The sequence below is a fragment of the Hyperoodon ampullatus genome (genome assembly GCF_949752795.1).
Source record: "Hyperoodon ampullatus genome assembly, chromosome: 18".
NCBI lineage: Eukaryota > Metazoa > Chordata > Mammalia > Artiodactyla > Ziphiidae > Hyperoodon > Hyperoodon ampullatus.
In genome coordinates, this window is record NC_136931.1 from 59,920,690 (window position 1) to 60,064,868 (window position 144,179).

General features: G+C 42.9%; 3 protein-coding genes across 3 annotated transcripts in view; 2 read left to right on the top strand and 1 right to left on the bottom strand.

The window, feature by feature from the left end:
• Positions 1-1,716: 1,716 nt before the first annotated feature.
• On the bottom strand, positions 1,717-17,908 carry LOC307066943 (NACHT, LRR and PYD domains-containing protein 8-like; the record flags this gene model as incomplete). Its single annotated transcript, XM_079724157.1, has 5 exons — positions 1,717-1,980; positions 9,591-9,687; positions 12,217-12,387; positions 13,449-15,045; positions 17,662-17,908. The coding sequence occupies 5 exons, from the start codon at positions 17,906-17,908 to the stop codon at positions 1,717-1,719; spliced, it is 2,376 nt and encodes a 791-aa protein (XP_079580283.1).
• An 8,491-nt stretch (positions 17,909-26,399) lies between these two features.
• On the top strand, positions 26,400-109,641 carry NLRP13 (NLR family pyrin domain containing 13; the record flags this gene model as incomplete). Its single annotated transcript, XM_079724158.1, has 15 exons — positions 26,400-26,700; positions 30,334-30,402; positions 33,347-34,943; positions 36,851-37,018; positions 39,219-39,386; positions 40,901-41,071; positions 45,047-45,217; positions 48,076-48,246; positions 51,201-51,371; positions 51,471-51,496; positions 96,451-96,840; positions 98,680-98,967; positions 102,843-103,211; positions 105,049-105,336; positions 109,211-109,641. The coding sequence occupies 15 exons, from the start codon at positions 26,400-26,402 to the stop codon at positions 109,639-109,641; spliced, it is 4,779 nt and encodes a 1,592-aa protein (XP_079580284.1).
• A 33,660-nt stretch (positions 109,642-143,301) lies between these two features.
• Positions 143,302-144,179, top strand: part of NLRP8 (NLR family pyrin domain containing 8) — a gene marked incomplete at both ends in the record, with an annotated part of 22,318 nt that continues 21,440 nt past the window's right edge. Inside the window, one exon of the mRNA XM_079724159.1 lies at positions 143,302-143,548. Within this exon, the coding sequence (XP_079580285.1) occupies positions 143,302-143,548 (247 nt within the window). The remainder of the gene's footprint in view (positions 143,549-144,179) is intronic.

Consider the following 144,179-nt stretch of genomic DNA (forward strand, 5'->3'; position numbering starts at 1 on the left):
GGGGAGTGTTCTAATTTCATTCTCGATCATCTAGGGACCTTCCACACTGGGGCCCATGGTGGCTGTTACAGGTTTCTATCCCCACCGATAGTGTAGGAGGGTATCGTTTTCTCCACACCCTCTTCAGCATCTATTGTTTGTAGACTTTTTGACGGTGGCCATTCTGACTGGTGTGAGGTGATGCCTCGCTTTAGTTTTGATTAGCATTTCTCTACTACTTATTGACGTGGACCTCTTTTCATGTGGTATTTTGTAAGCAGGGTGAGTAAAACTAACCTCTTGAAACTGGCTTCTGGAATGTGTGCCCGGTTTTGAATTCTTTCTCGCTGACCTACGCAAGGACGTTTCTCGAGGGCAGATGTTTCTTCTTTACAGCCCCGCAGGCCTTGTGAAGAGCAAGTGCCCATCAGCCCAGGTGTTCAAGGTGTAATTATGGAAAACAGCCACAAGGCAGCAGCATTTCTACATGCCCCCCTTTCTGTTTTTCTCCTTGTTCGTTTTTTAATTAATTTTTATTTCATATTAGTGTACTGTTGATTTCCAATGTTGTGTTTGTGGTAGGTGTACACGAACTGGATTCAGTTATCCATAGACATATATGGATTCTTTTAAGGGTTCTTATCCCATGTAGGTTATTAGAGTATGTTCAGGAGACTTCCCTGTGCTTTTCAGTAGGTCCTTGTGGATTACTTACTTCACATATATTGGCGTGGATATGTTCATCTCAACCTCCTAATGTATCGCTCCAGCCTTCCCACCCATTTTAATAATCATAAGTTTGTTTTCCAAGTCTATGAGTCTTTTTCTGTTTTGTAAATTAGTTAATTTCTATGAATGTAAGGATTCGCCTGTAAGGGATATCTTAGGATATTTGTCTTTCTCTCTGTGCCTTACTTGACTTAGTGTGACAGTCTCTCGGTCCATCCATCCATGGCGTTAGTTTGTTCTTTTTTATGGCTGAGCAGTTTTCCATCGTACATATGTACCACATCATGTTCACTTTTCTTTGGACGGATCTCTTGGTGGATTCCACGTCCTGGCTACTGTAAATAGCTCTGCCCTGAAAATAGGGCGGCACGTGTCGTTTCAAATTACGATTGTTCTCCGGATCCAAGCCCAGGAGTGGATCGCCACATCATAGGGTAACTCTGTGTTTACATTTTTAAGGAACCTCCTTAGAGCTCTCCATAGTGACTGCACACATTTACATCCCCACCAATGGTGGAGGAGGATTCCCTTTTGCCCACGGCCTCCCCAGCATGTACTCTTGTAGATTTTTGTGAGGATGGCCATTCTGACCCGTGTGAGGTCACTTCTTATCGTTTTGATATGCATTCCTTTCGTAATTAGTGCTGTTGCCTATCTTTTCGTGTGCTTTTTTCGCTTTTTAATACATTGTAAAATTTATGTCCTGAAAGTGGCTTCTTCATCGTCGGCCCTGTTTTGCCTCCTTTTCCGATGATTTACCCCAGGATATTTCTCGAGGGCTGGTGTCAACTGCACCCCGCAGGCCTTGTGAATATGAAGTGGCCGTCAGTACAGGTTTTACAGTTGTTGTTGCGGAGAACTGCCACAAGGCGGCAGCATTTCCTCATGCCCGACTCTGGTTACTGTGTCAACAAGAGCCTTAGGGAGAGTTCTGCTCCTGGCTTGTCAGTTGCAGTGGAATCCGCCAGAAGAAGCACCCAAGGCTTGTGTCTCCTGACTTCTTCCCCCTTAGCCTTGACCCCGCCCCCGGATGGCTCCCAAGTGCTGCAACACCTCTCTGCTGAGGATGCCGTCGTCTGTAGGTGGGGCGACGCAAAGGAAGGAGGCTGGAGGAGGGGAGCCCTCCACCGGGAGACGTGGAGCCCAAGGGACTCTTGAATGCTCTTCCAGCCCAGATGCTCCGCCATCCTCCAGGTGCACGAGGCTTGGTTTCGCGGTAGGAGGGCATGCGGGGATCCGGAGAGTGTGGTCCCATGCAGAGAGGACCAGGCACTGCGAGTGCAAAGGGGGCCCGTTTGCCTGCACATCCTCCCAGCTCCCTCAGCCGCTCGACAGTCCAGCCTTGGGACCCAAGACTTGTCCGGCTCCAGGGCTGTGACACCAGCCAATGTCACCAAGGCCTTGGTTAAATAGAGTCGGTGTTTCTTTTCTTTCTTTCCTTCCTTTTATTTTTTATTTTGTCTTGGGGCGTAAGTGAGTTATAATGCTGTGGAGGGTTTTTTTGGGGGGGAGGGCGATTTCCAGCTCCTTGTTTGTTATACCTAGACGTTTATGTGTCCTTTTTTGGCTTCCCTTCCCATAGAGCTTATTCCAGAGTGTGGCGTAGGGTCCCCTGTGCTCTGCAGTGGGTCCTTGTTGATTATTCTATAAAGACTAGTGTGTACGTGTTCTTCTCAACCGGCTAATTTCTCCCTGCCCACCACCTTTCCCTTTTGGTAACCATAAGTTACTTTTCTAGGTCTGTGAGGCTGTTTCTCTTTTGTAAAGACGTTCATTTGTATCCATTTCTCAGCTCCACCTATAGGTGATATTATATGAGACCTGTGTTTCCCAGTTTCCCTTAGTTGACTTAGTAGGATTATCTCTACTTCCTTCCCCGTGGCTGGAAATGGCACTCTTTCATCCTGTATTATGGCTGAGGAATATGCCATGGAGTATATGGACCACGTCTTCCTTATCCATTCATCTCTCCTTCTATGCTTAGGTGGCTTGCTTCTCTTAGCTATTGTACATAGTACTGCCAGGATGGCTGGGGTGCACGTGACTTTTCAAAGTTTATTTTTCTCCGGATCCATGCCCAGAAGTGGGGCGGCTGGGTCACATGGTACTTGTATGTTTAGTGTTTTAATGAACCTCCACAGTGTTGTCCGTAGTGGATGCGCGGATATATGTCCCCACCTACCGTGTAGGGGCTTCTCTCTCTCCACACCCTCTCCAGCATTTATTGTTGCACATTTTTGGGTGATGGCCATTCTGACCCGTGTGAGGTGATACCTCATTTTCCCCACTGATTTGCATTTCTCTCCTAATCAGGAATGCTGAGCACCTTTTTATGTGCTTTTTGGCCATCTGTATGTCTTCTTTGGAGAAATGTCCATTTAGATTTTCCGCCCATTTTTTATTGGGGTGTTTGTGTTTTTGATATTGAGCTGCATGACCTGCCTTTATGTTTTGGAGATGAATTCCTTGTGGGTATCTTGGTTATCCACTATTGTTTTCCCATTGTGAGGGTTGTCCTTTTCTTTCGTTTCTGGTTTCCTTGGCTGTGCAAATGCTTTTACGTTAAATTAGGTCCCATTTGTTTATTTTGCATTTATTTTTCATTATTCTAAGATATGGATTCAAAGAGAACTTGCTGCAATTTATGTCCAAGCATGCTCTGCCTAGGTTTTCCTCAAGAGTTTTATAGTATGCAGCCTAAAATTTAGAACTTTAACGTATTCGGAGTTTATTTTTGTGTATGGTGTTGGGGAGTGTTCTAATTTCATTCTCTTCTTGATCATCTAGGGACCTTCCACACTGGGGCCCATAGTGGCTGTTACAAATTTATATCCCCACCGATAGTGTAGGAGGGTATCATTTTCTCCACACCCTCTTCAGCATCTATTGTTTTTAGACTTGTTGATGGTGGCCATTCTGACTGGTGTGAGGTGATACCTCGCTTTAGTTTTAATTAACATTTCTCTACTATTTATCGACGTGGACCTCTTTTCTTGTGGTTTTTTGTATGCGGGGTGAGTAAAACTTACCTCTTGAAACTGGCTTCTGGTACGTTTGCCTTGTTTTGAATTCTTTCCTGCTGACCTACCCCAGGATGTTTTTTGAGGGCAGGTGTTTCTTCTTTACAGCCCCTTAGGCCTTGTGAAGAGCAAGTGCCCGTCAGCACAGGTGTTCAAGGTGTAATTATGGGAAGCAGCTAGAAGTCGGCAGCATTTCTACATGCCCCACCCATTTTTGTTTTTCCCCGTGTTCGTTTTTTATTTAATTTTTATTTCATATTAATGTACCATTGATTTCCAATGTTGTGTTTGTGGTAGGTGTACACAAACTGGATTCAGTTATCCAAAGACTTATATCGGCTCTATTTCGGGTTCTTATTCCATATAGGTTATTAGAATATGTTCAGGAGATTTCCCTGTGCTATTCAGTAGGTCCTTGTGGATTATTTATTTGACATATATTGGTGCATATATGTTAATCTCAACTTCCTAATGTATCCCTCCCTCCTTACTTCTCTTTTTGATAATCATGTTTGTTTTCTAAGTCTTTACACCTGTCTCTGTTATGGAGTCCACCTGCAAGGGATATCTTTTGATTTTTTCTTTCTCTGTCTTCCTTACTTCGCTTATTATGAAAATCTCTCGGTCCATCCATCCATGTTGCTGCAAATGGCGTGATGTTGATGTTGGCCATTCTGATCTGTGTCTGGTGATACCTCATTTCACCGTACTGATTTGCATTTGTCTCCTAATTAGTGATTTTGAGTACCCTTTTATGTGCTTTATGGCATCTGTATGTCTTCTTCGCTGAAATGTCTTTTCAGGTCATCTGCCCATCCCTTTTGAGATAGAGCTGTGTGGGTGTTTGTGTATTTTGGTAGTTAATTTTTTTTCAGTTACTTCATTTCCTAATATTTTCTCCCCCTTTCTGTAGTTTGTCTTTTCATCTTGTTTATGGTTTCCTTTGCTGTGCCAAAGCTTTTTAGTACATGCCAGAGATGGCAGTGGAAAGGGAATCCTCCTCCCCCATTGGTGGGGATGTAAATGGGTACAGCCTCTTTAGAGAGCAGTATGGAAATTCCTCAAAAAACTGATTATAGAGTTACTCTAATATTTGGCAATCCCACTCCTGGTCTTAGATCTGGAGAAAAATTATATTTCGAAATGACAAGTACACCCCTATTTTCAGGGCAGCACTCTTAACAATAGCCAAGACATAGAATCAACCAACATGTCCACTGATAGAAAAATGAAAATGATGTGGTACTTTTCTACAAGGGAATACTACTCAGCCATAACAAAGAAAGAAAATAATGACATTTGCGGCAACATGGATGGATGGGCTGAAAGATTATCATACTAAGTGGAGTAAGTCAGAGAGAGGAAGACAAATATCGTAAGACATCCGTTATAGGTGAATCCATAAATTCATACACATGAACTAATTTACAAAACAGAGACAGGGTCACAGGCTTAGAAAACAAACTTATGATTATCAAAAGGGAATTTAGGGGGAAGGACAAATCAGGAGGTTGTGATTAACATATACACAGTAATATATGTCAAATAGATAATCCGAAAGTATCTACTGAGTAGCACAGAGAACTCTCCTGAACATAGTTTAAAAACATATGTGGGAAAAGAACCCGAAAAAGAATAGATATACCTCTATGGATAACTGAATCAAGTTACTGTACACCTAAAACAAGCAGAACATTGGAAATCAACTCTAATTCAATATAAAACAAAAATTAAATTAAAAAAAAGTAAAACAAAAAAGGGTGAGGGCATGAAGAAGTGCTGCCGCCTTGTGGCTGTTTCTCATAACAACACCTTGGTAACTTGTGTTGACGGGCATTTAATATTCAGATGGCCTGTGGGGTTGCAAAGAAAAAACAGCTGCCTTCAATAAACGTCCTGGGGCAGCTTATTGAGAAAGACTTCTCCCTGCAAAGGGAAATTCTGATGTAAGGTGCCACTTTGGGGTGATGGTCTAGGTCGAGTGGGACTCGGAAGTTACGTTTGGGTGCGTCTCCACCATATGTTTCTCTTTTTTCTTTTTGAGCATCCCTTTGCTGTTTCCTTTTCCAGTTTATGTTTTATGTGTGACTTCCAGCTGACGAGGTGAATGTTTACGTTTTGATTTGAGCGCGCTAACATCTAACATTTATTACCAACTGCTCGAGGTAAAATGGGAAGCGCTTCCTCTAAGGCTCTACCCCAACCTGGGAACCCTTGGGGAAAATTTTAAATGACTGGTCGACCTATAACTATGATCCAATGACAAAGAAAAATGGCCTGAAAATGGGTCTCCTACAATTAGATCTTTATTGCCACACGATGGGAAAAATGGACTGAGGTTCCCTTATGTTCAGGACTTCATGCCCCTTTATTATAATCCTGCTCTAGGTGGCTCCATAATCAAAAGCCTGAGGAATCAGAAAAAACTCTCCTGACATTCTAAACGATCCCCTTCTAACTTCTCCCACCTCTCAGGGGGCGGGAACCAAGCTTCCCCCAGTCCTGCAAGTTCCCTTTCTCCTCAGATTCTTCTGCTCAAACTAAGACCCCATGTCCCCAGAGGGACAATGCCTGCTGGGACAACATTTTATCAGCTAGTCTGCCCCTGTTAAGAGCCAATTTGAGCACTATCTGGTTTAAATTTTAGCTATGAAACCATGACCACAGAAAGAGGATGATTTCTGACAGTGTGGCCTCAATATTCTTTAGACTCTGGAGAAAATTGATTAAGATAAACCAATTAAGAAAAACCGGTTCTTTTTGCATATGCAATTAGAGAAAGCTAGCTTGTTGAAATATTTTTTTCAGAATTCTGACCCTGAGGGAACAAAAGAATGCCTAGGAAAACACTTGAAGTTAACTCATATCCTTGAGCTTCAAACACAGCCCACTTTGCCTGAGACTTCAGCCTTGGGTTAATTAGTAGAACTTCAAGCCAAGGGAAAAAAGGGGGCCAAGAGACATTTTAAATCTCAAGCAGAAACTATGAGATCTCTGTCTGTCTGGATATACATATATCTCAGTATGTGTCTCTGTCTTTGGATAACATTGCTGAGGTTAATTTGTAAATGAGTTCTATTTAGTTGGCTTAAAAGAAAAGTAAGTGCTTACAAATCAAACAATTCTAAATACGAGAAAAAGTAAGCTAAATAAATTTCAGGTTCATGTGAACTGGGAAATATTCAATATTAAATTAATACCTGGTATTAATGTTTTTGTTGATCTAATTAATACAGACATGTCTTTGGAGCCATCAACATTAAGTATAGTACTTTTATTGTGCCTAGGTTTATTCTTTTTTTTTTTTTTTAAGATGTTGGGGGTAGGAGTTTATTTATTTATTTATTTTTGCTGTGTTGGATCTTCGTTTCTGTGCGAGGGCCCTCTCCAGTTGTGGCAAGTGGGGGCCACTCTTCGTCGCGGTGCGCGGGCCTCTCACTATCGCGGCCCCTCCCGTTGTGGAGCACAGGCTCCAGACACGCAGGCCCAGCAGTTGTGGCTCACGGGCCCAGCTGCCCCGTGGCATGTGGGATCCTCCCAGACCGGGGTTCGAACCCGTGTCCCCTGCATTAGCAGGCAGACTCTCAACCACTGCGCCACCAGGGAAGCCCTGTGCCTAGGTTTAATATAAACTAAGATCTTATTATATCTGTTGCAAATTTGTCAGCAATGAAAATAACTTGATGTGAAGAAAATGTAAATGAGATAAGAGCTTTGGGTGAACTTTTAGGAATAATTATGTTTTAGGAATGTCTACTTAAGAATAATCTCTCCAGATATTCGACAACTTGAAAATTTAGAGTTGTGCTAAATTAAGTTAAAGGATGGACGTTTATTTAATAACTCGGCCATTTCCAAATAAAATAAGATACTGAAACATTAATTACTGAACACTGGCTTCCTTTTCCAGAGAAACAAAAGGTATTGGGACTATTAATAAATGTGTTTGGTGCCACACTGAGATATCTTCTATAAGAAAGCACATTCTTCAAGAAATTATTATTTGGATTTATGTTTACCAATCTACAGAGTGCTGATATAAAGGACAGTTCATCATTGGTTGCTTAAGGAAAGCAGGATGTGTGTTTTTATTAAAGAAGTTTTGAGGAATGGAATTGGATTTTATTAAGGGAAAAGGAAGTAGGACTGACTTCCAGGTGGCTGTTTCTGAATGGGAAAATAAAGTGATGGATACAGAAAGTGATGAAAAAGCTTTGTGGAAAGTGGACCCCAAGAAAAGAGTTTTATACATGGTACACTTTTTCTTAAGATGTTGAACTGCCTTTGCAAAAATACTACCTCTTCAAGATTTATAGAAAGGACTATCTAAGATTGAATTAAAATTAATTAGGTAAATAGATTTTGTTATTAACAGTAAGCTGGTACCAGACTGGAATTTGGTTTTCTCTCTCTGTTAAGAGAACAAAGTTTTCTTGGAATGCTGCTTTTGATAACAGACTGTGTGAACTACCTTGCCTTTAAGTGATTTATATTTGCTTTTAAGATCTTTTGTTACTTTGGCTGAGTGAATAAGTAGTATTTCACAATGATCTATGAGGACTCCCGCACATGTAGATCAAGTTCATTCTGCTTCTACAAAAATTAACCCCTCATTGCCAGACTTTTGCCATCCTGATGTCCTTAAGACATGGCAACAGTCTACTCCTAAATCAGGGAATTTAAAATGGGTAAACAATAGCTGTAAATCAATCAGTCAGGGCTATGGAAAATCCAAAATGGCCAGTTGGCTTTTTCTGGTGCCCTGACAAACCTCATTTTTTTTTTTTTTTTGATGGGTTAAAGCCTTTCCTGGCTGCAGGGCTGATGCCCTCTAAATGAAAAGAAAATGGTTAAAAATGTGTTTTCCACTTGGGGTATGCCTTCTACAATCTCCAGTGATCAAGGTACCCACTTCACTGGACAAATCATACAAGCCTTAACAAAAACCTCACACACTTTCACTGTCACTGTCATCCTTAATCATCAGGCAAGGTCAACAAAAGTAATGACAAAAAAACTGGACTCAAACAGAACAAAAGTTAATTACATGGGATTAAACAAACTGCTAAATATGATTATAATTTTTATGACTTTTTTCTGACATATTGTTGGCTTTTTTTTTTTTTTTTGCGGTACGCAGGCCTCTCACTGTTGTGGCCTCTCCCATTGCGGAGCACAGACTCCGGACGCGCAGGCTCAGCGGCCATGGCTCATGGGCCCAGCCGCTCCGTGGCATGTGGGATCTTCCCAGACCAGGGCTCAAACCCGTGTCCCCTGAATTGGCAGGTGGATTCTTAACCGCTGCACCACCAGGGAAGCCCAAGAGAAATATTTTGATAACACTTATATGTGTAATCTAAAACATAATATAAATTTATTTACAAAAGAGAAACAAACTCACAGACATAGAATATAAACTTATGGTTACCAAAGGGGAAAGGGGTGGGGAGAGGGATAAATTAGCAGTGTGGGATTAACAGATATACACTATTATATATAAAATATATAAACAACAAGGGTTTACTGTATAGCACAGGGAACTATATTCAATATCTCACAATAACCTATAATGGAAAAGCATCTGCAAAAATATATGTATAACTGAATCACTTTGCTGTACACCTGAAACTAACACAATATTGTAAATCAACTATACTTTGATAAAAGAAAAAAGCTGAGTGAAACTGACAACTGATTCCAGTAAGATGTCAGGCAGGCTGAGCATGTAACCCCCACCTCTGAACGGACCGCCTGGGTGCCAGGGTTCTCTCTCCATCCGTCCCAGTCTCACCTCAGACACTGTAGAAAACACTGGGGGTGTTTCAAGGCGTTGCACAGAAACTCCATGACCTGTCATCTCACTTCCGTGTCTTGTATTTCCAAGTATCTCAGGTACTGGTTTTCCACCAGAACTCTGATTAAGGTTTCATTCAACACGAGGGGACTCACGTGCCTAAAGCTGCAGAGGTAAGCAGTGCCCGGTTATCATAGGCTCGCATCAGCCCGTCAGCTCTTTTTTCTTGAACAGCTTTATTGAGGTATAATCGACACACCAAAAAAAGTGCATCTATCATATATCTAATGCACCCAATTTCATGAGTTTGGACATGTTCCTACACCCATGAAACCATCACCACAATCAAGGTGGCTAATTAGTTCTTTTTTTCCCTCCAGCTTTGTTGAGATGATACAGGTAACAAAGTATCAGTTTAAAGTGTACAGCACTTGTTGATTTGATGTGCTTACATGTTGCAAAACGATTACAACCTGAGCGTCAGCTAACCGCCTCCATCCGGTCACATACTTACCATTTTTTTGGGGGGTGAGAACATTGAAGATCTATTCTCTTAGCAACTTTCAAGTATACCATAAGGTATTGTTAACTATGGTCACCATGCTGTGCATTAGATCCCCAGAAAGTATTCATCCTTTAACTGGAAGTTTGTAGTACATTTTGACCAACATCTCCCCATTTGCTAATTAGTTCTTCGTTCAATCAGTCCATAAATACGTGAGGGCCCTTTCTGTGCAGCCCAGGGCTCCATACTGGCTTCTCTTCTCAGCTCAGCCTCCTAATTGGACGATGTTATGTAAGTCACTTAATCTCCCCAAACTTCATTTCATGTCCTCGAGAGAACTCATGACATTATCCGCTTAGGATGGTCACAAGAATGAACACACGTGATGCCTCTAAGAGGCTCTTCATAGGGCTTGATGTAGAAAGGAAGGTACTCAAAAAATGGGAGCTAATGGTAACCATTATAATAACAGGAGAGAAAATAGTTCAGATACTGGCCAGGTGGGCTATTTCAAGGAATTTTGATGAAGTATTAAGTTTCTGAGTTTTAAAAACGTTAGGGAGGGGCTTCCCTGGTGGTGCAGTGGTTGAGAGTCTGCCTGCCAATGCAGGGGACATGGGTTCGTGCCCCGGTCCGGGAAGATCCCACATGCTGCTGAGCAGCTGGGCCCGTGAGCCATGGCCGCTGAGCCTGCGCATCCGGAGCCTGTGCTCCGCAACGGGAGAGGCCACAACAGTGAGAGGCCCGCGTACCGCAAAAAAACAAACAAACAAAAAAAAACGTTAGGGAGATAGAGTATAGGGTAGTAGCTAAGAGAACTGATTCTGGAGCCACTGATTCTGGAGTTTAAATCTGTATTCCAATTACGTACCAGCTGTGTAACCTCGTGCCCTAGCTTCCTCATGAAATACCTACTTCTTTAGGATGGCTGTGGGTTTTAAGAGCACTGAAATGTAACGCTGGACCTAAGACAGCCCAGCAGAGGGTGAGTGCTACATAAATGTCTGTACATTTTTTGCTATCGAAGATAATGTTGCAGTGATGTTCTCAACCATTCCTCTGAGTATGTGCATATGTATTTACCTTGGGTGGATTTTAAAAAGTGGACCTTGGGGTCAAGGTGTACATGCATTTTTCATTTCGTAGAGCCTGCCAAACTGCAATTGGATCCGCCTCACCTTCTTCCCACTTTCATGGAAATCTTGACCTGTGACACGCAGGGGCCTGCTAAGCGTGATGCATCACAGAAGTGTGGTGTGGTGATGGAGGAGGCGAGCCTCAGACCACCTGAGATGGAGAGCGTTCCCCAAAGCTTACCAGCTGTGTGACCTCAGACAAGTCACTTAACCTCTCTGGTTCTCCCTTTAAAAAAATCAGGATAACAGTACTTACCTCAAAGGAATGCAGTGGTACCCCATACTAAGTACCTGCTTAGCACATCACCATTCAGGCAGTAAAAACAACCAGGAGTTTTAGTTTTTTGAGGAACCTCCATGCTGTTTTCCACAGTGGCCGCCAATTCACACTTTCACCAACAGTGCACTGGGGTTCTCTTTTCTCTGCATCCTCACCAACACTTATTATCTCTTGTGTTTTTGATGACAGGTGTGGGGTGATATGTCATTGTGGTTTTCATCTGCATTCCTCTAATGTTTAGTGATGTTGAGCCTCTTTTCATGAGCCTGTTGGCCATCTGTATGTCTTCTTTAGAAGAACAACCTCACTTACATGTGGAATCTAAAAAATAACAAAACTCATAGAAAAAGAGATCAGATTTATGGTTGTCAGAGGCGGGGGTGGGGGAATTGAGTGAACGTGGTCAGAAGGTACAAAGTTCCAAGTATAAGACAAATTAAGTGCCGGGGTGACTGTAGTTAACACTGCTGTGTGGTAGATGGGAAAGATGCTAAGAGAGTAGACCATTCAGTCACTAGGAAAGAGCATGTTGGTAACTGTGTGAGGTGATGGATGTTAACTAAACTTACTGTGGTCATCATTTTGCAATATATGTACGTCAAGTCATTATGCTGTAAAACTTAAACCTACAGTGTTATATGTCAATTCTATCTCAGTAAGACTAGGAAAAAAACCTACGGACGTGGATGCCTTCAGCACGTCTAGCGTGAGCAGAGAGGGAAACAGACTGTTTCCATGGAATTCCTTCCAACTAGGATTTGTTTTATACTCACATCAATTTTTGGAGTTTACAGTGTGGATGTTTCAGTGCTGTAGAAAGGACCTTCACTGAATCAGGATCCATAGTACTGTTTGTCACAGCCAGGACTTCCAGACTCTCATGTGTCCTAAACACAGAGCAGAAGTCTTGCCACCAGAGATAACACCTCTCACTGCCCTCTGGTCTGTGTGGGAGAAAAAGAGAAAAGGGCTCACCGTTAGAGATTAAGCTTGAGAAAACCTACTAGCAAACCCAGGGCTTCCTTATGATCACAGACCCCTTTATGACTTTCATAAGATGCCCTCATTTAAGAAGATGCCCAGCAGAACTGTTACAGGATTTTTCATTTCATTCCAGGAAGACTTGTGGCCTCACTTATATTTTCCTATGACTTAGGGAGAAAGGGAGTTGCCTTTTAATCACTTAGGATTTATTTGGGGGCAGAGATTAGGATGCAAAACATAATCCATATTCTTACTCAGTGCTTATGAAGTTGTTTCTAAAAAGAAAAAACTCTATATAGGAACAGAATAAGGGAAAATTATTCTTTCTTTTTGGGGGTGGGGGAGGGGCACAATGAGCGCAGAATCCAGAGCAAGATCAGCACGTAGTGTCTTTGGCTCTGAGAGTCCCTCTAATTTTCTCCTTCATTTTTCCCCATCATGGAAAGTCTCGTTGAACAGCACTTCCTTAGAGACTAAAAGGCTTCTGATATACAGAGTTGGGGTGATAGATGAAACAGAGTCCCCACATACATGGGAAGGAGGGTGTGCAGCATAGAGGCAAGGTAGGTGAACCACTCATCTTGGTTTTTTCCAGGATTCTCCCAGTTTTAGCATGGAAATCGGCACCCCAGGAACACCACCTGTTTTTTTTTTAACATCTTTATTGGAGTATAATTGCTTTACAATGGTGTGTTAGTTGCTGTTGTATAACAAACTGAATCAGCTATACATATATATATATATATATCCCCATATCTCCTCCCTCTTGTGTCTCCCTCCCACCCACCCTCCCTATCCCACCCTTCTAGGTGGTCACAAAGCACCGAGCTGATCTCTCTGTGCTATGCGGCTGCGTCCCACTTGCTATCTATTTTACGTTGTGTTCTGTTTTTAAGACTGAAAGTCCCATGTGCAAGGGATCCCCTCAAGACGGAGGTGGTCGCCCTAGATGCCCAGGAGATGGTAGGCAAGGTCCCCGATAGGACCGTGAATCTACCAAGGGAGAGGTGGGCGCACTTACCCAGAGGCTGGAAGGGGATGCGGGGAGCGCCTGCTCGCCTTGGCGATGATCAGGGTGATAGTCAGCTCTAACTCCTGCAAACGTCGGCAGAACTTCAGGCAAAAGGCAGACACTTGCACGTCTTTACTTCTACTGTTGACCAAAGCAGCTTTCCGACAGTTGTTTAGGATCTGACTCACAAATACCTCCTCCCAGATTTCATGCAGACAGTTGAATAGCTGTGGGACCCCGTGGTGCGGGGTTGGTGGATCACATTCATGTGGCTGGGCTGCGACTTCCAGCCATTTCTTCTTGTTGCCCAAGGACACCTTGCATCTGAACACCTGCTCCACGGCTAGAGCGCACGTGTCATTTAAAAGGCCAGATAAAAAAAGCGCCATCTGGGCGAGATGGTTTCTCTTTCTTCCGGGATGTGCTATCAGGCGTAGGACACGGAACCGGTCCAACACATGGAAATTTCTGAGTCTTCGTGGGAAGCAGAGAACATACAAGACGGCAGAAAATTCCTGGAAGCTCAAGTGGGCAAAGGTGTAAAGGTCTTTGTCGCCCACCACCCTTCGAAAAATATTCACGCTGAGAAAAGTCTCGACGTCTGTTTTATCCAGTCTGGCCAGGTTGAGATCTCTCTTATTAAACACCCATCTCCTTTCCCACATACCCTCTGTGGCCAAGGAGCACAGACCTTTCAACTGTTCTTGGTGAGTCTTATTGAAAATGTCTCTAACCCTGGTTGGAAACAAGCTGGAAAGAAAGTAGACGAATACAGCTGTGGCGTTTGGAAATGTGTGCAGGAGATTTGCTCCTCTCTCCATCTGCTGCTTCAGACAAGAACATACCATCCAGCAGATGACAGGGACCTGGCACATGGAGAAGAGAATCGTGTTTCCCATGACAAAACCCAAGGCTTCATCGGCTTCGCTCTTGTTTCTGAAGTACGTCCTGAAATACCTGGATCTCTCAGGCACACTAAACCCTGTAAGGGTTATCAGAGATGGGCATTTCAGAAAGGGATTCAAGTTCTTCCAAGAGGTGAACCTCAGGAAGATGATTAACGTGGCCCCGGGAAGCATTCTTTTGCTCAGCAAACTGGTCAGGAGGACAGACCAGGGCACCTTCTGGCTCCAGTCCGCACTCAGGTCCTCGGGTCTATCTATGAGGGTTGAGGTTAGTTCCTCGAAGCCATCAAAGAGGAGTAGAAGCTGGTCTGCTTTGGATATGATCTTGGACGCCAGAGCCCGAGACCCGGACAACTTGTGTGCAATGAGCTCAGCGAAGCTCTGCTCGTCCAACTGGTCCATCTCCTGGCAACAGAAGTAGAAAGCGTTCCAGAGCTTGTGGGCATAGAACTTGTTTTCTGCCCATTCTAACACCACTTTTTTGGCCAGGCTTGTTTTTCCAACCCCGGCGACCCCCTGAAGAACCACAGCCTTGGGCTGTCTTCCTTGAGGTTTTCTGGGAAGAAGTAGACAGGGTAGGAATGTCTCTTCTCTGTGTAGGTCTTGGTAAAAGAAGTCCATGTGGTTCCCAGGCCAAGCGGTCCTGTTCCACAGGGTCGAATATTCATTCATCAGGTGTAGTCTGTACTTCCGTAATTTATCTGGATGAATGAGATGGGAGAGATACAGGGTACAACATCAGTTGTTTGTGAGAACTAACTGGACAACCAGAAAATGAGGCTTGATGTCTACATCCAGCTCCAGGACACAGTGCATCAATCACTCACGTTTCGGAGAGCAGTGCATCAATTAAGAAGCTGCAAGGAACAGAACAGTCACCTTGAAGTGGCTTAGACAAAGCAAGAACTGCTCTTTACATAAGAAGTGGGGGGCGGTTATAAAGCTCTTGAGGGCTTCCCTGGTGGCGCAGTGGTTGGGAGTCCGCCTGCCAATGCAGGGGACACGGGTTCGTGCCCCGGTCTGGGAGGATCCCACATGCCGCGGAGTGGCTGGGCCCGTGAGCCATGGCTGCTGAGCCTGCGCATCCAGAGCCTGTGCTCTGCAACGGGAGAGGCCACAACAGTGAGAGGCCCGCATACCGCAAAAAAAAAAAAAAAAAAAAAAAAAAAGCTCTTGAAATTGGTTCAGTGACCCCATAGCTTCTATTGGCACTGCAGTTCTTTGGTCCTTTCTTCCTATTTCTTAACTCTCAGAAGATGGCTGGGGTAGCTTTATCTATGTTATTTGTATTTTTTAAATTAAAAAAACATTTCCTTTTAATTTTATTTGGCTGTACCACGTGGCTTGTGGGATCTTAGCTTCCACAACCAGGGATGGAACCTGGGCCCTCGGCAGTGAAAGCGCTGAGTCCTAATCACTGGACCCCCAGGGAATTCCCTAGACTCCTACTCTGATGGTCCAGGATAATGGAGTAGGGGAAGGAGGGATGGACTCAGATAGCTGCTGTATTTGCCTCCCTACTGACCATTCCTAGCCTGGCAACAGCACCCTAAAGTTTTTGGAGAACCGCCCCCTTCCCACTCTCCGACCGTTACTTTGGACTGTGGCTGGACCTACCATCAAGCTGTCTCATAAGCACATGAGCCAGTGTCCACCCACCAGAGCATTTCACCACATCATTCATCAAGGAGCTCATGGTCTCAGTTCATTCAAGGCAGTAAGCTCCAGGACTTGTGTTGGAAGAATGAGGAATAAGCACTCTTCTTTCCTGCTGGTGTTGCTAAGGGCAGCTGGTGGCAGAAACGGCCAGTGTGCAGACGAGGGACCACTCAAGACTGAATCCAGTGGAAGGAGGGAGGGAAGTGATGTCTCGAGGATGTAGCCTGAGCCCCTGCATCCAGCTGGGTCGGTGGCTGGACGTCCCGCTTAGGTGAGTGCACAGCTGCTCTTTTTTCTGAAGTTCTGATTCACAGAAGGGACACTAGACATACTCATTTACAACCTGCCTTGCCTTGGGGACTGGGCTTCTCATCCCCACCTATAGCCTGTTTTCCACCAGAATCTGCACAGGGCCAGCACATACCAGACTCATCTCCCTCCAAGTTAATTTGTGTTTCTCTTGGGTTCAAGGCCTCTGGTTCCAAGTTAGGTAAAATGTCTGGAACAGACAAACAATGAGCCCCTCGTGGGCATGATAAGGTGGACAGAACAGGGAGAGCCACACGGAGGGAATGGGGCCGCGTAGGAGAGCGGCAGCCCCATCAGTCACGGGTCTCATTCGCTCAGCACCTTAGTTCAGGGAGAAGAAGATTACCCAGACCTCCCATCGCGATGCTGGGAAGTGAGAAAATGGGGGTGTGTCAGGAGGTCCTGAGGAGCGTGTTTAATAACATATAAATGTACAGCCCAGCTGAACACTGCACTCACACACACGCATATATGTAAAACACATAAACACTTTAATATACATGTATGTGCATTTAGGAAGCAACCTAAATGTCCATCGAGAGATGAATGGGAAAAAAAGATGTAGTACATACACACAATGGAATAGTACTCAGCCATGAGAAAGAATGAAATAATGCCATTTGCAGCAACATGGATGGAATTAGAGACATGTGGAATCTATAAATTGGGAGATTGGGATCGACATATACACACTACTATATATGAAATAGATAAGTAATAAGGACCTACTGTATAGCACAGGGAACTCTACTCAGTACTCTGTAATGGCCTGTATGGGAAAAGAATCTAAAAAAGAGTGGATATATGTATATGTATAACTGATTCACTTTGCTGTACTAACACCTGAAACTGAAACTAACACAACACTGTAAATCAACTATACTCCAATAAAAATTAAAAGAATAACAAAATAAACAACAATATCCTACTGTATAGCACAGGGAACTCTACTCAGTATTTTGTAATAACCTATAATGGAAAGAATCTGAAAAAGAATATATATATATTCATATATATATATATATATATTCATATATATATATATATATATGAATCACTGTGCAGTACACCTGAAACTAGCACAACACTGTAAATCAACTATATGTCAATGAAAAAGGGAGCTGATTTCCAAATTAGAAAATGAAACCATAGTTGAAAAATTAAAAAATAAACGCTTTAATATACATGTATGTATGTGCTATATGTGTATATATCTATGTATGTGTATATTTAGATGTATAAGAAAATAAAGTGTAAATATAGTGTATCTACATAGGAGTGGCTAGTGAAGCGTTTAGCTCTGTAGCACCCAAGCCCAACCCCGTCTTGTATACCAGATTCTTACTCACCATTCAGCTCCATCTGTACCCGAAGACACAGTTCTGCCTGGTTCATCTTGGCGAAGATGTCGTGAGTCACCTCCCAAGCGAGGCGTCCAGGGAAGGACTCGATTAGGAGGTGAACCACCTCCCCCCACCGGGCTGTCTTCAGCTGGTCCCAGCTGATCTGGAGAGAGCCAGGTCTGGGGCTCTCTTCCACTAAAAGCTGCTTGAACCTTTGTAGATTCTCCTTGTTTAAATAGACCCTGTACAGCATGACTCCATCTTTGAAAGGGAAGGTGGAGGAGGGAGAGGATGAGAAGAAAGAAGGCGAGTGAGAGGAGAAAGAAAGGGGGGAAGGAGAGGAGGAAGAGCAGGAGGAAGAGTCAGAATTCCAGTTCACAGTCACTCATCTTTACTCGAGGCCGAGAGCCTCAGCGCCAGCGATAAAGGGGACCAGTTGGAAGAGAGAAGAGACGCGACCTGGGGAGACATGAAGTTACACGAACGTGAGAACACCACCCCAGGGGACAGATTTATGTAATCCATATTTGATGGAGCATACCACGTGCTGGATATCCTCTTCCCCCCTTCCTCAAAGAGTCTCTGGCCTGCGGAAAACCCTGGGAGCCCCTCCACTACTGGGGCTCAGTGTTTAGACTCAAAACCACTTTGTAGTGTTTAATTCTCTCTGCCACTTATTAGCAAGGTGACTTTGGGAAAATTGCAGAGCCTCTTTGCACCTCTTTTCTCATCTCTGATACTGGGATCTTATCATATGTGCTCTTGGGGTTGTGAGGATTCTCAAAGACATACACCCACAAGTACATTTAAGACAGTGCCTGGTTCATCATAGCTAACAATGACTCAGGGCTTCCTTCTATACCATGATTATTTTAAAGGCTCAATGGGAATTTATAAAAAGCACCTGGAATCAAAGGTTTATTCCCTTCTATGCATCTTCTTGCATCTTCGCCACCATATGTCTTTCTTTTGTCTTCCTCCATCGTGTTTATTGTGTGTAAAAAGTGGAATGTGGAGGAGAACAGAATGAAGTCACGGGGAGCAGGGCCTTCACCTTGGTCTACCTACTACTCGTATCCTATCGCTTCTCTGAGTTATCTTTTTACATATTATCATCTGTTAACTCTCATCTCCATCACCTGAGAACTTCCTGGGTACTTAAGTCATCATGCATTAGGCACTGACTCAAAGTTTTATCTCCTTCAATTCACTGCAGTGGTTTTGGAGAATTGCAAGCTCCCTGTGGATGACGACCACCTCTTAAGTAGCCACGCTACTTAAGCTTCACCTCCACTCTTGATTCTGTTATTCTGATATTTGAGCACAAAGAAAAAGTCTACCTTAAGAAAAAAGAAAGGTCTCAAGTAAACAACCTGACTTTACACCTCAAGGAACTGGAAAGAGAAGAATAAACTGAGCCCAGCTGGACCTGGTGAACTCAAGTGTCTGGTATAGTAACTGTAAGAAAGTGATGTGGAAAGATAGGAGACAGAAGAGAGGAAGACAACACCACCACTCACCGCTGAAGGGAATTAGGCTTCCTGTCTCCTCCTGTCACAAACATCTCCCAAGGCAGGAAGAAAAAGCACTTGGTCTGCCCCACTTTCCACCCTAATAGGCTCTGGGGTTCTGGGCAACGTGCATCCTCCCTTCCCATTGGCTGGGGCTGGTGCGTTATCACTCTTCTCCATGGCACAGATTTGAAAGCATTTAGCATCCTCGGTCAGAGGAATTGGGCTACAAGGCTTATTCTCACAGGTGCTTCCCATTTGTGAAGGATCTGCTCCCCTACCTCTTAGATTCAGAAGAACAAGCAACTTTAGAAAATTACAGGATTGGAGTGTTCCCCAGACTCACAGAGGGCTGACACTGCTGTCAGCCCAAAGGTGCTGCATCCAACGGAAAACATCTACAGCAATTAATTGGATGATCTTGTTCACATGAGCAGCTCCCCTATTTGGAATGTAATCTTACTAAGCAAAAGGAGGGTTTCAGTATCACCAGGACCTAATGTGGGTCCCAAAGCAATAGACCCTGTCGAAGGGGACTCAGAGACAGAGCATGTAGGAAAATGACACACACACACACACACACACACACACACACAGACATATATATAAACACATATATTGGTAGTAGATTTCCTCGCAGTCTTTTGGGTTTTCTGAAATGTAATCAAGTCATCTGCACTTATAGTTTTACCTGTTCCTTTCCAATTCTTATGCCTTTCTCTACTTGCTTCCTAATTGCTGATTTAAATTTAAAATTAGTTACAATTGTCAACTGCCTGTATCCCCAGAGCCTATTAAGTTGGAAGGTGGAGCAAACCAAGTGCATTTTCTTTCTGCTTTGGGATGATGTTTGTGACAGGGGTGAGTTAAATTCGTTAAAATTGCTAATTTAATTGGCTAATACCTCCAACATGATGTTAATTAGTAGTGGCCATGAGATCATCTGTCTTGTTCCTGACTTCAGTGGAAAAGCCTCCGTGTTTATGATGGAACGGCTTCATAGGTGGTTTTCCTGGCATTGGGAGAAGAAGTCGTCCCTAGATGCAGTTGCCTCTGTGATTTTCAGGGCTCATAGACTCTTTTTTAAAATTGTACTGAAGTATAGTTGATTTACAATGTTATGTTAGTTTCTGCTGTACAGTATACATATATATGTACATATATATGTACAGTTATACATATATATGCTTTCTTTTTAATATTCTTTTCCATGATGGTTTATCCCAGGAAATTGAGTATAGTTCCCTGTGCTATACGGTAGGACCTTGTTGTTTATCCATTCAATATATAATAGTCTGCATCTGCTGACCCCAAACACCCAATCCTTCCCTCCCTCCCCACCTCCCCCTGGGCAACCACTAGTCTGTTCTCCGTATCTGAGGCCTCAGGCACTCGTGATTCCTCTCGTCCTTCATTGTTCGACAAGTTCCCTCGGATGGTAGGAGAGGTGTTCACATCAGTGACCTTTGGCTAAAGTGGGCGATTCCATTTACATCAGGTGGGTTTTAATTAGAAACCCATCTCCGCCTCTCCTCTCCCAGGTGGGGATGATTTACACCTAAAAGAGGAGGACTCAGCAATTACCTGTAGCAGCTGAGTTTTGGTGGCTTCTTGACCTATGCAGGGATAGGCTGAAATGGAGGGGGCGGGACGCCCAGAGACAGATCTGATAGGAGCTGAAGGGACCTGAGGGCCAATCACAGGCTGGGGAGGGCGTGGAGTTGACTTTATTTGAGGTTCCCTGCAAAGGGCGTCTAGAAACTTGTATGAGATTGGAAGTCTGATGGGTAAGTGATGTCTCCTTTCTCTGGGGCTTCAAACTTTCGTGTCCTTTGGTTTTTCTTTTCTTTTTTAAAATAACAGCTTTATTGTGATTGATTTAAAGTAGTGGGGTGGGTAGAAACAACCAGCTTTTTTGAGGTATAATTAATATACGAAAAAACACTGCACATATTTTAACATATGTAACTTGATGAGTTTGGACACAGGCATACACCACAATCAAGGGAATAGACATAGCCAGCACCTCCAAAAGTTTCTTTGTGTCCTGTGTGTGTGTGTGGGTGTGTAGTAGGAACATTTAACATGACACCTATCCTCTGAAAATTTTCAGGCTACAATTCAGTATTGATGACTATGGGTACTTTGATGTAGGGCAGGTCCCCAGAACAAATTCATCTTGCATAACTGAAACTTACACCATGGGTGATACATACAATAGAATCTTTTTTTTTTTTTTTTTTTTGCGGTACGCAGGCCTCTCACTGTTGTGGCCTCTCCCGCTGCGGAGCACAGGCTCCGGACGCGCAGGCTCAGCGGCCATGGCTCACGGGCCCAGCTGCTCCGCGGCATGTGGGATCCTCCCAGACCGGGGCACGAACCCGTGTCCCCTGCATCGGCAGGTGGACTCTCAACCACTGTGCCACCAGGGAAGCCCTTTTTTTTTTTTTTTAACTTTAATGAGAACAGGGTTAAGCTTGCTTATTTATTTATTTTATTTTATTTATTTTATTTATTTATTTAGGCAGGCTGCTCCGGGTCTCAGTTGCAACATGCAGGATCTTCGTTGCAGCATGTGGGATCTTTTTTTTTTTTTTTAAGTTGTGGCATGTAGGATCTAGTTCCCTGACCAGGGATGGAACCTGGGCCTCCTGCATTGGGAGCGCAGAGTCTTACCCACTGGATCACCAGGGAAGTCCGTATAGAATCTTATTCAGCCTTAAAAAAGAAGGAAATCCTGCCGTATGTGACAGCATGCATGAAGCTGGAGAACATTATCCTAAGTGAAGTAAGCCAGTCCCAGTAGGAAAATACTGCAGGATTCCAGTCTGTGAGGTACAGAAAAGACTCCAACTTTTATAAGCAGAGACTAGAAATGTGGTTACAAGGAGCTTGGGGTGGGGAGTGGATGATGCGGAGTCATTGTTGCTGGTGTTTTCTTAATCAGCAGGAATCTGTTGCACCTTTGTCCTCTTGTAAGTGAAAGTGGGGTCAGGCTGCTCGCAGCTCAAAAGCCAATAAAGAGGCAAGGTTGGTGGAAAGGAAAGTCTGCTTTATTTTGGATGCCGGCAGCTGCAGGGTGGGAATGAGGACTCCTGTCCAAAGGCCGGCTCCCCCCTCCTTGACAATCAAGGGGCAAGAGCTTTTATAGACGGAGAGAGGGGGCTCCATGCAGAAACAGCACAGTCACCTCTGACAGTCATCTTGAAATTGGTCCTCAGTGGTCTGATCAGCTTCATTGATTGTTTTTAAGTACAGTTAGTCTTCAGGTCCAGGGTCATTTTTTTCCCATTTCCTTGAGGCCAGTTCTCAGAATTGTGGCAGCTTATGTCACAGCTACAGTCTGGTCATCATGTAGTTTAACTTCCTCCTCCTGGTGGGCGTTTCAGTATCTACAAGACAGCTCACAGGATATGGCTCAGAATATTACCTTATAGCCCTTAAGGAGGAACTAAAGTCCTTGACTATGCTTAAAGACTAAATGATTATTATGCAGTCTTGTTGGAGTGTTTTCCTTCACTTCTGCACTTTTTCACTTCTCTGATTAGACTTATTCTTTGACTAAAGTTTTCCCACAGACAGAAGGCAGGCTGAGGACATGGGGGGATGGCAAGGACCATAGGGTGCTGCTCCGTTTCACTCTCCTTTGAAGCTTCACACTTTCTAGACCCAGGAGATTTGATAGGTCTTTGAGAAAGTGCAGCTGAAGTTCTCCCTTCCTGTGTTTTCTCCCTCCAGGGTTTCTGCACCTGTTTTCACTGATCACTGCCCTATAACCCTCTTTCCACCTTCCTTGCCTCAATCTGATGCATCCTTCAAGTCTCTTACAATTCCCTTTCCTAGGCTTGCTTGTTCTACGCGGTATAATCTCATGGACCCTGTGGGATCCCGTCTTACACTCAACACACATGATACTAATTACAGTTGATCTTCCTTATTCATGGATTCCATGCTTTTGAATTCACCTGATCACTAAAGTTTATCTGTAACTCCCCAAATCAGTGTTTGTGGTGCTTTCCAAAGTCATTCTTAGGCATGTACAGAAAGGTTGAAGAAATATTTTTTTTCCATTTTTAAAAAATTGAAGTATTGTTGATTTACAATGTTGTGTTAATTTCTGCTCTACAGCAAAGTGATTCCGTTATACATATATATGCTTTCTTTTTCATATTCTTTTCCATTATGGTTTATCACAGGATATTGAATATAGTTCCCTGTGCTACACAGTAGGACCTTGTTGTTTATCCATTCTATATATAATAATAATTTCCATCAGCTAATCCCGAACTCCCAATCCAACCCTCCCCCTGCTTGTTCACTTCGTTATTGACATGTGTGTTTAAATCTCCAATTAATCATTCTTTTAGTTCTATTTTTCGCTTTATATATTTTGAAGCTATACTATTTGGTACATAAAATTTTAGACTTGCTGTATCTTCCTGCTGGACTGATTCTGTTATGAAGTGTGCTGTATTTAGTAACAACTTTGCCTCAAAATCTATTTTGGTAATGATATAGCTGTACCCATTTTTTTCATGTTAGGGTGTGAGCACTGCATTTTTCCCCATTAATTTATGTTAAACGTTTTATGCTCTTGTACTTGAAGTGTACCTTTTTTTTTTTTTTTTTTTTTTTTTTTGCTGTACGCGGGCCTCTCACTGCTGTGGCCTCTCCCGTTGCGGAGCACAGGCTCCGGACACACAGGCTCCGCGGCCATGGCTCGCGGGCCCAGCCGCTTCGCGGCATGTGGGATCTTCCGGGATCGGGGCACGAACCCGTGTCCCCTGCATCGGCAGGCGGACTCTCAACCACTGCGCCACCAGGGAAGCCCTTGAAGTGTACCTTTTATTTTTGGTCTAATTTGACATAGTCTTCTTTAGTGTTTAGCCCCCCCTTATGCTTATATAATTGTTGACACATTTGGAATTTAGTATATTTTCTTGTTTTCTATTGTTCCTTTTCTACCATTTTTTGAATAAACGAAATACTTTGTAATATCATTTTTCTTTAACTTACATTCTTTTATTCTTAGAGTGGTTGCCCCAGAGAGTTCAGTATTCATCTTTCACCATTGGTTGACCTGAGATTACATCCGGACTTTGCAATCAATGCGAGAACCTTGAAACTCTTGTTTCATTTACTTTCTTTCATCCTTGGTGTTATTGTTTTCATATTTTACTATGTATGTTATAAAGTCCAGAAGGTGTTGTTGTTGTCAAGGGTTAATATTCATTCACATTGATTCACACACCAGCTACTTCTGTGCTTTTTCTTTCCTTCTGTGCTGCTATACTTTCATCTGAAAAAGTTTTTAGACAGTTTTTAGTGGTATGTATGTCTGCTGGCAATACATTCTGTTTTTAAAAGTTTAAAAATTTACAGCTTTATCGAGCTGAGATGGACAAATAAAAATTGTTCATGGCTAAGTTGTACAAAATGATTTTGAAAGCTATTCAACATTATTTAACACACGTACACATTGTGAAATGACCACTACAATCAAGTTAATGAACACATCTGTCACCTCACGTAGTTGACTTTGTGTGTGATGAGAACACTTAAGACTTACTCTCTTTGTAAATTCCAAGAATACAATAGAGTATTATTAACCATAGCCACGAAGGGGTGCATTACATCCCTAGATATTATTCACTGTGTAATGGAAATGTGTACCCTTCGACCAACATCTCCCATTTCTCCCACCTCCCGGCGGCCCCTGGCTACTCAGCATTTGATTGGAAATCTCTTTATTTTCCCCTCATTTTTAAAGGATATTTTCACTTGACATAGAATCTAAGTGGCAGGGTATTTTATTCTTTACAGCATTGTGAAGGTGAAGATGTCATTTCATTTTCACTTTTTTTTAAAACATCTTTATTGGAGTATAATTGCTTTACAATGGTGTGTTAGTTTCTGCTTTATAACAAAGTTAATCAGTTATACATATACATGTCCCCATATCTCTTCCCTCTTGCATCTCCCTCCCACCCTCCCTATCCCACCCCTCTAGGTGGTCACAAAGCACCGAGCTGATCTCCCAGTGCTATGCGGCTGCTTCCCACTAGCTATCTGTTTTACGTTTGGTAGTGTATATATGTCCATGCCACTCTCTCACTTCGTCCCAGCTTACCCTTCCCCCACCCCATATCCTCAAGTCCATTCTCTAGTAGGTCTGCGTCTTTATTCCCGTATTTGCCCCTAGGTTCTTCATGACCATTTCTTTTTTTTTTCTTAGATTTTAAAAAATAGAATTAGTAAACAAAACTGTGCGTGACTGGTTGTTTAGAGAATGAAATGAGGGTAACAGTTCATGGTATATAGGAAGTGCTTAGTATTGTTGATGTAAATAATAAACAATCTATAATAAGATTAGAAGACTTTTTTTGGAGCCAAACTGAGGATTATAGCCTGGGAAACAGCCTCTCAGTAGCTGTGAGGGGACTCTCCAAAGAGGTAAAGGAGGGGCCAGGGTATATGATTTTTCTTTTTTGGTCAGGAAATACATGCAATCATACATCTTTGTAAAAGATGACTGTTAATCACAAAGAACAGGTCTCTCAGGTTGATTTTAGTGTTTATCTATATATGGGAAGATGCAAGAGTCTGGAGTCATTGAGATTCTTCCTTAGATACGCATTTCACTATGTAGGAGCCTGAAGATGAAAGCACAGAAAGCTTCATCCTGTTTTTCCCATCCTGAATTCCCTTCAGTGCACTGATGGTGGGAGACTGCAGGGGGTTGAGACTTAACCCTTCCTATAACTGGATGATGAGCCACACTTCATGGTTAAAGCAGATGTACAATGTATGTGTGACAGGCTGTTCTAGCTAGCATCAAGTTCAAGCCAAATCATGTATCATCCAGAAGGACCTCCCCGTACCTCACGATGTGAACATTTCTTCCACCAATATCGTTTTTCCTTCTCCTTAGAGCTGAGGTCCTCATGTCTGTCCAGTGTGTTTCTAGGCACTGGTGGTACAGCCTAGGGCAGGCAAGGTCTGTGTTCAAAGCGACTTGACATTTATGTGGAAGAGAGAGAGAGAAATAAGCCACACAAACACAGAGCAGGAGGTGCTGTGAGGAGAAAACAGGACACGTGGCTAGATTAGACAGTCTTAAAGGAGGTGAAAGTCATGGTTCATGGTCTTAGCTGTCTGTCTTCTACAGGTGCTATTCATTTTGTGGCTGTAAGCGTTCTTGAGTGAAGCTGGAAACCTTGCGTGTTGGGCCAGATGGCTTCTTCTCCTAGCCTCTTTGTAGCTGATGGCTCCAGTGATAAGCTACTGTCTCACCTGACAGGCTTGGATCGGTATCAGCTGGAGGATTTCAAACTTTGCCTCCAGTCCCCACAGCTGCTGCCTGAGAACGTCCAGAAGGTCTCCTGGGCAGACTTGAAGGCCATCAGTCCCACCAACCTGCTCTGTCTGTTGAAGGGACACTTATCAGTAAGGCAGATATGGGACGTGGCCGTCCACATCTTTGAGTGCATGAAGCTGACTTCGCTATGCGAGCAGATGAGAGCAGAGATGAATGGTGAGTGGGTCTGTGCGGGGGACGGCTTCCTGGTGCTCGTGGGAGCAGGAAGGTTGCTGCTGGATTTTTACGGGTTCCTTCCAAATTGCTGGTCTCCCCCTAAGAAAGACTCTCCCTGCCGGGAATGAAAGTTTAAAAGTATAAAGGCTGTGAGAGTTTGGAGCTCTAGCCTCGGAGGGGATGGTGATCAAAAGCAAGAAGAGGGAATTGAAACATGCATATTTAGTTCTGTTCCAAGGCTGCTTTTGAAAATGCAAATTTGTGCCAACGCAATGGTTGCATTAGGGGATGATTTGCTCACCACGGGAATTTCATGTTTGCGTATGCATGATTTTTTCCAAAGAGGTAAATGCAAAAAAAAAAAAAAAAACCCACAATGAGGGCTTCCCTGGTGGCGCAGTGGTTGAGAGTCCGCCTGCCGATGCAGGGGGCACGGGTTCGTGCCCCGGTCTGGGAAGATCCCACATGCCGCAGAGCGGCTGGGCTCGTGAGCCATGGCCGCTGAGCCTGCGTGTCCGGGTCCTGTGCTCCGCAACGGGAGAGGCCACAGCAGTGAGAGGCCCGCGTACCGCCAAAAGACAAACAAACAAAAAACCCACAACGAAACTGTACCCGGCTGTAGTATTTATTTATTTATTGTAGTATTTATTGTAGCATTGCAGTATTTATTGTACCAGTCATGTGTTTCATACTTAGTTAGCAAGTATAAAACTGCACTACCATTTTAATTGTTTGTCTTTTTAAAATGTATTACGGATCCCATTTTCCATCTGGTTTTTGCCTGCAACTTTACCTACTGCAGAGAGTTTTAGGAATTCATATGTCACTTTCTGGCAGACCTGGCTGCCTCTGAGACCTGAGGAAATTAATAACTTTTGCTGGTGCCTGTTACAAGCCAGGCACTAATCTTAATGCTTTCTGTGCATTGGTACTGACTTTTCACACTCTCATAAGAAGGGGGTTCTGTTATTCGCGTTTTACAGACAAGGACACTGAGGCACAAAGCTCAAGTAAATTGCCCAAGGTCACGGAGGTGGGATGTGAACCCAGGCAGTGGGTCTCCAAATCCTCTGTGCTTGACCATGTACTGCTTCTCTTGCCCTAGAATGAGGGCATGAGTTCAAGGAATGGGATGGGAGTCGGCAACATGAAGTCTTCCCCATCAGAGCTTTGGGCATTGGAGGTTCTGAGTCACAGAAATTCAGGCTTCGAGCATCTTCTGGGCAGGACAAGGGGATGGGGACTCCATTTCCCTGCATCTTCAGTTCCGTCTTCCTCTCCTTGCCTCTCCCCATCATAAGTCCCTTACATATGGTGGTCTGGAATAGGCAGATGTTGAGCAGAGAGCTTGGAATGGGATCTAGAATCCTTAAATCCCATTTGGCAATCCCGGAGAGAGACATTGGCACAGAGGAGCATGGCATTAAAGGAAGAACTTCCCTCCTGGCCACTGGTCCTAATTGGCAATGTCAGTGCCCTGCTTGAAGCTGCATCACAGGAGCCCCTTTTCCCCAGTCCTTACCTGGTTCCCACCTGGCCTTCTAAAGGGGTGGGGCTTGCAGAAGATACCTCCTAAGCAGGAGGAAGCCCTAGACCACACCCATCCCACAGCCATGAGGGAGATGATATAAAGGGACCAGTGGACAGGTCAGGGTAACTGATGCCCCCATCAGCTCCATCTTCTAGGAAACATGGCATAGTGAGAGTTTCTGTGCTTGAATGGTGCTGTGGCAGAGGGATTTGTGAGTGAGTCTGTGAATGCACATGTTTGTTGGCACAAGTGTGCTGTCTTTTAGGGACTATGGGTTTAAGAGTTCAGGTTTTAACAACAGCTGGATTCAAAGGCTGGTTCCACGTCACCAACTGTAACCCAGGACAAATTATGTACCACTGGGCCCCATTCTCTCTTATTGAAAACAGAGCTAGCTGCACCTAACTGAGTTTCTAGGGTGAAAACTTATAAGGCATTGGGTGCAGTGTAGATTCTCAATCATTTGTTCATCTTTGGGACAGTTTTTCTCTTCACAGTATCACCTTCCCTGGTGGTTTCCAGATCCTACCTCATCACGGAAGGTGATGCCAGACAGGCCATATCAGAAGTGGGAGGGTCTTTACCGTCTCACTGTACACACCCTCCACCCCACCAAGACTAGTTCATCAGATTTGGGAGAAGGGGTGAATCTTTAGTTCAACAGGCTCCCATAGATGGCCAAAGGGAAGTGAGAACTGGGATTGTTTTTTAAGAAATTAGATTTAAATTCCAGGCTGTTCATTTGGAACAGCCCAGCTCTTTTTTTAAATTTTAATTTTATTGGAGTATAGTTGGTCTACAGTGTTTCATGTGTACAGCAAAGCAATTCAGTTATACGTATACATATATTCATTCTTTTTTAGATAATTTTCCCACATAGGTTATCATAGAATAGTGAGTAGATTTTCCTATGCTATACAGTAGGTCCTTGTTGGTTATCTATCTTGTGTGTATGTCAATCCAAAACTCCTCAATTTATCCCTCCTCCCCAGTGTTCCCTCTTTTGGTAACCATAAGTTTGTTTTTGATAACTGTAAGTCTGTTTCTGTTGTGTGGATAAGTTCATTTGTACCATTTTTAAAAACATTAGATTCCACATATGAGTGATACATGGTATTTGTCTTTCTCCATCTGACTTCCTTTACTTAGTGTGGTAATCTCTAGTTGCATCCATGTTGTTGCAGATGGTATTAGTTCATTCTTTTTTATGGCTGAGTAATATTCCATTGTTCACATGTACCACATCTTCTTTATTCCTCTCTTGATGGACACTTAGGTTGCTTCCATGTCCTGGCTATTGTAAATAGTGCTGCAATGAACATTGGGGTGCATGTATCTTTTTGGATTATGGTTTTCTCCAGATATATGCCCAGGAGTGGGATTGCTGGATCATATGGTGCATGGGGAGACATGGAAGGGGTCCTTTCGTTTTTGAGAATAGGACTTTCTGAGTGGTTACGTGAAACACATCAGGGAGCTGGGGTTAGACCATTTCTCAGTGCTTTTCTTCCATGGCACTTTATTTCCAAGATATTAGAGTGGCTTCTGTGTGCTGGCATTGCTGTGCACACTTGGGGTACATCAGTGAACAAACACAGGTTGGCTACCGGTCTCCTCCTCCAGTGTGGGGCGACGGGTAACGGATGTGATGAATAAGTACGTTATAGGGTGTGCTAGAAGGTGACAAATGCAGTGGAGAGTGGAGGGGAGGGCGGGTGGGGTCTGCCTAAGGTGTGTGCTGCAGGAATCAGGTGCAGAGTTAATCGGGATCATCAGGCACTGCTGAGGCACTAAGATTTGAGCAGAGACTCAGAGGGGAGGGAATGAGCCAAGTGGATATTGGGGTTGGGGGGAGAGCCTTCCAGACAGGAGGCTGGCTGGATCCAAGGCAGGGATGTGCTTTTAATGTGTGCTGTGGTCTTTGCAAAGTAGCATGTTTCCAAAGTAGTTGGGTTGATGAGGCTTGAAGATAACGATTTTCAGTCTCTTCAATTCCAAGTCTGTCAGAGAAATGGTTGGTTCTACTAAGACCATCCATCATTATTAACTTTTTTTTCAGCCAGGGGAAATCTCACTACCCCATCATCATTGTTTTATTTCAGAGATGGCACAGGTATGGGGACCCCAAGATCCAAACCAAGAAGAACCAGAGATGCTGGAAGAAGAAACAGGTTTGGCTACTACTTTGTGATGATTACAGACAAATTGCTTGATGGAACATTCATTTTATGGGCTCCACATTGGCCACCTCCTTTGAAACTGTCTTCAATGTATAGTCTGCCAGAAACTTGCCCATCTGTTCTTCCAGTGCTGCCTACTGAGGAATAGGTTACCATAAACTGGACATTTCCTCTGGGTCCCCTCCAAGGCCTGAGATACCAGTGTCTGTTTCTGGTCTTTGTGTTGCATTAATAGGTCTATGTATTTTTTTTATTTTTTACACAATTTTTAAAGGTTGCACTCTATTTACAGTTATTACAAACTATGGGCTCTATTTCCCATGTTGTACACCACATCCTTGTAGCCTATCTCGCACACAATAGTTTGTACACCCCAGTCCCCCACCCTCTCTACTGCCTCTCCCTGCTTCCCTTTCACCACCGGCAACCACTAGTTTGTTCTCTATATCTGTGAGTCTGCTGCTTTTTTGTTACTATCTCTAGTTTTTTGCATTTTTTAGATGCCACATATAAGTGATATTGTGTAGTATTTGTCTTTCTCTGTCTGACTTACTTCACTGAGCATAATACCCTCCAAGTCCATCCATGTTGCTACAGTGGCAAAATTTCTTTCTTTTTATGGCTGAGTAATAATCCATTGTGTATATGTACCACATCTTCCTTATCCATTCATCTGTTGATGGACACTTAAGTTGCTTCCATATTTTGGCTATTGTGAGTAATGCTGCGTAGCTGTATTTTTTTGTATTGGTGGCCCTATGGAGATTTTTCACATGGACAAACTAATACCTACTGTGATGGAACGAGTTAAGTTGCATCAAAGAAATACATGCTGTACTTGTGTATAATCCAAAAAGAATCACAAAATGCAAAACTTGCAATGAAAAGCATTGATCCTTTGCCCAGCCCTGGACTTCTGTTCTGTGGAATCAACCACAGCCTCTCTTGGCTGCCACTTTGGCTATTTATTTCTATGTTCATAAGTGATTAACATATACTGCCATTTCTTAGGTTTTCAATCAATTATCTGCTGACTCATCATGGCAGGTAAGTACCTCTTCTCATTTATCCTCCAATAAAAGTATGATTTGGAGGAACAGGCATTGAGTGTCATGTGGATATAAGTCAATGCTGAGCCATGTAATTAATCAGGATTACATGCTGTATTCATTTTCTAGGGCCGCTGTAATACACTAACACAGACGGGGTGCTTAAACAATAGAAGTTTATTTTTATTTTCTAAGTGCTGGAGAGAAAATGTCCAAAACCAAGGGGTCAGCAGGGCTGTGCTTCCTCCAGGAGCTTGGGGAGAGAATCGATTCTTCGTCTTTCGAGCTTCCTGTGGCTGCTGGCATTCCTGGGCTTGTGGGAGCATCACTTCAATTCCCACCTCTGTGGTCACATGGCCTCCTCTTTTGTCTCAGAATTCTCTCTGCCTATCTTTTATGGAAATACATCTGATCGCATTGGGCGCAGTCCAGGGTAAGCTTCTCCTCTCAGGACCTTAATCACATCTTTTGTCACATAAGGTTCTGGGGATTCAGATGTGGATATATCTTTTGGGGGGTCACTGTTGAGCCCACTACACATGACTTTTGGGGGGAACCATTTTCTATTTTTTTAAAAAAATTATTTAGTTTACTTATTTATTTTTGGCTGCGTTGGGTCTTCATTGCTGTTCGTGGGCTCTGTCTAGTTGCGGTGAGCGGGGGCTACTCTTTATTGCGGCGTGCGGGCTTCTCATTGCAGTGGCTTCTCTTGTCGAAGAGCACAGGCTCTAGGCACGCGGGCTTCTGTAGTTGTGGTGTGTGGACTCAGTAGTTGTGGCACTTGGGTGCTAGATCACAGGCTAAATAGTTGTGGCTCATGGGCTTAGTTGCTCTGTGGCATGTGGGATCTTCCTGGACCAGGGCTTGAACCCGTGTCCCCTGCATTGGCAGGCGGATTCTTAACCACTGCACCACCAGAGAAGCCCCCATTTTCTATTTTTGTTTGAGGTAATCATTGCTTTGTTTTGGTTTAACTTTCTATGCAGCTACCATTACATCATCCCAAAATTCTGTGGGAAGCATAACACCATCAAACATATCAAGGAATCAGTCGGCTCCCTTGTCATTTCTAGACAGTTTCCAGAAGCCCCATATCCTTCTCCATTCCATATCGGTTGCCACGTAGCTGCCATCCTGGGACTCCATTTAATCTGGAATTCCACTTTCTTTTTTCTTTTTAAATTGAGGTATAGTTGATGTACAATGTTGTGTTAGTTTCAGGTATCCAGCACAGTGATTCACATATATATATATCCATTCCTCTGTTGATGGGCATTTAGGTTGCTTCCATGTCTTGGCTATCGTAAATAATGCTGCAGTGAACATTGGGGTGCATGTATCTCTTCAGATTATGGTTTTCTTCAGATATATGCCCAGGAATGGGCATATGGTGGCTCTATTTTGAGTTTTTTAAGGAACCTCCATACTGTTCTCCATAGTGGCTGCACCAATTGACACTCCCACCAACAGTGTAGGAGGGTTCCCTTTTCTCCACACCCTCTCCAGCATTTATTATTTATAGATTTTATAGATTTATAGCTTTTTTTTTTTTTTGTGGTACGCGGGCCTCTCACTGCCGTGGCCTCTCCCGTTGAGGAGCACAGGCTCCGGACGCGCAGGCTCAGCGGCCATGGCTCACGGGCCCAGCCGCTCCGCGGCATGTGGGATCCTCCCTGACCGGGGCACGAACCTGTGTCCCCTGCATCGGCAGGCGGACTCTCAACCACTGCGCCACCAGGGAAGCCCTATAGATGTTTTGATGATGGCCATTCTGGCGTGAGGTGATACCTCATTGTAGTTTTGATTTGCCCTTCTCTGATAATTAACAATGTGGAGTAGCCTTTCATGTGCCTTTGGCCGTCTCTTTTGCCTCCCTTCTGTTTTAGCTCACAGAAGAAGATACAGAGAGAAGATGAGGATGAAAATACTGGTCCTGTGGGACAGCACTCCTTGGCCTGATGACCATATGTACCTCCGCAACACGGTGCAGCAGGAGCACAGAGAGCTGAGGAGGCTTCTGCACCTGAGCAGGCCTGGAGCCCAGCCACCAACAATAGTACTGGAGGGCCTGGCGGGTGTTGGGAAGACCACCCTGGCAATGAAGGTCATGCTACACTGGGCAGAGGGCATACTCTTTCAGCACCAGTTCTCCTATGTTTTCTACATCAGCTGCCATCAAGTGGGAGAGATGGTGAACACCACCTTTGCTGACCTGCTTTCCTGGGACTGGCCTGACTCTCAGGTCCCCATCGAAGAGTTCAGGAGTCATCCCGAGAGGCTCCTGTTTGTCATCGATGGCTTTGAAGAAATGACTCTGTCTTCCAACTTGTATGAAAGCCCGCCCTGTACAGACTGGTACCAGCAGCTCCCAGTGGCCAGAATCCTACTCCACTTGTTGAAGAAGGAGTTGGTTCCCGAAGCTACCTTACTGATAACGACCAGAGACTATGGTAATCAAGATCTTAAAAATTTGTTAGTGAATCCATGCTTTGTTGTCGTCTCAGGGTTCACAGAGGGAGACCGGGAGGAGTATTTCACCAAGTTCTTTGGTGACCTAGACAAAGCTAATAAAGTCTTGAATTGGTTAAGAAAAAGGGAAACTCTTTTTGATTCCTGCTCTGCTCCCCTGGTGTGCTGGACTGTGTGTTCCAGCCTGAAGTGGCAGATGTGGCAGACGACAAGTAATGCTTCTTTCCGGCTGGCCACACAGACCACCAGCAGCATCTATGCCTATTTCTTCTGCAGCTTGTTTGCCATGGCAGAGGTGAGCTTGTCAGATCAGAGCTTGCCAGAACAGTGGAGAGCCTTGTGCTCTCTGGCTGCAGAGGGGATGTGGTTCTCCAACTTCACGTTTGCAAAAGAGGTCATGGAATATGGGCATCTGGAAGCCTCTTTTATTGATTCTCTCTTGAGGTTGAATATTCTTCGAAAGGTCAGTGACTGTGAAGAGTGCATTTCTTTTGCTCACCAAGGTTTCCAGGCGTTTTTTGGGGCCATGTTTTATGTGCTCTGGGGAACAAGAGGATCCCTTGGTGGTCCCCCAAAGCATCAAGAGATGAGGGTGTTCCTGAATGACGCCTTTGCTAACACAAACTTCTATTGGCATCAGATGGCTCTTTTTTTCTTCGGTCTTTTAAATACAGACCTAGCAAGAGAGCTAGAAGGTACCTTACACTGTGAAATGTCTCCCAGGGTAATGGACGAATTATTGGATTGGGCAGAAGGGTTGGAGAAGTATGATGCTCTCTCAGTGCACTTTGGATTCCTGCATTTCTTCCAGTGCTTATGTGAGACTCAGGATGAAAACTTTATAAGGCAGATTTTGAATCACCTCCTTGAAGCTGATCTCGACATCCATGGGTATCAGCACCTCCAGGTTTCTTCCTTTTGCCTAAAGCACTGTCAAAAGTTACGTAAGCTGAGGCTCTCTGTCAGCGGTCCCATCCTTGAGCTGAAATTGACTTCTGCCTTGGAAACTCTGGAGTGAGTAACGCAAAACCGTCCCTTCCCCAAGTTTCTCTCATCTTCACAGGCTCTTCCCACGTTCTTCCATGAAAAACTGGGGGTCTGTGGTTGTGTTATCAGTGGTTATGATTGACCAGACATTCTAGATCAGCTCCAGCCTGTGAGAACATTTTCCTTTAGGTGTCATGGAGGATTCCCTGGGTACTCAACTCATCTACTTAGAGGTAGATTTTCTATCTCAGGCACTGCCTGTTGAAGGTGTGTGTGCCAGGCATTGTACTGTAACACCTACTTGTGTCAAAATGATGCCCATAACACAATGGAGGGGGATCTCTTATTGTTATTCAGAGATGAGAAAACTGCAGAATAAAAGCACAGTTTTCTTAGTCAATGTGACTATTAAGCAGCCCAGCTCCCTTTCAGAGCTCCAGACCTTAAATAAAATGCTGTATGCCTCTCCTTTGAGCATACACTGGAGCCAGGGTGGGACCGGTGGTGTCAACAAAATCTTAAAGCTTGTTCTGATGAGTTTGTCCCCTTGTCCTCCTGGAAGAAGAATCTTAAAAATACTTGAGCTACTTTTGATTCTTCTCCTACGACCTTATCCCATCACTGACACTTCTGGCTTCTGAGCTGGAAGATAAGGAAACCTGACTGTTTTGCTACTTATTTCAGGTCCCGGGAATGTTTTCTAAATTCTTATCTTGAGACAGGAGCTGCTGTTCATGTTCTCAAATCCTTTCCTGTTTAACCCTCAAATCTATAAGAAGCACCAGTCCAATTTGGATTGAACAAGTTAAGGTTTTGAGTAGACTAATTTCTTTGTGTTCGCCCACATTGGAATATTAGTAAGATACTTGGTTTGGGGATCTGGGGTAATTAATGTCCAATACATATAGACTATCATTTGTCCTATATTGGAATCCCTAAAACTTAAATAGGGGACTTGATTTAGGTAGCATTCACTGTTGGGTCATGTGAGTAAGTGCCCTTACTATAAGTGATTTTCTAAGGGTCATCCCATTTATTATGAGAATTAATGCCCAGACAACATCAGTCCTCACTTTATGCATGATCACCCTAAGACTTAAGGAAGTTTAAGACCTTCCCTAAAGTTCATAACAGGTCTTCTGATGTTGGGTTATGTCCTACTTTTCTACAGCACAGCTTCTTACTGCTTTTTCTCCTCAGTGGTTTTAAACTCTGTATATCAGTATTAACTGGGGGTGTTAAACACATGAAAGCACAGGCTTTCACAACACACACACACACACACACACACACACAAGTACACTTAAGGTTGGAAACAACTACTTTAACCAGTTACAGTTCTGGACTTATGGAGTAGAACTTTATATCCTCCAGGTGCTTTCAGAATATATTCTTTGTTTTACTTCCCTCATCTCATCTGAGATAAAAAAAAATTGATTTCTGACTGTATTGCTCTTTTATCCTTAACATTGAGAGCGTACTGCATCAGGGAAATTCTAAATAATTAGAATTCTAATAACTCTAAGATCTAAATATTTGCATGAATCTTCTTTAATCATCACAAAATCCTAGGAGAGTCAATTTTACTAGGCACATTTTGGAGATAGAAAATTGGAGCACAGAGATTAAATCCTAGGAGGCAGAACTCTGAATCTGTCTTAAGTCTATTGAACTTTAAGTCTGAACTCTTAAGGATTATACCTGTGGTCTGCCTCACTTATGTGGTTGCTTTCCGCCAAAAAGAATTGTTAAGGATTGTGGGAATGAAACATCTGGTGTTGTACAAACTATGCTTTTTTGGTTACACATTTTCATATTCAGAACTCCAGTGAGTCTCTTTTGTTAAGGTCTTTTCTTGCCCCCTGTAGATCATATTCTGCATGTTGGTTGAGTTTCATTTACTCTCATCAGCCTTCTCTCTCTCCCTCACAAAGGACAGGGGTTGTCGATTTCAGGAACCATCAGTGGGAGGATATTTGCTCTGTGTTTTGCAACGGGAACATGAGAGAGCTGGACCTGAGTAACAGCAAGCTTAATACTTCATCTATGAAGGAACTCTGTTATAAGCTGAGAAATCCAAGGTGCAAACTCCAAAAACTGACGTAAGTGTGAGACTCTCACGGTTTGAAGAATACAATAGGAGAATAACCCACTTTTTTTTTTTTTTTTTTTTTTTGATGACAGCCGTGAGTTATCTATTGGCCAGAAAGTAAGCTAGGTGCACAGGAGAATAAAATAAAGGGACTTACATTCATGAAGCTGCTACTTAGGCAAAGTAGATTGAAATTTTTAAAAATGGCCATCTGCTGCGGCAGTAGGTGGCAAGTTGATCAGAAGGGATTCGACCATTCTAGAGCACATTGTTTTAGAGCCATTAACAACTCAATTATTGTCATGAATATGGTGTTAGAATTCAGTTAGTATATGACATTCCCTTGTAAATGGCATCCTTTATTTCTGCTTGGTTTATTTGAAGCTGAACCTTTAATAGTTTAGGTATCACAACGGCAACTCAGATGGGGGGTTCTGGCATCACCTCTACAGAAAGTTGTATAGTGTGATTTTCTGAGAGGAAATACCCACAAAACATAGAAGATGGAATATTTAGGATACCATTGTGAAACTAAAAGTGATGATTCAAAAAAAATAATTCATCTCATAATTTTAACTAAAAAAGGGCAATCTATCTTGCACTAGAGATACATGTAGACAAATTACTTTTTCCTTAAGACGTTTAAGGTGGACTGCTTTTTGAGCCAAATATGAAGGAATAGAAAATTTCTAGGGCATGGTAGGGGCAAAGTGTTTGAGAAGAGCTAAAGGTATGTGGAGTCCATGAGACGTGCTCTGTGTCTTAAGGAAAGGTGAGTCATTTGTGGTACAGCATTTATTCATTCAGTAGGTATTTATTGAGCATCTGTTATCTGTCCTGAGGTTATAGCAGTGAACAGAACAGGTAATTCTTGCCTTCATGGAGCCTACACTGAGTTGGAGAAACAAACTTAAATAATCAGGATGGTATATGAGATGGTGACATCTCCCAAAGCAGAAGGAAATCAGTTCAGCAACTCAGAAAGGGTGTGAAAGAAGGAAGCTTTGCACTTTTAGGTAGGGGAGGCCCCCTCTGCCTTCCCTATCTACCTGAAAGATATTTGAGTAAAGGTCTATACATTGGATATGAAGCATAATTTGGGATTGAAACTTAGTGGTCCTATAGCATGCTGCAAGTAGAAATGACAGATTCTCAAATCTGGCTCAAAAATAGGGAAGAATTAGCAGGTGGAGGTCGACTTTGAGGGAGAAGCCAGGGAAGAAATTAACTGATAAAGGACACAGCAAGTAGTACTTAGAGTGGAATTTGAGATGGAATTTGGTCAGATGGTCTGGAGTCCAGGACAACTAACTCTATCCTACTCTCCCTCCACCTTTCTCAAGGTCATGCCTCAAGGTCTAAAAATCAGATGCAGGCACTGATTCAATGATTTAAGAGCAGAAGAGTTGACAATGATGTTTGTCCTCACACTTCTGTGTGTTGAGTGAACTGGATCAAATACACGGGTGGCAGGCTTAAACAGCCTTTGATGTCCTTTTCTTTCTTTTTTTTCCTTCTATTTTCATTCTATAACTTAGTTCTCAAGATAAGGAGAAACAAGTTCAAGAACAAAACGAGAGAGTTGTTCTCACCAGTCCTCTCTGGGTTGGTGTGGGATGGGTGGTCACCTCCCTAGAAGAGGGTCGGCAGCCCCAGGACATCTTACATTAGATCTGAGGAGGAGTGGGGAGAGGATGGATTCCTGACTTCATACATCCAACTGAGCTTAGTGATCATATTTGAGATTACCTTTTCAACATTTTAGTACCACGACTCAAATCAATTTTTGGACTCCTCTTATGTTTTTTTTAAATAATTAATTAATTAAATTTATTTTTGGCCGCTTTGGGTCTTTGTTGCTGCACGTGGGCTTTCTCTAGTTGTGGCGAGCAGGGGCTATTCTTTGTTGCGGTGCGTAGGATTCTCATTGTGGTGACTTCTCTTGTTTCAGAGCACGGGCTCTAGAGCACAGGCTCAGTAGTTGTGGCACACAGGCTTAGTTGCTCCGCGGCATGTGGTATCTTCCTGGACCAGAGCTCAAACCCGTGTCCTCTGCATTGGCAGGTGGATTCTTAACCACTGCGCCACCAGGGAAGCCCCTCCTCTTATGTCTTGTACATCATCCTTGAGGTTGTGTACGTGTGTGTTAGAAAGGAAAGATGAGGAAGCAGGCTTCTCTCCAAAACTTTCTCACTGCCTCTCTTCCTCAGGTGCAAGTCGGTGTCTCCTGTGAAGATTCTGAAGGAGCTTGTCATCATGCTTCATGGTAACCACAAGCTGACCCACCTGGATCTGAGCTCTAACAACCTAGAAATTACTGTGTCCAAGATGATTTTTAGAACTTTGAGGCACTCAGCCTGCAACCTCAAGTATCTGTGGTAAGTCTTTGCTCTTCCAGATCTGTCCCCAAGATCACACATTGGTTTGATGATTCATTGGGAGGACAGGAGTCAACACTGCAGAAAAAGAATACAGAGAAAGACTAGCAAAGAGGGAAAAAAATGCATGGGTGTAGAGCAGTTGTTCTCAAATTTTAACGTATATCAGAATCACTCAAGGGGGCATGTTAAAACACAGATTCCTGGAGTCCACCCCCAGGATCCAGCAGGTCTATTGAGGGGACTGATAATTAGCATTTCTAATAGACTCTGAGGTGATGCCGGACTGTGGACCACACTTTGAGTAGCACTGACTTGAAAGGGCGTAGCCATCTTGTCTTTGAAGGGATGAGAAACAGGGAGAAATCAGCTCTTGTTCATGGATCAAGGGGGGGGATCTCTAAACAAAGACCACTCTTCCCAGGAGTAACTGCCTATCCTGGGGCCTCTTTGATAGGTTGGAATCGTGTGGCCTCACCCCTACGGTTTGTCATCAGCTGTTTATGGAACTCAGCAAGAACTCAAGTCTGAAATTCCTCAGCCTGGGGGACAATGATCTCTCTAATGTTGAGCTGAAAAGACTGCAGGGGCCCACTGGGATGTCCAAGTGCCCCCTGAAGGAGCTGTCGTAAGTCCTCCTGCTTTTTCAAAAATACTTCCTTTGTGGGGCTTCCCTGGTGGTGCAGTGGTTGAGAGTCCACCTGCCGATGCAGGGGACACGGGTTCGTGCCCCGGTCCGGGAAGATCCCACATGCCGTGGAGCGGCTGGGCCCGTGAGCCATGGCCGCTGGGCCTGCGCGTCCGGAGCCTGTGCTCCGCAACGGGAGAGGCCACAACAGTGAGAGGCCCGCGTACTGAAAAAAAAAAAAAAAACTTCCTTTGCAAGTTTGGGTGGCAGTGTGGGGTTGGCAGTGGGACTGTGTTTTGGGAGCCTTGGGGATCCCCCTGTTGATCCCCCATCCCACTGACACAGTCTTGTCATCTTCATCCTTCTCACCATTCTCCTTAGGGCTCCATCTCAGCCAGCTTTGCCTTCACCTTGATCTTGGGCATCTTGACCATCAGCTTCTTTTGTATAACTTCCTTAGGCTTCTGCCAGCCTCCTCTAAACACAGCAGTTTTCAGCGAGGGCCAGTTTTGTCCCCACTGGGAACATTAGGCAGTGTCTGGACACACGCTTGTTTTTCGGTGTTGGGAAGGGGAGGGTGCTCCTGCCATCTAGTGGGTAATCTAGTGCTCCTGGCATTGACCAGGTGTGATCAGTATCCTACAGTGTACTGGAGGGCCCCATACAATCAAGAATGATCTGCCCTAAAGGTCAGTAGGAATGAGAATGAGAAATCTTACCTTTACCCACATTATTCTCCTCCATGAAAATTATGTTCCTTATCTAATTTAACTTGTCCATGATTTTGGGTCCCAAAGGACCCAAAGGCCCAAGGGACTGAGAGTTTGAGAAGGAGATAGGAAACCAGGCATAGCTGTGGCTCACCTTGCATCTTCATCTCCCACAGCCTGGAGAAATGCAACCTGTTGGCGGCCCACTGTCAGGACTTGGCCTTGCTTCTCATCAGCACCCAGGGAATGACTCGACTCTGCCTGGGAATTAATCAGCTCCAGGATGATGATGTGAGGCTGCTGTGTGCTTCCCTGACTCACCCCGAGTGTGTCTTAGAGAGACTGGTGTAAGTTCCTCCTCGTTCGGTGTCTGGAAATGACCCTCCGTGGGGTTAGGCATTGAAGAAGACAGTGGCTCCTTCATTCGAGATCCAGTTATGTCATTGAAAACTAACATTCATGGAGCATTTACTCAATGTGCTAGTCATTGCTCTAAACATAGATTCTGAGTAGCATCCCCAAATTTGTTGAATCAGTCTCTGGAGATTGTGACAAGAAATTCAATTCTAACAGGGACCCCAGGAAATTTTTAAAAAATATTTATTTATTTGGCTGTGCCAGGTCTTAGTTGCGGCATGTGGGATCTTTAGTTGTGGCATGTGGGATCTTATTTTTCCTTTTAATTAATTTTTATTGGGGTATAGTTGCTTTACAACGTTGTGTTAGCTTCTACTGCACAGCAAAATGAATCGGCCATACATAGACATATATCCCCTCCACTTAGGACACTACAGTGCATTAAGTAGAGTTCCCTGTGCTATACAGTACGTTCCCATTGGTTGTCTATTTTATACATAGTATCAATAGTGTATAGGTGTCAATCCCAGTCTCCCAATTCCTCCCACCCCACCCCTTCCCCCTTCATATCCATACGTTTGTTTTTTACATCTGTCTCTCTATTTCTGCTTGGCAGTTAAGGTCATCTATACCATTTTTCTAGATCTACATATACGTGTTAATATATGATATTTGTTTTTCTCTTTCTGACTTACTTCACTCTGTATGACACTCTCAAGGTCCAAAAAAATTTTATTCTAAAATTTTAGAAAGAACTGTTATGCATTCATTTAATGCCCTCCATTATATAATCTTAATTTTCTGTCACTTAAGCTTAGCATTGCTTGCTTAAACCGTTTCTTGTTTATTTTGTCAATCCTTTTTCTACTCTTCTCCCTACCTTAAGCTATTTCAAGTGTTTATCTTACTAGACTCATTGAAGGGAACAACTCTTAGATATTGTAATTCTCTTGGTTTTGGCTTTATTTTTATTTCTGCTTTTTTATTGCTTTATTCATCCTACTTTCTTTACAGATTCCTTTAATTCTGATACTCTTTTTGCTTTGTGAGTTGAATGTTTCAATATTCTTCCTCCATATTCTTTCATGTTTTTTGTTTTCACAGCTTTGTATGAATAATATGCAAGATAAAGCATTCCAAACACCAACACCATAGCTCTGGAGGGGATTCAGGACATCATCTTCCCTGGGGCTTGGACGCCACCTCGGGGGCGGGTGGGTGCCAAGCGTGGTGGATCAGGCTGCCAACAGCAGGCCACGCTGGTGCCCTTGGGAGCTGGTCCCTGTGTCTCATGTGGGATCTTTTAATTGATCTTTAGTTGCGGCATGTGGGATCTTTTAGTTGCGGCATGTGGGATCTAGTTCCCTGACCAGGGATGGAACCCAGACTCCCTGCATTGGAAGCGTAGAGTCCCAGCCACTGGACCACCAGGGAAGTCCCAGGACCCCAGGAAATGATGATGCTTTAGTCAACTGATCTCTAAGCTCCTATCTCCAGATACAGAGCTGGCGCCAAGGTTGGGGGTGGTTAAGATAGACAAGCTTTTTGCGTGTGTGGAGGATGCAGTTTTAGGAGTGAGATACAAACAACAGCAATAGTTCAGATATGAAAAAACAAAAAGTGGAATGAGTAGACGAGATACAGTGGTGGGATTGGTTTCTCCTAAGTTCTTCTCCCACCAACCTACCTGAGGAGGTGGCATTTGAAGCAGAGACTTGAAGAAAGTCGGGGAGGAAGCCACAAGCAGAGAAAAGGGATGGGAGGGCAAAGGTTCTGAGATTCGAATGAGCTTGGAGGTGTTGTACAAGGAAACTAGTATGGCCGGAGTCCCGTGAGAGGGGATAACGGGAGAAGATGAAGCTGGAGAGGCAGCAAGATGGCTGAATACACCCAGGCAGCATAGGATTTTGTGCTTTTTCTTTGGAGGTTTGACAGTGAGATACTCTGAAAGATCATCCAGGCTGTTCTTGAAGGATGGACTATAATGAGGGGCAAAAGTTTGAGAAGAAGCAAGTGCCTATACCCCAGGCAAGAGGATAAGAGAGAGCTGGCTTGGGTGAGGTGTAGGACCTCAGGGTATATTTGACGATAGAGCCATGGGAACTTCCTGATGGGTTAGGGGTGGTTTAGGAGGGAGAGGAAGCAAGAACACCTCCAGGTGATGGGCTTAGGCTGCTGGGTGAAGGGTGGTGCCATTTTATGACATGGTGAAGACTGACTTGGGTGTGAGGAGTTTGGATTGGGACATAGAGTGGAATGCCTGTGAATTAACCATGCAGAGATGTTACCGGAGCAGGTGTATATAGGACTGTAGGACTCAAGGGGGTCGTTGGGTAGGGATGAGAGTCCACATACAGTGGTGGATGCCAAGCTGATTACAGAGATATTTTGTTCTTTAGCTACACTCTGCTTCTCGGGGGCAGGTGTGGAATAGATGGAAAGTTGAGTTTTCCTGGGGTTGGATATCATTCAGGTGAGTATAAAAGACTGGAAAAGCCCAAGGTCCTTAGGTGCATCCAAGGTGGTGATTACGGTGAAAGGCCATGGAGTCTGAGCAAAGAAACCAGTGATTAGTACTTGCCTATCCCTAAGCCTCAAAGAACCAGAATGTTAATAGGCCATTAATACATATATAATAAGAACTAATATTATACATGTTCAATTGTTATGCTAATAATATATAATAAAATAATAATTATACTTACACCATATACTTTAATATATTACATTTACTATGATGTATATTCATAATAATAATTTATGCCATATACTTTGTTATTTTATTGTTTTTGGCCATGCCCTGTGGCTTGCAGGATCTTAATTTCCTGACCAGGGATCAATCCCAGGCCACAGCAGTGAAAGCACCAAGTCCTAACCACTGGACCACCAGGGACTTCTTCCATATACTTTCATATAGTACATTTACTATGATATATATTAATATTAATAATATACAATAAGATGATACATAATATAGCCTATTATATATTATATTACTATTATATGTAATATTTATGTAATAAATATGTTATATAATAACATGTATTACCTATGTCTGCTATATAATACCTATAGATCTATTATATAATTACATAATCTAATACCTAATATATAAATAAATGTTAGATAACTATTATAATAAACCTGTAATCTGATATATAACGTCTCTATTACATATCTCCTGTAACCTGTACTGCACGCTTGCCAAGTACTGTCCCGTGCTCCTATAACAGACCATAGTCCCACTTCAGAACGGAGGAGGTGGAGGCTGAAGGGAATAACACAGCTCACCAAACAACACTTGGTAACGGCTGAGTGGCCTTTGAACCCACATCTGACTGGCTCCAGCACCTGGGGTTTATCCTCAGCTGCCTCAAAGCTATTTAAAATATTTTCCCTCTATTTAACATTTTTACTTAAAAATTAAAAGAAATTCTTACATTAAACTTTATTTTTTTGACACGTAGGAAGCTGCACATACTTAATGTATACAGTTTGGTGAGTTTGGGGATAAATACACACTGGTGAAACCATCACTACCATCAAGGCCATGAACATATCCATCACCTCCCAAAGTTTCTTCCCACCTCCTTTATTACTACATTTTTTGGTGTGTGGTAACTTTTAACATAGGCTCTTACACGATTTTAAGTATACAGTGTAGTTTTGTTAGCTGTAGGCATGGTCTAGGCGGTATAGTAGATCTTCAGAAATTAGTTATCTCCCGTAACTGAAACTTTGTATCCTTTGACAATCATTCCTTTATTTTTTTAACCCAATCATGACTGACTAGCACATTCTTGGTGTGCGCATTGCACAAAACTGTACCGAGAAAGGCTATGTATGCACAGCTACCCGGCACGTCCTGGACTCGGGTCTAGGGAGACCCGTGGGTGACTTGGAAGGAGGGGCCTCGCTTTGGGCTTTTCTCCTGAGCATCTGTCTCTGCGGTTCTGACCCCACAGGCTCTGGTCCTGCCAGCTTGGTGCAGCCAGTTGTAGATATTTGTCAGACGCTCTCCTCCAGAATAAGAGCTTGACACACCTGAATCTGCAGAAGAATAACCTGGGAGATGAGGGAGTGAAGTTTCTGTGTGAGGCCCTGAGTCGTCCAGATTGTAACCTGCAGAACCTGAAGTAAGTTTCATCCACTTCCCTCTGGGTTAGTGGCTGAGAGCAGAGTCATGTGGCTTGACCTGAGGTCCAGATGGGGTTTGCGTCCTGGGCGTGGTAGCCAGTCCATAGAGGGGCTGGTTTTGCTGGAGGTGGGGGCATGTGGGTAGGTATTGGTGCTGGAGGAGACAAGATGGCATGACTGTTAAAGACCAACCACAGAGGTCTTGGGGGTCACCAAGACCACCCCACGGGTTTGGTGATTCACTGCGAGGACTCAAAGAACTCAACATACAGTCGTATTCGTGGCTGTGATTTATTATTTATTCTGTGAAGGGAAACAGCAAAATCAGCAGAGGGGAAAAGTTGCCTGGGTTGAGGTCCAGAGGAAACCAGGTATAAGCTCCCAGGAATTCTCTCCCAGCGGAATCACCCAGGACACACTGCTTTCTCACAGCAAAGAGATGTGGCAATACACGTGCAATGCCGTCCACCAGGGATGCCCATGACAGACTCGACACTCAAGACTTTGGTTGGACACTGCTTATGTGGACACCTGCCTAGCACATATCAAGAGTCTAGACCTCCACGGGGAAAGCAGGTGTTCAGCATTAACCATGCTGCTTGCACAGCTTAGGCACAGTGAGTCACTCTGAGCGGAGAATCGGGGGAACCGTCCTGAAATCCACGTTCCCAGATAGCAGCCGGGGCCAGGCTAGCCTTGCCAGCAGGGCTTTCTATGGACAGGGGTCAGGGATGCGAGGCTAGCTCTTTTCTATACAATGTGCTATTCCGTTTCTGATACAGAAGTCAGAAGTCTCCGTAGTTTGCCAGTCATAATGGAAGTGATTTTGTATATTTGTCACTTTTTTAATCCTTCCATAGGCCTTTGTGCATATATAAATTTTTATAAACTCAGCATTTATTAACATGAAAATGTCCACCCCGAACAGCGTATCTGAGACTATTCCACATCCATACATAACAACGTTAACCTTTTTATGACTACGTAGTAATTTGTTGAATGAGTATTCTATTTATATAAGAAGTACCCTAGTTGTTTCCAACCTTTTGGAATAGTTATAAAAGTTATGCAGTGTATCTGTGTACCTGTATCATTTGGACATATGTAAATATACTTATAGAGTAAGTTCCTAGAAATAGAGTGGCTGGATCAAAGGGTATCTGCAATCAAAAAATTTTTAATTTATTTTTTTTGTTGGGCCATTCTTAAAAATTTTTATTGGAGTACAGTTAATTTACAATGTTGTGTTAGTTTCAGGTGTACAGCAAAGTGAATCAGCTATACATATATTCACTCATTTTTGATTCTTTTCCCATATAGATCATCACAGAGTATTGAGCAGAGTTCCCTGTGCTATACAGGAGGTTCTCATTAGTTATCTGTGTTATGTACAGTCGTGTGTGTGTGTCCGTCCCAATCTCCCAATTTATCCCTCCCCTCCTTTCCCCCCGGTAAACATAAGTTTGTTTTCCACATCTGTGATTCTATTTCAGTTTTGTAAATAAGTTCATTTATACCATTTTTTAGGATTCCACCTATAAGCGATATCATATATTTGTCTTTCTCCATCTGACTTACTTCCCTCAGCATGACAATCAAAATCCACACACACTGCCACATTGTCCTTCCCTATATAACACTGCCACCAGCCAAGAGCACCTGTTATCCACACCTTCACATACAGTGTTACCAAACCTCCTTGATCTTTGTCAATTTGAGAGGTAAAAAAATGACGGCTCAACCTATTTTTATTCTCCCATGGAAATACTGAAACTTAGGCAAAAGTAGACAGAGTAGTATTTAATCTACTCCATTACCCAACTTCAACAAGTATTGATTCACAGCCAATCTCCTTTCATCTAAACCCCCAAGCTTATTTTGGGTCCACGCCCAAGGGTCATATACTTTCCTTGGTAAACTCAAAGTCCTTGTATATTTGCATCCTGTGAATAAGAATGGACTTGAGCAGCTTTCAAATGTTGAAGACCATTTGTGTAAACTTCCAAATGAAAATCCTTTTGATAAAACTTGACTATTTTTTTTCTATTGGGTTTTTGGGTTTCTTTTCCTACTGACTTGCAGGCATTCTTCGGTAGGAAATGGAGCTCTTTGGGGTATAATTTACACAGGTTGTTTATCTTGCTGGCAGTCCCCTTGGGCCTGGCTCTTGAGAGTTTTAACCATGTGGACATTTTTCATGAAGCCAAACTTTTCCTTTTATGTCTTAAGGATTTTTGCCTTATGTACACCTCCTACTTAAGGTGGCACTCTTTAGTTATTTCATGTCTCTCTCCTCCCCTTCTGTGTATCTTAGTTTCTCTCTGTGTCTCTGTTCTCTTTCATCTCTGTGTCTCTCCCTTTCAACTTGCCCCTCCTTTAATTCTCTCTTTCTCTCTCCAAGTGTCTACCTGGATTACTCATCTTGAACTTATTTGGTATAATAATTCATTCTCAGGAATTTAGATCTGCCCTTAAGTGAGAGTCCTGCTGTCGTTTTCAGCTCAAATGTTGAGCTCAAAGGTGGGAAAACGTGTTCTCTGTTAGCAAAAGAGTCTGGGTGCTCTGGTGGTCAGTGTCCCAGAGAGAAGCCCTTCACATAGACAAGCCTGTTGATGGCCTGGGGAGGGAGGGAGAGGGCTCCATGGCTGTTCCTTCTACTTTCTTCTTTTCACAGGTAAATAGATCACCCAGGGGTTCAGACCTCCTAACCAGCACCCTCCTCTTTCTAGGGCTTGGGAGAAGAAGTCCGGTTTTGGCATCTTTCTTCCTTAGAAGAAAGTGAGGTGGGCTGAAATATATGGAGACTAAGGGTTCAAGGATTACTTTTCCCTCTTTCGTATGTTTTTTTATTTTGCAGCTTGTCAGATTGTTCTTTCACGGTGGAGGGCTGTCGGGAGCTTACTCACGCCCTCAAGTACAATCGTAATGTGAAAATTCTGGATGTTGGGAAAAATAATGTCCAGGATGATGGGGTGAGAGAGCTGTGCAGGATTCTGAAACGTCCAAGTTGTGCACTGGAGACGCTTGGGTGAGTCGCTACTTGTCTTTCTTTCTTTTCTTTTCTTTTTTTTGGTTACTTTTTATTCTGGTAATATATTGAATTTACAGAAAAGGTGCAAAAGTGGTACAAAGAATTACCCTTAACCTTTTAACTAGAGTCAGCGATAGTTTACATTCTGCCTGAAAGATTTATTCTATAATCTCTCATCTCTCTCATCTATCTGTATCTATCTCTGTCTCTTTATCATCTATGTATACATCTCTTATCTATGGATATATGTATCAATCCCTATCTACCTACCTACCTATCATTATTTATCTATTATCTATCTATAGCAAGAGTCAATGTTTTCCTTTTTGTGGGAAGTCCCCTGTCTCTACTCTTGGGCTGGGGAGGGAATAATAAATGGTTCCTTGTTGGCGGGGGGTGGGGGGTTGGTTAAGAAGGTGGGAAATGATGGATATGTTCTCCTTTTAAAAATATCTTCTGCTTGGCAATAAGCTCCAAGTTTAGAGAAAGTGTTTAACTCTTATTAGCCCCATCTTTGATCTATTGTAAATATTATTTCTTTTGATCAGTACATTTTGGAGAGTAGGTCCTGGGGAGGGGGGGACAGTGTTACATGTTTCCTACCCTGTGAATCTTTCCTATCTAAGGGGAAGACTGATTTTTAACCACAATGTGATGCATTTGCTCAGCAAACTAAGGTGGCTTAGCCTCAAGTAATAGGATGTTTGGTGAAACGTGGCTCACATGATAGCAATTTTTCACATAGGCAATGGCTGTTTGTTCTCACAAACTGCCTAGGTGCTTGGGGAAAACTGTGCTGAGGAGCTTAGGCCTTGAGGCTTGAAACTTGAGTTCTTGCCCCTGAAAAGAATGGGGCGAAGCTCTTGGCAAAGGGTGACAGCGTATACAAGGGCTCAGGTGGGTTTTGCAGGGAAATTTAATAACATGTGGTTGGAACCGAGTGATAGGTGTAGGGAAAAGGGATAAGACTATGTAGGAAAAAATTCTGTAGGGCCAGGTATCACTTGAATGCTTACTGTGTGCTTGGAAACGGGAAGCACGTTACAATCATCACTTCATACTCCAGCATGGAGGCATGAGGAGGTTGCTACTTTTATACCCATTTTACTGAGGAGGAAACTGAGTCAAGGAGCTCATTTAGCTAAATGAAGATGGGGACAGGGACCTAGTCCAAAAGCCAATTCCTTTTTCTTCCAGCTTTATTGAGATATAATGGATACATAACATTGTGTATGTTTAAGGTGTACAACCTTTGGATTTGATACATTTATCTATTGCAAAATGATGACCACCCTATGTTAGGTAACACCTCCATCCCATCACAGAGTTGCCCTTTCTTTTTGGTCATGAGAACATTTAAGATTTATGCTCTTAATAACTATCAAGTATATAAAACAGTATGTTAACTATAGTCACCATGCTGTACATTTGATCCCCAGAATCTATTCATCTTACAACTGGAAGTTTGTACCTTTGGACCAATATCTCCCCTTTCCCCCCCTTCCCTCATCCCTGGAAACCACCATTCTACTCTGTTTCTTTGAGTTTGGCTTTTTTAGATTCCACATATAAGTGATATCGTACAGTAATTGTCTTCCTCTGTGGAAAGCCTGCTATTTGTGACATGGATGTAATTTGAGGGCATTATGCTAATTGAACTAAGTCAGAGGCCATTTGTTTTTCACCACATTTCTATCCTTCAAGAAGCATCTTCAGGTGCAATATTCTTTAGCCACAAGATTTATACAAGTCAATCAGGGTCATAGTTATGCTTTTAAAATAATGAGGTCTGGTTTTAAGCCCTCTGTCTATCTAAGCTCTTCTCCCCAGAGGCAGAAAACAGTAAAACATCTGCCAAAAGTAACTGCATTGTCTTCAAGGATGAATTCTTTCCTGATACTCGGTTCACTTCCATCCAGCCTCATTCTCCAGTGTTGTAGCCTTAAAGTAGCTCCCTGCAGGTCCCATATTTGTGTACACTGGGTTCCATCTTTACCATCTAGACCAGGGTTTCTCAATCTCAGCACTACTGATATTTTGGGCTGGGTAATCCTTGGTGGTGGCAGGCTGTCCTGTGCACTGCAGGATGATGAGCTGCATCCCTGGCCTCTACCCACCAGATGCCATTAGCACCTCCCCAGTCTTAAGACATCACCAAATCTCTGTGGGGAAAAATCACTCCTGATTGAGAAACACTGGCCTAGAATGAAGGAACACTATTAAAGGAATACGATCAAGGTCAATGATATATAATATAGTGGTAAAAGCACTTCTGGGGGTGTTAGACCTGAGAGGTTGGTGCACACCTGTTTGACACTGGAGCCTGTGTTTTTCTCATCATGCTCTTCCTGTCCAACAAATGGTACCTTTATCCTGAAGCACCCCTGGAATCTACCCAACCTCTTCCAGCCTATGGAAACACATCCCTTCTCTCTACTCTTTGCACATCAAATTTTGCATGAATAGCCACAGACCACATTTCTTTATAGACTTAGATGGAAATTTCCACTGTGTTAAACTGATGTAATACATTTTGTCACTTTTGTTTTTGTATTCCTAGTAGCTAGCTAACTATATTTTTAGATTTTTGTATCGTTAAATTTAGAAATAAGATTGAAGAAGTGTAGTGTAGGGTAGTAATGCTATTTTAGTCCCTTCCAGGGCCTTTTAAATGAACACATCCACTTTAGACTAAAATTGTTTCTTTCATGTTTGGGCAGGCTAAGCTTCAGTTTCCTCATCTGTCAGATGGGGTTTAAGATGTCCTCTACCTTTTAGAGGATTGGTATATGGATTAAATGAGTTACGTGTCAGCACTTGGAAACGTGTCTGGTGTGTGTTAGCCAGTCAGTTTCAGTAGTCTATTCCCCTTAAATCTTGAATCACTTCTTATTTCTAATTTCTCCGTCTTGGGGGACCACCTTTCACGCTTCTGTCCCACTCACCCCTAGGTTGGAGAAATGCAGTCTGACACCTGATTGCTGCTGGCCTCTGTCCTCAGTTCTCGGAAGCAGTAAAAGCCTGGCTAATCTGAACCTTCTAGGGAATGACCTGGGGCCAGAGGGAGTCAACACGCTGTGGACGTCCTTGAAAAAATCGACGTGCAAACTACGGAAACTCGGGTAATCCCTGCTGACATGGGGAAGCAGCTGCCGAGATGGGGATGGATGGGATGATGTTCTAAAGTGAGCATGCAGGTTATCCTGTGTTCAATTTCCTAGGGCGATGATGGCCAACAGAACTCTCGGTAACGAAGGAGGTGGTCTGTATCTGCCTTGTCCAATAGAGTAGCCGCTAGCCACGTGCAGGTACTTGAAACGTGCTTCGTGTGATGGAGGAACTGACTTTTTAACTTTATTTAGGTTGAATTAACTTAAATAGCCACATGTGGCTACTGACTACCCTATTGGATGGCGTGGTCCTATAGACGTTTGTGTATTTTGGCAGTGAGTCCCCTCAATTTTCTCATTTTAGTACCTACTCTGTTTCACTCAACAGACATTCACTCAGCAAATTCCTTTTCAGGGCTGACTATGCGCCATGTAGTCAGTGGGAAACAAATGGTCATGAGCCTTGTCCTCAGGGGTGTGGATTCTTCTTAGGGAGATGGCAAATCTGAGACGTATAAAAGCAGTGTTAGTTGCCATTAATGCTGTGAAGGAAACTCCAGGTTGTGGTATAGAAAACAAGGGTGATCAGGGTAATAAGGGAAGTCTCGTCTCTGATGGTGTCATTGATCTTGAGTCCCAACGAGGCTGAGAGGGAGGAATCCATGTGTCAGGAGGGAAACGTGAACAGTGACTGGAGGTGAGAGATAGTGCATTCTAAGGAAGTTGCAGTAGCATGTGCAAAGGCTCTGAGGTTGGACCAAGCTTTGTGTTACCCTTGGAGGTGTTGAAAGAAGAGCATTACTCTCCACCTGATTGAGTATTCTGGAGATGAGATCAGAAAGGTAAGCAGTGGTTTTATTTATTTATTTATTTATTTATTTTGAGAAAGACATTAAACTAAGCACATTTTAGCAGAAATCCTCTTGGATACCAAGGAACCTTGCCTACTTTGGGAAGTTGGTCAAAATCTGTACATTGAGGATTTTATATTACTAAATTCACGCCTAGGTCATACATTTAAAAAAATTGAAGTACGGTTGATTTACAATGTTGTGTTAGTTTCAGGTGTAAAGCACAGTGATTCAGTTTTACATTACTGTATCTACATCTATTCTTTTTCAGATTCTTTTCCCTTAAAAGTTATTACAAAATATTTAGTATAGTTCTCTATGCTATACAATAGGTCCTTGTTGTTTATTTTACATATAGTAGTGTATATATGTTAATCCCAAGCTCCTAATTTATCCCTACCACTTTGGTAACTGTAAAGTTGATTTTCTACCTCTGTGGGTCTATTTCTGTTTTGTAGATACAAGTTCATTTGTGTGTGTGAGTGTGTATACACACATATATGTGTATATATATATTTTTTTTTCTTAAGATTCCACATATAAGTGATATATTTGTCTGACTTACTTCACTTAATATGATAATCTCTAAGTCTATCCATGTTGCTGCAAATGCATTATTTCATTCTTTTTTATGGCTGAGTAATATTCCATTGTAATATGTGCCACATCTTCTTTATCCATTCATCTGTTGATGGACATTTAGGTTGCTTCCATGTCTTGGTTATTGTAAATAGTGCTGCTATGAACATAGGGGTGCATGTGTCTTTTTGAATTAGATTTTTCTCTGGATATATGCCCAGGAGTAGGATTGCAGGATCAGTTGGTAACTTTAGTTTTTTAAAAGAACCTTCATACTGTTCTCCATAGTGGCTGCACCAATTTTTTTTTAAACATCTTTATTGGAGTATAATTGCTTTACAATGGTGTGTTAGTTTCTGCTTTATAACAAAGTGAATCAGTTATACATATACATATGTTCCCATATCTCTTCCCTCTTGTGTCTCCCTCCCTCCCACCCTCACTATCCCACTCCTCTAGGTGGGCACAATTTTAAGTCATGCATTTTTAAAAGTTCTGGGATGGTGACCACCATGGATGGACAAGCCACCCCTTGCTAATTGTGTGTGTGTGTGTGTGAGATTCAAGTTGTAGAGAGGACTTCTTACTGGGTAACCAGACTCTAACCTCTTCTCAAAGAAGAACATGTGAAGACTTCGTCAAAAGTCTGTTAAACATATATTAATAATACAGATGAGAGGAATCAGATTTATATACAGTGATGATGACCTGAGTTACCCTGTCCTATGTTTATTTCATCATCTTTCCTGGGGACTTCCCATCTTTTTTCTTTTGTGGTTTTGTCTTTCTCTGGGAAGGGTTTCTTGTGCCTTCAGATAGCCTTCCCAATCTCTCTGGGTGAAGTTGGAGGTAGAGATATACAATACGAGGGTAAACAAAAGGTAGCTTTTCTATGGGACGCCTATTTTATCATCCCATTCCATCATCATCTCTTCTCCTTCTATCTCTCTATTTTTTGCAGGCTCGAAAAAGACTTGTACTCTATAGTGAGAGCAGAGTTGGAGAAATTACAGGAGAAGGGGTCCTTTTTGAGAATCAAGTCTCAGTGGGATTTTAATGACCCTGAAGACAGATGGTGGTGGTGATCCAATGATGATATGCCACAGCTTTACCATGGAACATCCTTGGAGTACAACCACCAGGAGTTCCTGACCCATATGTTGCTTGGGAATTACTGTTCTTGGGGACAAATGAGCCATTGCTTCTAGAATGCTGGTTCAGTTTGTAATAGGCAGTATCTTAAGTACCCAGTCTCCAGAATCCTAACCTAATACTATATTTGGCCCAAGATCCTACATTGGCTCTACCTTAAATTTTTTTTTCCCTTGGTATAATGATTTTTCATTTTGGGGGCTGTTAAGAGGATTCAATAAAACAAAGCATATAAAAATGTCTTGAGTAAGCCAAGAGCTTTATTTCTCATGGATTGAGAGGTGGGATAGATGTAATTATAATTCCATAATTATATTGTGATGAAATAAGCCCGATGGACATCTAGACTGAGTCTTAATATGCAAATAGACCCAATTTTGGCCTTTGCATCTACCTTTGAATGATCCTTGGCTGTGTTATATCTAAAACGTAATTCAGTGACCTGAAAATATTGAGGCACATGGATCCCACACAGGATATGATGTGAAATCGATGATGTCATGCATGAAATGTGTATGAAAAATAGGAACTTATCAGATGGTCATTTTCTCTCCCTTGCCCTAACACCAAGATGCTTTCTTATCCTATTATTCGACAAGCAAAATCTACCAGAAGTAGTCTCAGGGCCCAGTTGGATACTTTATTTTGAATTTCATAGTTTATTAAAACACCTTCATAGTGTCTGAATCCTCAAAACCCTATAGGTAGAGACATCCATACTTTACTGATTTAAACACAAAGATACTGAGAATGATTTGTAACAGATTACAGAGAAAGTGAGTCAAATAATTGAGCTTTTTTAAAAAAATTAATTATTTTTGGCTGCATTGGATCTTCATTGCTGTGCATGGGCTTTCTGTAGCTGCGGCGAGACGGGCTACTCTTCGTTGTTGTGTGCAGGCTTCTCCTTGCGGTGGCTTCTCTTGTTGCAGAGCACGGGCTCTAGGCACGGGGGCTTTTGTAGTTGTGGCTAGTGGGCTCAGTAGTTGTGGCTCACACGCTCGGTAGTTGTGGTGCACGGGCTTGGTTGCCCCACGGCATGTGGGATCTTCCCGGACTAGGGCTCAAACACCTTGTCCCCTGCATTGGCAGGCGGATTCTTAACCTCTCCACCACCAGGGAAGTCCCATGATGGCCATTCTGACCAGTGCAAGGTGGTACCTCATTGTAGTTTTTTTTTTTTTAAGATGTTGGGGGTAGGAGTTTATTAATTAATTTATTTATTTTTGCTGTGTTGGGTCTTCGTTTCTGTGTGAGGGCTTTCTCTAGTTGTGGCAAGTGGGGGCCACTCTTCACCGCAGTGCGTGGGCCTCTCACTATCACGGCCTCTCTTGTTGCGGAGCACAGGCTCCAGACGCGCAGGCTCAGTAGATGTGGCTCACGGGCCTAGTTGCCCCGTGGCATGTGGGATCCTCCCAGCCCAGGGCTCGAACCCGTGTCCCCTGCATTAGCAGGCAGATTCTCAACCACTGCGCCACCAGGGAAGCCCCTCATTGTAGTTTTGATTTGCATTTCTCTAATAATTAGCGATGTTGAGCATCTCTTCATGTGCCTCTTGGCCATTTCTATGTCTTCTTTGGAGAAATGTCTATTGAGGTCTTCTGCCCATTTTTTGATTGGGTTGTTTGCTTTTTGTTATTGAGTTATATGAACTGTTTGTATATTTTGGAAATTAAGTCCTTGTTGGTCTCATCATCTGCAAAAAATTTGTCCCAGTCTGTAGCTTGTCTTTTTTATGGTTTCCTTTGCTGTACAAAAGCTTGTAAGTTTGATTAAGTCCTGTTTGTTTATTTTTGCTTTTATTTCTATCACTTTGGGAGGCTGACCTAAGAAAACATTGGTATGATTTATGTCAGAGAATGTTTTGCCTATGTTCTCTTCTAAAAGTTTATGGTGTCACATCTTATATTTAAGCCATTTTGAGTTTATTTTGTGCATGGTGTGAGGGTGTGTTCTAACTTCATCACTTTACATGAGGCTGTCCAGCTTTCCCAACACCACTTGCTGAAGAGACTGTCTTTTTCCCATTGTATATTCTTGCCTCCTTTGTCAAAGATTAATTGGCTATATGTGTGTGGCTTTATTTCTGGGCTCTCTATTCTATTGATCCATATTCTGTTTTTGTGCCAATGCTATGCTGTTTTGATTACAGTAACTTTGTAGTATAGTCTGAAGTGTGGGAGTGTTGAAACATTATTTCTGATAATCTGACAAACTATCCATTTGTTAATCCTAAATCTAAGACTATCCCCAAATTCATTGTTTCTTAAAAAACAAACAAACAAACCACAGCAGTATTTTTGTTAGTGCTGGATCCATAAATTCTTGATTACTATTTTCATAATATTTTAGGAGTTTTGTTATTCTAGAGTTCCTGAATTTGTCATGAAATTACTTGAATTATATCAAAGTAAAACAACATTTTTAGAATAGTCAAGGGTTTTCAAAGCCACATCACAGTAATGCCAAGGTGACTTTTGGGGGCTTGGAGAATCAATAGTAGTTCTACCCCACATGGAGGGGGAGTGGTGATTCAGGAAAAGAGGTGATGGGATTAAAGAAATTTGCATGAGCCTTTACTGCTGAATTGCTTCTCCAGGCTCACCTCAGGTTATGCATTCCATGACCCAAGAAGGAGCAAATAGCTTGTGACCAATTGTATACTAACTTCAAGTCCATGATTATGGGGAAGGTGATAGCAGAATTGTTCATCTCTTCAACTTTGCTCACTTACCCTTTCACCTCTCTTTTACCCACCCTCCCTATGTTTCACACTCCATTTCCTCCACTCACCCACTACTTTGCCATCTTGAAAGCTTGGGTAGATGTGGCCAGGACTAGGGTGCAGCTGGGAAAAAGGATTAGTATATAGTTCAGGGTCGGAGAAAGAGATGGAATCCCCTTTGTGCGAAAGAAACAAGAGTGATGGAGGAGCCATGGTTGAGAAAAGGTTCCCTTATAGTTGAATCTGGCAAGATAAAGAGCTTCTATGGAATGGAACCCCTCATAATGGATTTTGATCATGGCATCACTGCTCCTTAGCTAGGTAGCAGTGATTTACACCCTTTAAACCAATTTTCTCTTTACAAAATGGGTCTGATAGCACCAACCCAAGATGTTGCAAAAATTCTACAAAATGTGTGAATGGTAAACAGGTGGAAAATGTCACTCTTAAGTTAATAATTCTCTTCAAATCTGCCATCTCTCAAGATTCTAAGCTTGTAAGTTAGATGTTTTATAGTTCAATACTTTTTTTTTTTTTTTGGCGGTACACGGGCCTCTCACTGCTGTGGCCTCTCCCACCGCGGAGCACAGGCCCCAGACGCGCAGGCCCAGCGGCCATGGCCCACGAGCCCAGCCGCTCCGCAGCACATAGGATTCCCCCGGACCGGGGCACAAACCCGCGTCCCCTGCATCGGCAGGCGGACTCCCAACCACTGCGCCACCAGGGAAACCCTCGATACTTTTTTTATTGGAGTATAGTTGCTTTACAACATTGTTAGTTTCTACTGTACAGCAAAGTGCATCAGCTATACATATACATATATCCCCTCTTTTATGGATTTCCTTCTCATTTAGATCACCACAGAGCACTGAGTAGAGTTCCCTGTGCTCTACAGTCGGTTCTCATTAGTTATCTATTTTATACATAGTATCAATAGTGTATATGTGTCAATCCCAATCTCTCAATTCATCCCACCCCCCCACCCCTGCATAGCTCAATACTTTATCAGAACATCCTTCTCCTTTTTTACTGACCTCTACTTTTGAGGGAAAGAGACCCATTTAGGGGAAACAGTTATCGTGCTTCTTTGGGTGTGGAAATGGACACCTCATTAACATAATTAAGGTATAGCTATGGGAATAAGTTCTTTGGTTTTTCAAGCTGCTTTTTATCCTATAACAATCCATAAAAACTCTGGCAGTATATCTTCTGTCTTCTTAGTTTCACAGATGATAGAGTAAGAAATTTTCCCAACCTTTTTCTCTTGGGATTTTTTTTGGTAGTAAAATAGACATAATAAAAATTTACCATATAACCATTACAAACTATATAGTTCTGTAGGATTAAGTACATTCACACTGTTGTGCAACCATCACCACCATCCATCTCCAGAACTTTTATCTTCCCATTAAACAATAACTCCCCATTTTCCCCTCCCTCCCCAGCACCTGGTAACCACCATTCTGCTTTCTTTCTGAATTTGACTAATCCAGATAGCTCATAGAAGTGGAATCCCACAATATTTGTCCTTTTGTGATGGGGGTACTTTACTGAGCATAATGTCTTCAAGGTTCATCCATATTGAAGCATATTTTAGAATTTCCTTGCTTTTTTTAAAAACATCTTTATTGGAGTATAATTGCTTTACAATGGTGTGTTAGTTTCTGCTTTATAGCAAAGTTAATCAGTTATACATATACATATGTCCCCATATCTCTTCCCTCTTGCATCTCCCTCCCTCCCACCCTCCCTATCCCACCCCTCTAGGTGCTCACAAAGCACCGAGCTGATCTCCCTGTGCTATGCGGCTGCTTCCCGCTAGCTATCTATTTTACGTTTGGTAGTGTATATATGTCCATGCCACTCTCTCACTTTGTCCCAGCTTACCCTTCCCCCTCCCCGTATCCTCAAGTCCATTCTCTAGTAGGTCTGCATCTTTATTCCCGTCTTGCCCCTAGGTTCTTCATGACCATTTATTTTCTTTTTTTTTTTTTAGGTTCCATATACATGTGTTAGCTGATGGTATTTGTTTTTCTCTTTCTGACTTACTTCACTCTGTATGACAGACTCTAAGTCCATCCACCTCACTACAAATAACTCAATTTCATTTCTTTTTATGGCTGAGTAATATTCCATTGTATATATATGCCACATCTTCTTTATCCATTCATCTGTTGATGGACACTTAGGTTGCTTCCATGTCCTGGCTATTGTAAATAGAGCTGCAATGAACATTTTGGTACAAGACTCTTTTTGAATTATGGTTTTCTCAGGGTATATGCCCAGTAGTGGGATTGCTGGGTAAACAAGATGAAAAGACAACCCTCAGAATGGGAGAAAATATTTGCAAATGAAGCAACTGACAAATGATTTATCTCCAAAATTTACAAGCAGCTCATGCAGCTCAATATCACAAAAACAAACAACCTAATCCAAAAATGAGCAGGAGACCTAAATAGACATTTCTCCAAAGAAGATATACAGATTGCCAAGAAGCACATGAAAGGATGCTCAACATCATTAATCATTAGAGAAATGCAAATCAAAACTACAATGAGATATCATCTCACACTGGTCAGAATGGCCATCATCAAAAACTCTACAAACAGTAAATGCTGGAGAGGGTGTGGAGAAAAGGGAACCCTCCTGCACTGTTGGTGGGAATGTAAATTGATACAGCCACTGTGAAGAACAGTATGGAGGTTCCTTAAAAAACTAAAAATAGAACTACCATATGACCTAGAATTTCCTTGCTTTTTAAGGCTGACTAATATTTCATAGTATGGATAGACCATGTTTTGTTCATCCATTCCTCTGCCAGTGGACACTTGGGTTGCTGAATTTCCCAACCTTAACTCCTAAATTGATGGCATGGGAGTTCAGGAGTGAAATACTTCCATCCTTAAACTTTCCTTCTAGCTACCACCCCCAGGAAATCTTCATTTGGAGGAAGAGGAAGAAGAGTAGAGCCCTAGAAGTCATAAGGTCTGGTGCGAAGAGGAGAATCAAGGTGGAGTTTGTGGGGAAGAGTGGGAGATGCAATGAGTCATGCAGAGAGGTAATACTAGCAACTCCAGAGAAATGACCCAAAACTTGGACATCAAGGCAAAAGAGAATTACTAGATGTTCATCTGGGGACAGTGCCAGGATTGCAGCTTTTGTTGATGGAGTGATTTTACAACTCTGCAGGGGCTAACTTGGAGAGTCTTGTCTGCAATTTATACACTACTCTTTTAAATTTTAAGCTTATTTTTTTCCACTTGTTCCACCGAACAAGTACAACTCATGAGATAGAATCAGAAAACATCGTTTTAGCTGGCTGTTCAAATTTACTCTCGGATGCAAAATCTTTTCCCACACCCGGATAAATACTTACCCTGGGCCATTTTTTTTGTCACTTAGTTGACAGTCTCAGTACCAATAATGTCAAAATCTAGTCCTATGCCACAGTCAACTCAAAACTCAGTTTAAACTTTAGGCTCTCCCGAACTGTGAGATGGGAGCCTTGTATCCTGAGAGGGATGGCCTGGGAGGAAGGAAAGGTCCAGGAGCAGGAATCATCAATCACTACTTGATTGACGCAGTGATAGATTCAACATCAGCATTTCTAGACTTGGATGTTTAAAGCTGGATTTCTTGGGATCAGCAGAGCCTTCCCATGAATAGGGAAACTCCCATTTGAAGGTTTACTGATGAAGACAAACATATCTTTTGTTCAGCTGGTGGTTTATTCCTTTTTCAACCCCCTACATATTCATTGATACCAGGAGCTTAACTCACTGATATTTGTTATTTTGATTTTACACATTGTGTACTATTGTCTTATGTTAGTTTAGCTTGCATACATGTGCATTCCTCACTTAACCCACCTCTCTTGTTATACTTTTCTCCTTCTGTTGGTTGCCTTTGTAACTGCATATGCTACATTTACATTTCTAGGTAGCTACTATAAATACTCAGACTATTGTACAAAAAGATTTGCAAGTCTGTACATTGTAGTGATGTTTAATATTAGAAACCACCTAAATGCCTAACGACAGAGGAATAGATAGTTCAGGGAATTCCCTGGTGGTCCAGTGGTTAAGATTCTGTGCTCTCACTGTTGAGGGGCCTAGGTTCAATCCCTGGTCAGGGAACTAAAATCCCACAAGCCAAATGGTGCAGCAAAAAAAAAAAAGGAATAGATAATTCAAATGAAGTGTGTGTGTGTGCGTGCATGCGTGCGTGCGCATATATATATATATGCGCACACACAGACGCTCTATGAGATTAAAAAACAAGGTTTATATCTATATAATATATATATAAGTATAGATAGACATAGATGCATTTATATCTGGTTTATATACTTATATATTATATTACACCTGTTTTATGTATGTATATATACATAAACACATATATCTTTGTTTTTTAACTTGACACACAGAGTGGCATTGTATATATGTATTTCATTGTATATACGTACTTTCTCTGTTAGTCTATCCATGTAAATACATATACACACATATACGTCTATATACATACACGTGTATATATCACACCAAATGCATTGTTTTGCAAGTATTTTCCATGTTGGTTATATATATATTTTCAATCTCTATTATATATATATATTTATGTATATCAACATAGACTAACAGAATGAAAAAACTTGCAGAATAATGCATTTAGCATGGTATCTTATGTAATTTTAAATAAACCCACAATGCTATATTGTTGATGGATGCATTCAAGTATTTGGAAGTATAGGAATGGTATTGAATGAACAGTATTGAATGGTATGCATTAATCTCATGATAGGGTCATTTGTGGTCATCTCAGACCACAGGCATTTTCTACTATGTTAACTTCAAATAAATTGATGCTACTGTGTAGTTGGCTTCTCTGATTCCATCTTTATTTTCTAGATCCCACAATTCCTTGGTCCTGGAGATTCTAAGACTGACCCTGCTGGAAGTGCAAGATGGCACAATCAGATTCTACTGACTTTGACTTGCTGTGGCATCTAGAGAAGTTTAATTAAAAGGAATTTATGAGTTTGAAGAATCACCTTGGACAAGAGTGTCTGGAGATAGGACTGCCAGAGATCCCAAGTTTTGATCTAAGGACAGCCAAAGAAGATCTGGTTAACCTCTTGACAACCTCTTATGAGGCACAGCACATCTGGAATATGATGTTCAGCATCTTTCAGAAGATCCATCGTAAAGATCTCTGTGAGATCAACGCCAGATGAAACCGTGAGTTGTGGGTAGAGATGGGGACAGTTTCTAGGAAGCCTTATGGTTTTGACAAACTAAGAGCCAGACTTCAGATCTGGAAGCCATAAGAAGACCAGTGATAGACTAGATGTGAGTCTTGTCCTGTCTTGTGACTTTCTGATTCTACCCAATTTTCTTCCATCCTTCTCTTAAGAAAGCAGCCAGCCAAAGGATTAGACCCAGCCAAAGAAAGTGCTCAAGCTAATGTAGATTCCAAGCATGACACTTTGCCATAGAACTGTAAGATCTGGCCAAAGAAATCTGTGGACGTGTGTGCAAAGGTTATGGAGAATTAATATACTAAGTACTCTGCCAAGTATATCATGTTCATTGGCTCGTTAAGATGATCACCAAACATCTCTGAGATAGATGTAATTACTCCAACTGAAAGAAATGTAGTATCTGAGACGTTAAGAGAAATTACCAAGATCATGGGTCTAGTCCAAAGTTTCTTAGGTAGCAGAGCGAAGACGCTAAGCCAAATGTAGCCAAGTCTAAATGCTGGGATCTTTTCTCATATCTTTTCCATCCCTTGTATGTTCTCCATCCATCTAGAAAGACTCAAATATGTACAGGGACCATCAAGCCAGGAAATATAAATGTGCAAAGTAGTTGCCAGTTGTAGACAAAATGTGTATTGAGGTTCATTACTATTCCTCAGCTCATGTTACCTTCCAGACAGTTACAACTTGTCTTATGGGAAAAAGATGTCAGTTTGTCTCCAGTCCTAGCCAAAAATAGATTATTTGGTATCCCTATTAAACTGTTGCTGATTTTTTAATGTTAATGAGGTCCCAGTGTTTCCAGATCTTCTGATGGGAAAAGAGAAGTCCGGGATCTGGAATGTTTGTATCTTTCAACTCTTAACTGTTGAAAAATATTTCAAATGAAAAGAACATGGCTTATAATTCAAGGAAAACCATCTTATGGGACAGGTCTTGGTTTAGTGATGCTTGCTTTAAACCTCTGGCATGAAATGAGAGGGTACTGGGGCGGGCGTGTGTGTGTGTGTGTCTGTCTGTCTGTGGCTATGCAGTAGGACCTGGTAGGCGATAGAGAAACTTGGCTAGGACATCTCACACACCCACCTTTTTTGAAAGCTGAAAATTGCTTTTTTTTGGAGTTATAATTAACACACAATATTATGTTAGTTTCAGGTGTATGATGTAGTGATTCGATATTTTTATATATTATAAAACAATCACCGCAATAAGTCCAGTTACTATCCATCACCATTCAAAGTTACAATATTATTGACTATATTCCTTATGTGTACATTACATCCCTCTGACTTATTTATTGTATAGCTCGAAGTTTGTACCTCTTAATCTATTTAACCTGTTTTGTTCAACCATCCCAGCCCCCTCCCCTCTATGTACCAGTTTGTTTTCTGTATCTATCTGCTTTTCAGATCTGCTCCCTGAAGATGTGTTTATAGTCAGAAAATATAAATCTAATAAATAGCAAAGCATATAAAGAGAATACAAAAAATTAGAAAACATCACCTGAAATTATCCTACCCTGAGCTATATCCAGTAGCTTATAATAGCCGTATCCTTCAGGAATAGCCATATCCTTCAGCTGTATCCTTTCTTTTTTTTAGATTTATTTTTATTTATTTATTTTGGCTGCTTTGGGTCTTCGTTGCTGTGCACGGGCTTTCTCTAGTTGTGAGCGGGAGCAACTGTTCGTTGCAGTGCGCGGGCTTCTCATTGCGGTGCTTCTCTTGTTACGGAGCATGGACTCTAGGCACACTAGCTGTGGAACGTGGGCTCAGTAGTTGCGGTGCATGGGCTTAGTTGCTCCACAGCATGTGGGATCTTCCAGGACCAGGGCTCGAACCCTTGGTTTTGTCCTTAGATCAAAACTTGGGATCTCTGGCAGTCCTATCTCCAGACACTCTTGTCCAAGGTGATTCTTCAAACTCATAAATTCCTTTTAATTAAACTTCTCTAGATGCCACAGCAAGTCAAAGAATCTGCATTGGCAGGCAGATTCTTAACTACTGCGCCAACAGGGAAGCCCCCTTCAGGAACTTTCTAAGCAGGTAGGCAGATACAAATGTACCCAAACAGAGTCATACTATACATTTCATTTTTTAAATTTTTATTTATTTATTTTTGGCTGCATTGGGTCTTTGTTGCTGTGCACGGGCTTTCTCTAGTTGCAGCGAGCGGGGGCTACTCCTCATTGTGGTGCGTGGGCTTCTCATTGTGGTGGCTTCTCTTGTTGCGGAGCACGGGCTCTAGGCACACAGGCTTCAGTAGTTGTGGCTCACGGGTTCTAGAGCACAGGCTCAGTAGTTGTGGCACACGGGCTTAGTTGCTCCGCAGCATGTGGGATCTTCCCAGACCAGGGCTCGAACCCTTGTCCCCTGCATTGGCAGGTGGATTCTTAACCGCTGTGCCACCAGGGAAGCCCCTACATTTAATTTTTGAGCCACTTTTTACCACCAAACTTCATAAACCTTTTCAAATAAGGTTAAAAGCATATTAAATCTTCCCAGTTCTGGGTCTTCCTCCCAAGAGGTAACAATTTACCAGTTTTCATAGGTATCCTTCCAAAGTTTGTACAATGAACTCACATCAATATGTTTAGACAGGAGAGTAATTTTAACAGGAGTAGTGAAGCTCTCAGATGTAAAAAGCTTCAAGTAGTAAGTTCTGTTAGAGAACCTGCCTTTTTCCTTCAGTGAGTCAGGGAACTATATCTACCCCACTGTCTAACAGCTAACTTCTGCTGTTCTCATAGGAAGAGTCCATTGTTTACCTTTGTAATTTTTTCGGGTCAGTACACTCCATTCCCCTATGGGTGAGGTCACAAGACCACTGAGGTATGGATGGTGACAACCCACTGCCTCAAAAACTGACACTGTGTACCAGCTACTTCCCGTAGAGGGACAGTAGTGGGAAGATGAACAAAATGTGAGAATATCTCCCCTCACCTATTCTTAGGGACTCCCTTGGTTAAGGGCATAGACAGTTGAGTCCTCTAGACCAACCTTCAAACCCCAATCATGTTTAATAAAGAGGTAACTTTGGGAGGGCTCTTTTTTTAAAAAAAATCTTTATTGAGGTGTAATTGATACACAAAAATCTGCACGTATTTAAGGTACACAGTCTGAATCTGGACATAGAAACCTGTGAAACCATCACCACAATAAAGCTAATAAATATACTCATCACCTCCAAAAGCTTCCTTGTGCTTCTCTTTTTTTGTGGTAAGAACATTTAACATAAATCTGCCCACTTAAATTTTTAAATGCGTAATATGGTATTGTTGACTATGAACCGTATATTGTACAGCAGATCTCTAGAATGTACTTATCTTTTTAAAAATTAATTAATTAATTTATGGCTGCATTGGGTCTTCATTGCTGCACGCAGGCTTTCTCTAGTTGTGAGCTCACGGGCTCTAGAGCGCAGGTTCAGTAGTTGCAGTGCATGGGCTTAGTTGCTCCACGGCATGTGGGATCTTCCTGGACCAGGGCTCGAACCCGTGTCCCCTGCATGGGTAGGCGGATTCTTAACCACTGCACCACCAGTGAAGCCCCTAGAATGTACTCATCTTTCAGGAATGTAAACTTTTAAAAAAAGTTTTATTGGAGTATAGTTGATTTACAGTGTTGTGTTAGTTTCAGGTGTATAGCATAGTGATTCAGTTATACGTATACATATATTCATTCTTTTTCATATTCTTTTCTGATATAGGTTATCATAGAATGTTGGGTAGGGTTCTTTGTGCTATACAATAGGTCCTTGTTGGTTATCTATCTTATATACAGTAGTGTGTGTATGTTAATCCCAAGCTCCTAATTTATCCCTCTCCCCACATTTCCCCTTTGGTAACCATACGTTTGTTTTCAAAATCTGAGTATGTTTCTGTTTTGTAAGTAAGTTCATTTACATCATTTTTAAAATTAGATTGCACATATGAGTGATATCATATGATATTTGTCTTTCTCTGTCTGACTTACTTCACTTAGTATGAAAATCTCTAGGTCCATCCATGTTGCTACAAATGGTATTATTTCATTTTTCTTATGGCTGAGTAATATTCCATTGTATATATGTACCACATCTTCTTTATCCATTCCTCTGTCGATGGACATTTAGGTTGTTTCCATGTCTTGGCTATTGTAAGCAGTGAGGCAATGAACATTGGGGTGCATGGATCTTTTCAAATTATGGTTTTCTCTGGATATACACCCAGGAGTGGGATTGCTGGATCATATAGTAGCTCTATTTTTCGGTTTTTAAGGAACATCCATACTGTTCTCCATAGTGGTTGTACCAATTTACATTCCCACCAACAGTGTAGGAGGGTTCCCTTTTCTCCACACCCTCTCCAGCATTTATTGTTTGTAGATTTTTTGATGATGGCCATTCTGACTAGTGTGAGGTGGTACTTCATTGTGGTTTTGGTTTGCATTTCTCTGATAATTAGTGATGTTGAGAATCTTTTCATGTGCTTTTGAGGCATCTGTATGTCTTCTTGGAGAAATGTCTGTTTAGGTCTTCTGCCCACTTTTTGATTGGGTTGTTTGTTTTTTTGATGTAGAGCTGCATTAAACAGGCTCACTATTTATTGATTGATTGATTGATTGATTGCGATACACGGGCTTCTCACTGTTGTGGCCTCCCCCGTTGCGGAGCACAGGCTCCGGATGCGCAGGCTCAGCGGCCATGACTCACGGGCCCAGCCGCTCTGCGGCATGTGGGATCCTCCCGGACTGGGGCACGAACCCGCGTCCCCTGCATTGGCAGGCGGACTCCCAACCACTGCGCCACCAGGGAAGCCCACAGGCTCACTATTTAAAATGTCTGGAAATAAAGCTATGTCAAAAAAAACACAACCCTTCCAAATCACACCTTCAAAATGTAATTACAGTTAATATTTAATTGGTCTCTTAAACATCAATTAGGTGACTTCTAAGTAAAAATTGTTCCTAGAGTGTTCAAGTTTAGAAGTAAATTAAAGTGAAGAAATTATATGACAGATCTTTTTTAAAAAATGATGAACAGTTTGGTCCTTAAAATTCCCTTCTACTATTGAAGAGAAAATTTATTAAGTTCATTGAACTTTATGTTTTTTCTAGCTTTATTGAGGCATAACTGACAAATCAAAAATGTATATCTTTAAGGTGTACAACGTGATGATTTGATACATGTATACATTGTGGAATGATTACATATCAAACTATATATTTTCTTGATTAAACATTGTAGTATGGATTCTTCTGGCTATGAAAGGTGTGTCTTATGTTTTTCCTTTGCCTCCTTCACATTGCTTATGTAGAATTTATATTGTCAAGAAATAAAATATTGGCTCTTGATGGCAATTGTAAATATCTTCTCGGTTGAGCTCATTTCCATATCCCAGTCCCTGCAGTGTTGAATATTCCTATGACTTCATGGATGCTGGATTCCTTGATTTAACTTTGTTTGCCCAAATGATATTTCGACTAGACATAATACCCTTTAGTCATTCTTTTTAGTACTGTAGGAATTGCTTCCATGTCTTCTGGCATTAAATATTTCTGGAGGAATCTTAGGAAAGCATATTACAGGTTGTTTTTCCTTCTTTTTAAAATTATTTATTTATTTGTTTGTCTGTGCCAGGTCTTAGTTGCAGCATGCAGGATCTTTATTTGCAGCATGCGGGATCTTTAGTTGCATCATGTGGGATCTAGTTCCGGAACCAGGGATCCAACCCAGGCCCCCTGCATTGGGAGTGTGGAATCTTAACCACTGGGCCACCAGGGAAGTCCCTGCTGTTGTGGCCTCTCCCGTTGCGGAGCACAGGCTCCGGACGCACAGGCTCAGCGGCCGTGGCTCATGGGCCCAGCTGCTCCGCGGCATGTGGGATCCTCCTGGACTGGGTCACGAACCCCGTGTCCCCTGAATCGGCAGGCGGACTCTCAACCACTGCGCCACCAGGGAAGCCCTCTGTCTTCTTAATACATTTTGTTTCTGCTGAATCCAAGGGAAGAGATATCCTTCCAAAAGTTGGAGACCTTCATAGAAGTGTATCACAGTGTTGATCATTTTCTTTTCAAAAATTTAATTTGTATTTACACATTTAGTCATTAATGACAAGGATTTTCTTCCCTAACATTTTCTGTTTATGCTCTCTATTTTGAGGAAATAAGTTATCCTTGTCTTCCTGTACCTTTCTCTTCAATAGCTATTGTTTTCTCTAAATTCTTTGGACGTTTTCTTCTATAGTCAATGCATTTATCTCTGGACTTTTAAACTTGGTAGCCATTTAACTATCAACCACGTCCCTATTTCTAATATTAAATTAAAGCTGTATTAGTGTGCTCTTGGTCACTAATTTCCCTAGTTCTTCAATGTCCCTAGTTCTTCAATGTCCCATTTCAATTCAGGTCACTATGTTTATTTTATATTTTAGATCTCTTATAAATTATGGTGTATGTAGTTTGAAGAAATGGTGGAAACCTTTTCTTCCTTGAGTGCTTCTCTTCTGAATTAACTCTTAGTAATTTATCATTACGTTTGTGTTACAAAGTTGTCCTGTCATTTGTCTTTTTGTTTCTTTGGGTTTTTTTCCCTTAGACACATCTTTTATCTATTTATTTTTTATTGTGATAAGAACAGTTCACATAGATCTTCCCTCAACAAAATTTTATTTATCTATTTGGCTGCACTGGGTCTTATGTGGCATGCAGGATCTAGTTCCCTGACCAGGGGTTGAACCTCGCCCCCTGTGTTGGGAGGGCAGAGTCTTAACCTCTGGACCACCAGGAAAGTCCCTACCCTCAACACAATTTTAAATGTATAATGCAGTGTTGTTAACTATAGGCACTATGTTTTATAGCAGATCTCTAGAACTTACTCGGTTAAAAAAAATAAGTTTATTTATTTATTTATTTTTGGCTGCTATTCTTCATTGCAGTGCATGGGCTTCTCATTGTGGTGGCTTCTCTTGTTGCAGAGCATGGGCTTTAGGTGCACGGTCTTCAGTAGTTGTGGCACACAGGCTCAGTAGTTGTGGCTCGCGGGCTCTAGAGCACAGATTCTGTAGTTGTGGCACATGGGCTTAGCTGCTCCGTGGCATGTGCGATCTTCCCAGACCAGGGCTCGAACCCATGTCCCTGCATTGGTAGGTGGATTCTTAACCACTTTGCCACCAGGGAAGTCCCTGGAACTTACTCATTTTTAATTGAAATATAGTTTATGTGCAATATTATATGCTACAGGTGTACAATATAGTGATTCACAAGTTTTAAAGTCTATACTCCATTTATAGTTATTGTAAAACATTGGCTATATTCACAGTGGGGTGTATGCATATCCTGTGGCTTATTTTATATCAAATACTTTGCACCTCTTAGTTTTCCACCCCTATACTGTCCCTACTGCTTCCCTCTGCCCACTGGTGATCACTAATTTGTCCTCTGTATCTGCGAGTCTGCTGCTTTTTTGTTATATTCACTAGTTTTTTGTATTTTTATGTTCCACATATAAGCGATATCATACAGTATTTGTCTTTTTCTGTGACTTATTTCACTTAGCAAAATGCCCTCTGAGTCCATCCATGTTGCTTCAAATTTTATTCTTTTTTATGGCTGAGTAGTATTCGATTGTCTACATATCAACCACATCTTCTTTCTTTATCTGTTCATCAGTGGATGGGCACTTAGGCTGCTTCCATATCTTGGCAATTGTAAATAGTGGAACTATCAACATTGGGGTGCATGTATCTTTTTGAACTTAGTGTTTTTGTTTTTTTTGGGTTATATATCCAGGAATGGAATTGCTAGATCATATGGTAGTTCTATTTTCAGTTTTTTGAGAAACCTCCATTCTGTTTCCCACAGTGGCTGCACTAATTTACATTCCCACCAACAGCATAGAAAGGTTCCCTTTTCTCCACATCCTCACCAGCATTTGTTATTTGTGTGGGTTTTGTTTTTGTTTTGTTTTGTTTTTATGATAGCCATTCTGACAAGTGTGAGGTGATAACTCATTGTGGTTTTGATTTGCATTTCCCTGATGATTAGCGATATTGAACATCTTTTCATTTGCCTGTTGGCCATCTGCATTTCTTCTTTGGAAAATTATCTGTTCAGTTTTCCTGCCCATTTTTTTTTTCTTTTTTCTTTTTTTTAGCGGTACGCGGGCCTCTCACTGCTGTGGCCTCTCCCGTTGCGGAGCACAGGCTCCGGACGCACAGGCTCAGCAGCCACGGCTCACGGGCCCAGCCACTCCGCGGCATGTGGGATCCTCCCGGACCGTGGCACGAACCCGCGTCCCCTGCATTGGCAGGCGGACTCTCAACCACTGCACCACCAGGGAAGCCCGCCCATTTTTTAATTGGGTTTGATTTTTTTTGATGTTGAGTTGTATGAGTTGTTTATATATGTTGGATATTAACCCCTTTTGGGTCATATCATTTGCAAATATTTTCTCACATTCAGCAGGTTGTCTTTTCATTTTGTCAATAGTTTCCTTTGTTGTGCAAATGCTTTTAAATTTAATTAGTTACCATTTGTTTATTTTTGCTTTTATATCCTTTGCTATCGAAAATGAATCCAAAAAAATATTGCTATAATTTATGTCAAAGAGTGTTCTGCCTATGTTTTCTCTAGCATTTTTATGGTATCCAGTCTTATATTTAGGTCTTTAATTCATTTTGAATTTATTTTTGTGTATGGTATTAGAGACTGTTCTAATTACATTCTTTTCCATGCAGCTGTCCAGTTTTCCCAGCACCACTTGTTGAAGAGACTGTCTTTCCTCCATTGTGTATATTGCCTCTTTTGGCATAGATTAATTGACAATAAGTGTGTGGTTTTATTTCTGGGATCTCTATTCTGTTCTATTGATCTGTGTGTCTGTTTTTGTGCCAGTACCATGCTATTTTGATTTCTTTAGCTTTGTAGTATAGTTAGAAGTCAGGGAGTGTGATTCCTCCTGATCTGTTCTTCTTAATTAAGATCTTTTTGGTTACTTGGGGTTTTTTTGTGTTTCCATACAAATTTTTAAAATTTATTTATTTTATTTATTTATTTTTGACTGCATTGAGTCTTCGTTGCTGCTTGCGGGCTTTCTCTAGTTGTGGCGAGTGGGGGCTACTCTTTGTTGTGGTGCACGGGCTTCTCATTGCGGTGGCTTCTCTTGTGGAGCACGGGCTCTAGGCATGCAGGCTTCAGTAGTTGTGGCATGTGGGTTCAGTAGTTGTGGCTTGTGGGTTCTAGAGCACAGTCTCAGTAGTTGTGGTGCACTGGTTTAGTTGCGCCACAGCATGTGGGATCTTCCCGGACCAGGTATCAAACCCGTGTCCCCTGTATTGGCAGGCGGATTCTTAACTGCTGTGTTACCAGGGAAGCCCCACCATATCTTCTTTATCCATTCATCTGTTGATGGACATTTAGGTTGTTTCCATGTCTTGGCTATTGTGAATAGTGCTGCTATGAACATAGGGCTGCATGTATCTTTTTGAATTACAGTTTTGTCCAGATATATGCCCAGGAGTGGGATTGCAGGATCATATGGTAACTCTATTTTTAGTTTTTTGAGGAACCTCCATACTGTTTTCCATAGTGGCTGCACTAACTTACATTCCCACCAACAGTGTAGGAGGGTTCCCTTTTTTCCACACCCTCTCCAGCATTTGTTATTTGTAGACTTCTTAATGATGGCCATCCTGACCAGTGTGAGGTGATACCTCATTGTATTCAATTGTTTTGATTTGCATTTCTCTAATAGTTAGTGATGCTGAGCATCTTTTCATATGGCTGTTGGCCATCTGTATGTCATCTTTGGAGAAATGTCTATTTAGGTTTTCTGCCCATTTTTTGATTGGGTGTTTTTTTTGTTGCTGAGTTGGATGAGCTGTTTATACAATATAGTTTGGAAATTAAGCCCTTGTTGGTTGCATCATCTGCAAATATTTTCTCCCATTCCATAGGTTGTTTTCATTTTGTTTATGGTTTCCTTTGCTGTGCAAAAACTTGTAAGTTTGATTAGGTCTCATTTATTTACTTTTGTTTCTATTTCTATTGCCTTGGGAGACTGACCTGAGAAAATGTCAGTATGATTTATGCCAGAGAATGTTTTGTCTATGTTCTCTTCTAGGAGTTTTATGGTGTCATGTCTTATGTTTAAGTCTTTAAGCCATTTTGAGTTTATTTTTGTGTATGATGTGAGGGTGTGTTCTAATTTTATTTATTTACTTGTGGCTGTCCAGCTTTCCCAATACCTCTTGCTGAAGAGACTCTTTTCCCCATTGTATATTCTTGCCTCCTTTGTAGAAGATTAATTGTAGGTGTGGGTTTATTTCTGGGCTTTCTATCAGTTCTGTTGATCCGTATGTCTGTTTTTGTGCCAATACCACGCCATTTTGATTACCGTAGCTTTGTAGAATTGTCTGCAGTCTGGGAGGGTTATGACTCCAGCTTTGTTCCTTTTCCTCAGGATTGCTTTGGCAATTCTGGGTCTCTTTTATGGTTGCACATAAATTTTAGAATTATTTGTTCTAGTTCTGTGAAAAATGTCATGGGTAATTGATAGGGATCACATTAAATCTGTAGATTGCTTTGAGTAGTATGACCATTTAAATGACATTAATTCTTTCAATCCAAGAGCATGGGATGTCTTTCCATTTCTTTGAATCATCCTCAGTTTTCTTTATCAATGTTTTATAGTTCTCAATATATAAGTCTTTAACCTCCTTGGTCAGGTTTATTGCTAAGTTTTGCTTTATTTTGTTTTGGTGTGATTTTAAAAGGTACCATTTGTTTTGTTTGTTTGTTTACATTCCCTATCTAATACTTCATTGTTAGTGTAAAGAAATGCAACCAATTTCTGTATGTTAATCCTGTATCCTGCTAGCTTGCTGAATTTATAGTTATAGTAGGTTTTGTGTGGAGTTTTTAGGGTTTTCTATATGTAGTATCATGTCATCTACATGTAATGACAATTTAACCCCTTCCCTTCCTATTTAAATACTTTTCTTTTTTTTCTTTTGTCTTATTGTTGTGGCTAGGATTTCCAATACTATATTGAATAGAAGTGGTGAGAGAGGGCATCCTTTTCTTGTTCCAGATTTTAGCAGGAATGCTTTCATCTTTTTACCGTTGATTATTATATTGGCTGTGGGTTTGTCATAAATGGCTTTTATTATGTTGAGATATGTTCCCTCTGTACCCACTTCAGTAAGAGTTTTTATCATGAATGGATGTTGAATTTTATCAAATGCTTTTTCTGCATCTGTTGAGATGATCATGTGGTTTTTGTCTTTTGTTGAATGTGGTGTATCACATTCATTGATTTCTGTATGTTGAACTATCCTTGTGACCCTGGGATGAATCCAAGTTGACTGTGATATATGATCTTTTTTATGTGTTGTTGGATTTGGTTTGCTAATATTTTGTCAAGAATCTTTGCATCTGTATTCATCAAAGTTATTGATCTGTAATTTTCTTTTTTGGTGGCATCTTTGTCTGGTTTTGGTATCGGTGATGGTGGCTTCATAGAATGTCTTTGGGGGTGTTCCCTCCTCCTCAATCTTCTGGAAGAGTCTGAGAAGGATCAGTGTAAGTTCTTCTTTATATGTTTGGTAGAATTCACCTGTGAAGCCATCTGGTTCTGGACTTTTGTAGGGAGTTTTTAAAATTATTATTACAAGTTCTATTTCACTTCTAGTGATTGGTCTTTTCAAATTATCTATTACTTCTTGATTCAATTTTGGTGGGCTGTATGTTTCTAGAAACTTGTCCATTTCTTCTAGATTGGCGAATTTGTTGCTGTATAATTGTTCATAATATTTACTTACTTTTTTTGTATTTCTGTGGTATTGGTTATTTCTTTTTTCTTTTGGTTGCGTTGGGTCTTTGGTGCTGCGTGTGGGCTTTCTCTACTTGCAGCAAGCGGAGGCTACTCTTCATTGCAGTGTGTGGGCTTCTCATTTGCAGTGGCTTCTCTTGTTGTGGAGCATGGCCTCTAGATGCATAGGCTTCAGTAGTTGCAGCACGTGGGCCCTAGAGCACAGGGGCTTCAGTAGTTATGGTGTGTGGGCTTGGTAGTTGCGGCACACAGGTTCTAGGGCATGGGGGCTTCAGCAGTTGTGGCTCATGGGTTCAGTAGTTGTGGCTCACAGGCTCTAGAGCACAGGCTTAGTAGTTGTGGCACACAGGCTTAGTTGCTCTGTGGCATGTGGGATCTTCCTGGACCAGGGATCAAACCCATGTCCCCTGCATTGGCAGGTGGATTCATAACCAATGCACCATGAGGGAAGTCCCCTTTTATTTCTTATTTTGTTTATTTGGGCTCTCTCTTTTCTTCTTGGTGAGTCTGGTCAGAGGTTTGTCAATTCTTTTACCCTTTCAAGAAACCAGCTCTTGGTTTTACTGATATTTTCTATGGTTTTTTTAATCTGTATTTTATTTATTTCCTCTCTGATCTTTATTATTTCCTCCCATCTGCTAACTTTAGGTTTTGTTTTTTCTTCTTTTTCTTGTTCTTCAAGGTTGTAGTTTAGGTTGTTTGAGATTTTTCTTGTTTTTTTGAGGAAGGCCTGTATTGCTATGAACTTCCCTCTAAGCACTGCTTTGCTGCATCCCGTAGATTTTGTGTGGTTGTTTTCATTGTCATTTATCTGAAGGTATTTTTAAATTTCCTCATTGATTTCATCATTGACCCATTGATTTTTTTTAGAAGCTTGTTGTTTAGTCTCCTTGTAATCATTTATTTTTCTCATTTCTTTTTCTGTGGTTGATTTTTAGTTTCATTCCATTGTGGTCAGAAAACATGCTTGAAATAATTTCTGTATGCTTTAATTGGTTGAGGCTTGTTTTGTGCCCTCTTATGTGGTCAGTCCTAGAGATTGTTCCATGTGTACTTGAAAAGAATATGTATTCTGGTTGTGGGTTTTTTTATGATGTAATGTCCTGAAAATATCAATTAAGTCTAACTGTTGTATCATTTAGGATCTCTGTCTAGGAGACGTACTGACTTTCTGTCTAGGAGATCTGTCTGTTGATGTGAATGGGGTGTTAAGGTCTCCTACTATTATGGTGTTCCCTTCAGTTTCTCCCTTTATGTCTGTTAGTATTTTACGTAGTTGGGTGCTCCTATATTAGGTGCATATATGTTGATGAGTGTAATATCCCCTTCTTGTATTGATCGTTTTATCACTATATAGTGTCCTTCTTTATCTTTCTTTATGGCCTTTGTTTTATTTATTTATTTATTTTATATTATTATTTTTAATTGTTTATTTATTTTAACTTTTTATTAGAGTATAATTGTTTTACAATGGTGTGTTATTTTCTGCTTTATAACAAAGTGAATCAGTTATACATATACATATATCCCCATATCTCTTCCCTCTTGCATCTCACTCCCTCCCAACCTCCCTATCCCACCCTTATAGCTGGTCACAAAGCACCGAGCTGATCTCCCTGTGCTATGCAACTGCTTCCCACTAGCTATCTATTTTACATTTGGTAGTGTATATATGTCCATATATACACTACCACTCTAACTTTGTCCCAGCTTACCCTTCCCCCTCCCCATGTCCTCACGTCCATTCTCTAGTAGGTCTGCATCTTTATTCCCATCTTGCCCCTAGGTTCCTCATGACCTTTTTTTTTTTTTTTTTTAGATTCCATATATATGTGTTAGCATACGGTATTGTTTTTTCTCTTTCTGACTTACTTCACTCTGTATGACAGACTCTAGGTCCATCCACCTCACTACAAATAACTCAATTTCATTTCTTTTAATGGCTGAGTAATATTCCATTGTATATATGTGCCACACCTTCTTTATCCATTCATCTGTTGATGGACACTTAGGTTGCTTCCATGCCCTGGCTATTGTAAATAGAGCTGCAATGAACATTTTGGTACAAGACACTTTTTGAATTATGGTTTTCTCAGGGTATATGCCCATTAGTGGGATTGCTGGGTCGTATGGCAGTTCTATTTGTAGATTTTTAAGGAAGCTCCATACTGTTCTCCATAGTGGCTGTATCAATTTACATTCATACCAGCAGTGCAAGGGGGTTCCCTTTTCTACACACCCACTCCAGGATTTATTGTTTGTAGATTTTTTGATGATGGCCCTTCTGACCTGTATGAGATGATATCGCATTGTAATTTTGATTTGCATTTCTCTAATGATTAATGATATTGAGCATCCTTTCATGTGTTTGTTGGCAGTCTGTATATCTTCTTTGGAGAAATGTCTATTTAGGTCTTCTGCCCATTTTTGGATAGGGTTGTTTGCTTTTTTGATATTGAGCTGCATGAGCTGCTTGTAAATTTTGAAGATTAATCCCTTGCCAGTTGCTCCTTTTGCAAGTATTTCCTCCCATTCTGAGGGTTGTCTTTTCGTCTTGTTTATGCTTTCCTTTGCTGTGCAAAAGCTTTTAAATTTCATTAGGTCCCATTTGTTTATTTTTGTTTTTATATTCCATTTCTCTAGGAGGTGGGTCAAAAAGGATCTTGCTGTGATTTATGTCATAGAGTGTTCTTCCTATGTTTTCCTTAAGAGTTTGATAGTGTCTGGCCTTATATTTAGGTCTTTAATCCATTTTGAGTTTATTTTTGTGTATAGTGTTAGGGAGTGTTCTAATTTCATCCTTTTACATGTAGCTGTCCAGTTTTCCCAGCACCACTTATTGAAGAGATGTCTTTTCTTCATTATATATTCTTGCCTCCTTTATCAAAGATAAGGTCACCATATGTGCGTGGGTTTATCTCTGGGCTTTCTATCCTGTTCCATTGATCTATCTTTCTGTTTTTGTGCCAGTACCATACTGTCTTGATTACTGTAGCTTTGTAGTATAGTCTGAAGTCAGGGAGCCTGATTCCTCCAGCTCCGTTTTTCTTTCTCAAGATTGCTTTGGCTATTCAGGGTCTTTTGTGTTGCTGTACAAATTGTGAAATTTTTTGTTCTAGTTCTGTGAAAAATTCCTGTGGTAGTTTGATAGAGATTGCATTGAATATGTAGGTTGCTTTTGGTAGCATAGTCATTTTCACAATGTTGATTCTTCCAATCCAGGAACATGGTATATCTCTCCATCTATTTGTATCATCTTTAATTTCTTTCATCAGTGTCTTATAATTTTCTGCATACAGGTTTTTTGTCTCCTTAGGTAGGTTTACTCCTAGGTATTTTATTCCTTTGTTGCAATGGTAAATGGGAATGTTTTCTTAATTTCACTTTCAGATTCTTCATCATTAGTGTATAGGAATGCAAGAGATTTCTGTGCATTAATTTTGTATCCTGCTACTTTACTAAATTTATTGATTAGCTCTCATAGTTTTCTGGTAGCATCTTTAGGATTCTCTATGTATAGTATCATGTCATCTGCAAACAGTGACAGCTTTACTTCTTCTTTTCCGATTTGGATTCCTTTTATTTCTTTTTCTTCTCTGATTGCTGTGGCTAAAACTTCCAAAACTATGTTAAATAATAGTGGTGGGAGTGGACAACCTTGTCTTGTTCCTGATCTTAGTGGTAATGGTTTCCGTTTTTCACAATTGAGGACGATGTTGGCTGTGGGTTTGTCATACATGGCCTTTATTATGTTGAGGTAAGTTCCCTCTATGCCTGCTTTCTGGAGGGTTTTTTTTTTTTTATCATAAATGGGTGTTGAATTTTGTTGAAAGCTTTGTAGAAAACTTTGCATCTGTTGAGATGATCATATGGTTTTTCTCCTTCAATTTGTTAATATGGTGTATCACATTGATTGATTTGCATATATTGAAGAATCCTTGCATTCCTGGGATAAACCCCACTTGATCATGGTGTATGATCCTTTTACTGTGCTGTTGGATTCTGTTTGCTAGTATTTTGTTGAGGATTTTTGCATATATGTTCATCAGTGATATTGGTCTGTAGTTTTCTTTTTTTGTGACATCTTTGTCAGGTTTTGGTATCAGGGTGATGGTGGCCTCGTAGAATGAGTTTGGGAGTGTTCCTCCCTCTGCTATATTTTGGAAGAGTTTGAGAAGGATAGGTGTTAGCTCTTCTCTAAATGTTTGATAGAATTCGCCTGTGAAGCCATCTGGTCCTGGGCTTTTGTTTGTTGGAAGATTTTAAATCACAGTTTCAATTTCAGTGCTTGTGATTGGTCTGTTCATATTTTCTATTTCTTCCTGGTTCAGTCTTGGAAGGTTGTGCATTTCTAAGAATTTGTCCATTTCTTCCAGGTTGTCCATTTTATTGGCATATAGTTGCTTGTAGTAATCTCTCATGATCCTTTGTATTTCTGCAGTGTCAGTTGTTACTTCTTTTTCATTTCTAATTCTGTTGATTTGAGTCTTCTCCATTTTTTTCTTTTTGAGTCTGGCTAATGGTTTATCAATTTTGTTTATCTTCTCAAAGAACTAGCTTTTAGTTTTATTGATCTTTGCTATTGTTTCCTCATTTCTTTTTCATTTATTTCTGATCTGATCTTTATGATTTATTCTGCGAACTTTGGGGTTTTTTTTGTTGTTCTTTCTCTAATTGCTTTAGGTGTAAGGTTAGGTTGTTTATTTGAGATGTTTCTTGCTTCTTAAGGTAGGATTGTATTACTATAAACTTCCCTCTTAGAACTGCTTTTGCTGCATCCCATAGGTTTTGGGTCATCGTGTTTTCATTGTCATTTGTTTCTAGGTATTTTTTGATTTCCTCTTTGGTTTCTTCAGTGATCTCTTGGTTATTAGGTAGTGTATTGTTTAGCCTCCATGTGTTTGTATTTTTTACAGACTTTTTCCTGTAATTGATATCTAGTCTCATAGTGTTGTGGTCAGAAAAGATACTTGATACAATTTCAATTTTCTTAAATTTACTGAGGCTTGATTTGTGACTTAAGATATGATCTATCCTGGAGAATGTTCCATGAGCACTTGAGAAGAAAGTGTATTTTGTTGTTTTTGGATGGAATGTCCTATAAATATTAAGTCCATCTTGTTTAATGTGTCATTTATCTTCTTCTTGGATTGATCCCTTGATCATTATGTAGTGTGCTTCTTTGTCTCTTGTAATAGTCCTTGTTTTAAAGTCTATTTTATAGTCTGATATGAGAATTGCTACTCCAGCTTTCTTTTGATTTCCATTTGCATGGAATATCTTTTTCCAGCCCCTCACTTTCAGTCTGTATATGTCCCTCGGTCTGAAGTGGGTCTCTTGTAGACAGCATATATACAGGTCTTGTTTTTGTATCCATTCAGCCAGTCTATGTCTTTTGGTTGGAGCATTTAATCCATATACATTTAAGGTAATTATCAATATGTATGTTCCTATTACCATTTCCTTAATTGTTTTGGGTTTGTTATTGTAAGTCTTTTCCTTCTCTTGTGTTTCCTGCCTAGAGAAGTTCCTTTAGCCTTTGTTGTAGAGCTGGTTTGGTGGTGCTGAATTCTCTTAGCTTTTGCTTGTCTGTAAAGTTTTTAATTTCTCCATCAAATCTGAATGAGATCCTTGCTGGGTAGAGTAATCTTGGTTGTAGGTGTTTCCCTTTCATCACTTTAAATCTGTCCTGCCACTCCCTTCTGTCTTGCAGAGTTTCTGCTGAAAGATCAGCTGTTAACCTTATGGGAATCCCTTGTATGTTATTTGTTGCCTTTCCCTTGTTGCTTTCAATATTTTTTCTTTGTATTTAATTTTTGATAGTTTGATTAATATGTGTCTTGGTGTGTTTCTCTTTGGATTTATTCTGAATTGGACTCTGTGCTTCCTGGACTTGATTAACTATTTCCTTTCCCATCTTAGGGAAGTTTTCAACTATAATAATCTCTTCAAATATTATCTCAGTCCCTTTTTCTCTTCTTCTTCTGGGACCACTATAATTCGAATGTTGGTACATTTAATATTGTCCCAGAGGTCTCTGAGACGGTCCTCAGTTCTTTTCATTCTTTTTTCTTTATTCTGCTCTGTGGTAGTTATTTCCACTATTTTATCTTCCAGGTCACTTATCCGTTCTTCTGCCTCAGTTATTCTGCTATTGATCCCTTCTAGAGAATTTTAAATTTCATTTATTGTGTTGTTCACCATTGTTTGTTTGCTCTTTAGTTCTTCTAGGTCCTTGTTAAACGTTTCTTGTATTTTTTCCATTCTATTTCCAAGATTTTGGATCATCTTTACTATCATTACTCTGAATCCTTTTTCAGGTAGACTGCCTATTTCTTCTTCATTTGTTTGGTCTGGTGGGTTTTTACCTTGCTCCTTCATCTGCTGTGTATTTCCTTGTCTTCTCATTTTGCTTACCTTACTGTGTTTGGGGTCTCCTTTTCAGAGGCTGCACATTTGTAGTTCCCATTGTTTTTGGTGTCTGCCTCCAGTGGGTAACGTTGGTTCAGTGGGTTGTGTAGGCTTCCTGGTGAAGGGGACTGGTGTCTATGTTCTGGTGGTTGAAGCTGGATCTTGTCTTTCTGGTGGGTAGAACCACGTCCGGTGGTGTGTTTTGGGGTGTCTGTGAACTTAGTATGATTTTAGGCAGCCTCTCTGCTAATGGGTGGGGTTGTGTTCCTATCTTGCTAGTTGTTTGGCATGGGGCGTCCAGCGCTGGAGCTTGCCTGGTCATTAAGTTGAGCTAGATCTTAGCGTTGAGATGGAAATCTCTGGGAGAGCTTTCACCATTTGATATTACGTGGAGCTGGGAGGTCTCTGGTGGACCAATGTCCTGAACTTGGCTCTCCCACCTCAGAGGCTCAGGCCTGACACCCGGCAAGAGCACCAAGACCCTGTCAGCCACACAGCTCAGAAGAAGAGGAAGGAAAAAAAAGAAAGAAAGAAAAAATAAAATAAATATATTAAAATAAAAAATATATTATTAAAATAAAAACAGTAATAATAGGAAAAAGAGAGCAATGAAACCAATAAATAAATCCACCAATGATACAAGCACTAAAAACTAAACTAAAATAAACATAAAAATCAGAAAATGGTCAGTCATATACAGCAAACCCCAAGTCTACAGCTGCTCCCAAAGTCCACCGCCTCAATTTTGGGATGATTCGTTGTCTATTCAGATATTCTACAGATGCAGGGTACATCAAGTCGACTGTGGAGATTTAATCCACTGCCCCTGAGGCTCCTGGGAGAGATTTCCCTTTCTCTTCTTTGTTCGCACAGCTCCTAGGGTTCAGCTTTTGATTTGGCCCCGCCTCTGCGTGTAGGTCGCCTGAGGGCGTCTGTTCCCGGCCAGACAGGAGGGAGTTAAAGGAGTGGCTGATTAGGGGGCTCTGGCTCACTCAGGCCTGGGAGCGGGAGGGTACAGAATGCAGGGCGAGCCTGCGGTGGCAGAGGCCAGCGGGACGTTGCACCAGCCTGAGGCGCGCTGTGTGTTCTCCTGGGGAAGTTGTCCCTGGATCACCGGACCCTGGCAGTGGCAGGCCACACAGACTCCCAGGAGGGGAGGTGTGGATAGTGACCTGTGCTTGCACACAGGCTCCTTGGTGGCTGTAGCAGCAGCCTTAGCATCTCATGCCCGTCTCTGGGGTCTGTGCTGATAGCCGTGGCTCACGCCCGTCTCTGGAGCTCGTTTAGGTGGTGCTTTGAATCCCCTCTCCTTGCTCGCCCGAAACATGGTTTCTTGCCTCTTAGGCAGGTCTGGACTTTTTCCCGGACTCCCTCCCGGCTAGCTGTGGCACACTAGCCCCCTTTAGGCTGTGTTCATGCAGCCAACCCCAGTCCTCTCCTGGGGGTGTGATCTCCGAAGCCCAACCCTCAGCTCCCAGCCCCTACCTGCCCTGGCAGGTGAGCAGACAAGCCTCTCGGGCTCGGGTGAGTGCTGGTCGGCACCGATCCTCCTTGTGTGAATCTCTCTGCTTTACCCTCTGCACCCCTGTTGCTGCATTGTCCTCCGTGGCTCTGAAGCTTCCCCCCCCGCCACACCCCATCTCCGCCAGTGAAGGGGCTTCCTAGTGTGTGGAAACTTTTCCTCCTTCACAGCTCCCTCCCAGAGGGGCAGGTCCCATCCCTATTCTTTTGTCTATGTTTTTTTTTTTCTTTTGCCCTATCCAGGTATGTGGGGAGTTTCTTGCCTTTTGGGAAGTCTAAGGTCTTCTGCCAGCATTCAGTAGGTGTTCTGTAGGAGTTGTTCCACATGTAGATGTATTTTATTTTAATTAATTAATTTAATTTATTTATTTTTGCCTGCCTTGGGTCTTCATTGCTCTGTGCAGGCTTTCTCTAGATGTGGTGAGTGCGGGGTATTCTTCGCTGTGGTTCGCGGGCTTCTCATTGTGGTGGCTTCTCTTGTTGCAGAGCACAGGCTCTAGGCAGGCAGCCTTCAGTAGTTGTGGCATGTGGGCTCAGTAGTTGTGGCTCACAGGCTCTAGAGCGCAGGCTCAGTAGTTGTGGCACACAGGCTTAGTTGCTCCGTGGCATGTGGGATCTTCCCAGACCAGGGCTCAAACCCATGTCCCCTGCATTGGCAGGAGGATTCTTAATCACTGTGCCACCAGGGGAGCCCAAGGTGTGTTTCTGATGTATATGTGGGGAGAAAGGTGATCTCCACATCTTACTCCTCCACCATCTTGAAGGTCTCCCCCATTTGTCTCTTTGTAGATTTTTTGAAGATGGCCATTCTGTGTGAGGTGACACCTCACTGTAGTTTTGATTGGCATTCCTTTCATAATTTGTGATACTGCCTATATTTCCATGTGCTTTTTTTTAAATACAGGTTGAGTAAAATTTAGCTCTTAACATGGGCTTCTTGAACATTTGCCCAGTTTTGAATTTTTTTTCAATGACCTATCCCAGGACATTTCTTGAGGGCAGGTGTTTACAGCCCACAGGCCTTGTGACTACTAAATGACCATCAGCACCCGTTTTAAAGTTGTTGTTGTGGGGAAAGACCACAAGGCGGCAGCATTTCTTCATGCCCAAGTCTGGTTACTGTGGCAACAAGAGCCTTAGGGAAAGCCCTGTTCCTGGGTCCTCAATTAGAGTGGAATGTGCCAGAAGAAACACCCAAAGTCTTGTGTCTCATTGCTTCTTCTCACTTACCCTTCACTCCCAGGACAAATCCCAACCCCTGCCAAACCGCTCTGCTCAGGATCTCTGGTCCTCAGGTTGGTTGACTTCTAGGAAGGAGGCTGGAGGAGGGAACCTCACTGCCAGGAGATGTGGATCCTAGGGGCCTTTTCAAAGCTCTGCCAGCACAGAGGGCCCACCCTCCTTTGGGTTCATGGGGATTGGTTCAGCTGTAGGGGGGCGCTGCCTGGATCTGGAGATTATGGTCTCATGCAGAGGGGACCAGGCACTCCAGGACCAAGGGGGCGGGGCTAATTTGCTGGCACATCCTTATGAGCTCCCTCAGCCCCACAACAGTCCAGTCTTGAAACCCAAGCCTGCTTAGGCTCCAGGGATGTGACACCAGCCCTGGTTACTGAGCCCTGAAGGGGAATAGAGTTGGCATTTTTGATTTGTTTTAATTTTTATTTTATATTGGAGTATAGCTGATTTACAATGTTATGGGTTTTTTTTTCTTTTTTGGGGGTGGTGGTGGTGTGTAGCAACTTGATACTGTTATATATGGGAGTACAGATATTCCGTTTCGGGGTTTTCTTCCCATATAGGTTATGACAGAGTGTTGAGTAGATTTCCTTCTACATTACAGTGGGTCCTGGTTGATTATCTATTTTATAAATATTAGTGTGTTATATGTTAATCTCAATGTGCTAACGTCTCCCTCCACCTTTCCCCTTTGGTAACAATGTTTGTTTTCAAAGTCTGTGAGGTTGTTTCTGTTTTGTATAGACATTCATTTGTATCCATTTTTAGATTCCACCTTTAAGTGATATCATATGATACTTGTCTTCCTCTGTTTGACTTACTTCACTTAGTATGGTCATCTCTACTTCCTTCCCTGTGGCTGGAAATCCACTATTTCATCCTTTTTATGGCTGAGTAATATTCCATTGTATATATGTACCACATTTTCTTTATGCATTCATTTGTTAATAGATATTTAGGTTGCTTCCCTGTCTTGGCTATTGTAAACAACACTGTAATGAACACTGTGGTGCATGTATCTTTTTGACCATGGTTTTCTCCAGATATATGCCCAGAATTGTGATTGCTGTATCCTATGGTGGTGCTATTTCATCTTTAAGGTAGTTCCCTATTGTTTTCCATAGTGGCTGTACCAATTTACACTCCCACCAACCATGTAGGAGGGTTCTTTTTTTGGAAGAAAATTTGAAAGAAAGATTTCTGTAATAATGGAAAATTCAAGTCTTCTCCACATATATTAGAAATTTTTTTCCCATCTGAGCTGGGACCTTTACTTGTCCCATCGTTAAGAAACATATTTGGGATCAAGTATCTTTTTTATAAACTAATTAATTTTGAATTATAATACCTGACACAGGGTTAAAAATTTTAAAGCTGTAAGATCTAATTGCAGCTCTCTGTATGTTTTTGTATCTCTATGTACATTTGTATTTCTGGTATTTTTTACCTTCAGATCATATTGATATAAATTAGTCTGTATAATAGCTTTATTTAACTGGCTTAAATAAAGACTAGTCAAACAAATTTATGCTATAGCAATTAAATGTTTTAGATGATAATGTTATTAATTTAGCCTAAGAATAAAACATACTCTCAAGTGAACTGCTTAATATATGTTAAGCATAACTGTAAAAAAAATTTTTTTTCGAGCCATATGCTTAAATTTTTAGGTTCTTAACTTCTGTGAAATTTTATGCTTACTATATATATAACAAAATTGTCATCAAGAGAAATAACTTGAGATGAAAGATAGCTTTGTTTTTCTCATGAAATTTAAGAATACTTGTAAAAAACAAGTGAATTAAGTTGATTTAAGTGAGATAAATTTTGTAAATGAACTTTTCCACAATGTTTATATATTTTGTAAACCATGTCTGCTTGAAATATTTCCAAAATTTTTTTGATAACTTAGTATAACTTTAAGGTTTCAAGTTAAGGTGAACGAAAGGTATTTATTTAACATCCAGTTCATTTTTCCATAAAAATATTGAAACATTATTTGTTTAACATAAGTTTATCTACTTTGGTTTCTTAGTTTTTCAGAAACAAGAGATAATTGGGTCTAGTACGTATATATATATGTATGTGTGTATTCATTCATTCACTCATTGGTTTATTTATATGGCTGTGCTGCATGGCACACAGGATCTTAGTTACCCAACCAGGTATTGAACCCACACCCCTGGAAGTGGAAGTGTGGAGTCTTAACCACTGGACCACCAGGGAAGTCCCTGTGTCTGATAATTTAAATGAAGGATTCCAAAACAGTACCTCCCAGCACGATTGTCCACATGGTAGAAGGAGTGAGTCCCCAGAATTGCTGCTGCCAGTGTCTATGTCCCCACAGTGAGCCTCCTGTGTCCCCAAGAGACTCTCCAGGATCAGCAGTTAGGTCTGACCCAGGCTCCTATCTAGTTACTGCTTCTGCCCTGGGTCTAGAGCATGTGAGACTTTGTGTGCACCCTTAAGAGTGAAGTCTTTACTCCCCCAGACTTCTGGGACTCCCCAAAGTAAGCCCTGCTGCTCTTCAAAGCCAAAGACTCTGGGGGCTTGTCTTCTTGGTGAAGAACCCCTGGGCTGCGGGGCCCAGTGTGTGGCTCAGACCTCTCATCCCTGTGGGAGGACCTCGGCTGTTGTAATTATTCTCTTATTTGTAGGTCACCCGCCCTGGGGGTGTGAGACTTGACTTTCTTGTGACTCTACCCCTCCCACCTGTCTTCTTGTGGTTCTTTCTTAATATTGTTAGTTGTATAAGATTTTTTTGTTTTGGTCGTGTGGCCCGAAGGATCCTGGTTCCCTGACCCGGGATTGAACCTGGGTCCTCAGCAGTGAGAGCACGGAGTCCTAACCACTGGACCACCAGGGAGTCCCCAGCTGTAGAAGATCTTTACTGGTAAGATCCTGTCTTTTTCATCAGTGGTTGTTCTATAAATAGTTGTATTTAGTGTGTCTGTGATAGGAGTTGTGAACTGAGGCTTCTCCTCCTCCACCACCTTGGCACTAGTTCTTCCCAATTTCTTTTAAAGAGTAAATCTATGGCCCATAATTGTTTAAAACTGGCCCAATGTAATAAAACGAGTTTAGTGGGAAGGCAGAGAGAATATCATTCTCACTTAATTGATTTTTATTCTGGAAAGTATTCTATATAGGAAAGACTCAGGTATCTAAATGAGCATATATGTCTATATGTATATGTATGTATTTTAGTATATTTATTTATTTTTGGCTGCATTGGGTCTTCGTTGCTGCGCATGGGCTTTCTCTAGTTGCGGCGAGTGGTGGATACTCTTCATTGTGGTGTGCGGGCTTCTCATTGTGCTGGCTTCTCTTGTTGCAGAGCACGGGCTGTAGGTGCGCAGGCTTCAGTAGTTGTGGCACGCATGCTCAGTAGTTGTGGCTCGCGGGCTCTAGAGTGCAGGCTCAGTAGTTGTGGTGCATGGGCTTAGTTGCTTTGTGGTATGTGGGATCTTCCCGGACCAGGGCTCGAACCTGTGTCCCCTGCATTGGCAGGCGGATTCTTAGCCACTGCACCACCAGGGAAGTCCCAGAGCATATATTCTTTACTTCTGTATTTTTCAGTTCTTTCTGTGATCTCATCTTTTCCCTGATTTCTTTTATTCCTGAGTTGAGCTCTTACCTGACAGATGTAATTTCCTCATAAAATAGTTTTTTGTTGTTGCTCAGGATTTGCTAAATTTTGCCCTTCTCTTTGGCATCATGTGTGTATTGAAAGTTGAAAGAGGCTATTTATTATCCTATAGTGCTCTGGTTTTCTTTTTTCTTTTTGGATAATTGTGTAGTTCCTGTGCTGGTTTGACTTTGACCATTTTGGATGGGGAGGGGCTTTTTATCATCTAGCTAACATCAGGTTTATCCTTTAATGGGTAGTTCAAAATTCAGCTTGATTCTTCTCTTCCCCATGCTGCTACACCTACCCTGAACTTCCTGCTAACATGATTGACCTGTTTCTTTTTTCAGCTGTAACTCTTTTGCTTTTTGGAATCAATCTATTTTTTGGGCTCCAACCCCCATCAACCATGCTTCTATTGCCAGAAAAGGTGTTTTGGCTGTGGTCTTCAGTTTGTGGATTTCAACTTAAATAAATGTAATTTGCTAGTATTTTTAAATTTTTATACCTTTATCTTTTGGAATATTTTCAGACTTCAAATCTTTGCAACTCAACACCTAGATAGAGCAAATGTTAACATATTTCATAACCATCGCGATGATCATAATCAGGAAATTAACAGTTAAATATTGATACTATAATTTAAAGACTAAAATTTCACCAGTGTCCTACTTCTAGATGTGGATCCAATCCACAATCATACATTGCATTTAATCATCCTGTCTCCTTGGTCTACTTTAATATGAAACAGTTTGTTTTTTTAATCAGTTTGTGAGATTATGGAACTATCTCACCACTTTCAGAATCCATTGATTCTTCTCTGAAACAGCTATGACCATGGTGTTTGCCTAATGGTTCTATTTCCATGACCCCTACTAAATTAATTTTATTTCCTGTTAGTCTATATCAGTATGTATTTATGTATTTTTTTTTTTTTTTTTTTTTTTTTTTTTTTTGTGGTACGCGGGCCTCTCACTGTTGTGGCCTCTCCCGTTGCGGAGCACAGGCTCCGGATGCACAGGCTCAGCAGCCATGGCTCACGGGCCCAGCCGCTCCGCGGCATATGGGATCCTCCCAGACCGGGGCACGAACCCGTATCCCCTGCATCGGCAGGCGGACTCTCAACCACTGCGCCACCAGGGAGGCCCTGTATTTATGTATTTTCATTTTATGGATTAGAGTCCATTATTATCATTAATTTTGTTTATAAACTTGTCTGAGTTGGTATTCTCACCAGTGATAGGTGAGAGTGCTCAATTTTCCTATTATCTTGGTTAAATCCTGTTGATTTTTGTCAGTCTGCTAAGTCAATAATGGTATATCAGTGTAATTTTAATTTGCCTTTCTCTATGCTCTTTTCATGTCTTTAAGAGCAATTTTATACAGTTTGGTGTTTTGTCCCTTTTTCTTGTTTTTCTATTTAAACTTGATTCTTTTCCCATCAATCTTTAAGAATCCCCTATAGATTAGCCGTCGTAAATACGTGTGCTAGATATTCCAAATATTTCCTTTAGTGTGTCCATTGTCTTTTGAAATTTATTTTTGGTCATACATTGTTCTAAACTGTAAATCAGTGTTATGTAGGGGAGGAGAAGTTTTTCCTCTACCCTTCTTGGGTTCTTGACTAAGGCTCTGTAATAAAAGCTTACAAGTAAAAAAAGTTTATTAACATGTATATCTCACATACACATGGGAGAGACTCAGGGATGAGTAACTAAAAGAGGTGGCTTAGAATTCAGGTTATATATAATCTTCAACAAAGAACAATAAATTTCTAGAGAAACAGCAGGACAATGAAAAGCAACTTTAGGCTTCCAAGGGCAATAAACTGTGGGAAGGTAAATATATGTGAAACTAAAGGTAGACAAAGCCTACCTAATTTGTTATGAAAATTCCTTTAGTGCTGTCTCCAGGTTGATAAAGTCTCTGGTGATCAGTTTTTGTCTTTCCTGATAGGGGAAGAGGGACAGCTTTGAAAACTTATGTCCTATTTTTAGGCAAATAGAGAAGGGCAAAAAGCACTTTTTAACTTTTATGGGAGTATAGTTGATTTATAATGTTGTTTTTCTGCTGTACAGCAAAGTGAATCAGTTATACATTTACATATATCCACTCTTTTTTACATTCTTTTCCCATATAAGTCATTACAGAGTATTGAGTTCACTGTGCTATACAGCAGGTTCTTATTAGTTGTCTATTTTATGTATAGTCGTGTGTATATGTGAATCCCAATCTCCCAAATTATCCCTCACCCCCTGGTAACCATAAGTTTGTTTTCCAAATCCGTAACGCTATTTCTGTTCTGTAGGTAAGTTCATTTGTACCCTTTTTTAGATTCCACATATAAGTGACATCATATGCTATTTGTCTTTCTCTGTCTGACTTCACTCAGTATGACCATCTCTAGGTCCATCCATGTTGCTACAAATGGCATTATTTCATTCTTTTTATGGCTGAGTAATATTCCATTGTGTATACATGTACTACATCTTCTTTACCCATTCCTCTGTTGATGGATATTTAGGTTGCTTCCATGTCCTGGCTATTGTAAATAGTGTTGCAATGAGCACTGGGGTGCATGTATCTTTTTTTTTTAAACATCTTTATTGGAGTACAATTGCTTTACAATGGTGTGTTAGTTTCTGCTGTATAACAAAGTGAATGAGCTATACATATATCCCCATATCTCCTCCCTCTTGTGTCTCTCTCCCACCCTCCCTATCCCACCCCTCTAGGTGGTCACAAAGCACCGAGCTGATTTCCCTGTGCTATGTGGGTGCTTCCCACTAACTGTAAGATGCAAAAATTTCTGAAAGCCCAGTTTCAAACAGGGGACTGAAGGAAACCTGAATATGTCATCCCCAAATATGCCACTTTGAAATAAGGATTTGAGCTGTAAGCAATTGAGGAGAAGTAGATAGAGCTACCTACCATATGATCCAGCAATCCCACTCCTGGGCATGTATCCAGAGAAAGCCATAATTCAAAAAGAGTCATGTACCACAATGTTCATTGCAGCTCTATTTAAATAGCCAGGACATGGAAGCAACCTAAGTGTCCATTGACAGATGAATGGATAAAGAAGATGTGGCACATATATACAATGGAATATTATTCAGCCATAAAAAGAAACGAAATTGAGTTATTTGTAGTGAGGTGGATGAACCTAGAGTCTGTCCTACTGAGTGAAGTCAGTCAGAAAGAGAAAAACAAATACCGTATGCTAACACATATATATGGAATCTAAAAAACAAAAAAAAAGTTCTGAAAAACCTAGGGGCAGGACAGGAATAAAGATGCAGACATAGAGAATGGGCTTGAGGACATAGGGAGGGGGAAGGGTAAGCTGTGATGAAGTGAGAGAGTGGCGTGGACATATATACACTACCAAATGTAAAATAAGCTGATTTGGTAGCTGTGGAGAGATTCATTTTAGAAATGATGAGGTAAGAGATCTGTAAAAGACAAAAGAAAAACAGATTTGAACAAGCAGAAAATGTCAAAAGTCCACTGTCTCATATCTCACCAACTCAGTCTCTCAGTCCTGAGGATGGTTCAGTCCAGTGAAACCGTTGTGTCTTTATTTTGTTCTCTCTATGGTGCAAGCAATCAGGTATTTAACGAGACATTCCTACGGAAACAAAAGAAAAACAAAGGTTAATGATTATAACAAACCATAAATTAATTCTTTGAGTCCACAGCACAGTGTGTTGAGATTTCTAGATTTCAGCTTGAAGCATCTTTGGATGGTAGAATGAAGATGGCTCTTGCAACCTGATGAATCTCCTGGTTTGCAGTTTGAGTGTCTCTGGTTATGGCATTAAACTTTTTGAATAGCCCATACAGTGTTAGGCAAGACGGTTGTCCAGACGTGAGCTGTTGTAATGATTTCTCTGAAGTGTATATCAAGTTGTCCAGCTTTGTCTTGTAGGGCTTTGGGGAAAGTGTAGTATTAATCCTTAGTGATTACAAGTCAGAAGGGCTACAGAAAAATTGGAAATATTAATTTGGGGAGTTGTATCCAGATACTGGAGGAAACTAGAAGAATTCAGAACCAGTCCAATCCAGGTAAATAACAAATATCAAAGACAATGAAAGGGACTAGATAGAATCTAATATCCATAAGGATGCACTATAGTTTTCCACTGAAACATTTTTATAGCCACCTCCATTTCCATCAAATATAATTACAGTAGGACTAATTTGTTTGTAAAATAAACAGACCAACTTTAAAGACTACACTTATTTCCATAAATGCAACAAGAATACTGCTTGATTATATAGGCTCTTTTTGAGATTGCTTTGCTAGAACTTTTCATAAGGAATCACCAGTTAACCTTGGGAGGCTTTCAAAAGTCTAAGAAGCCAAGAACTTGCCACCAGGTTTGGCTGCAATACCTATAGATTTAGGTGAATTTCTTTCTTCTCCATGTCCCCCAAATATGCTGAGGTTCCTGGGTCTACTGGGTAGTGAACTTCCTTACTCACCTGTAAGGCAGGAATTTCTGTAACCCAGGTACAGCCTGGTTTTTTACAAGCAGGGCTTTATAAGCATTGGTTCCTTAAAGTCAACCTTCTTTAAAGTTGTCTGGTTATATCTGATTCAATGCACCTCATTCTCAAATAGGACATTCTGGTTCAAATAGGACATTCTAGTCAAAGCCTTGGTACTTAATTTTTTTTTTCATTTTTGTTGGAGTATTGTTGATTTACAATGTTGTATTAGTTTCCACTGTACAGCAAAGTGAATCAGTTATACATTTACATATATCTACTCTTTTTTAGATTCTTTTCCCAGAGTATTGAGGAGAGTTCCCTGTGCTCTACAGTAGGTCCTTATTTGTTACCTATTTTATATATAGTCGCGTGTTGCTTCCATGTCCTAAAACCTCACTACTTTAAACAATGTTTCCCACTGGGACCTGTTAAAGGGAAAACAGAGTCGTGCTGAACTTATGCAAATAGCTATATTGTCATGAAAACTGGAGCACTCAGTAAGAGTCTGCAAATTCCAGAGGGATCAGGTAGAGAGGAAAGATAAAGGCTTTAATTCTGTTTATAAAGGAATAACTTACCAAATTGCTCCACATTAAAGATAGCTTAAAGGGAAAGAGAAAAATGTGTCCTTAAATCTGGAAATCAAAACATTAAAGACCAAGCAATGTTTCAAACAAAAAGTCGTAGAAAAAATTATAATCATCCTCATTGATTCAGTCAGTCCCATGTAATTGATTTTCATCTGCTTGATCTTCTGTTAACAGTTCCCATCAGCTTCTTCATTAGTTCTGGAACTTCTTAGTCCAGTGACCTGGTCTCAAAGTAATTCAAGTGGAGCATCCTCACCTGTAGCTTATTGTAAGTGCTTTCAGAGAATGATCAGAGTAAAACAGTAACTGCCTGTGAGTGACAAAAGACTCAAAGCCACACCACAGTTAAAAACCTGATGAGAGTGCATTATTTGTTTGAAATGCAACATATAAAGGTAATAACTGGAATTATGTCTGATGACAATATGCCAGGGCAAATCAGGTTGCCAGGGCAAATCAGGTTGCTAAGAATTTCATACAATGTCTAATACATTTATATTAGTAATTTATATCCACTCTAATGCAACCTAAAGAAGTTTAAACATTATTTCTTTTCGACAGTGTTTCCTATGTAATTTAAGAAATCAAATGAGCCTAATTACTTTAACATCTTTCTTCTATTATGAGAGAGAAGAAGTTTTTCAAAATTTTCCAGAGGCCCTCTGGAAAGTCCCAAAGTTAGTTTGAGGTAAGAAAGACTTCATTTACGACCTGATTTTGGTAAGTTGTCAAAATGTGTAAAACTTGATTAAATAAGATAATGGGTCATTGTGAAATACTACTTAGTTATTCGTGACAATAAAAGATTTCAAAGGCCAAGACAGAAATTAACAGGGGAATTCTCTGGTGGTCCAGTTGTTAGGACACTGCACTTCCACTGCCAGGGGCCTGGGTTCGATCCCTAGTTGGGGAATTAAGATCCTGCAAGCTGTGCAGTGCAGCCAAAAAAAAAAAAAAAAAGACAGGGAGTAACATAGTTGAGAATAAAACGAACTTTAGCCCTTTTAATATTGAGAAAATGTGCTTTTGAAAAAATAAGCAAAGACCTGAAAAAGACACCATGAAGCACAGGAGAGTATTCTGACAGCACACAGAATCATTGTTTCCCAGGTGAATTACTCAAAAGGTAAAGAAAAATCTTTAATCCAAGAAAACTTTCTCCTTTGGATATAGAAAATTCTAGTTTTGCATAGTCACATTGTTAAAACCTTTATTATTATTAATCCATTCAATTTTACCCAGTTTGACCATACAAGATTTTTCTTTAATATTTTTTAATGAGTCTCATGTACCTATGTAAATAAGTTCATTTGTGCCATTTTTTTAGATGCCACATATAAGCAATACCATATGATATTTGTCTTTCTCTGATTGACTTAGTTCACTTAGTATGATCATCTCTAGGTCTATCCTAGTTGCTGCAAATGGAATTATTCCATTTTTTATGGTTGAGTAATATTCCATTGTGTACATATGTTACATCTTCTTTATCCATTCATCTGTCCATGGACATTTAGGTTGATTCCATGTCTTGGCTATTGTAAATAGTGATGCTATTGAACATTGGGGTGCAAGTATCTTTTAGAATGATAGTTTTTGTCTTTTCTGGATATATGCCCAGGAGTGGGATTGCTGGACCATATAGTAACTCTAGTTTTTTAAGGAACCTCCATACTGTTCTCCATATTTTACATCCATTTAGTTTTGTCCTTCCTTTTTATTCTGAAAGAACCTTAAAATAATGTCTAAATTAGGACAAAATTATATTCCTCTTTCATGAACAAAAACATGTCTTATGTCATATCTTCCATTTACCAAAATACCTGCTACTTGCCTTGCTTACTTTCCATTCAGAGTTCTGATTATTCCTAGTACTTCCACGTACATAGATTTATTATAATTCTTAACACTTAGAAAACAAAATTTTCAGTAAAATTTAAGAATTAAGCAATTATAAACTATCATATACACATTCTGTCATACTTAGCAAGTTTTATGACTACAATTTTTTATAATTTCTAGTCATATGCTCTTCCACAGGAAAATGTTTTTCAATGTTGCAAGAATAATATATTTTAACAGACCCGATTATCTCCTGTCTCTGTAAAATTAATAAAGCAAAGTAGATAAACATATGCTAAGCAATTAATGTTTCAATACCTTTTATGTAAAAATACTGGATATTAAGTAAATATCTTTCATTTAGCTTAAAATGAAATGTTAAAGTTACATTATGTTGTAAAAAAATTTTGAAAACATTTAAAGTAGATATTTTATAAAATAATCATTATTGAAAACTTCATTTATAAGGTTTTTACATTTCTAAGTTTTCATCTCACTTAAATTAATTCACTTGATTTTACAGTTCTCCTTAATTTTCATGAGACAAACAAAGCTGTCTATCATTGTAAGTTATTTCTCTTGATGACAATTTGGTTATATATATAGTAATCATCAAATTTCACAGAAATAAAAAACTTAAATATATGGCTTACAATGAAGTTTTATGGCTCTGCTTGACATATATTAAACAGTTCACCTTTGGAGGGTATGTTTTGTTCTTAGGTTGAATTAATACCTTTATAATTTTAAGTATTTAATTGCTGAAGCATGACCTTATTTGACTACTCTTTATATAAGCCAGGTAAATAGAGCTCTTTTACAGTTTAATTTATGTCAATATGATCTGAAGGCAGAAAATACAATGAATACATATGTACATACAGATTCATAAATATAGAGAGCTGCAAACAGGGCTTATAGCTTTGCCATGTATCAGGAACAAAAGTAAAAAACTCATTACTTTCTTTAAAAAAAAAAAAAGTTGATCCCAAATGTGTTTCTGAATGATGGGAAGTGAAAAGTTCACAAGTTTAGACAGAAAATGTTTTGCTAATATTCCTGGAGAATACTTGACTTACTCATTATTGCAGTCACATTTCTTTCAAATCTCCTTCCAAAAAAAAGAACCCTCCTACAACAAGGGTGGGAAAGGAAATTGGTACAACAACTATGGAAAACAGACAGAGGTTCAAAAAAAACTACACATAGAGCCAGCATATGATACTGCAGTCCCACTCCTGGGAAGGTATATACAGCTCGATAACAACAACAAAATAACAAATGCAGAAAATATATAAATAGAAATTACTCCAAAGAACAAACACAGATGGACAAATGACACAGGAAAATATGCGCAGTATCACTAATTCTCAGAGAAATGCAAACCAAAACTACAATGAGGTATTTCACACAAGTCAGAATGCCAACCATCAAACAGTCTACAAACAATAAATGCTACACAGGGCATGGAGAAAACAGAACACTACTACGCTATTGGTGAGAATGTAAAAGCCTCTGTTGAGAACAGTGTGGAGGATGCATACAAATTAAAAAGAGAATGAAATTAGAACACTGCCTAAAACCATACACAATGATAAATTCCAAATCAAATCAATTAACACCTAAAAGGAAGGACAAATACTATCAAAACGCTTGAGGAAAATGTACATAGAACACGCTTTAACATAAAACACAGCACCTAATTTTACATACACCTTTTACAAGAATGAAAAACAAAAAATAAACACATGGGACCTGATTAAACTCAAAGGTGTTTGCAAAGCAAAGGAAACACAAAACAACACAAAAAAAACTTGAAGAATAGAACGAAGTAGTTGAAATCAAAGCTACACACTCCTGCCCTTACATCCCAACAGGATCATAATTCAGAACACCATGTGCCACCTGTATTTTCAGGTCAGCACAATTAGGACAACTGCAGACATAGAATCCACCCATATGTCCTTCAACAGAAAAATGAACATTATGGGTTACATACATACAAAGAAATACTACTCAGCCAACAAGAAGAATGAAAACATACCATCTGCAGCAACAAGGATGGACTAACAGATTATCCTACGAGGTGAATGAGGTCAGAGAGAGAAGGACAAAGAGCATCAGATCTCCCTTATAGGTAAAACCTACCAATTCACGCAAATGATCTAATTGAAAAAACAGAAAGAGACTCTCACAGGTAGACAAGAAACTTACGGAGACCATACAGGAAAGGTGGGGTGAGGGATACATTTGGAGGTTGGGATTAGCATATAAACATTATTATCAATCGTACATCATCCCAAAGGACCTTGTGAATAGCTCAAGGAGCTCTACTCAACACACTGTAATCACCTTCTGGAAGACCAACCCGAAAAAGACTAGATAGCCCTCTATGTATAACGGAATCACGTTGCTGAACAGGTAAAGCCAAAACACGACGCTGCAAGTCAAATCTACTCCCATAGAAAATAAAAATTCACTTGAAAGGAAAAAAAAAAAAAAAAAAAAACCACACACAGACTCGGGCAAGGAGAAATGCTGCCGCCTTGTGGACGTTTCCTGTAACTACAATGTGGAAAACGCTGCTGACGGGCCCCTCGATCTCAGGGATCGAGGGGAGTTAATTTGCACAACAGAGACAGCCTCACAGAGAGGGAAAACGAAGTAATGCTTACAAAACGGGAAAGGTGGGGTGAGGGAGAAATTGACAGGTTCACATTAATGTATACAGGCTAATATTTAAAACACAGGTAATCCAGAAGGACCCACTGGATAGGACAAGGAACAGGACTCAACACTGTAATAACCTATACTGGAAGAGATCCCGAAAAGGAACATATATACATCTATGTATAACTAAATCACTTGCTGTACTCCAAAAAAAACCCAAAACAAACCACACTCCTGACTATATCAACTATACTCCAGTACAAAATACACATTGCAATTAAAAAAAATAAAGCCGACCCCATTCCCATACAGCCTCTGGGACCTGGGCTGGAGTCTCATCCTTGGACGCGGAGCAGGCTTGGGGCCCAAGGCTGGACTGTCGCGGTGCTGAGCGACCAGGCGACGTTGTGACAGCAAAGAAACCCCTTGGACCTGGAGTGCCTAGTCCCGTCTGCATGGGCCCACAATCTCCAGAGACAGAGGGGCTCCCCTACAGCTACACCAAGCCTCGGGCACCAGAAACGATGCTGCATTCTGGGCGGGAAGGAGAGCTTTCAAATGTCCCCGGGGCCCCACGTCTCCTGGGGGTGGGGTTCCCTCCTCCAGCCTCCTTGCATGGAGACGCCCCACCTATGGACCACAGCTCCGTCATCAGAACAGTTTCCCAGGCATTGGGACTGTTCTCGGGGGTGAAGGGCAAGGGTGAGGAAGCAGTGAGACACAGCCCCTTCGCTGTTCCTTCTGGCACATTCCACTCAAACTGAGGACCCAGGGACAGGACTTTCCCTCAGGCTCGGCTTCCCCGAGTAACCACAGTCGGGCCTGAAGAAATGCTGCCGCCTTGTGGACGTTTCCTGTAACTACAACGTGGAAAACGCAGCTGATGGGCCCCAAATAAACACAAGGCCTGTGGGGCTGTCAATAAATAACACCTGCCCTCCAGAAAAACCCGGGGCTAGTTCCTCGAAAAAGAATGCACAATAGGGCAGCCGTTCAAGAAGCCAATTTGAAGGTGTCAATTTTACTCACACTGTAGAAACAAAAAAAGCACATGGAAAGACGCTCAGCATCACTCATTATTAGAGAAATACAGAGTAAACCTACAATCAGGTATCACCTCACACCACTCTCACTGGCCATCTCCAAAAAACTCTACAAGGAATCAAGGCTGCAGAGGACGTGTGCAAAAGGGAATCGTCCTACACACTTGCTGGGAATATCAACGGGTGCAGCCACTATGGAGAAATGTATGGAGCTTCCTGTAACATATCTAAACACAGAACCATATGTGATCCGGCATTCCCCCTCCTGGCCTTGCATCCCGATATAATCATAATTCGGAACACCACGTGCCACCTGTATTTTCATAGCAGCACAATTAGGACAAGTGCAGACATACATTCCACCCAAATGTCCATCAACAGAAAAATGAACATTATGGGGTACATACATACAAAGAAATACTACTCAGCCAACAAGAAGAATGAAAACATACCAACTGCAGCAGCAAGGATGGACTAACAGATTATCCTACGAGGTGAATGAGGTCAGAGAGAGAAGGACAAAGAGCATGAGATCTCCCTTATAGGTGAAACCTATCAATTCATGCAAATGATCTAATTGAAAAAACAGAAAGAGACTCTCACAGGTAGACAAGAAACTTACGGTGACCATACAGGAAAGGTGGGGTGAGGGATTCATTTGGAGGTTGGGATTAGCATATAAACATTATTATCAATCGTACATCATCCCAAAGGACCTTGTGAATAGCTCAAGGAGCTCTACTCAACACACTGCAATCACGTTCTGGAAGACCAACCCGAAAAACACTACATAGCCCTCTATGTATAACGGAATCACGTTGCTGAACAGGTAAAGCCAAAACACGGCGCTGCAAGTCAAATCTACTCCCATAGAAAATAAAAATTCACTTGAAAGGAAAAAAAAAAAAAAAAAAAAAACCACACACAGACTCGGGCAAGGAGAAATGCTGCCGCCTTGTGGACGTTTCCTGTAACTACAATGTGGAAAACGCTGCTGACGGGCCCTTCGATCTGAGGGATCGAGAGGAGTTAATTTGCACAACAGAGACAGCCTCACAGAGAGGGAAAACGAAGTAATGCTTACAAAACGGGAAAGGTGGGGTGAGGGAGAAATTGACAGGTTCACATTAATGTATACAGGCTAATATTTAAAACACAGGTAATCCAGAAGCACCCACTGGATAGGACAAGGAACTCGACTCAACACTCTGTAATAACCTATACTGGAAGAGATCCCGAAAAGGAACATATATACATCTATGTATAACTGAATCACTTGCTGTACACACACAAAAAAAACAAAAAACAAACCACACTCCTGACTATATCAACTATACTCCAGTACAAAATACACATTGCAATTAAAAAAAATAAAGCCAACCCGATTCCGCTACGGCCTCTGGGACCTGGGCTGGAGTCTCATCCTTGGACGCGGAGCAGGCTTGGAGCCCAAGGCTGGACTGTCGCGGTGCTGAGCGACCTGGTGACGTTGTGACAGCAAAGAAACCCCTTGGACCTGGAGTGCCTAGTCCCGTCTGCATGGGCCCACAATCTCCAGAGACAGAGGGGCTCCCTTACAGCTACACCAAGCCTCGGGCACCAGAAACGATGCTGCATTCTGGGCGGGAAGGAGAGCTTTCAAATGTCCCCGGGGCCCCACGTCTCCTGGGGGTGGGGTTCCCTCCTCCAGCCTCCTTCCATGGAGACGCCCCACCTATGGACCACAGCTCCGTCATCGGAACAGTTTCCCAGGCATTGGGACTGTTCTCGGGGGTGAAGGGCAAGGGTGAGGAAGCAGTGAGACACAGCCCCTTCGCTGTTCCTTCTGGCACATTCCACTCAAACTGAGGACCCAGGGACAGGACTTTCCCTCAGGCTCGGCTTCCCCGAGTAACCACAGTCGGGCCTGAAGAAATGCTGCCGCCTTGTGGACGTTTCCTGTAACTACAACGTGGAAAACGCAACTGATGGGCCCCGAATAATCACAGGGCTTGTGGGGCTGTCAATAAATAACACCTGCCCTCCAGAAAGACCCGGGGCTAGTTCCGCGAAAAAGAATGCACAACAGGGCAGCCATTCAAGAAGCCAATTTAAAGGTGTCAATTTTACTCACACTGTGGAAACAAAAAAAGCACATGGAAAGACGCTCAGCATCACTCATTATTAGAGAAATACAGAGTAAAACTACAATCAGGTATCACCTCACACCACTCTTACTGGCCATCTTCAAAAAACTCTACAAGGAATCAAGGCTGCAGAGGACGTGTGCAAAAGGGAATCGTCCTACACACTTGCTGGGAATATCAAGGGGTGCAGCCACTATGGAGAAATGTATGGAGCTTCCTGTAACATAACTAAACACAGAACCATATGTGATCCGGCATTCCCCCTCCTGGCCTTGCATCCCGATATAATCATAATTCGGAACACCACGTGCCACCTGTATTTTCATAGCAGCACAATTAGGACAAGTGCAGACATACATTCCACCCAAATGTCCATCAACAGAAAAATGAACATTATGGGGTACATACATACAAAGAAATACTACACAGCCAACAAGAAGAATGAAAACATACCATCTGCAGCAACAAGGATGGACTAACAGATTATCCTACGAAGTGAATGAGGTCAGAGAGAGAAGGACAAAGAGCATGAGATCTCCCTTATAGGTGAAACCTATCAATTCATGCAAATGATCTAATTGAAAAAACAGAAAGAGACTCTCACAGGTAGACAAGAAACTTACGGTGACCATACAGGAAAGGTGGGGTGAGGGATACATTTGGAGGTTGGGATTAGCATACAAACATTATTATCAATCGTACATCATCCCAAAGGACCTTGTGAATAGCTCAAGGAGCTCTACTCAACACACTGTAATCACCTTCTGGAAGACCAACCCGAAAAAGACTACATAGCCCTCTATGTATAACGGAATCACGTTGCTGAACAGGTAAAGCCAAAACACGATGCTGCAAGTCAACTGTACTCCCATAGAAAATAAAAATTAACTTGAAACGAAGGAAAAAAAAAAAAAAAACTACACACAGACTCGGGCAAGGAGAAATGCTGCCGCCTTGTGGACGTTTCCTGTAACTACAATGTGGAAAACGCTGCTGACGGGCCCCTCAATCTGAGGGATCGAGAGGAGTTAATTTGCACAACAGAGACAGCCTCACAGAGAGGGAAAACGAAGTAATGCTTACAAAACGGGAAAGGTGGGGTGAGGGAGAAATTGACAGGTTCACATTAATGTATACAGGCTAATATTTAAAACACAGGTAATCCAGAAGCACCCACTGGATAGGACAAGGAACTCGACTCAACACTCTGTAATAACCTATACTGGAAGAGATCCCGAAAAGGAACATATATACATCTATGTATAACTGAATCACTTGCTATACACAAAAAAAAAAAACAAAAAACAAACCACACTCCTGACTATATCAACTATACTCCAGTACAAAATACACATTGCAATTAAAAAAAATAAAGCCGACCCCATTCCCCTACGGCCTTCTGGGACCTGGCCTGGAGTCTCATACTTGGACGCGGAGCAGGCTTCGGGCCCACGGCTGGACTGCCGCGGTGCTGAGCGACCTGGCGACGTTGTGACACCAAAGTAACCCCTTGGACCTGGAGTGCCTGGTCCCCTCTGCATGGGCCCACAATCTCCAGAGCCAGGGGCCTCCCCTACAGCTACACCAAGCCTCGGGCACCAGAAACGATGCTGCATTCTGGGCGGGAAGGAGAGCTTTCAAATATCCCTGGGGCCCCACGTCTCCTGGGGGTGGGGTTCCCTCCTCCAGCCTCCTTCCATGGAGACGCCCCACCTATGGACCACAGCTCCGTCATCAGAGCAGTTTCCCAGGCATTGGGACTGTTCTCAGGGGTGAAGGGTAAGGGTGAGGAAGCAGTGAGACACAGCCCCTTCGCTGTTCCTTCTGGCACATTCCACTCAAACTGAGGACCCAGGGACAGGACTTTCCCTCAGGCTCGGCTTCCCCGAGTAACCACAGTCGGGTCTGAAGAAATGCTGCCGCCTTGTGGACGTTTCCTGTAACTACAACGTGGAAAACGCAGCTGATGGGTCCCGAATAATCACAAGGCCTGTGGGGCTGTCAATAAATAACACCTGCCCTCCAGAAAAACCCGGGGCTAGTTCCTCGAAAAAGAATGCACAACAGGGCAGCCGTTCAAGAAGCCAATTTGAAGGTGTCAATTTTACTCACACTGTAGAAACAAAAAAAGCACATGGAAAGACGCTCAGCATCACTCATTATTAGAGAAATACAGAGTAAACCTACAATCAGGTATCACCTCACACCACTCTCACTGGCCATCTCCAAAAAACTCTACAAGGAATCAAGGCTGCAGAGGACGTGTGCAAAAGGGAATCGTCCTACACACTTGCTGGGAATATCAACGGGTGCAGCCACTATGGAGAAATGTATGGAGCTTCCTGTAACATAACTAAACACAGAACCATATGTGATCCGGCATTCCCCCTCCTGGCCTTGCATCCCGATATAATCATAATTCGGAACACCATGTGCCACCTGTATTTTCATAGCAGCACAATTAGGACAAGTGCAGACATACATTCCACCCAAATGTCCATCAACAGAAAAATGAACATTATGGGGTACATACATACAAAGAAATACTACTCAGCCAACAAGAAGAATGAAAACATACCAACTGCAGCAACAAGGATGGACTAACAGATTATCCTACGAGGTGAATGAGGTCAGAGAGAGAAGGACAAAGAGCATGAGATCTCCCTTATAGGTGAAACCTATCAATTCATGCAAATGATCTAATTGAAAAAACAGAAAGAGACTCTCACAGGTAGACAAGAAACTTACGGAGACCATACAGGAAAGGTGGGGTGAGGGATACATTTGGAGGTTGGGATTAGCATATAAACATTATTATCAATCGTACATCATCCCAAAGGACCTTGTGAATAGCTCAAGGAGCTCTACTCAACACACTGTAATCACCTTCTGGAAGACCAACCCGAAAAAGACTAGATAGCCCTCTATGTATAACGGAATCACGTTGCTGAACAGGTAAAGCCAAAACACGACGCTGCAAGTCAAATCTACTCCCATAGAAAATAAAAATTCACTTGAAAGGAAAAAAAAAAAAAAAAAAACCACACACAGACTCGAGCAAGGAGAAATGCTGCCGCCTCGTGGACGTTTCCTGTAACTACAATGTGGAAAACGCTGCTGACGGGCCCCTCGATCTGAGGGATCGAGAGGAGTTAATTTGCACAACAGAGACAGCCTCACAGATAGGGAAAACGAAGTAATGCTTACAAAACGGGAAAGGTGGGGTGAGGGAGAAATTGACAGGTTCACATTAATGTATACAGGCTAATATTTAAAACACAGGTAATCCAGAAGGACCCACTGGATAGGACAAGGAACTCGACTCAACACTCTGTAATAACCTATACTGGAAGAGATCCCGAAAAGGAACATATATACATCTATGTATAACTGAATCACTTGCTGTACACCAAAAAACCCGAAAACAAACCACACCCCTGACAATATCAACTATACTCCAGTACAAAATACACATTGCAATAAAAAAAATAAAGCCGACCCCATTCCCCTACGGCCTCTGGGACCTGGGCTGGAGTCTCATCCTTGGACGCGGAGCAGGCTTGGGGCCCAAGGCTGGACTGCCGCGGTGCTGAGCGACCTGGCGACGTTGTGACAGCAAAGAAACCCCTTGCACCTGGAGTGCCTGGTCCCGTCTGCATGGGCCCACTATCTCCAGAGCCAGGGGGGCTCCCCTACAGCTACACCAAGCTTCGGGCTCCAGAAACGATGCTGCATTCTGGGCGGGAAGGAGAGCTTTCAAATATCCCTGGGGCCCCACGTCTCCTGGGGGTGGGGTTCCCTCCTCCAGCCTCCTTCCATGGAGACGCCCCACCTATGGACCACAGCTCCGTCATCGGAACAGTTTCCCAGGCATTGGGACTGTTCTCGGGGGTGAAGGGCAAGGGTGAGGAAGCAGTGAAACACAGCCCTTTCGCTGTTCCTTCTGGCACATTCCACTCAAAATGAGGACCCAGGGACAGGACTTTCCCTCAGGCTCGGCTTCCCCGAGTAACCACAGTCGGGCCTGAAGAAATGCTGCCGCCTTCTGGACGATTCCTGTAACTACAACGTGGAAAACGCAGCTGATAGGCCCCGAATAATCACAAGGCCTGTGGGGCTGTCAATAAATAACACCTGCCCTCCAGAAAAACCCGGGGCTAGTTCCTCGAAAAAGAATGCACAACAGGGCAGCCGTTCAAGAAGCCAATTTGAAGGTGTCAATTTTACTCACACTGTAGAAACAAAAAAAGCACATGGAAAGACGCTCAGCATCACTCATTATTAGAGAAATACAGAGTAAACCTACAATCAGGTATCACCTCACACCACTCTCACTGGCCATCTCCAAAAAACTCTACAAGGAATCAAGGCTGCAGAGGACGTGTGCAAAAGGGAATCGTCCTACACACTTGCTGGGAATATCAACGGGTGCAGCCACTATGGAGAAATGTATGGAGCTTCCTGTAACATAACTAAACACAGAACCATATGTGATCCGGCATTCCCCCTCCTGGCCTTGCATCCCGATATAATCATAATTCGGAACACCACGTGCCACCTGTATTTTCATAGCAGCACAATTAGGACAAGTGCAGACATACATTCCACCCAAATGTCCATCAACAGAAAAATGAACATTATGGGGTACATACATACAAAGAAATACTACTCAGCCAACAAGAAGAATGAAAACATACCATCTGCAGCAGCAAGGATGGACTAACAGATTATCCTACGAGGTGAATGAGGTCAGAGAGAGAAGGACAAAGAGCATGAGATCTCCCTTATAGGTGAAACCTATCAATTCATGCAAATGATCTAATTGAAAAAACAGAAAGAGACTCTCACAGGTAGACAAGAAACTTACGGTGACCATACAGGAAAGGTGGGGTGAGGGATTCATTTGGAGGTTGGGATTAGCATATAAACATTATTATCAATCGTACATCATCCCAAAGGACCTTGTGAATAGCTCAAGGAGCTCTACTCAACACACTGCAATCACGTTCTGGAAGACCAACCCGAAAAACACTACATAGCCCTCTATGTATAACGGAATCACGTTGCTGAACAGGTAAAGCCAAAACACGGCGCTGCAAGTCAAATCTACTCCCATAGAAAATAAAAATTCACTTGAAAGGAAAAAAAAAAAAAAAAAAAAACACACACAGACTCGGGCAAGGAGAAATGCTGCCGCCTTGTGGACGTTTCCTGTAACTACAATGTGGAAAACGCTGCTGACGGGCCCTTCGATCTGAGGGATCGAGAGGAGTTAATTTGCACAACAGAGACAGCCTCACAGAGAGGGAAAACGAAGTAATGCTTACAAAACGGGAAAGGTGGGGTGAGGGAGAAATTGACAGGTTCACATTAATGTATACAGGCTAATATTTAAAACACAGGTAATCCAGAAGCACCCACTGGATAGGACAAGGAACTCGACTCAACACTTTGTAATAACCTATACTGGAAGAGATCCCGAAAAGGAACATATATACATCTATGTATAACTGAATCACTTGCTGTACACACACACAAAAAACAAAAAACAAACCACACTCCTGACTATATCAACTATACTCCAGTACAAAATACACATTGCAATTAAAAAAAATAAAGCCAACCCGATTCCGCTACGGCCTCTGGGACCTGGGCTGGAGTCTCATCCTTGGACGCGGAGCAGGCTTGGAGCCCAAGGCTGGACTGTCGCGGTGCTGAGCGACCTGGTGACGTTGTGACAGCAAAGAAACCCCTTGGACCTGGAGTGCCTAGTCCCGTCTGCATGGGCCCACAATCTCCAGAGACAGAGGGGCTCCCCTACAGCTACACCAAGCCTCGGGCACCAGAAACGATGCTGCATTCTGGGCGGGAAGGAGAGCTTTCAAATGTCCCCGGGGCCCCACGTCTCCTGGGGGTGGGGTTCCCTCCTCCAGCCTCCTTCCATGGAGACGCCCCACCTATGGACCACAGCTCCGTCATCGGAACAGTTTCCCAGGCATTGGGACTGTTCTCGGGGGTGAAGGGCAAGGGTGAGGAAGCAGTGAGACACAGCCCCTTCGCTGTTCCTTCTGGCACATTCCACTCAAACTGAGGACCCAGGGACAGGACTTTCCCTCAGGCTCGGCTTCCCCGAGTAACCACAGTCGGGCCTGAAGAAATGCTGCCGCCTTCTGGACGTTTCCTGTAACTACAACGTGGAAAACGCAACTGATGGGCCCCGAATAATCACAGGGCTTGTGGGGCTGTCAATAAATAACACCTGCCCTCCAGAAAGACCCGGGGCTAGTTCCGCGAAAAAGAATGCACAACAGGGCAGCCATTCAAGAAGCCAATTTAAAGGTGTCAATTTTACTCACACTGTGGAAACAAAAAAAGCACATGGAAAGACGCTCAGCATCACTCATTATTAGAGAAATACAGAGTAAAACTACAATCAGGTATCACCTCACACCACTCTTACTGGCCATCTTCAAAAAACTCTACAAGGAATCAAGGCTGCAGAGGACGTGTGCAAAAGGGAATCGTCCTACACACTTGCTGGGAATATCAAGGGGTGCAGCCACTATGGAGAAATGTATGGAGCTTCCTGTAACATAACTAAACACAGAACCATATGTGATCCGGCATTCCCCCTCCTGGCCTTGCATCCCGATATAATCATAATTCGGAACACCACGTGCCACCTGTATTTTCATAGCAGCACAATTAGGACAAGTGCAGACATACATTCCACCCAAATGTCCATCAACAGAAAAATGAACATTATGGGGTACATACATACAAAGAAATACTACACAGCCAACAAGAAGAATGAAAACATACCATCTGCAGCAACAAGGATGGACTAACAGATTATCCTACGAAGTGAATGAGGTCAGAGAGAGAAGGACAAAGAGCATGAGATCTCCCTTATAGGTGAAACCTATCAATTCATGCAAATGATCTAATTGAAAAAACAGAAAGAGACTCTCACAGGTAGACAAGAAACTTACGGTGACCATACAGGAAAGGTGGGGTGAGGGATACATTTGGAGGTTGGGATTAGCATACAAACATTATTATCAATCGTACATCATCCCAAAGGACCTTGTGAATAGCTCAAGGAGCTCTACTCAACACACTGTAATCACCTTCTGGAAGACCAACCCGAAAAAGACTACATAGCCCTCTATGTATAACGGAATCACGTTGCTGAACAGGTAAAGCCAAAACACGATGCTGCAAGTCAACTGTACTCCCATAGAAAATAAAAATTAACTTGAAACGAAGGAAAAAAAAAAAAAAAACTACACACAGACTCGGGCAAGGAGAAATGCTGCCGCCTTGTGGACGTTTCCTGTAACTACAATGTGGAAAACGCTGCTGACGGGCCCCTCAATCTGAGGGATCGAGAGGAGTTAATTTGCACAACAGAGACAGCCTCACAGAGAGGGAAAACGAAGTAATGCTTACAAAACGGGAAAGGTGGGGTGAGGGAGAAATTGACAGGTTCACATTAATGTATACAGGCTAATATTTAAAACACAGGTAATCCAGAAGCACCCACTGGATAGGACAAGGAACTCGACTCAACACTCTGTAATAACCTATACTGGAAGAGATCCCGAAAAGGAACATATATACATCTATGTATAACTGAATCACTTGCTATACACAAAAAAAAAAACAAAAAACAAACCACACTCCTGACTATATCAACTATACTCCAGTACAAAATACACATTGCAATTAAAAAAAATAAAGCCGACCCCATTCCCCTACGGCCTTCTGGGACCTGGCCTGGAGTCTCATACTTGGACGCGGAGCAGGCTTCGGGCCCACGGCTGGACTGCCGCGGTGCTGAGCGACCTGGCGACGTTGTGACACCAAAGTAACCCCTTGGACCTGGAGTGCCTGGTCCCCTCTGCATGGGCCCACAATCTCCAGAGCCAGGGGCCTCCCCTACAGCTACACCAAGCCTCGGGCACCAGAAACGATGCTGCATTCTGGGCGGGAAGGAGAGCTTTCAAATATCCCTGGGGCCCCACGTCTCCTGGGGGTGGGGTTCCCTCCTCCAGCCTCCTTCCATGGAGACGCCCCACCTATGGACCACAGCTCCGTCATCAGAGCAGTTTCCCAGGCATTGGGACTGTTCTCAGGGGTGAAGGGTAAGGGTGAGGAAGCAGTGAGACACAGCCCCTTCGCTGTTCCTTCTGGCACATTCCACTCAAACTGAGGACCCAGGGACAGGACTTTCCCTCAGGCTCGGCTTCCCCGAGTAACCACAGTCGGGTCTGAAGAAATGCTGCCGCCTTGTGGACGTTTCCTGTAACTACAACGTGGAAAACGCAGCTGATGGGTCCCGAATAATCACAAGGCCTGTGGGGCTGTCAATAAATAACACCTGCCCTCCAGAAAAACCCGGGGCTAGTTCCTCGAAAAAGAATGCACAACAGGGCAGCCGTTCAAGAAGCCAATTTGAAGGTGTCAATTTTACTCACACTGTAGAAACAAAAAAAGCACATGGAAAGACGCTCAGCATCACTCATTATTAGAGAAATACAGAGTAAACCTACAATCAGGTATCACCTCACACCACTCTCACTGGCCATCTCCAAAAAACTCTACAAGGAATCAAGGCTGCAGAGGACGTGTGCAAAAGGGAATCGTCCTACACACTTGCTGGGAATATCAACGGGTGCAGCCACTATGGAGAAATGTATGGAGCTTCCTGTAACATAACTAAACACAGAACCATATGTGATCCGGCATTCCCCCTCCTGGCCTTGCATCCCGATATAATCATAATTCGGAACACCATGTGCCACCTGTATTTTCATAGCAGCACAATTAGGACAAGTGCAGACATACATTCCACCCAAATGTCCATCAACAGAAAAATGAACATTATGGGGTACATACATACAAAGAAATACTACTCAGCCAACAAGAAGAATGAAAACATACCAACTGCAGCAACAAGGATGGACTAACAGATTATCCTACGAGGTGAATGAGGTCAGAGAGAGAAGGACAAAGAGCATGAGATCTCCCTTATAGGTGAAACCTATCAATTCATGCAAATGATCTAATTGAAAAAACAGAAAGAGACTCTCACAGGTAGACAAGAAACTTACGGTGACCATACAGGAAAGGTGGGGTGAGGGATACATTTGGAGGTTGGGATTAGCATATAAACATTATTATCAATCGTACATCATCCCAAAGGACCCTGTGAATAGCTCAAGGAGCTCTACTCAACACACTATAATCACCTTCTGGAAGACCAACCCGAAAAAGACTAGATAGCCCTCTATGTATAACGGAATCACGTTGCTGAACAGGTAAAGCCAAAACACGACGCTGCAAGTCAAATCTACTCCCATAGAAAATAAAAATTCACTTGAAAGGAAAAAAAAAAAAAAAAAAACCACACACAGACTCGAGCAAGGAGAAATGCTGCCGCCTCGTGGACGTTTCCTGTAACTACAATGTGGAAAACGCTGCTGACGGGCCCCTCGATCTGAGGGATCGAGAGGAGTTAATTTGCACAACAGAGACAGCCTCACAGATAGGGAAAACGAAGTAATGCTTACAAAACGGGAAAGGTGGGGTGAGGGAGAAATTGACAGGTTCACATTAATGTATACAGGCTAATATTTAAAACACAGGTAATCCAGAAGGACCCACTGGATAGGACAAGGAACTCGACTCAACACTCTGTAATAACCTATACTGGAAGAGATCCCGAAAAGGAACATATATACATCTATGTATAACTGAATCACTTGCTGTACACCAAAAAACCCGAAAACAAACCACACCACTGACAATATCAACTATACTCCAGTACAAAATACACATTGCAATTAAAAAAATAAAGCCGACCCCATTCCCCTACGGCCTCTGGGACCTGGCCTGGAGTCTCATACTTGGACGCGGAGCAGGCTTGGGGCCCAAGGCTGGACTGCCGCGGTGCTGAGCGACCTGGCGACGTTGTGACAGCAAAGAAACCCCTTGCACCTGGAGTGCCTGGTCCCGTCTGCATGGGCCCACTATCTCCAGAGCCAGGGGGGCTCCCCTACAGCTACACCAAGCTTCGGGCTCCAGAAACGATGCTGCATTCTGGGCGGGAAGGAGAGCTTTCAAATATCCCTGGGGCCCCACGTCTCCTGGGGGTGGGGTTCCCTCCTCCAGCCTCCTTCCATGGAGACGCCCCACCTATGGACCACAGCTCCGTCATCGGAACAGTTTCCCAGGCATTGGGACTGTTCTCGGGGGTGAAGGGCAAGGGTGAGGAAGCAGTGAAACACAGCCCTTTCGCTGTTCCTTCTGGCACATTCCACTCAAAATGAGGACCCAGGGACAGGACTTTCCCTCAGGCTCGGCTTCCCCGAGTAACCACAGTCGGGCCTGAAGAAATGCTGCCGCCTTCTGGACGATTCCTGTAACTACAACGTGGAAAACGCAGCTGATGGGCCCCGAATAATCACAAGGCCTGTGGGGCTGTCAATAAATAACACCTGCCCTCCAGAAAAACCCGGGGCTAGTTCCTCGAAAAAGAATGCACAACAGGGCAGCCGTTCAAGAAGCCAATTTGAAGGTGTCAATTTTACTCACACTGTAGAAACAAAAAAAGCACATGGAAAGACGCTCAGCATCACTCATTATTAGAGAAATACAGAGTACACCTACAATCAGGTATCACCTCACACCACTCTCACTGGCCATCTCCAAAAAACTCTACAAGGAATCAAGGCTGCAGAGGACGTGTGCAAAAGGGAATCGTCCTACACACTTGCTGGGAATATCAACGGGTGCAGCCACTATGGAGAAATGTATGGAGCTTCCTGTAACATAACTAAACACAGAACCATATGTGATCCGGCATTCCCCCTCCTGGCCTTGCATCCCGATATAATCATAATTCGGAACACCACGTGCCACCTGTATTTCCATAGCAGCACAATTAGGACAAGTGCAGACATACATTCCACCCAAATGTCTATCAACAGAAAAATGAACATTATGGGGTACATACATACAAAGAAATACTACTCAGCCAACAAGAAGAATGAAAACATACCAACTGCAGCAACAAGGATGGACTAACAGATTATCCTACGAGGTGAATGAGGTCAGAGAGAGAAGGACAAAGAGCATGAGATCTCCCTTATAGGTGAAACCTATCAATTCATGCAAATGATCTAATTGAAAAAACAGAAAGAGACTCTCACAGGTAGACAAGAAACTTACGGAGACCATACAGGAAAGGTGGGGTGAGGGATACATTTGGAGGTTGGGATTAGCATATAAACATTATTATCAATCGTACATCATCCCAAAGGACCTTGTGAATAGCTCAAGAAGCTCTACTCAACACACTGTAATCACCTTCTGGAAGACCAACCCGAAAAAGACTACATAGCCCTCTATGTATAACGGAATCACGTTGCTGAACAGGTAAAGCCAAAACACGACGCTGCAAGTCAAATCTACTCCCATAGAAAATAAAAATTCACTTGAAAGGAAAAAAAAAAAAAACCACACACAGACTCGGGCAAGGAGAAATGCTGCCGCCTTGTGGACGTTTCCTGTAACTACAATGTGGAAAACGCTGCTGACGGGCCCCTCGATCTGAGGGATCGAGAGGAGTTAATTTGCACAACAGAGACAGCCTCACAGATAGGGAAAATGAAGTAATGCTTACAAAACGGGAAAGGTGGGGTGAGGGAGAAATTGACAGGTTCACATTAATGTATACAGGCTAATATTTAAAACACAGGTAATCCAGAAGCACCCACTGGATAGGACAAGGAACTCGACTCAACACTCTGTAATAACCTATACTGGAAGAGATCCCGAAAAGGAACATATATACATCTATGTATAACTGAATCACTTGCTGTACACAAAAAAAAACAAAAAACAAACCACACTCCTGACTATATCAACTATACTCCAGTACAAAATACACATTGCAATTAAAAAAAATAAAGCCGACCCCATTCCCCTACAGCCTTCTGGGACCTGGCCTGGAGTCTCATACTTGGACGCGGAGCAGGCTTGGGGCCCAAGGCTGGACTGCCGCGGTGCTGAGCGACCTGGCGACGTTGTGACAGCAAAGTAACCCCTTGGACCTGGAGTGCCTGGTCCCGTCTGCATGGGCCCACAATCTCCAGAGCCAGGGGGGGTCCCCTAGAGCTACACCAAGCCTCGGGCACCAGAAACGATGCTGCATTCTGGGCGGGAAGGAGAGCTTTCAAATGTCCCCGGGGCCCCACGTCTCCTGGGGGTGGGGTTCCCTCCTCCAGCCTCCTTCCATGGAGACGCCCCACCTATGGACCACAGCTCCGTCATCGGAACAGTTTCCCAGGCATTGGGACTGTTCTCGGGGGTGAAGGGCAAGGGTGAGGAAGCAGTGAGACACAGCCCCTTCGCTGTTCCTTCTGGCACATTCCACTCAAACTGAGGACCCAGGGACAGGACTTTCCCTCAGGCTCGGCTTCCCCGAGTAACCACAGTCGGGCCTGAAGAAATGCTGCCGCCTTCTGGACGTTTCCTGTAACTACAACGTGGAAAACGCAACTGATGGGCCCCGAATAATCACAGGGCTTGTGGGGCTGTCAATAAATAACACCTGCCCTCCAGAAAGACCCGGGGCTAGTTCCGCGAAAAAGAATGCACAACAGGGCAGCCATTCAAGAAGCCAATTTAAAGGTGTCAATTTTACTCACACTGTGGAAACAAAAAAAGCACATGGAAAGACGCTCAGCATCACTCATTATTAGAGAAATACAGAGTAAAACTACAATCAGGTATCACCTCACACCACTCTTACTGGCCATCTTCAAAAAACTCTACAAGGAATCAAGGCTGCAGAGGACGTGTGCAAAAGGGAATCGTCCTACACACTTGCTGGGAATATCAAGGGGTGCAGCCACTATGGAGAAATGTATGGAGCTTCCTGTAACATAACTAAACACAGAACCATATGTGATCCGGCATTCCCCCTCCTGGCCTTGCATCCCGATATAATCATAATTCGGAACACCACGTGCCACCTGTATTTTCATAGCAGCACAATTAGGACAAGTGCAGACATACATTCCACCCAAATGTCCATCAACAGAAAAATGAACATTATGGGGTACATACATACAAAGAAATACTACACAGCCAACAAGAAGAATGAAAACATACCATCTGCAGCAACAAGGATGGACTAACAGATTATCCTACGAAGTGAATGAGGTCAGAGAGAGAAGGACAAAGAGCATGAGATCTCCCTTATAGGTGAAACCTATCAATTCATGCAAATGATCTAATTGAAAAAACAGAAAGAGACTCTCACAGGTAGACAAGAAACTTACGGTGACCATACAGGAAAGGTGGGGTAAGGGATACATTTGGAGGTTGGGATTAGCATACAAACATTATTATCAATCGTACATCATCCCAAAGGACCTTGTGAATAGCTCAAGGAGCTCTACTCAACACACTGTAATCACCTTCTGGAAGACCAACCCGAAAAAGACTAGATAGCCCTCTATGTATAACGGAATCACGTTGCTGAACAGGTAAAGCCAAAACACGATGCTGCAAGTCAACTGTACTCCCATAGAAAATAAAAATTAACTTGAAACGAAGGAAAAAAAAAAAAAACTACACACAGACTCGGGCAAGGAGAAATGCTGCCGCCTTGTGGACGTTTCCTGTAACTACAATGTGGAAAACGCTGCTGACGGGCCCCTCGTTCTGAGGGATCGAGGGGAGTTAATTTGCACAACAGAGACAGCCTCACAGATAGGGAAAACGAAGTAATGCTTACAAAACGGGAAAGGTGGGGTGAGGGAGAAATTGACAGGTTCACATTAATGTATACAGGCTAATATTTAAAACACAGGTAATCCAGAAGCACCCACTGGATAGGACAAGGAACTCGACTCAACACTCTGTAATAACCTATACTGGAAGAGATCCCGAAAAGGAACATATATACATCTATGTATAACTGAATCACTTGCTGTATACCAAAAAAAACCCAAAACAAACCACACTCCTGACTATATCAACTATACTCCAGTACAAAATACACATTGCAATTAAAAAAAATAAAGCCGACCCCATTCCCCTACGGCCTCTGGGACCTGGGCTGGAGTCTCATCCTTGGACGCGGAGCAGGCTTGGGGCCCAAGGCTGGACTGCCGCGGTGCTGAGCAAACTGGCGACGTTGTGACATCAAAGTAACCCCTTGGACCTGAGTGCCTGGTCCCCTCTGTATGGGCCCACAATCTCCAGAGCCAGAGGGGCTCCCCTACAGCTACACCAAGCCTCGGGCACCAGATACGATGCTGCATTCTGGGCGGGAAGGAGAGCGTTCAAATATCCCCGGGGGCCCATGTCTCCTGGGGGTGGGGTTCCCTCCTTCCATGGAGATGCCCCACCTATGGACCACAGCTCCGTCATCAGAACAGTTTCCCAGGCATTGGGACTGTTCTCGGGGGTGAAGGGCAAGGGTGAGGAAGCAGTGAGACACAGCCCCTTCGCTGTTCCTTCTGGCACATTCCACTCAAACTGAGGACTCAGGGACAGGACTTTCCCCCAGGCTCAGCTTCCCTGAGTAACCACAGTCGGGCCCGAAGAAATGCTGCCGCCTTGTGGACGTTTCCTGTAACTACAACGTGGAAAACACAGCTGATGGGCCCCGAATAATCACAAGGCCTGTGGGGCTGTCAATAAATAACACCTGCCCTCCAGAAAGACCCGGGGCTAGTTCCTAGAAAAAGAATGCACAACAGGGCAGCCGTTCAAGAAGCCAATTTAAAGGTGTCAATTTTACTCACACTGTAGAAACAAAAAAAGCACATGGAAAGACGCTCAGCATCACTCATTATTAGAGAAATACAGAGTAAAACTACAATCAGGTATCACCTCACACCACTCTCACTGGCCATCTCCAAAAAACTCTACAAGGAATCAAGGCTGCAGAGGACGTGTGCAAAAGGGAATCGTCCTACACACTTGCTGGGGATATCAAGGGGTGCAGCCACTATGGAGAAATGTATGGAGCTTCCTGTAACATAACTAAACACAGAACCATATGTGATCCGGCATTCCCCCTCCTGGCCTTGCATCCCGATATAATCATAATTCGGAACACCACGTGCCCCCTGTATTTTCATAGCAGCACAAATAGGACAGGTGCAGACATACATTCCACCCAAATGTCCATCAACAGAAAAATGAAAATTATGGGGTACATACATACAAAGAAATGCTACTCAGCCAACAAGAAGAATGAAAACATACCATCTGCAGCAACAAGGATGGACTAACAGATTATCCTACGAAGTGAATGAGGTCAGAGAGAGAAGGACAAAGAGCATGAGATCTCCCTTATAGGTGAAACCTATCAATTCATGCAAATGATCTAATTGAAAAAACAGAAAGAGACTCTCACAGGTAGACAAGAAACTTACGGTGACCATACAGGAAAGGTGGGGTGAGGGATACATTTGGAGGTTGGGATTAGCATACAAACATTATTATCAATCGTAGATCATCCCAAAGGACCTTGTGAATAGCTCAAGGAGCTCTACTCAACACACTGTAATCACCTTCTGGAAGACCAACCCGAAAAAGACTACATAGCCCTCTATGTATAACGGAATCACGTTGCTGAACAGGTAAAGCCAAAACACGACGCTGCAAGTCAAATCTACTCCCATAGAAAATAAAAATTCACTTGAAAGGAAAAAAAAAAAAAAAAACCACACACAGACTCGAGCAAGGAGAAATGCTGCCGCCTTGTGGACGTTTCCTGTAACTACAATGTGGAAAACGCTGCTTACGGGCCCCTCGATCTCAGGGATCGAGAGGAGTTAATTTGCACAACAGAGACAGCCTCACAGATAGGGAAAACGAAGTAATGCTTACAAAACGGGAAAGGTGGGGTGAGGGAGAAATTGACAGGTTCACATTAATGTATACAGGCTAATATTTAAAACACAGGTAATCCAGAAGCACCCACTAGATAGGACAAGGAACTCGACTCAACACTCTGTAATAACCTATACTGGAAGAGATCCCGAAAAGGAACATATATACATCTATGTATAACTGAATCACTTGCTGTACACAAAAAAAAACAAAAAACAAACCACACTCCTGACTATATCAACTATACTCCAGTACAAAATACACATTGCAATTAAAAAAAATAAAGCCGACCCCATTCCCCTACGGCCTTCTGGGACCTGGCCTGGAGTCTCATACTTGGACGCGGAGCAGGCTTGGGGCCCAAGGCTGGACTGCTGCGGTGCTGAGCGACCTGGCGACGTTGTGACAGCAAAGTAACCCCTTGGACCTGGAGTGCCTGGTCCCGTCTGCATGGGCCCACAATCTCCAGAGCCAGGGGGGGTCCCCTAGAGCTACACCAAGCCTCGGGCACCAGAAACGATGCTGCATTCTGGGCGGGAAGGAGAGCTTTCAAATGTCCCCGGGGCCCCACGTCTCCTGGGGGTGGGGTTCCCTCCTCCAGCCTCCTTCCATGGAGACGCCCCACCTATGGACCACAGCTCCGTCATCGGAACAGTTTCCCAGGCATTGGGACTGTTCTCGGGGGTGAAGGGTAAGGGTGAGGAAGCAGTGAGACACAGCCCCTTCGCTGTTCCTTCTGGCACATTCCACTCAAACTGAGGACCCAGGGACAGGACTTTCCCTCAGGCTCGGCTTCCCCGAGTAACCACAGTCGGGCCTGAAGAAATGCTGCCGCCTTCTGGACGTTTCCTGTAACTACAACGTGGAAAACGCAACTGATGGGCCCCGAATAATCACAGGGCTTGTGGGGCTGTCAATAAATAACACCTGCCCTCCAGAAAGACCCGGGGCTAGTTCCTCGAAAAAGAATGCACAACAGGGCAGCCGTTCAAGAAGCCAATTTGAAGGTGTCAATTTTACTCACACTGTAGAAACAAAAAAAGCACATGGAAAGACGCTCAGCATCACTCATTATTAGAGAAATACAGAGTAAAACTACAATCAGGTATCACCTCACACCACTCTTACTGGCCATCTTCAAAAAACTCTACAAGGAATCAAGGCTGCAGAGGACGTGTGCAAAAGGGAATCGTCCTACACACTTGCTGGGAATATCAAGGGGTGCAGCCACTATGGAGAAATGTATGGAGCTTCCTGTAACATAACTAAACACAGAACCATATGTGATCCGGCATTCCCCCTCCTGGCCTTGCATCCCGATATAATCATAATACGGAACACCACGTGCCACCTGTATTTTCATAGCAGCACAATTAGGACAAGTGCAGACATACATTCCACCCAAATGTCCATCAACAGAAAAATGAACATTATGGGGTACATACATACAAAGAAATACTACGCAGCCAACAAGAAGAATGAAAACATACCATCTGCAGCAACAAGGATGGACTAACAGATTATCCTACGAAGTGAATGAGGTCAGAGAGAGAAGGACAAAGAGCATGAGATCTCCCTTATAGGTGAAACCTATCAATTCATGCAAATGATCTAATTGAAAAAACAGAAAGAGACTCTCACAGGTAGACAAGAAACTTACGGTGACCATACAGGAAAGGTGGGGTGAGGGATACATTTGGAGGTTGGGATTAGCATACAAACATTATTATCAATCGTAGATCATCCCAAAGGACCTTGTGAATAGCTCAAGGAGCTCTACTCAACACACTGTAATCACCTTCTGGAAGACCAACCCGAAAAACACTACATAGCCCTCTATGTATAACGGAATCACGTTGCTGAACAGGTAAAGCCAAAACACGATGCTGCAAGTCAACTGTACTCCCATAGAAAATAAAAATTAACTTGAAACGAAGGAAAAAAAAAAAAACTACACACAGACTCGGGCAAGGAGAAATGCTGCCGCCTTGTGGACGTTTCCTGTAACTACAATGTGGAAAACGCTGCTGACGGGCCCCTCGTTCTGAGGGATCGAGGGGAGTTAATTTGCACAACAGAGACAGCCTCACAGATAGGGAAAACGAAGTAATGCTTACAAAACGGGAAAGGTGGGGTGAGGGAGAAATTGACAGGTTCACATTAATGTATACAGGCTAATATTTAAAACACAGGTAATCCAGAAGCACCCACTGGATAGGACAAGGAACTCGACTCAACACTCTGTAATAACCTATACTGGAAGAGATCCCGAAAAGGAACATATATACATCTATGTATAACTGAATCACTTGCTGTACACCAAAAAAAACCCAAAACAAACCACACTCCTGACTATATCAACTATACTCCAGTACAAAATACACATTGCAATTAAAAAAAATAAAGCCGACCCCATTCCCCTACGGCCTCTGGGACCTGGGCTGGAGTCTCATCCTTGGACGCGGAGCAGGCTTGGGGCCCAAGGCTGGACTGCCGCGGTGCTGAGCAAACTGGCGACGTTGTGACATCAAAGTAACCCCTTGGACCTGAGTGCCTGGTCCCCTCTGTATGGGCCCACAATCTCCAGAGCCAGAGGGGCTCCCCTACAGCTACACCAAGCCTCGGGCACCAGATACGATGCTGCATTCTGGGCGGGAAGGAGAGCTTTCAAATATCCCCGGGGGCCCACGTCTCCTGGGGGTGGGGTTCCCTCCTTCCATGGAGACGCCCCACCTATGGACCACAGCTCTGACATCAAAACAGTTTCCCAGGCATTGGGACTGTTCTCGGGGGTGAAGGGCAAGGGTGAGGAAGGAGTGAGACACAGCCCCTTCGCTGTTCCTTCTGGCACATTCCACTCAAACTGAGGACCCAGGGACAGGACTTTCCCTCAGGCTCGGCTTCCCCGAGTAACCACAGTCGGGCCTGAAGAAATGCTGCCGCCTTGTGGACGTTTCCTGTAACTACAACGTGGAAAACGCAGCTGATGGGCCCCGAATAATCACAAGGCCTGTGGGGCTGTCAATAAATAACACCTGCCCTCCAGAAAAACCCGGGGCTAGTTCCTCGAAAAAGAATGCACAACAGGGCAGCCGTTCAAGAAGCCAATTTGAAGGTGTCAATTTTACTCACACTGTAGAAACAAAAAAAGCACATGGAAAGACGCTCAGCATCACTCATTATTAGAGAAATACAGAGTAAACCTACAATCAGGTATCACCTCACACCACTCTCACTGGCCATCTCCAAAAAACTCTACAAGGAATCAAGGCTGCAGAGGACGTGTGCAAAAGGGAATCGTCCTACACACTTGCTGGGAATATCAACGGGTGCAGCCACTATGGAGAAATGTATGGAGCTTCCTGTAACATAACTAAACACAGAACCATATGTGATCCGGCATTCCCCCTCCTGGCCTTGCATCCCGATATAATCATAATTCGGAACACCACGTGCCACCTGTATTTCCATAGCAGCACAATTAGGACAAGTGCAGACATACATTCCACCCAAATGTCTATCAACAGAAAAATGAACATTATGGGGTACATACATACAAAGAAATACTACTCAGCCAACAAGAAGAATGAAAACATACCAACTGCAGCAACAAGGATGGACTAACAGATTATCCTACGAGGTGAATGAGGTCAGAGAGAGAAGGACAAAGAGCATGAGATCTCCCTTATAGGTGAAACCTATCAATTCATGCAAATGATCTAATTGAAAAAACAGAAAGAGACTCTCACAGGTAGACAAGAAACTTACGGAGACCATGCAGGAAAGGTGGGGTGAGGGATACATTTGGAGGTTGGGATTAGCATATAAACATTATTATCAATCGTACATCATCCCAAAGGACCTTGTGAATAGCTCAAGAAGCTCTACTCAACACACTGTAATCACCTTCTGGAAGACCAAGCCGAAAAAGACTAGATAGCCCTCTATGTATAACGGAATCACGTTGCTGAACAGGTAAAGCCAAAACACGACGCTGCAAGTCAAATCTACTCCCATAGAAAATAAAAATTCACTTGAAAGGAAAAAAAAAAAAAACCACACACAGACTCGGGCAAGGAGAAATGCTGCCGCCTTGTGGACGTTTCCTGTAACTACAATGTGGAAAACGCTGCTGACGGGCCCCTCGATCTGAGGGATCGAGAGGAGTTACTTTGCACAACAGAGACAGCCTCACAGAGAGGGAAAACGAAGTAATGCTTACAAAACGGGAAAGGTGGGGTGAGGGAGAAATTGACAGGTTCACATTAATGTATACAGGCTAATATTTAAAACACAGGTAATCCAGAAGCACCCACTGGATAGGACAAGGAACTCGACTCAACACTCTGTAATAACCTATACTGGAAGAGATCCCGAAAAGGAACATATATACATCTATGTATAACTGAATCACTTGCTGTACACCAAAAAAACCCCAAAAAAAACCACACGCCGGACTATATCAACTATACTGCAGTACAAAATACACATTGCAATTAAAAAAAATTAAGCTGACCCCATTCCCCTACGGCCTCTGGGACCTGGGCTGGAGTCTCATCCTTGGACGCGGAGCAGGCTTGGGGCCCAGGGCTGGACTGCCGCGGTGCTGAGCGACCTGGCGACGTTGTGACAGCAAAGTAACCCCTTGGACCTGGAGTACCTGGTCCCCTCTGCATGGGCCCACAATCTCCAGAGCCAGGGGGGCTCCCCCACAGCTACACCAAGCCTCGGGCACCAGAAACGATGCTGCATTCTGGGCGGAAAGGAGAGCTTTCAAATATCCCCGGGGCCCCACGTCTCCTGGGGGTGGGGTTCCCTCCTTCCATGGAGACGCCCCACCTATGGACCACAGCTCCGTCATCAGAACAGTTTCCCAGGCATTGGGACTGTTCTCGGGGGTGAAGGGCAAGGGTGAGGAAGCAGTGAGACACAGCCCCTTCGCTGTTCCTTCTGGCACATTCCACTCAAATTGAGGACCCAGGGACAGGACTTTCCCTCAGTCTCGGCTTCCCTGAGTAACCACAGTAGGGCCCGAAGAAATGCTGCCGCCTTGTGGACGTTTCCTGTAACTACAACGTGGAAAACACAGCTGATGGGCCCCGAATAATCACAAGGCCTGTGGGGCTGTCAATAAATAACACCTGCCCTCCAGAAAAACCCGGGGCTAGTTCCTCGAAAAAGAATGCACAACAGGGCAGCCGTTCAAGAAGCCAATTTGAAGGTGTCAATTTTACTCACACTGTAGAAACAAAAAAAGCACATGGAAAGACGCTCAGCATCACTCATTATTAGAGAAATACAGAGTAAACCTACAATCAGGTATCACCTCACACCACTCTCACTGGCCATCTCCAAAAAACTCTACAAGGAATCAAGGCTGCAGAGGACGTGGGCAAAAGGGAATCGTCCTACACACTTGCTGGGAATATCAACGGGTGCAGCCACTATGGAGAAATGTATGGAGCTTCCTGTAACATAACTAAACACAGAACCATATGTGATCCGGCATTCCCCCTCCTGGCCTTGCATCCCGATATAATCATAATTCGGAACACCACGTGCCACCTGTATTTCCATAGCAGCACAATTAGGACAAGTGCAGACATACATTCCACCCAAATGTCTATCAACAGAAAAATGAACATTATGGGGTACATACATACAAAGAAATACTACTCAGCCAACAAGAAGAATGAAAACATACCAACTGCAGCAACAAGGATGGACTAACAGATTATCCTACGAGGTGAATGAGGTCAGAGAGAGAAGGACAAAGAGCATGAGATCTCCCTTATAGGTGAAACCTATCAATTCATGCAAATGATCTAATTGAAAAAACAGAAAGAGACTCTCACAGGTAGACAAGAAACTTACGGAGACCATACAGGAAAGGTGGGGTGAGGGATACATTTGGAGGTTGGGATTAGCATATAAACATTATTATCAATCGTACATCATCCCAAAGGACCTTGTGAATAGCTCAAGAAGCTCTACTCGACACGCTGTAATCACCTTCTGGAAGACCAACCCGAAAAAGACTAGATAGCCCTCTATGTATAACGGAATCACGTTGCTGAACAGGTAAAGCCAAAACACGACGCTGCAAGTCAAATCTACTCCCATAGAAAATAAAAATTCACTTGAAAGGAAAAAAAAAAAAAAAAAACCACACACAGACTCGAGCAAGGAGAAATGCTGCCGCCTTGTGGACGTTTCCTGTAACTACAATGTGGAAAACGCTGCTGACGGGCCCCTCGATCTCAGGGATCGAGAGGAGTTAATTTGCACAACAGAGACAGCCTCACAGATAGGGAAAACGAAGTAATGCTTACAAAACGGGAAAGGTGGGGTGAGGGAGAAATTGACAGGTTCACATTAATGTATACAGGCTAATATTTAAAACACAGGTAATCCAGAAGCACCCACTGGATAGGACAAGGAACTCGACTCAACACTCTGTAATAACCTATACTGGAAGAGATCCCGAAAAGGAACATATATACATCTATGTATAACTGAATCACTTGCTGTACACACAAAAAAAAACAAAAAACAAACCACACTCCTGACTATATCAACTATACTCCAGTACAAAATACACATTGCAATTAAAAAAAATAAAGCCGACCCCATTCCCCTACGGCCTCTGGGACCTGGGCTGGAGTCTCATCCTTGGACGCGGAGCAGGCTTGGGGCCCAAGGCTGGACTGCCGCGGTGCTGAGCGACCTGGCGACGTTGTGACAGCAAAGTAACCCCTTGGACCTGGAGTGCCTGGTCCCCTCTGCATGGGGCCACAATCTCCAGAGCCAGGGGCTTCCCCTACAGCTACACCAAGCCTCGGGCACCAGAAACGATGCTGCATTCTGGGCGGGAAGGAGAGCTTTCAAATATCCCTGGGGCCCCATGTCTCCTGGGGGTGGGGTTCCCTCCTCTAGCCTCCTTCCATGGAGACGCCCCAACTATTGACCACAGCTCCGTCATCAGAGAAGTTTCCCAGGCATTGGGACTGTTCTCGGGGGTGAAGGGTAAGGGTGAGGAAGCAGTGAGACACAGCCCTTTCGCTGTTCCTTCTGGCACATTCCACTCAAACTGAGGACCCAGGGACAGGACTTTCCCTCAGGCTCGGCTTCCCCGAGTAACCACAGTCGGGCCTGAAGAAATGCTGCCGCCTTGTGGACGTTTCCTGTAACTACAACGTGGAAAACGCAGCTGATGGGCCCCGAATAATCACAAGGCCTGTGGGGCTGTCAATAAATAACACCTGCCCTCCAGAAAAACCCGGGGCTAGTTCCTCGAAAAAGAATGCACAACAGGGCAGCCGTTCAAGAAGCCAATTTGAAGGTGTCAATTTTACTCACACTGTAGAAACAAAAAAAGCACATGGAAAGATGCTCAGCATCACTCATTATTAGAGAAATACAGAGTACACCTACAATCAGGTATCACCTCACACCACTCTCACTGGCCATCTCCAAAAAACTCTACAAGGAATCAAGGCTGCAGAGGACGTGTGCAAAAGGGAATCGTCCTACACACTTGCTGGGAATATCAACGGGTGCAGCCACTATGGAGAAATGTATGGAGCTTCCTGTAACATAACTAAACACAGAACCATATGTGATCCGGCATTCCCCCTCCTGGCCTTGCATCCCGATATAATCATAATTCGGAACACCACGTGCCACCTGTATTTTCATAGCAGCACAATTAGGACAAGTGCAGAGATACATCCCACCCAAATGTCTATCAACAGAAAAGTGAACATTATGGGGTACATACATACAAAGAAATACTACTCAGCCAACAAGAAGAATGAAAACATACCAACTGCAGCAACAAGGATGGACTAACAGATTATCCTACGAGGTGAATGAGGTCAGAGAGAGAAGGACAAAGAGCATGAGATCTCCCTTATAGGTGAAACCTATCAATTCATGCAAATGATCTAATTGAAAAAACAGAAAGAGACTCTCACAGGTAGACAAGAAACTTACGGAGATCATACAGGAAAGGTGGGGTGAGGGATACATTTGGAGGTTGGGATTAGCATATAAACATTATTATCAATCGTACATCATCCCAAAGGACCTTGTGAATAGCTCAAGGAGCTCTACTCAACACACTGTAATTACCTTCTGGAAGACCAACCCGAAAAAGACTAGATAGCCCTCTATGTATAACGGAATCACGTTGCTGAACAGGTAAAGCCAAAACACGACGCTGCAAGTCAAATCTACTCCCATAGAAAATAAAAATTCACTTGAAAGGAAAAAAAAAAAAACCACAAACAGACTCGGGCAAGGAGAAATGCTGCCGCCTTGTGGACGTTTCCTGTAACTACAATGTGGAAAACGCTGCTGACGGGCCCCTCGATCTCAGGGATTGAGGGGAGTTAATTTGCACAACAGAGACAGCCTCACAGATAGGGAAAACGAAGTAATGCTTACAAAACGGGAAAGGTGGGGTGAGGGAGAAATTGACAGGTTCATATTAATGTATACAGGCTAATATTTAAAACACAGGTAATCCAGAAGGACCCACTGGATAGGACAAGGAACTCGACTCAACACTCTGTAATAACCTATACTGGAAGAGATCCCGAAAAGGAACATATATACATCTATGTATAACTGAATCACTTGCTGTACACCAAAAAAACCCCAAAACAAACCACACGCCGGACTATATCAACTATACTGCAGTACAAAATACACATTGCAATTAAAAAAAATTAAACTGACCCCATTCCCCTACGGCCTCTGGGACCTGGGCTGGAGTCTCATCCTTGGACGCGGAGCAGGCTTGGGGCCCAAGTCTGGACTGCCGCGGTGCTGAGCGACCTGGCGACGTTGTGACAGCAAAGTAACCCCTTGGACCTGGAGTACCTGGTCCCCTCTGCATGGGCCCACAATCTCCAGAGCCAGGGGGGCTCCCCCACAGCTACACCAAGCCTCGGGCACCAGAAACGATGCTGCATTCTGGGCGGAAAGGAGAGCTTTCAAATATCCCCGGGGCCCCACGTCTCCTGGGGGTGGGGTTCCCTCCTTCCATGGAGACGCCCCACCTATGGACCACAGCTCCGTCATCAGAACAGTTTCCCAGGCATTGGGACTGTTCTCGGGGGTGAAGGGCAAGGGTGAGGAAGCAGTGAGACACAGCCCCTTCGCTGTTCCTTCTGGCACATTCCACTCAAATTGAGGACCCAGGGACAGGACTTTCCCTCAGTCTCGGCTTCCCTGAGTAACCACAGTAGGGCCCGAAGAAATGCTGCCGCCTTGTGGACGTTTCCTGTAACTACAACGTGGAAAACACAGCTGATGGGCCCCGAATAATCACAAGGCCTGTGGGGCTGTCAATAAATAACACCTGCCCTCCAGAAAAACCCGGGGCTAGTTCCTCGAAAAAGAATGCACAACAGGGCAGCCGTTCAAGAAGCCAATTTAAAGGTGTCAATTTTACTCACACTGTAGAAACAAAAAAAGCACATGGAAAGACGCTCAGCATCACTCATTATTAGAGAAATACAGAGTAAAACTACAATCAGGTATCACCTCACACCACTCTCACTGGCCATCTCCAAAAAACTCTACAAGGAATCAAGGCTGCTGAGGACGTGTGCAAAAGGGAATCGTCCTACACACTTGCTGGGGATATCAAGGGGTGCAGCCACTATGGAGAAATGTATGGAGCTTCCTGTAACATAACTAAACACAGAACCATATGTGATCCGGCATTCCCCCTCCTGGCCTTGCATCCCGATATAATCATAATTCGGAACACCACGTGCCACCTGTATTTTCATAGCAGCACAATTAGGACAAGTGCAGACATACATTCCACCCAAATGTCCATCAACAGAAAAATGAACATTATGGGGTACATACATACAAAGAAATACTACTCAGCCAACAAGAAGAATGAAAACATACCATCTGCAGCAGCAAGGATGGACTAACAGATTATCCTACGAGGTGAATGAGGTCAGAGAGAGAAGGACAAAGAGCATGAGATCTCCCTTATAGGTGAAACCTATCAATTCATGCAAATGATCTAATTGAAAAAACAGAAAGAGACTCTCACAGGTAGACAAGAAACTTACGGTGACCATACAGGAAAGGTGGGGTGAGGGATACATTTGGAGGTTGGGATTAGCATATAAACATTATTATCAATCGTAGATCATCCCAAAGGACCTTGTGAATAGCTCAAGGAGCTCTACTCAACACACTGTAATCACCTTCTGGAAGACCAACCCGAAAAAGACTAGATAGCCCTCTATGTATTACGGAATTACGTTGCTGAACAGGTAAAGCCAAAACACGACGCTGCTAGTCAAATCTACTCCCATAGAAAATAAAAATTCACTTGAAAGGAAAAAAAAAAAAAACCACACACAGACTCGGGCAAGGAGAAATGCTGCCGCCTTGTGGACGTTTCCTGTAACTACAATGTGGAAAACGCTGCTGACGGGCCCCTGGATCTCAGGGATCGAGAGGAGTTAATCTGCACAACAGAGACAGCCTCACAGAGAGGGAAAACGAAGTAATGCTTACAAAACGGGAAAGGTGGGGTGAGGGAGAAATTGACAGGTTCACATTAATGTATACAGGCTAATATTTAAAACACAGGTAATCCAGAAGCACCCACTGGATAGGACAAGGAACTCGACTCAACACTCTGTAATAACCTATACTGGAAGAGATCCCGAAAAGGAACATATATACATCTATGTATAACTGAATCACTTGCTGTACACAAAAAAAAACAAAAAACAAACCACACTCCTGACTATATCAACTATACTCCAGTACAAAATACACATTGCAATTAAAAAAAATAAAGCCGACCCCATTCCCCTACGGCCTTCTGGGACCTGGCCTGGAGTCTCATCCTTGGGCGCGGAGCAGGCTTGGGGCCCAAGGCTGGACTGCCGCGGTGCTGAGCGACCTGGCGACGTTGTGACAGCAAAGTAACCCCTTGGACCTGGAGTGCCTGGTCCCGTCTGCATGGGCCCACAATCTCCAGAGCCAGGGGGGGTCCCCTAGAGCTACACCAAGCCTCGGGCACCAGAAACGATGCTGCATTCTGGGCGGGAAGGAGAGCTTTCAAATATCCCCGGGGCCCCACGTCTCCTGTGGGTGGGGTTCCCTCCTTCCATGGAGACGCCCCACCTATGGACCACAGCTCCGTCATCAGAACAGTTTCCCAGGCATTGGGACTGTTCTCGGGGGTGAAGGGCAAGGGTGAGGAAGCAGTGAGACACAGCCCTTTCGCTGTTCCTTCTGGCACATTCCACTCAAACTGAGGACCCAGGGACAGGACTTTCCCTCAGGCTCGGCTTCCCCGAGTAAACACAGTCGGGCCCGAAGAAATGCTGCCGCCTTGTGTACGTGTCCTGTAACTACAATGTGGAAAACGCTGCTGACGGGCCCCTCGATCTCAGGGATCGAGAGGAGTTAATTTGCACAACAGAGACAGCCTCACAGATAGGGAAAACGAAGTAATGCTTACAAAACGGGAAAGCTGGGGTGAGGGAGAAATTGACAGGTTCACATTAATGTATACAGGCTAATATTTAAAACACAGGTAATCCAGAAGCACCCACTGGATAGGACAAGGAACTCGACTCAACACTCTGTAATAACCTATACTGGAAGAGATCCCGAAAAGGAACATATATACATCTATGTATAACTGAATCACTTGCTGTACACACAAAAAAAAACAAAAAACAAACCACACTCCTGACTATATCAACTATACTCCAGTACAAAATACACATTGCAATTAAAAAAAATAAAGCCGACCCCATTCCCCTACGGCCTCTGGGACCTGGGCTGGAGTCTCATCCTTGGACGCGGAGCAGGCTTGGGGCCCAAGGCTGGACTGCCGCGGTGCTGAGCGACCTGGCGACGTTGTGACAGCAAAGTAACCCCTTGGACCTGGAGTGCCTGGTCCCGTCTGCATGGGCCCACAATCTCCAGAGCCAGGGGGGGTCCCCTAGAGCTACACCAAGCCTCGGGCACCAGAAACGATGCTGCATTCTGGGCGGGAAGGAGAGCTTTCAAATATCCCCGGGGCCCCACGTCTCCTGTGGGTGGGGTTCCCTCCTTCCATGGAGACGCCCCACCTATGGACCACAGCTCCGTCATCAGAACAGTTTCCCAGGCATTGGGACTGTTCTCGGGGGTGAAGGGCAAGGGTGAGGAAGCAGTGAGACACAGCCCTTTCGCTGTTCCTTCTGGCACATTCCACTCAAACTGAGGACCCAGGGACAGGACTTTCCCTCAGGCTCGGCTTCCCCGAGTAAACACAGTCGGGCCCGAAGAAATGCTGCCGCCTTGTGTACGTGTCCTGTAACTACAATGTGGAAAACGCTGCTGACGGGCCCCTCGATCTCAGGGATCGAGAGGAGTTAATTTGCACAACAGAGACAGCCTCACAGATAGGGAAAACGAAGTAATGCTTACAAAACGGGAAAGGTGGGGTGAGGGAGAAATTGACAGGTTCACATTAATGTATACAGGCTAATATTTAAAACACAGGTAATCCAGAAGCACCCACTGGATAGGACAAGGAACTCGACTCAACACTCTGTAATAACCTATACTGGAAGAGATCCCGAAAAGGAACATATATACATCTATGTATAACTGAATCACTTGCTGTACACACAAAAAAAAAACAAAAAACAAACCACACTCCTGACTATATCAACTATACTCCAGTACAAAATACACATTGCAATTAAAAAAAATAAAGCCGACCCCATTCCCCTACGGCCTCTGGGACCTGGGCTGGAGTCTCATCCTTGGACGCGGAGCAGGCTTGGGGCCCAAGGCTGGACTGCCGCGGTGCTGAGCGACCTGGCGACGTTGTGACAGCAAAGTAACCCCTTGGACCTGGAGTGCCTGGTCCCCTCTGCATGGGGCCACAATCTCCAGAGCCAGGGGCTTCCCCTACAGCTACACCAAGCCTCGGGCACCAGAAACGATGCTGCATTCTGGGCGGGAAGGAGAGCTTTCAAATATCCCTGGGGCCCCATGTCTCCTGGGGGTGGGGTTCCCTCCTCCAGCCTCCTTCCATGGAGACGCCCCAACTATGGACCACAGCTCCGTCATCAGAGCAGTTTCCCAGGCATTGGGACTGTTCTCGGGGGTGAAGGGTAAGGGTGAGGAAGCAGTGAGACACAGCCCTTTCGCTGTTCCTTCTGGCACATTCCACTCAAACTGAGGACCCAGGGACAGGACTTTCCCTCAGGCTCGGCTTCCCCGAGTAACCACAGTGAGGCCTGAAGAAATGCTGCCGCCTTGTGGACGTTTCCTGTAACTACAACGTGGAAAACGCAGCTGATGGGCCCCGAATAATCACAAGGCCTGTGGGGCTGTCAATAAATAACACCTGCCCTCCAGAAAAACCCGGGGCTAGTTCCTCGAAAAAGAATGCACAATAGGGCAGCCGTTCAAGAAGCCAATTTGAAGGTGTCAATTTTACTCACACTGTAGAAACAGAAAAAGCACATGGAAAGACGCTCAGCATCACTCATTATTAGAGAAATACAGAGTACACCTACAATCAGGTATCACCTCACACCACTCTCACTGGCCATCTCCAAAAAACTCTACAAGGAATCAAGGCTGCAGAGGACGTGTGCAAAAGGGAATCGTCCTACACACTTGCTGGGAATATCAACGGGTGCAGCCACTATGGAGAAATGTATGGAGCTTCCTGTAACATAACTAAACACAGAACCATATGTGATCCGGCATTCCCCCTCCTGGCCTTGCATCCCGATATAATCATAATTCGGAACACCACGTGCCACCTGTATTTTCATAGCAGCACAATTAGGACAAGTGCAGACATACATCCCACCCAAATGTCTATCAACAGAAAAGTGAACATTATGGGGTACATACATACAAAGAAATACTACTCAGCCAACAAGAAGAATGAAAACATACCAACTGCAGCAACAAGGATGGACTAACAGATTATCCTACGAGGTGAATGAGGTCAGAGAGAGAAGGACAAAGAGCATGAGATCTCCCTTATAGGTGAAACCTATCAATTCATGCAAATGATCTAATTGAAAAAACAGAAAGAGACTCTCACAGGTAGACAAGAAACTTACGGAGATCATACAGGAAAGGTGGGGTGAGGGATACATTTGGAGGTTGGGATTAGCATATAAACATTATTATCAATTGTACATCATCCCAAAGGACCTTGTGAATAGCTCAAGGAGCTCTACTCAACACACTGTAATCACCTTCTGGAAGACCAACCCGAAAAAGACTAGATAGCCCTCTATGTATAACGGAATCACGTTGCTGAACAGGTAAAGCCAAAACACGACGCTGCAAGTCAAATCTACTCCCATAGAAAATAAAAATTCACTTGAAAGGAAAAAGAAAAAAAACCACAAACAGACTCGGGCAAGGAGAAATGCTGCCGCCTTGTGGACGTTTCCTGTAACTACAATGTGGAAAACGCTGCTGCCGGGCCCCTCGATCTGAGGGATCGAGAGGAGTTAATTTGCACGACAGAGACAGCCTCACAGATAGGGAAAACGAAGTAATGCTTACAAAACGGGAAAGGTGGGGTGAGGGAGAAATTGACAGGTTCATATTAATGTATACAGGCTAATATTTAAAACACAGGTAATCCAGGAGGACCCACTGGATAGGACAAGGAACTCGACTCAACACTCTGTAATAACCTATACTGGAAGAGATCCCGAAAAGGAACATATATACATCTATGTATAACTGAATCACTTGCTGTACAGAAAAAAAAAACAAAAAACAAACCACACTCCTGACTATATCAACTATACTCCAGTACAAAATACACATTGCAATTAAAAAAAATAAAGCCGACCCCATTCCCCTACGGCCTTCTGGGACCTGGCCTGGAGTCTCATCCTTGGACGCGGAGCAGGCTTGGGGCCCAAGGCTGGACTGCCGCGGTGCTGAGCGACCTGGCGACGTTGTGACAGCAAAGTAACCCCTTGGACCTGGAGTGCCTGGTCCCGTCTGCATGGGCCCACAATCTCCAGAGCCAGGGGGGGTCCCCTAGAGCTACACCAAGCCGCGGGCAACAGAAACGATGCTGCATTCTGGGCGGGAAGGAGAGCTTTCAAATATCCCCGGGGCCCCACGTCTCCTGTGGGTGGGGTTCCCTCCTTCCATGGAGACGCCCCACCTATGGACCACAGCTCCGTCATCAGAACAGTTTCCAAGGCATTGGGACTGTTCTCGGGGGTGAAGGGCAAGGGTGAGGAAGCAGTGAGACACAGCCCCTTCGCTGTTCCTTCTGGCACATTCCACTCAAACTGAGGACCCAGGGACAGGACTTTCCCTCAGGCTCGGCTTCCCCGAGTAACCACAGTCGGGCCTGAAGAAATGCTGCCGCCTTGTGGACGTTTCCTGTAACTACAACGTGGAAAACGCAGCTGATGGGCCCCGAATAATCACAAGGCCTCTGGGGCCGTCAATAAATAACACCTGCCCTCCAGAAAAACCCGGGGCTAGTTCCTCGAAAAAGAATGCACAACAGGGCAGCCGTTCAAGAAGCCAATTTGAAGGTGTCAATTTTACTCACACTGTAGAAACAAAAAAAGCACATGGAAAGACGCTCAGCATCACTCATTATTAGAGAAATACAGAGTACACCTACAATCAGGTATCACCTCACACCACTCTCACTGGCCATCTCCAAAAAACTCTACAAGGAATCAAGGCTGCAGAGGACGTGTGCAAAAGGGAATCGTCCTACACACTTGCTGGGAATATCAACGGGTGCAGCCACTATGGAGAAATGTATGGAGCTTCCTGTAACATAACTAAACACAGAACCATATGTGATCCGGCATTCCCCCTCCTGGCCTTGCATCCCGATATAATCATAATTCGGAACACCACGTGCCACCTGTATTTCCATAGCAGCACAATTAGGACAAGTGCAGACATACATCCCACCCAAATGTCTATCAACAGAAAAGTGAACATTATGGGGTACATACATACAAAGAAATACTACTCAGCCAACAAGAAGAATGAAAACATACCAACTGCAGCAACAAGGATGGACTAACAGATTATCCTACGAGGTTAATGAGGTCAGAGAGAGAAGGACAAAGAGCATGAGATCTCCCTTATAGGTGAAACCTATCAATTCATGCAAATGATCTAATTGAAAAAACAGAAAGAGACTCTCACAGGTAGACAAGAAACTTACGGAGATCATACAGGAAAGGTGGGGTGAGGGATACATTTGGAGGTTGGGATTAGCATATAAACATTATTATCAATCATAGATCATCCCAAAGGACCTTGTGAATAGCTCAAGGAGCTCTACTCAACACACGGTAATCACCATCTGGAAGACCAACCCGAAAAAGACTAGATAGCCCTCTATGTATAACGGAATCACGTTGCTGAACAGGTAAAGCCAAAACACGACCCTGCAAGTCAAATCTACTCCCATAGAAAATAAAAATTCACTTGAAAGGAAAAAAAAAAAAAACCACACACAGACTCGGGCAAGGAGAAATGCTGCCGCCTTGTGGACGTTTCCTGTAACTACAATGTGGAAAACGCTGCTTACGGGCCCCTCGATCTGAGGGATCCAGAAGAGTTAATTTGCACAACAGAGACAGCCTCACAGAGAGGGAAAACGAAGTAATGCTTACAAAACGGGAAAGGTGGGGTGAGGGAGAAATTGACAGGTTCACATTAATGTATACAGGCTAATATTTAAAACACAAGTAATCCAGAAGGACCCACTGGATAGGACAAGGAACTCGACTCAACACTCTGTAATAACCTATACTGGAAGAGATCCCGAAAAGGAACATATATACATCTATGTATAACTGAATCACTTGCTGTACACAAAAAAAAACGCAAAACAAACCACACGCCGGACTATATCAACTATACTCCAGTACAAAATACACATTGCAATTAAAAAAAATTAAGCTGACCCCATTCCCCTACGGCCTCTGGGACCTGGGCTGGAGTCTCATCCTTGGACGCGGAGAAGGCTTGGGGCCCAGGGCTGGACTGCCGCGGTGCTGAGCGACCTGGCGACGTTGTGACAGCAAAGTAACCCCTTGGACCTGGAGTGCCTGGTCCCGTCTGCATGGGCCCACAATCTCCAGAGCCAGGGGGGGTCCCCTAGAGCTACACCAAGCCTCGGGCACCAGAAACGATGCTGCATTCTGGGCGGGAAGGAGAGCTTTCAAATATCCCCGGGGCCCCACGTCTCCTGGGGGTAAGGTTCCCTCATTCCATGGAGACGCCCCACCTATGGACCACAGCTCCGTCATCAGAACAGTTTCCCAGGCATTGGGACTGTTCTCGGGGGTGAAGGGCAAGGGTGAGGAAGCCGTGAGACACAGCCCCTTCGCTGTTCCTTCTGGCACATTCCACTCAAACTGAGGACCCAGGAACAGGACTTTCCCTCAGGCTCGGCTTCCCTGAGTAACCACAGTCGGGCCTGAAGAAATGCTGCCGCCTTGTGGACGTTTCCTGTAACTACAACGTGAAAAACGCAGCTGATGGGCCCCAAATAATCACAGGGCTTGTGGGGCTGTCAATAAATAACACCTGCCCTCCAGAAAAACCCGGGGCTAATTCCTAGAAAAAGAATGCACAACAGGGCAGCCGTTCAAGAAGCCAATTTGAAGGTGTCAATTTTACTCACACTGTAGAAACAAAAAAAGCACATGGAAAGACGCTCAGCATCACTCATTATTAGAGAAATACAGAGTAAAACTACAATCAGGTATCACCTCACACCACTCTCACTGGCCATCTCCAAAAAACTCTACAAGGAATCAAGCCTGCAGAGGACGTGTGCAAAAGGGAATCGTCCTACACACTTGCTGGGGATATCAAGGGGTGCAGCCACTATGGAGAAATGTATGGAGCTTCCTGTAACATAACTAAACACAGAACCATATGTGATCCGGCATTCCCCCTCCTGGCCTTGCATCCCGATATAATCATAATTCGGAACACCACATGCCACCTGTATTTCCATAGCAGCACAATTAGGACAAGTGCAGACATACATTCCACCCAAATGTCTATCAACAGAAAAGTGAACATTATGGGGTACATATATACAAAGAAATACTACTCAGCCAACAAGAAGAATGAAAACATACCAACTGCAGCAACAAGGATGGACTAACAGATTATCCTACGAGGTGAATGAGGTCAGAGAGAGAAGGACAAAGAGCATGAGATCTCCCTTATAGGTGAAACCTATCAATTCATGCAAATGATCTAATTGAAAAAACAGAAAGAGACTCTCACAGGTAGACAAGAAACTTACGGAGACCATACAGGAAAGGTGGGGTGAGGGATACATTTGGAGGTTGGGATTAGCATATAAACATTATTATCAATCGTACATCATCCCAAAGGACCTTGTGAATAGCTCAAGAAGCTCTACTCAACACACTGTAATCACCTTCTGGAAGACCAACCCGAAAAAGACTAGATAGCCCTCTATGTATAACGGAATCACGTTGCTGAACAGGTAAAGCCAAAACACGACGCTGCTAGTCAAATCTACTCCCATAGAAAATAAAAATTCACTTGAAAGGAAAAAAAAAAAAAACCACACACAGACTCGGGCAAGGAGAAATGCTGCCGCCTTGTGGACGTTTCCTGTAACTACAATGTGGAAAACGCTGCTGACGGGCCCGGAATAATCGCAAGGCCTGTGAGGCTGTCAATAAATAACACCTGCCCTCCAGAAAAACCCGCGGCTAGTTCCTCGAAAAAGAATACAAAACAGGGCCGCCATTGAAGAACCCAAGTGGAAGGTGTCAATTTTACTCACACTGTATAAAAAAAATCACATGGAAAGACGCTCAGCCTCACTCATTATTACAGAAATGCAGAGTAAAACTACAATCAGGTATCACCTCACTCCACTCACACTGGCCATCGCCAAAAAAATCTACAAGCAACAAAGGCTGCAGAGCACGTGTGCAAATGGGAATCGTCCTACACCCTTCGTGGGAATGTCAACTGTTGCAGCCACTATGGAGATCTGTATGGACCTTCCTGTAACATAGCTAAACAGAGAACCAATATGTGATCTGGCAATCGCACTCCTGGCTTTGCATCCCGATATCATCATAATTTGCAATGACATGTGCCTTGGGGCCGTTTCCCGTAACTAAATTTTACTACAACCGGTGCTGCAGGGTGCTTCATATTCAAAACCAGTGCAGGGCGGAGAAGCATGCCTGCCTTCATGAAATGTGCTGAGGTAGGGGATGGAAAAGGAATTCACAACAGGGCAGAGGTTCAAGAAGCCAATTTGAAGGTGTCAATTTTACTCACACTGTAGAAACAAAGAAAGCACATGGAAAGACGCTCAGCATCACTCATTATTAGAGAAATGCAGAGTAAAGCTACAATAAGGTATCACCTCACAGTGCCGAGACCTGGAGAAAAACTAAATTTGGAGAGACACCTGCTCCGTAACGTTCATGACAGCACTGCTTACAATCGCCAGGACATGCAAACAAATTGTGTAATGACTGATGAATTGATCAAGAAGGTGTTGCACCTGTACCTAATGGAATATTATTAAGCCATAAAAAAGGACGAATGAATTCCACTTGCAGCAACAGGGATGGAAGCATAGATGATTATACTAAGTGAAGTAACCCAGACCTAGGAAGACAAGTAAGATGATATCACTTACAGGTCGAATGTAAAAATGGAAAGAAATGAACCTGTTTCCAAAAGAGAAACAGGCTCACAGACTTAGAAAACAAACTTATGGATACCACAAGGGAAAGGAGCATGTAGGGAAATTAGCCATTTGAGGTTGACCTATACATAGAAGTATTTGTAAAATAGATAATTAACAAGGACCCACTGGATAGCACAAGGAACTCTACACTGTAATAACCTGAATGTGAAAGGAGCCCAAAAAGGAACAACTCACCTCTGTGTATAATTGAATCAACTTGCCCTTCTCCCCGCAAAAACAAACAACAAAATACCCCAACACTGTCAGTTACCTATACACCAATACAGAATAAAAATTAAAATAAGAGAATAAAAGAAATGCCGACTCTATTCCCTTCAGGCCTCAGTGATCTGGGCTGGTGTCACACATCCCTGGAACCCAAGCAGGGTGGGTCCCAAGGCTGGACTGTGCATAGGTGTGGGAGCTGGGGATGATGTGACAGCAAAGAACCCCCTTTGACCTGGAGTGCCTGGTCCCCTCTGCATGGGCCCACAATCTCCAGATCCAGGGGGGCCCCCCTACAGCTAAAGCAAGGCTAGTGCACCCAGAGGATGGTGGACTGCAGCGTGTGATTGGCCCTTGGGTCCCTCTAGCTCCTATCAGGTCTGTCTCCAGGCATCCCACCCCCTCTGTTGCAGCGTGTCTGGGGATAGGGCAAGAAGCCACCAAGACCCATCTGCTACAGGTAATTGCAGAGCCCTCCTGTTTTAGGTGTTAATCATCCCCACCTGGGAGAGGAGAGGCAGAGATGGCTTTCTACTTAAAAACCCACCTGATGTAAATGGAATCTTCCACTTCAGCCAAAGGCCACTGATGGTATCCTACCATCTGAAGGTTCTTGTAGAAGAAAGAAAGATGAGAGGAATCAAGAGTCTGTGAGGCCCCAGATACAGAGAACAGACTAGTGACTGCCAAGGGGTGGGTGGGTGGGGTGAAGGGCTGGGAGTTTGGGTTTTAGCAGAAGCAAACTATTATATATCGAATGGATCAACAAGTCCTACTGTATAGCACAGGGAACTATATTTAACATCTTGGGATAAACCATAATAAAAAGGATATTTAAAAAAATGCATATATATGTATAAAAATCACTTTGCTGTACAGTAGAAATTAACACTGTAAATCAGCTCTGCTTCAATAAAAACTTTTGACCACAAAAATAAATTAATAAACATAAGTGGGGGCTTCCCTGGTGACGCAGTGGTTGAGAGTCCGCCTGCGGATGCAGGGGACATGGGTTCGTGTCCCAGTCAGGGAAGATCCCACATGCCGCGGAGCAGCTAGGCCTGTGAGCCACAGCCGCTGAGCCTGCGCATCCGGAGCCTGTGCTCCACAATGGGAGAGGCCACAACAGTGAGAGGCCTGAAGTAAGTCAGAAAAACAAATACAGTATGCAAACCCATATATATGGAATCTAAAAAAAATGGTTCAGATGAACCTAGGGGAATGACAGGAATAAAGACACAGACATAGAGAACGGACTTGAGGACACGGGGAGGGGGAAGGGTAAGCTGGGACGAAGTGAGAGAGTGGCATGGACATATATACACTACCAAATGTAAAATAGATAGCTAGTGGGAAGCAGCTGCATAGCACAGGGACATCAGCTCGGTGCTTTGTGTCCATCTAGAGGGGTGGGATAGGGAGGGAGGGAGGGAGACGCAAGAGGGAGGGGATATGGGGATATATGTATATGTACAGCTGATTCACTTAGTTATACAGCAGAAACTAACACAACATTGTAAAGCAATTATACTCCAATAAGGATGTTAAAAAAATAAAGATAATAAAGATATACTTCAAGGATCAGAGCATAAACCATTTAAAGTAAATTAATGGGGAGTAATGCAGTATGTACACCCTAACCAGAAATAAATGTGCATAGTTACATCATTGTCAAGTAGATTTTAAAGCAAAATTACTACTAAATACAGAGCACACTATATATTGTTGAGTACAGCAGGAAAATATAGCAAGTCTAAAATTTTATGTACCAGATAGCATAGCTTCAAAATATATAAAGCAAAAACAGAACTAAAAGGACAATACAGGGCTTCCCTGGTGGCGCAGTGGTTGAGAGTCCGCCTGCCGATGCAGATGACACGGGTTCGTGCCCTGGTCCGGGAAGATCCCACATGCCGTGGAGCAGCTGGGCCCGTGAGCCATGGCCGTTGAGCCTGCGCGTCCGGAGCCTGTGCTCCGCAACGGGAGAGGCCACAACAGTGAGAGGCCCACACACCGAAAAAAAAATGACAATACATTGGAGATTTAAACACATCTCAATAGCAAAGTGAACAAGCAGGAAAATCATGTAAGGATATAGATTATTTGAATCACATCATTAATCAATGTGACCTAATTGATATAGATACAACTACACCCAACAACTGCAATAAAAATATTTGGGTGGTCAGAATACTTCAACAGGAACCTCACAAATGAGGTTAACCAAATGACCAATAAGCATGACTCAGAAAATTTCCATTAAAACCACAAGGAAATAATATTGCACCCCATGTGACTAAAACGATAAGAGTTGACATCACCAAGTGTTATCAAAAATGCGCAGCAACTGGAATGCCCATACATTACTTGTGAGAGTTTAAAAAGATACATCCACTTTCTAAAATTGTTTGCAGCATATATGTACATACACCCCTGTAATTCCACTCCCAGCTACTATCCAAGAAACATCCATCAAAAGACATGTGCAAGGATGTTAACAGCAGCTCTACTCAATGATAAACAAACATTTGAAACAAACAAAATGTGCACCGAGGAGAATGTGTTACCTTCGTATGATGGAATTCTACAGAGTAATAAAAATAACTAATCGATACAGGCAACAGGACACATGAACCTCACAATTATGTTGAGCAGAAAAAATACCAAACGTTCCCACTGCATAATACCTTTATATGAAGTTCAAAAATGAGCAAAAAGGAACCAACTCTACCATGTGTTGAGAATAGCGGTCAGTGCCGAGGGGAGGCGTTCTAGGGCACCAGAAATGTTCTGTAGCTTGAGCAGGGAGATGGTCTGTGGGTGTAGACATAAAATGCATTAAGCCATTGTGAGGACAAATACAAGTCAGAATTTTTTAACTTTAATTCTCACTCATGTAAACAGGCACAGAGACTTTTCTCTTCCTCCTTTAAAAAAAATCAGTTTTACTGGGGTACAATTGACAAAATTGTAGGATACTTAAAGTGTGCATCGTGGTGATTCGATATATGTACACATTGTAAAAGGACTGTCCCCATCTGGTTAATACATCCATCACTGTATGTGATATCATATATATACACACATATTTTGGGGTGAGAAAATTGAAGTTCTGCTCCCTTAGCAAATTTCCATTATATAAGACAGTGTTATCAGCTAGAGTCTGCACGTTTTACATTAGTTCCTCAGAGCTACACTAGGAACTGGTGACACAGATGTGAATGAGCAGGTCTCACAGGCTTACATGTTGGTGATGAAGATGATGTTTAGGAAATCCTTGTCTGCCTCCTTCCATCCTCCATTCCCAGGTACACGAGGCGCACAGGAGGTGTTCATTAAATGTCTATCATTTCCTGTCATAAGGACACCCGATTCTCAATTCTCATTATTCACACTACTTATGTTTTATAAAGTCACCAGTACACTGAAGCGGTGATAACAGAGCCACTGCTTCTACGTGAAATACAGGATTAAGTATCTTTGAGCCTCTGGTTACAACATTTTGGTCAACAAATCAAAACGTAACCTTGTTTTATGTGTGTCTCTGTTTAAAGACACCTTTCTCAAAATGTATTGTTGATTCACTCATGTTGAACTCACAGCCAACAGCACTATAACTCATGCCTGAAGGAAGCTTATATAACACACCTGTTTCTCCGGAAGACACATGACGGCCTTCAGGTGCTCAGGAACATTAGACCACACTTCAGGACTGTACTTGGGTTTGTTAAACAGCAATGTCACACCCAGAAATTGGCACCAAATAGATCCACATAAACGACACCTGTATAGAGGATGAGAGCTGGGCTTAAACAAGAAGGCAAAGAACTGCCTGGTCCAACCTCGGCTGGGAGTGTGTCAGGGGACTCAAATTTTTCAACTTTCTGTGCGTGCCCAAGAATGAGCAGGGAGAGTACCCAAAGTATTGATTTTGGGAGTTACTAATACATTTTAGCAAGCAGGTGAATTCACAAACATGGAATCCATCAATAAGGAGGATCAACTGTTAATTAGTATCATGTTTGTTGAGTGTGAGACGGGATTTTTTCCCCCCGACAGGAGCCATGAGATTATACCATGTAGAACAAGCGAGCCTAGGAAAGGGAATTATAAGAGACTTGAAGGATGCATCAGCCTGAGCCAAGGAGGGTGGAAAGGGTTACAGAGCAGTGGGCTGTGAAAACAGGCGCAAAAACCCTGGAGGGAGAAAAAACAAGAAGGGAAAAATTCATCTGCAATTTCTCAAAGACCAGTGTAGAATCTCCTGGGTCTAGAAAGCAGGAAGCTTCAAATGAGAGGACAAAGGTGCAACAGATACCTGCTGATTAAGAAAACGCCAGCAACAACTCCCCATCTTCCACTCCCCCACCCCAAGCTCCTGGTAACCACCGTTCTAGTCTCTGCTTCCAAAAGTTGGAGTCTTTTTGGTACCTCACAGACGTGGAATCTTGCTGTATTTTCCTTCTGGCACTGGTTTACTTCGCCTAGGATAATGTTCTCCAGCGTCATCACACGAATAGCAGGATTTCCTTCTTTTTTAAGGCTGAATAAAATCCTATTGTATGTATCTCCCACGGTGTAAAGTGTTAGTTATGCAAGATGAATCAGTTCTGGGGATCTGCCCTACAGCAACGTGCCCGTAGTCATCCATACTCTATTGTACCCTGAAAATTTTAAGAGGATGGGTGTCATGGTAAATGTTCCTGCTACACACACACACACACACACACACAGGACACAAAGAAATTTTGGAGGTGCTGGCTATGTCTATTCCCTTGATTGTGGTGTATGCCTGTGTCCAAACTCATCAAGTTACATGTTAAAATATGTGCAGTGTTTTTTCGTATATTAATTATACCTCAAAAAAGCTGGTTGTTTCTACCCACCCCACGACTTTAAATCAATCACAATAAAGCTGTTCTTTTAAAAAAGAAAAGGAAAAACCAAAGGAAGGGAAAGGTCAGAGCCCCATAGGAAGGAGACGTCCCTTACCAAGCAGACTTCCAATCTCACACAAGTTTCTAGATGGCGGATTCAGGGAACCTCAAATAAAGTCAAATCCACGCCCTCCCTAGCCTGTGATTGGTCCTCGGGTCCCTCTGGCTCCTAACAGGTCTGTCTCCGGGCGTCCCGCCCCCTCTGTTGCAGCGTGTCTGGGGATAGGGCAAGAAGCCACCAAGACCCAGCTGCTACAGGTAATTGCAGAGGGCTTCTCTTTTAGGTGTAAATCATCCCCACCTGGGAGAGGAGAGGCAGAGAGGGGTTTCTAATTAAAACCCACCTGATGTAAATGGAATCGCCCACTTTAGCCAAAGGTCACTGATGTGAACACCTCTCCTACCATCCGAGGGAACTTGTCGAACAATGAAGGACGAGAGGAATCACGAGTGCCTGAGGCCTCAGATACGGAGAACAGACTAGTGGTTGCCCAGGGGGAGGTGGGGAGGGAGGGAAGGATTGGGTGTTTGGGGTCAGCAGATGCAGACTATTATATATTGAATGGATAAACAACAAGGTCCTACCGTATAGCACAGGGAACTATACTCAATTTCCTGGGATAAACCATCGTGGAAAAGAATAGTAAAAAGAATGTATATATATATATATATGTATAACTGAATCACTTTGCCGTACAGCAGAAATTAACACAGCATTGTACATCAACTACAATAAAATTTTTAAAAAGTGTCCTTGAGGCCTGAAAACCACAGAGGCAACCGCATCTAGGGACCATTTCTTCTCCCAATGCCAGGAAAACCACCTGTGAAACTGTTCCATCATAACACGGAGGCTTTTATTCTGAAGTCAGGAACGAGACAGATGGTCTCGTGGCCACCACTAACTAACGTCCTGTTGGAGGTTTTAGCCAATTAAATTAGCAAGTTTAACTACAATTTTAACTAATTTAACTCACCCCTGGAGGGAATTAGGCTTCCTGGCTCCTGTCAGAAACATCTCCCAAAGCAGAAGGAAAATGCACTTGGTTTGCCCCACCTTCCAACTTAACAGGCTCTGGGGATCCAGGAAGTTGACAATTGTAACTAATTTTAAATTTAAATCAGCAATTAGGAAGCAAGTAGAGAAAGGCATAAGAATTGGAAAGGAACAGGTAAAACTATATGTGCAGATGACTTGATTACATTTCAGAAAACCCAAAAGACTGCAAGGAAATCTACTACCAATATATGTGTTTATATATATGTCTCTGTGTGTGTGTGTGTGTGTGTGTGTGTGTGTGTGTGTGTCATTTTCCTACATGCTCTGTCTCTGAGTCCCCTTCGACAGGGTCTATTGCTTTGGGACCCACATTAGGTCCTGGTGATACTGAAACCCTCCTTTTGCTTAGTAAGATTACATTCCAAATAGGGGAGCTGCTCATGTGAACAAGATCATCCAATTAATTGCTGTAGATGTTTTCCGTTGGATGCAGCACCTTTGGGCTGACAGCAGTGTCAGCCCTCTGTGAGTCTGGGGAACACTCCAATCCTGTAATTTTCTAAAGTTGCTTGTTCTTCTGAATCTAAGAGGTAGGGGAGCAGACCCTTCACAAATGGGAAGCACCTGTGAGAATAAGCCTTGTAGCCCAATTCCTGACCGAGGATGCTAAATGCTTTCAAATCTGTGCCATGGAGAAGAGTGATAACGCACCAGCCCCAGCCAATGGGAAGGGAGGATGCACGTTGCCCAGAACCCCAGAGCCTATTAGGGTGGAAAGTGGGGCAGACCAAGTGCTTTTTCTTCCTGCCTTGGGAGATGTTTGTGACAGGAGGAGACAGGAAGCCTAATTCCCTTCAGCGGTGAGTGGTGGTGCTGTCCTCCTCTCTCTTCTGTCTCCTATCTTTCCACATCACTTTCTTACAGTTACTATACCAGACACTTGAGTTCACCAGGTCCAGTTGGGCTCAGTTTGTTCTTTTTCCAGTTCCTTGAGGTGTAAAGTCAGGTTGTTTACTTGAGATCTTTCTTTTTTCTTAAGGTAGACTTTTTCTTTGTGCTCAAATATCAGAATAATAGAATCAAGAGTGGAGGTGAAGCTTAAGTAGCGTGGCTACTTAAGAGGTGGTCGTCATCCACAGGGAGCTTGCAATTCTCCAAAACCACTGCAGTGAATTGAAGGAGATAAAACTTTGACTCAGTGCCCAATACATGATGACTTAAGCATCCAGGAAGTTCTCGGGTGATGGAGATGAGAGTTAACAGATGATAATATGTAAAAAAGATAACTCAGAGAAGCGATAGGATACGAGTAGTAGGTAGACCAAGGCGAAGGCCCCGCTCCCCGTGACTTCATTCTGTTCTCCTCCACATTCCACTTTTTACACACAATAAACACGATGGAGGAAGACAAAAGAAAGACATATGGTGGCGAAGATGCAAGAAGATGCATAGAAGGGAATAAACCTTTGATTCCAGGTGCTTTTTATAAATTCCCATTGAGCCTTTAAAATAATCATGGTATAGAAGGAAGCCCTGAGTCATTTTTAGCTATGATGAACCAGGCACTGTCTTAAATGTACTTGTGGGTGTATCTCTTTGAGAATCCTCACAACCCCAAGGAGCACATATGATAAGACCCCAGTATCAGAGATGAGAAAAGAGGTGCAAAGAGGCTCTGCAATTTTCCCAAAGTCACTAATAAGTGGCAGAGAGAATTAAACACTACAAAGTGGTTTTGAGTCTAAACACTGAGCCCCAGTAGTGGAGGGGCTCCCAGGGTTTTCCGCAGGCCAGAGACTCTTTGAGGAAGGGGGGAAGAGGATATCCAGCACATGGTATGCTCCATCAAATATGGATTACATAAATCTGTCCCCCGGGGTGGTGTTCTCACGTTCGTGTAACTTCATGTCTCCCCAGGTCGCGTCTCTTCTCTCTTCCAACTGGTCCCCTTTATCGCTGGCGCTGAGGCTCTCAGCCTCGAGTAAAGATGAGTGACGTGAACTGGAATTCTGACTCTTCCTCCTGCTCTTCCTCCTCTCCTTCCCCCACTTCTTTCTCCTCTCACTCGCCTTCTTTCTTCTCATCCTCTCCCTCCTCCACCTTCCCTTTCAAAGATGGAGTCATGCTGTACATGGTCTATTTAAACAAGGAGAATCTACAAAGGTTCAAGCAGCTTTTAGTGGAAGAGAGCCCCAGACCTGGCTCTCTCCAGATCAGCTGGGACCAGCTGAAGACAGCCCGGTGGGGGGAGGTGGTTCACCTCCTAATCGAGTCCTTCCCTGGACGCCTCGCTTGGGAGGTGACTCACGACATCTTCGCCAAGATGAACCAGGCAGAACTGTGTCTTCGGGTACAGATGGAGCTGAATGGTGAGTAAGAATCCGGTATACAAGACGGGGTTGGGCTTGGGTGCTACAGAGCTAAACGCTTCACTAGCCACTCCTATGTAGATACACTATATTTACACTTTATTTTCTTATACATCTAAATATACACATACATAATATATACACATATAGCACATACATACATGTATATTAAAGCATTTATTTTTTTATTTCTGTCGACTATGGTTTTATTTTTTAATTTGGAAATTGGCTCCCTTTTTCATTGACATATAGTTGATTTACAGTGTTGTGCTAGTTTCAGGTGTACAGCACAGTGATTCGTATATATACATATATAATATATATATATACGAATATATATATTCTTTTTCAGATTCTTTCCATTATAGGTTATTACAAAATACTGAGTAGAGTTCTCTGTGTTATACAGTAGAATATTGTTGTTTATTTTATTATTTTTTAAATTTTTATTGGAGTACAGTTGATTTACAGTGTTGTGTTAGTTTCAGGTGTACAGCACAGTGATTTGTATATATATATATATATGAATATATATATATTCTTTTTCAGATTCTTTCCATTATAGGTTATTACAAAATACTGAGTAGAGTTCCCTGTGCTATACAGTAGGATATTGTTGTTTATTTTGTTA